Consider the following 144,179-nt stretch of genomic DNA (forward strand, 5'->3'; position numbering starts at 1 on the left):
CCTACATCTGATCAATTTCATGTGAAGTTGGGTCATCCTTGGCTCTCTTCCATGAAAGAGATCACTTCTACTATTCATAAGTGTTTGAAATTTCCTCATAATGGTGAAATCATAGCTGTTAATCATAGCATGTATTAACTTGTAGTGAGGCATGGAGGTGTTTGTCTTGAATAATTTTGGTTTGAGCAATTCCAGCCTCTTCAACCTAGAAGTGATGCTTTCTTTAGATCATATCAAAATTAGATAAATGAGATGATTTTCTCATTAAGTAAATATAGAAATCCAACACTTTTCATTCCTCGTTATGATCGTATATCCCTTCTTGAGGATAAGATTATTCTTCCTCCTAAAAAAAGAAATAATGTTCTTCCCAAAGAGGCACCTATTCCTTCTCCTAAAGAGAAGAGTATCCTTTTTCCTAAGAAAAGAGATATTCTTCTCCCTAAAGAAAATTTATTCGTTCTCCTATGGATGAGTCTACCATTCCTCCCAAAGGTAGATTAACTCTTCCTCCTAAGCATCAATCTATTCCTCCTAAGGGTAGACCTATCCCTCCTCATGATGGACCTAGTCTTCTTCATACACCTCCCATTCCACCTATATATCATAGTTCTGATACTTAATATAAGTACAGATCCAATAGCCAACAAGATGAGAGGGGGGGCTGAATCATACAAACTTAATCATCCATAAAAACATCAAATTCAACCTCAGTAACATATATTTCAATAATAAAACCAAAACTGTCAAACATGCAAAGTCAAAAGCATATAAACATCATAAAGCTCATAACACCAGATTTAACGTGGAAACCCAAATAGGGAAAACCCACTGTGGGATTTTGGACCCACTAAGAAATATACTCTTCTAGAGTATGCTCGGTTAAAAGAAAATCCTGTTAAAGATTACAAACACATTGCTAGATGTGACCCAGTTAAGGGATTTCCCTCAGATCTGTTAGGATCTTCACTTTGTTAGAAGTGACCTTGTTAAAGGATTTCAAACACTCAATCAGAATGTCACCTTGCTAGAGGGTTTTACAAATAAGACTATTAAGTCCACTCGGTTAAGAGATTTTTTGTCACTTTCACAAAATAACAATAATAAAATCTATCTGCAACTTCACATTTAAAATGCTAAAGAAGATTCCTATTTGTTCAATACAATCTAGACATAGAACTAATCTTGTTTATCTGCTGGGCTTCTATACTCTGTTATTCTAACAGGGCTTCAAGCTTTTGTGCTCGGTAATCACTATGCAGCATCCCTGTGCATACACTTGCCCACATTCATTGTTTATCAATAGTTTCCTATTTATAAACAATTAGGTGACCACTTAATCTCCTTGATCACATTTCCCATGATCAATCATAGCCATCAGATCTTCAATCTTGTCCAAGTTCAATGCATCTTTCGATCTGAAAATGTTTTACCCTACCTTGGAACTTGCATATTAGTCTTGGAACTTGTGCCAGGGTATTGCGGTTCAATCTGAGCTGTAGATCTTCATGCCGACTTTTCATTTCCTTAGATTCGTTAACAAACTTCATTCACGGCTCACCAATCATTGATCAGTTCCAACTCATCAGCTTCCTTCATTAAATATTGCATGAAAACATTTAATGCATTCTGTTATAGCTTAGTTAAAACTCGGTAACAACTCGATGAATACTAAACTTCACTCGGTAGACATTCCGCCTTCATTAACCGATAGCAATAACCTTAGGGTTTACCGACTAGGTTCTTTGCTTGATAACATAGTATAGTATTAACCTTTACATTTTACAACATATGTATGATGTTAAAACAATCTAAAACATCATGATCTCATCATTGTCTGACTCAGTACTAGTTGCCCATTGAATACTTTGTTCATCCCCTTATTCATCATATTCTTTCCTATGTCTTTTACCGACATCTTTATAATCTTCATATCATACTTCTCAAGATATGGCAACATCATACTAAATTAGAAAATCAATTTCTTGACATCAATGACAAAATAATAATATCAAGACAATAAACATCTTTAGTCAGTTATATCCATAATCATCAACAACCTTCTCAATATCCTTATTGAAATGCCAACAATCTTTCATTGTTTGTTATAAAGCTATGTTGCCAACAATCTCCCCCTTTGGAATTGATTGCAAAACCAATTGATTTGACCTTAAAAGATTTGGATTGCTGTGATTCTAAAATGCTAAAATGCTCTCCCCCATACATGAAACTTCTCCTGGTTTCAGTCTTCTTTCCAATCTATAGTCTACTCAGTTTTCTTTTAGTCTTCTCCCCTGATAGGTCTTCTTCCTCTATATTAGTCTTCTCCCCCTTTATAGTAGTCTTCTCCCCCTTTGACAACAATGCCAAAAAGTAAAGAACTAAAACATAATTTCTTTCTGTAAGAAGTTATTTCCTGCTGTTGTGTATCAACTGAGTCTCGGTCAGAGCATTTGTCTTCAGTTCCTGTTCCCTATAATATTTCCTGTATTATTTCCTATACACCTTTAGAAAACATCCTAAAGTGTATAAATTAGCATCAACTCCCAAAAGATATTCATTAGAGTCATCGGATTGATGCTTTCACCAAACTTGGTTAGTGAGTAGAAGATAGGGGTAGGACCCCTAACCTACTTCTAAGATATTCAAAAGTGTCCCTTGGTAGTGGTTTGGTGAAGATATCTGCTATTTGTTCCTTTGTGCTAACATACTCCAACAACACTTTCTTCTCTTGAGCTTCTTCTCTAAGATAATGATATTTGATAGATATGTGCTTTGTCTTAGAGTGCATAAAAGGATTCTTTGAAATATTAATGGCACTAGTATTGTCACATAATATAGTTACTGGCTCAGTAACTTTCTCATTTATACCTTCCAATAGTTGTTTGATCCATGCAATGTTGGTACAATTCAATGCTGTAGCAACGTATTTAGCTTCTGCTAGTGACTGTGAAACACATCCTTGTTTCTTGCTAAGCCAACTCACTAGTCTTTCTCCTAAAAAGAAAGCTCCTTCACTTGTGCTTTTTCTGTCATCAATGTTACCTGCCCAATCAGCATCAATATATACTTTTAAATCAAAATCATTTCCTTTCTGATATACTAACCCATAATCCTTTGTGCCTTTCAAGTATCTAAAAATTCTTTTGATTGCTATCATGTGTGTTTCCTTAGGATCTGCATAGAATCTTGCAACAATACCTACTGCATGTGCTATGTCTAGTCTACTATGAACAACATATTGTAGCTTTCCAATCATGGATTGGTAAAGTGTCTCATCAACAGATGCAGATTCATCATTCTTTGATAATTTACAATTGGTAGTCATAGGAGCACTTACTAGTTTTGAATCCTCCATTCCAAATTTCTTCAAGATTTCCTTTATGTACTTGGATTGAGTAATGAAAATCTCATTTTTCAGTTGCAGTATCTATAAACCTATAAAATACTTTATCTCACCAATTAATGACATCTCAAATTCTTTGCTCATTTCATTTCCAAAGTTCTTGCATAAAGAGTCATTTCCACAAAATATAATATCATCAACAAATATGGCTGAGATCAGTATTCCATTTTCATCATTCTTCATGTACATGTTGTTCTCACTTGTCCTTATAAAACCAATCTTAATCAAATAAGAGTGCAATCTTTCATACCATTCTCTTGGTGCTTGTTTCAAACCATATAAAGCTTTGTTCAATTTACATAGCTGATCTATATTATTGTCTTCAACAAATCCTTCAGGTTGTTCAATGAAAACTTCTTCTTCTAATATTCCATTCAGAAATGCAGATTTGACATCCACTTGACATACCTTGAAATTTTTGAAACCAGCATAGGCCAACAATGTTCTTACTCCTTCAAGTCTAGCAACAGGTGCAAAAGTTTCACCATAATCAATTCCTTCTTCTTGAGCATAACCTTTGCAAACTAGTCTTGACTTGTTTCGAATGACCTCTCCTTTTTCATTTAGCTTGTTTCTGAAAATCCACTTTGTACTGATTACTTTTTTGTTCTTCGGTCTTGGGATTAGTGTCCATGTGTCATTCTTCTTGATTTGATCAATCTCTTCTGTTATAGCATTTATCCAATCTTCACAGTTAATTTCCTCTTTCACTATTCTCGGTTCAAATTCAGATATCAAACATGTGTTCTATCTTAGTTTGTTCCTTGTCATCACTGGATCATCCTTATCTCCTATAATATGACTTGGTGCATGATGTCTTCTGACATACTTGGCTAATACAGGCTTGGTAGGCTATGTATGATCTTGTTCATCACTCAGTAACTACATATTCTCTTCATTTTCTTCAACAGTCTTCTCGGTAGGACTTCTCAGTTTAACATAGACAAATTCATCATAGTCTTCTGGTTCCTTGGAATTTCCTTCATCATTTCTTTTTGAAAATTCATCAATTTTCACATTTGTACTTTCTACTATTTTGTTAGATGATTTGATCAGACATTTAAATGCTTTGCTTCTAGAAGAATAACCTAGAAACGTTCCTTCTTCAATTTTCTGATCAAATTTGCCATTTCTATCATCTTAATGAACATAGCATCTACTTCCAAAGATTTTAAAATAACTTACATTAGCTTTCTTATCATAACAGATTTCATATGGTGTCTTCAAAGTACCTTTCTTCAACTGAACTTGGTTCAAGGTGTAAACTGATGTGCTTATTGCTTCTCTCCAAAATTTTTGTGGCACCTTTTCAATCATCAGTTTTCTAGCACAATCCACAATAGTTTTGTTTCTTCTCTCAGCTATTCCATTCTTCTGTGGAGTTCTTGGTGCAGAGACTTGTCTTTTAATACCATGATCATTGCAAAACAAGTTGAACTCATCAGATGTGAACTCTCCTCCTCTATCTAATCTAAGACATTTCAGTTGTCTTCCTATTTCATTTTCAACTCTTGCCTTGTACCATTTAAACATTTGAAAAGCTTCTGATTTTTCTTTTAAAAACATTACTGACATCATCCTTGAATAGTCATCCACAAATAATATGAAATATTTATCCCCATAATAACTTTGAACTTTCATAGGACCACAAAGGTCAGTATGCACCAAATCTAAAATTCCATTAGAAGTGTAAGATTTACTTGTAAAGCTTGATCTTGTCATCTTACCCATCTGGCATCCTCGACACATAGCATTCTTAGGTTTTTCAAGACTCGGTAGACCTCTTACTCAGTGCTTCTTACTTATTTTGATTAGATTATCAAAATTGACATGACAAAACCTTTTATGCCATAACCAGGTATCGTCTAACTTTGCATGCAAACACTTATTCTGTGTTGAGTCAAGGTGAAATGTGTTACCTTTTGTTTGTGTCCCGGTAGCAGCTAACTTTCCATTCTTGTCATGAACTTTGACAATTCCCTTCTGAAATTCTATTTGGTAACCTGTGTTGTTTAGCTGTGCTACACTCAACAAATTGTATTTCAAACCTTCAACCCAATAAACATCATTGCATCTTGCATTATCAAGAAGTGTTATAGATCCTTTACCTCTCACCAGACATGGTGCATCATTACCAAATCTAACATAGCCTCCATCATAATCTTCTAACATAACAAACTTGTGTTTATCTCCTGTCATATGATGTGAGCATCCACTATCTATAATCCAAGAATCATTAGTGTTTATGTGAGACATTAGGGCTTTTTCTTCATACTTTTCTTCATCTAGTCCATCCTTGATAGCCACATAAACTACTTCCTTTGTATCAGTCTCATTTGATTTATCATCATTGGATTCTTCATCAGCTATTAGGCATGTCTTTCTATCTCTTCTTCTGAAGTCTTGGTGTCTTCTGTGATAGTTAGCTTTCTGTCTATCATCTCGGTAATCTCTCTTTTCAGTAGAATCTTTGTTAGGACAGTTAGAAGCCATATGTCCTATTTTATCACAATTGAAACATTTCAAAGGTAGTTTTCCTTTATACTTACCTTTGCCTCTTTGTAACCTTTTGGCTAATAGTGCTTCAAACTCTTCTTGCTTTCTAATTTCCTCATACAGTTTGTGTACTGCCTCCATGTTCTTACGAAATCTTTCACTTGCTCCACTGTGATCTCCTTCAGAGTACTTATACTTTCTTTCATTAAAATCATTAGAATCATCAAGATGAAAAGAACTAAATGCATATTCAACTTTATTTACCGAAGATCCACTATTATCAAAATTACTTAACTCAAATGCATGTAGCTTACCAATAGTAGCATCTAAAGAGACTGGCATATTAGGTACAGAACTCAATTCATTGATTGCAGAGACTCGGATTGCATAAGCTAGTAGAAGGGTTCTTAACAACTTACTTGTTATATCCTTTTCTTCAATAGCTCCACCTGCTCCTTTAATTTGATTAACAATCTCCTTTAGTCTTGTGTTGTATTGAGTTATTTTCTCACCTTCATTCATCCTCATAGATTCAAGTTGTCCTCTTACACTATCTACTTTTTCTCTTTGAACATGTTCATCTCCTCCATATACTAATATGAGCTTATCCTACATTGCCTTTGTATCATTGAAGCCTTCTAGATCATTAAACTCTGAATTAGTCAATGTAGATGTTATTTCAATCATTTTGTTGAATATGTTCTTGCTTTATCTTTATCTCTTCCATAGTCAATGGATAGGTGCTCGGTGTGACAAAATCATTCTCTAGATAGTATATAGCATATTCTCCAACTCCTGATAGATGTAGCTTCATCCTTTCCTACCATGTTGAGAAACTTGACTTGTTTACCTTCAGTGCATCCCTCTTATACATCTTGGATCTTTAACTCAAGTGGCTTTAAACTTTCCTTCCAGAGTCCAAATCTTTAATACCAATTTATAGTTTGGATACTTAATATAAGTATAGATCCAATAGCCAACAAGATGAGAAGGAGGGGTGAATCATACAAACTTAATCATCCATAAAAACATCAAATTCAACCTTGGTAACATATATTTCAGTAATAAAACCAGAACTGTTAAACATGCAAACTTAAAAGCATATAAACATCATAAACCTCATAACACTAGATTTAACATGGAAACCCAAATAGGGAAAAACCACTATGGGATTTCAGACCCACTAAGAAATATACTCTTCTAGAGTATGCTCGGATAAAAGAAAATCTTGTTAAAGATTACAAACACATTGCTAGATGCAACCCGGTTAAGGGATTTCCCTCAGATCTGTTAGGATCTTCACTTTGTTAGAAGTGACCTTGTTAAAGGATTTCAAACACTCAATTAGAATGTCACCTTGCTAGAGGGTTTTACAAATAAGACTGTTAAGTCCACTCGGTTAAGAGATTTTCTGTCACTTTCAGAAAATAATAGTAATAAAATCTATCTGCAACTTCACATCTAAAATGCTAAAGAAGATTCCTATTTGTTCAATACAATCTAGACATAGAACTAATCTTGTCTATCTACTGGGCTTCTATACTTTGTTATTCTAATAGGTCTTCAAGCTTCTGTGCTCAGTAATCACTATGTAGCATCCATGTGCATACACTTGCCTGCATACATTGTTTATCAACAGTTTCCTCTTTATAAAAAATTAGGTAACCGCTTAAATCTCCTTGATCATATTTCCCATGATCAATCATAGCCATCAGATCTTCAATCTTGTCCAGGTTCAATGCATCTTTCAATCTGAAAATGTTTTACCCCACCTTGGAACTTGCATATTAGTCTTGGAACTTGTACCAGGGTATTCCGGTTCAATCTGAGCTGTAGATCTTCATGCCAACTTTTCATTGCCTTAGATTCATTAACAAACTTCATTCATGGCTCACCAATCATTGATCAGTTCTAGGTCATCAGCTTCCTTCATTAAATACCGAATGTAAACATTTAATGCATTCTATTATAGCTCGGTTACAACTTGGTAACAACTCGGTGAATACTAAACTTCACTCAGTAGACATTCCGCCTTCATTAACCGATAGCGATAACCTCAGGGTTTACCGACTAGGTTCCTTAGGGTTTACCGTCTAGGTTCTTTGCTTGATAGCATAGTATAGTATTAACCTTTACATTTTACAACATATGTATGATGTTAAAACAATCTAAAACATCATGATCTCATCATTGTCTGACTCGGTACTAGTTGCCCATTGAATACCTTGCTCATCCCCTTATTCATCATATTCTTTCCTGTGTCTTTTACCGACATCTTTATAATCTTCATATCATACTTCTCAAGATATGGCAACATCATACTGAATTAGAAAATCAATTTCTTGACATCAATGACAAAATAATAATATCAAGATAGTAAACATCTTTAATCAGTTATATCCATAATCATCAACAACCTTCTTAATATCCTTATTGAAATGCCAACAATCTTTCATTGTCTGTTATAAAGCTATGTTGCCAACATTATATGGTGTGGTTTCTCCTCCTTCATCTTATAAAGAGAAGAGATAGGCCTCAACTATTTTCAAACATAAAATAACTCAACTCTTTCATCCTTCCTTAAAAGAAGACATAAAGCTTATACCTGATGAACCTAAACCTCCTCAAACTTCAGCCAAAACTATGAGAAACCATTGTGCAAGAGAACATCGACAAAGACATTGTTGTAGAGCTCATGAAGTTGTTTCCCAAACCATTTCTTCTCCTAAAACACCAACTATTGACATGATTCCATTTTATCCTAAAAATATATTCAACCTAATTCTCCACGATGCAAAATGCTAAAAACAAATGATGGTTCAAGTTCTATTCCTATTGGAGCTCCTATTTTTATTAATCTTGATTAAGAAATAGGTGAAATGTTGTTAATGATAAAAATGTTGATCCTAATATTTCTGATGGTTAATATCAATATGAAAAAAGCATTAATCCTATCTCCTAGTAACGATCAAAGTGACTCATCATTAGAGAATGCTTCTTGTTTAGAACTTGTGATAGCTCCACCTACTCTGCTTGATGTGGCTCCTCGTGTGTGTTTTCCACCTTCCCAAAATAATGATCAGAAAGATCAAGGGAGGATGACATGCATGATTAGCTTCATTAGCACTATATACTCTCTCTCTCTCTCTCTCTCTCTCTCTCTCTCTCTCTCTCTCTCTCTCTCTCTCTCTCTCTCTCATCTCTTTCTTTTTTGTGACATTCTTCTATTTGTTCCCCTATTCTTCTTTTTGTTGTCCCTAGTGTTTTCTACTTGAGGATGATGAAAAGTGTTGAGATCTCTTTTGGTCTCTTCCATGTTAACTCAAAAGACACATGTGTTCCCATCTTAAATGGAGGTTTCCTTTCTTTGGGGGATGATGATAGTTCTATATACATATATATATGATATACATGGGTTGTCATAAAAAGCATACTAACTCCAAAGTTGGGTGAAACCACCTTGTGTTTTGTGCTTTGTGTTTATTATCCTTCAATTTTTCCTCTCTTGGGGGCTAAATTATTGTGATAACATGCTTGTTTTTTTGGGTGTATCCTACCTTAAATTAAATACTCCTGGCAAGGCATGTGCAATTGCTTTAAAGTGGGGCCATACACTTCACTCATGATTCTCTCTCTTGATACTTGAAGTTACTTATCTTATGCTTTGGTTTTTTGGGTATTACCCTTTTCATGACTCATAGTAAGAGAACCTTACTAGTTTTAGTCATGGTTCTCCCTTTCTATCTCATGATCTTCCCTATTACCTTATCATTGAAGTCGTAAGATCCTAAAGTCCACTGGGGCCTTGGTGTATCTTGCCTCTTTGACTTGGTCAAAGTATTTCAATTCCTTATACTTTACCATGAGTATTTTCTTAAGCTCATACTCTTGCTAAAGTGGGGGGTGAATGTAACATCCTAAAATTACAACCCTTGCAATTTTTGACTGTATTTGGGTCTTCGCCTTAGTGTTTGCACCCCTCAGCCTGATCGAAGACCTGATTATGCTCACACATGTCAAAAACATCATTCAACTCAGTGATGCACCCAACTACCACCTTGATTCTGGCCCAAATTAGGGAAGGACCAGGGCATGGCACCCTATTAGTCACTAGGACTAGGGTGTGGTGCCCTAGTCCCACTGAACTATCTCAAATTTGAAGTGGGAAAATCCTCTATCTATGTCAAATCGTGTCCAAAAAATAATCAATTAACCCTATAGACAAGTATATAAGAGGGATTTCCCCTCTGATTTGATAGAAGGACATGAAATTCAATCAAGCATCTAAGCATTCAAGCATTCAAGAGAAATTGAGCATTTTTCAATCTTCCTCAAAGCCTTGGAGCAGCAATAAAGTCAATATTTCAATCATTGAAGAGGAGATCATCATCCCAATCCATGAAATCCTAATTCCATGTGGAGTTAAGAAAAACTTCACAAAGAGGTATAAGCATTTCATTTTCAGTCAATTCAACATCCCCTCAAAGAGGAGGATTTCTACCTTTAGTCATTACAATTATATTATTTCAACCACTTGGTTAATTCATAAACAGGGGTTTGACATAAAAAAAAAACCATATTCCCAACAAATTTCCCTTTCCTTTTATGTGCATAAAGTAGGTGTGTAAGTGTACTTCTAGAATAAATCTTTATTTACAAAGACCAAAAAACCATTTTTGACACATGAAAAGTTCAGAGGACCGACAGGAGGGGGACCTGCTCCGGACACATGGTCCCTAAAAATTTTAGTAAATTTTGCAGACCAGCTCTAAATCATCTCAAACTTCTTAGATTTAGGTGTATGACAAAATCCCGAATTTGTAGCTCATTGTTTTCTCATATTTTTCTTCATTTCCAGCTCTTAGTCTTAATTCAACTACTCAACTTACAAAAGAGGGTCAATCACATTCCAAACACAACACATCTACTTACTATTCATTCCTTGTATCATTTAGGATTGGATCTAGTATATTGATCACCTTTTTTAAATGTAAAGTCCTCCAAGTGAAAATTGGCTTGGTGATTTCTCCCTTCTATGTGGTGAATTTGCTAAGCCCTCAAATTTTTCACTTTACAACTATTATGCTACTGACCAAGTATGATTGCACATGAAATTGTACCACTATAATTGATAATGAGCTGTCAAAAAGTAAGATACTAGTGTCATATGGTGAGGAGAAAGAGAATGGGGCTAAGGAGTGCTAAGGTAAAACATGCCAATTTAGATTTTAAAAATGATCAACATTAAATGATATATGAATAATAATATTACCATATAATTATTGAGAAAATTCTCTAAATTCTCTACAATAATAAATAGAGTGAGTATAAACATGATCAAAGTGAAAAAAGGTGTTAACTAATTCAAAGTTATACCTATATCTCATGAAAGGAAAAGTGACCCTTCTATCATATTTAAGTCCCTGAAATATTGTTTCCACTGGAGGACAAGTTCTTTGTGGGAGGTGAGGGTTAGGCTATGATTATCAATATTTGAAGCATGTCCATCTTGAACCAAACTAACATTATGAGAAGAGGATTCATCATTACTATTCAATACTACATCTCCATTAGAGAGATCATTGATATAAGTATCAACTATTTTCTTTTGAATGAGGGAAACTCTAAGAGAAGCACAAGAATTATTCATCTCAATATCATTTACTATAATATTTTTAAAGGTACCACATGAAACATCCACTATATCTTTGATAAATCCAAACATTCTATAAACATATTTAAAAATAGCATCATATAACAATATGAAATGTGTATGAAAGCCTTTAGAAATCAAGTAAATATTGGAAACAATTCTGAAATTTTCATTATGTAATCTATTAAAATATAATTCAAATCAATGCAAGTAACATTGGGTGAAATAAGGCACCTTCCAAGACATTATTTTGATAAATGTAACTAATAAGAAATGTAATTAAATGTAAAAGTGCAAACCATTGAGATTGTACAAGATCCATAATTAAAATCAAATATGAAAACTCCCAATCATATTTATGCAAAATCCAAGTAGATTTGGATTCACCAAAATGAAAAGGAGTGGATTTGATGGTGTTCACTAGCCTAAACATTAAAAGTAGGAATAGTTTTCAATTCCTTCTTTCATTGGATAAAATACAACTAGGCCCAACTTCAATCCCTTAGGTGTTCTAGGCACTAAAATTAATTTCTCTCTTTTTGAATTTATATGATGAAGACAAGAATTGATGCAAGGTAAAGTGCAAATAAATTGATAAGAATAAACATAAATAAAGATATATAGAAATGCAATTCAAAGCATGAATCTAGATCTATAAATGGGATACAAAATAGAACATGTCACTAAACTATGATCCTAAAATCATTATTCAAGAGATATAGGCTTCCTAAAACTCAAGGTGTCTTGGTCAACTAAAAAACTAAAAAATTGTGGATCTTGATACTCTACAGATTGTTCTAATGAAAGTCTAGCATAAAGGTATCAATTAATAGACAAATGCTATATAGGCCATGATTTTTTGTCTATAGAAAAATCTGAGTATATATGTCTCTATCTACTCTCAAAAATTCTAAAACTTTCAGTTAATTGATTTGGAATATGCGCACAAAAAAGAGGGTAAAAGTGTTATGTTGTATAAGGTCTTTCCTAAAACAAAACCTGCGTAGGAATTAACCTCCACTACAAAAATGATGATTAGGAAAGAGATCTTACCCCTAGTAGTGCCGATGCTAAAAACCTTAACGAAATACCAAATTGAAATGATTTAACCTTAAGCTTGATGATGTTGTAATGCAATTCTCTCTAGATAAGACCCTCACAATTTTATGCAATAACATGACAAAAAATAAAAGGATCAATGATCAAAGCATACTTTCAAATAGGTTGTTGTAGCGTGTTGTTTCATAATGCTCAAATCTAAAGAAATTTTCTCATCAATGCTTTCTCTAGGATAATTCTTAAGGTGGTAGTATGTTAATGAATTATAAAGAATGCCTTTATTTAGGGATCGCAAGTTATTTCCTATTGTAGGTTGACTTCAAATGGTCATTTCAAAATATTGAGATTAGGAAAAAATGGTAGAAATCAACACTTTGACACATTTGAATTTGGGTGTGTTCTAGTACTGTGCACTAAGTTTCTTATTCTACTAGGCTTATGGTGCTAGCACCGTAGTTCCACCCTAAAAGGGGTGAATTATAGGAAGATGTAGAGTGGAAGGTCCTAGGATAAGACTTGGTCACCAAATGAGCATATGACAATAGTTAGATTATGACAAGACCAAAATAGGCTTGAAATGGACTAAGAGGGCACTAAATCAAGCGCCCAAAAAGGAGTGTCAAATTGTAATGGGTTACAATTTAGGGTACTATAATGTAAATGCACACAAAGCTAGGAAATAAATATACTAGAAATGAATATATTTGAATGTAACTATAATACTAATATCAAAATAGTATTTGAATGTGTTAGAATGTTACTCTTCACATGGTACATTTATGGTTTTGTAGGAGACTTTAATGAATTATAGAAGTTTGTGATCTAGTACTTGTAGGTATGAAGCTTTAATTCTAATATTGAAACATTTTATCTAAACAATAGTACATGATAATTAAAATCATTCTTTTAGAGATATTATATTTGATAGTATCTCTCCATGTGTCATTATGACTAGACTACCAGTGGAAAATACATGTATATTTATACATTAGTTAATACAGGTCTAGAAAAATGAATAATTAATCCACTAAACTTTCATACTTGAAATAGGGATAGTTAGCAACAAGGAAACATTATTTCAAATTTTGAAATCCTATATACATTACAAGTTGGAATTCTACAAGTATCCTCTAAATAATTACAAAAATTATAAATTTGGTTTGGCTTATGAATGGGAACAATGAGCTTGGTTTGGTTTAGGCACAAGCACTAGCATTAGGGCTATAATTATGCCATAAATTTGATACAAGGAATGCCAAGATAAAAGGTGGTTGCATGATTATTATAAAATTAATCTAAAAATAGAAAACTAAATGATTAAAAAATTGATATTCTTCTCCAAGCCTAGTCTTATGTTAATAAACTTGATTCCTTCATAATTTAACATGCTTGTAGAGAAGCTAGTGAAGCCATAGATTACTTAGAAAATAATGGCATGTGCATGGACAAGGATTAGATAATTAGCAATAGTGCACTAATTAATGGGAATTATTACATTACCAGTTTAACTAGTACATGGACAACTCCTATTCCACTTCCCACAAGGAGAATATGTAGGAAATATTTGAGTACACAATGATAATTACACATGCTATATTTTGTGTGTTTGTCAAGTTGGGGAGAGAATTTTCAACACATAATGCAATATTAATTTTTGGGAAGTCAAGGACTATATGGAATAATATAGAAACTACATGTAAATATAACATACAATCCTCCATATTGAATCATCATAGCCAAATGGATGCAGTTATTGACTTAACCATAAAGACCCATGCAATGACATCTCTTGGAACAATATCGAAATTTAGTCTTAATTATTATTTTTAAACTTGATCATGCCACTTATTTTTTGCCATTCAATGAATTCCTTATTATAGACCATAGGTATCAAGTGAATATTGGCATTTCCTCCTTTTTAGGTGGGTATTACTAGATTTGTATGAGGATAGGGAGACAAAGCACACCATGAACAATGTGATAATTAATAAGTACTTTCTTGAATAACTCAACAAAACTCTTTTAGTTGTAACTTTTTGCTTAGACAATATTCCTTTAGGGAATGAACCACTGCTATCTAATGGATTTGCAATAGTCTAATGTAAGTTAGTCATCTTTTTTAACAACTTATTGTAACAGTCTAGAAGGAAGCAAAAAGAAAGGAAGGCAATGAATTTATTTAAATAGATCAAAGGTGTCAACAACCAAATGAAAATTGCATGGATAACCTCCTTGCTCACAATGAACATAGAAGTTGATGATACCTGGATTTTTACTCCAAAAAAAAAAAGAAAAAGAAAGAAGAAAGAAGAAATTTATGATCCCTGAATGTTCACAACAAAAAGAATAAAAATAAATAAAATTATGTAACTTCTTAACATTTTATTACAAATCCACGAACAAGTAATTTGTTATTGAAATTCAATTATGTTTTCTATCTTTACTATTTTAAATAAAAAGTGTGAGAAAACTAGGGCTAGCATTTTGTGGAAGAACAAAGGGATTAATAATTTATGGATGAGTATTGAAAGTCAAGGTTAAATCCAAATTGAACTAAAAGAGCCACAGGATTAAGACCTAGTGGAGAGGGGGTTTACCAACATAAGCCACGTTTTTGATACTTCAATGAAAGAGAAAATATAGAGAACAAAAAAATTAGATTAACTTTGTATCAGAAATGGTTTAGCATAGGAAATAAAAATATGTGAAACCTTTTATAGTGGTGTTTGAGCATAACATATGACATGTCTCATGAGAACCTCTACTATTTTATCCTAGAAACTAGGGAGCTCCTCCCAATTAAAATATTTTTGAAGGTAGTTAACCCTCTCACCATCCTATATGAATATTTTCATAGCCTCCCAATAATATCCTTTAGATTTATTCACCATTTGGATACCATCATTTAGAAAACCAATTTCTATGAAAATGATCTGTGTTGAGATCAAGAAAGAAATTTCTCGGGGAGACACAATGCCATTCTTCTAGGAATTGGTGAAATTGATAGTGTGGGTCTAGTCAATGTCCTTCATGGCTTCAATGTAAGGGGATAAATTTTTCTCAACAGAAAAAATCCTAGAGCTCAATGTCAATTTTGAAAAGATCATGTTTCTTTGGCTCTATTTGGATAAGGTCCCCAACCATGGAAACAAGTAAAACCCAAACCTAGAGAAGGTAGGGAATAGGAGAAATTTGGAAATCCAACACAAAAAATGTGTACATGAGTATGAATTGTATTCATTATTAAAATAAATGATAATTAAATCATGTTACTAATAAAATTGGCTTCAAGGTGTAATCTTTGAGTGAATTGGGGTGGAAGAGAAGTACCTCCATCCCATATAGTGATATCACTACTCTTAGTAACAAAATTAGAAAGAATATTTTTCAGATGATTGCCTTATTTTAACATGTCCCTGACAATGTGATTTTGCAAGCAAGTGATGTTGGTATGGGAAGTAAATAACATGTCAGTGATTGGGCTGTTAGGCTTTGCTTCATTGAACAAAAAAAATCATATTAATAGAATCCCCTTCAAATATGAAATTATTTAGACCATTATTTTTAGTAATAAGCATACCATGGTATGCTACTGCAACTTTTGCAAAATTTGAAGATTGCACCCTACACGTTGATGGTGTAGGAAAAGAGAACCATACCTTTATGGTTCCTCATAACACCACCACCTCCTACCTACCTTGACTTACCATGGGAAGAAACATGAAAATTAATTTTGAACCAACCAAGAGTAGGGGGGGACTATAATTGGAGTTTTTTCAAAATGGTGTTGGAGTTTTTTCAAAAGGGTGTTAAGATATTTGTTTACAAAATTAATTAATATTTGGTTTATCATGGTAGTGATGATGTGGTTGTTCATTAGACATGTAATTTTTGGTTGATGTAGATTAGGTAGGTGACTTGGATAGTTGAAAATCCATTAGTGGCTATATTTTCTAGTTGTTTGGAAGTACAATGAGTTGAATAAGTAAAAAATAGCTTATCCACTAGAGAACTAGTATGACTTCTACATAGACCTTTAAGAAGGAAGTATGGTTACCAATACTTGGCATAGGTATTGGTTTTTATTAAAAGATTGTAATGATTTAAATGTGATAGTTAGAGTGCCACAAGTTTGGTAAAAAAATGTATGTACGATTCACATACTAAGCATTTTGATGTTTAGTATTTAACTTCGTGTGAGAAATGGTTGAGAATAGTAAGGTATTTTTTTTAAAATGACACTTTGGATAATATTGTAAACTCTCACAAGGAATATGACCATGGATTATATATCTTGGTGAAGGAAGGCCATATGCCTTGATCAATTTAACTGATTATAATTTTATGATCCTTATATATATAATTATAATTTATAATGCCAAGTGGGAGAATATTAGGATAAGGTGACATTAAACTTACAATTTGTAGTGATTTTGATGTGTCTGCATGATCCTTGAAATGTGTACTTAGATTCCTAGAGCCTTGAGAGAAAAATATTTAATATTTATTTACCTATGACATATTGTAATTGCATTCATAAAAGCATATCTGATCATCAATGATGGTTACAAAGCATATTAGAAAATATTCATTCTAGGCATCCACTTTGGGAGTGGAAACCGCTTGAACTTGCATGTTTATAGATGTTGACATATGTGCTTTACATTTTATTTAGAGTGGGGTTCCAAGGTTTTCATGTTATTTCTTTTAGCTATTGAATCTATCAATAGTAATTCAGTACTTATTATTGACCAAATTTGATTGGTTGTGGGTTGGATACCATGTGAAATTCATGTTCTCATAAATTATTTTTTACCAATTTTATAGGATTCTGAAGAGTTTAGGCATATGGATTTTGCAAGTGTATTTTATCCTTTTTGAGATATAATAGTGGTTTTCTCATCCTATCTCTTCTATAAATTGGGGACTTCTATTAGTAAAAGATAAGTTATTTTTTAGGCTCTTTTGTTTAGATAAAGTGAGAGAGGGCATGAACCCTTACATAATAGTTAAAAGGAAGACAAAAAGGGTCTCATGAGGAGTGAAAACACCCAGCATTACGACACAAAAAATAACCAAAACCAACCAAAGAACAAAAACTAAAATGAAATACAAAATAAAATAACACCAAACATGTAGTCATTATATGGAATATTCTAAGACCTTTGTTTTTCTTAGAAATATAAAATGGACACTTATCTATATACAACTAAAATTTGGAGGTGTGACTCGTCACACAATTCGTCAAAATAGTATATCTAATGCCAAGTATCCTAAAAATGATGTTTGAAAGGTTCAACCAAATAGACCAAATACAATGTTTGTTATGTCTGGCTTTTATATCTAACACAAATGAACTAATAATTGAATACAGAAAACTAGTTTTTATGATAAATTCAACATATTATAATTTAAAATAGAATTTATATCCAACACAAATCAATCAATAATTGAGCACAAATCTTTTGAACATATATTTAAATAAATAACATAAAAAAAAATGCATGTATTTGATACCCTTTAGAAAGTAAGTTAATTCCTTGTGAAACCCATTTTTATTGGTATAAAGAATTTGGTAAAGCTATTTTGTATCAGAAGAATGACCACACGGCTCCCATTGAGGCCTTCAAAATTGACGCAATTTCTCAAAACCCTAAACCATCGTTTATGAAAGATACCCCGCAACAACTTTGTCAACCATAGATGCAGATATGGTAAACAGTGGTGGGAACATATGCCATATTCTGACAGATCTTTATTGCTGTGATTAATGAAAACCTGGAAGGGAGAATTGGGATGAGATAGTGGGGATGAAGAACGGGAACGAATGATATTTTATCATTGCAGAAACTTCTACCCAGACACGCCGAATGCACTTTTTAATCATTATTAATTAGAAGCTGGACATATGCCATATTCTGACAGATCTTTATTACTGTGATTAATGAAAACCTGGTACACAGTAGTGGGAAAGGGAGAATTGGGATGAGATAGTGGGAACGGGAACGAATGATATTTTATATCCAACACAAATCAATCAATAATTGAACACAAATCTTTTCAACAGATATTTAAATAAATAACAATAAAAAAATGCATGTATTTGATACCCTTTCTAATAAAGTAAGTTCATTCCTTGTGAAACCCATTTTTATTGGTATGAAGATGGGCATATGCCATATTCTGACAGATCTTTATTCCGGTGATTAATGAAAACCTGGTACACAGTAGTGGGAACAAGATAATGCGAAGGGAGAACTGGGATGAGATAGTGGGGATGAAGAACGGGAACGAAGGAAATTTTATCATTCCCTTGTCGAACAAAGCTTGACATATGTCATATTCTGACAGATACCCCATAACAACTTCTAGAACTCAACGGAGAGGGACAATAGTCAAAAAAGGGCTGCTGCTTTTTCCTTCTTGTCGACGTAGAAGTGGAACTGTTCAATGCAACATGTCCCAGCATGTAATTTTGTATTCCAAGCTCCAGAATGCTTTAATTAGCTTTTGGTATAATTAATGCTTAATAGTTACGATATTTCTACTGATTGAAAGGATCTTTTAGTCTATCATCTTATGAAATCTTGAGTCAGAAGATTTTGCAGATCATGACAATTTTTTTATTGTTCAACTTTTTATTTTCAATTTTGAATAAGAAAAGGATTGATATTTTCAATTTTGTATTGAGTTTCATGTATTTTCAATTAATTTGATGAACACATCTTTTGCGCGATTTGGAGAGTTGTTCAGCTTCATATCTTTTCTTTTCTTTTTAGTTTTGGCTACTTACCGAAGAAACTTCTAGCCAAACACACCGAATGCACTTTTTAATCATTATAATTAGAATCTAGATACCAAGACATCATCTTAAAGCTATGTTTCTGTTGATATTGACATTGACTTTGACATTCATGAACAAAAACAAATAATTTACTTTACACTGTCGTTAAATATGCTAGTATATCTATGTTATATCTACTTCTAAAGGAATATAGATAAAGTATTCAAAGATATTCATGTTAAAGCAAATTAAGGAAATTTAAATAGAAAAAAATTTGTTCGTAAGATAATCTAAAAATGTGTAGCAAAGCATACACTAAATACAAATATTACAAAATAAAAAACTTTGTTTTTAAGGTAATCTAATAATACAGCTACAAAATGGGTGTTGCATTGTGCACCTCAAAAAATTGATACGAGACTACAAAATGGGTGTTACATTGTGCATCCAAAAAAAATGATACAAGACTACAAAATGGGTGTTGTAGTGACACCAATCACAAAAAAAAAAGGAGGCCTTATATTTTTTCCTTAAGATGTCAACATATTATCATTTTGATATCTTAAGGAAGATAAAGATCTACATCAGGGATGTCTACCTTCAACACCAACAAGATATCCTCAACAAAAATGCATGTGCTCCAAGCTAGGAAGAAAATCCTTATATAGAATAGGCTCTTTAAGGAAGGAAGAGATAGTTATAAAAGAGATATCTTGCAAAAAGTGTAAAGGGTTCCTAATTAAGGATATGTGACTATCAAAGGGGAAAGAAGAGATATGCGCCTAAAGATATCTACCTCCTAAAAGAGAGTAGATGTTTAATAAATATGACATCTTCAATATTAAGAAATAGGAAGGAGTTTGAGAATATGTTTTCCTTGTTACCCAATCACACTCACCACCTATAAATGTTAGTCAAGGGGGCAATTCCTTCATTCCTCCTTTGAGTCTTCCATGTGTTACCCAACCTTCTCCTTTATCTACTTATCATAGTGTCCCACATCCTTATTCTTAATCTCTTCCTTCATTCAACAATGTTACTCCTCCCTCTCAATCCAACATGTCTAATTTCAACCCTTCTAGTAAAGCTACAATCAATAGTATAGCCCAAACAATGTCTTCCTTACAACAATAAATAGCTTCTATGAATCAATCCAAGTATAATGTGCCCACATTTGATGTAGCGAGCCCATTTTCCAATTAAAGGACAAGGAATTAATATCTTTTTCTTAAGATGACAACATATTATCATGTTGATATCTTAAGGAAGATAGAGATCTACATCAAGGATAAACACCTTCAACACCAACGAGATATCGTCAACAAAAGTGCATGTGCTCCAAGCTAGGAATAAGATCCCTATATAGAATAGACTCTTTAAGGAAGAAAAAGATAGTTATAAAAGAGGTATCTTGCAAAAAGTGTAAAGGGTTCCTAATTAAGGATATGTGACATTCAAAGGGGAAAGAAGAGATATGTGCCTAAAGATATCTACATCCTAAAAGAGAGTAGATGTTTAAAAAAATGACATCCTCAATATTAAGAAAGAGGAAGGAGTTTAAGAATATGTACCCTCCCTATTTCTAGAGAGGGATTCTTGATGAAGAATTGCACACTTCCAACACCAAGGACAAATCATTTATAAAAGACATATGCTTTCAACAAAGGAAGAGGTCCTAACCAGGGATACACATCTCCAAGAAAGAAGTCAAATTCTAATAAAGGATAAACAAGTCAATGCATGAATGGATATCCTTATTAAAGATACAGCTCAATAAAGGGGAAGTGGATCCCTAAAAAAGCAAGAAATAACTTGACAATAGTTCTTGCCTCCAATATAGAGACAACAATAAAGAGGCTATTGTAACGTCCTAAAATTACACCCCTTTCAATTTTTGACCACATTTGGGTCTTCGCTTCAGGTTTTTCACCCCTCAGCCTAATCAGAGACCTAATTATGCTCGCACATGTCAAAAACACCATTCAACTCAGTGATGCACCCATCTACCACCTTGATCGTGCCCCAAATTAAGGTAGGACAAGGGCGTGGCACATTGGTCTCCCTTAATTGGGACCTATCTTGGGCCCCTCCCCCTTACCTATCTCAAATTTGAAGCAGTAAAATCCCGTCTATGTCGACTCATGTTGGAAAATTAATACATTAACCCTATAGACAAGTATATAAGAGTGATTTTCCGTCTTATTTAAGGGAAGGACATGAAATTCAATCAAGCATCCGAGCATTCAAGAGATAAAACATTCAAGCATTCAAGAGCAATTGAGCATTTTCGGTCTTCCTTCAAGCCTTGGAGCAACAATAGAGTCAATATTTCAAGCATTGAAGAGGAGATCAACATCCTAATCCATGAAATCATAATTTCATGTGGAGGCAAGAAAAACTACACAACAAGGTATCAGTATTTCATTTTTAGTCAATTCAACATCTCTACAAAGAGGAGGATTTCTACTTTCAGTCTTTTCAATTAAATTATTTCAACCACTTGGTTAATTATATATTTTGGGTTTGACCTAAAGGCAAACCCTTATTCCCAACACATTTCCCTTTCCTTTTGTGTGTAGAAAGCAAGTCTGCAACTATACTTCTGGAATCAAGATTTATTTTCAGAGACGAAAAAACCCTTTATGACGTGCGAAAAGTTCAGAGGACTGATAGGAGGGCGACCTGGTCCGGACACATGATCTCTGCAAATTTTAGCAGATTTTGCAAAGCATCTCTGAATCATCTCAAACCTCTTCGATCCACATGCACGACGAAATCCCGAATCTGTAGCTCGTTGTTTTCTCATATTTATCTTCATTTCCAGCACTTAGTCTTAATTCAATTAGTCAACTTAGTAAAGAGGGTCAATCACATTCCAAACATAATGCATCTACTTAATATTCAGTCCTTTTATCATTTAGTATTGGATTTAGTAGATTCATCCCCACTTTTGAATGTAAAGATCTCCAAGTGAAAACCACCTTGGTAATTTCTCTGTCCCATGTGATGAATTTAATTAGCCCCTAAATTTTCCAATTTACATTTTAGTGAGCCCGACTCTTTACACCCTTAATTCTGATTTTTTGTTTTCCGATTTGAGTGTATACAATTTAAAATTCAAATTTTCAATTTCAAGATTAATTTCCTTCAAATTTTCAAAAGTTTAGACGTTAAATTTATAAAAACCCTATTTTTTAGATTTGAGAACTCTTCAACTTTAGAATTCAAGTTTTCATTTACACTTTGAATTTAAAAAAAAAAATTTAAATTAAGTGGTTAAATAAAAAACCCTAGTTTTTAATTTTAAAATTGAACTTGTGGATTGTGTAGATCTTGAATTAATTTTAAAATTTGATTCCTTGCTTCTATTTCAAAATTCTCTTTCCCTCCTTAGAACATTCAAATTTTCAAATTTAATTTTTTAATATTAAGTGGTTTATGCAACAAAACCTAATTTTTAAAATTAAATTAATCTTGTGCAATTTCAAAATTTTCTTTAAGCATTTAATTGAATTAATTAAATCTAAAGCCTCTTGTTTTACTTCTAAACATCATAAAAGTTGGCCCTTAAATGTGCCCTTTTTTGGTTTTATTCTTTCAATTAATCATCTTCTTGAACATCGTAAGTGTGTCCTATTTGGACCTTCAAGGCTTATTTTCACATATCTAGACATATCCAATTCCCATATCATTCTAGAGTTTGCATTAAAATCACAATATTTTGCTTTCCTAAAAATTTGGAAAAAATTTGGTCAGACCAAGTCGGTACCTACCTTGTTTCGAGTTTCTCTCCTCAAATTTTGGGAGCCTGTTTTGACTATATTTTACTGCTCAATTCCAAAGATTTGTGAAATTTTATTGATTTTAGGTCACCCTAAGGTCTAATAGACATCTGAATTTCAACATTTCAAGTTTCAATTTAAATTTTTAAATTAAGTGGAACTAATTACATATACCCTAATTTTTAAATTAAATTGATTTCTTGAATATTTCAACATTCCAAAATTTTAAAATTAAGAGATTAGATTTGGACAACCATAATTTTAATTTTGATCTTTCCTCCTTTAAAATGTTTAAGGTCATTTTTCAGCCCTAATTTTAAATTTTAAATTCCTAGGAAATTGCATAATTAATCTTTCTTATTTCAATCATTTTCTTAGAATTTTGCATTCTAGATTTTAAAATTCAAAATTACAATTTTTCTTCCTTAGTGCATGAGTTTTACTACTGTTAGTGCTACCTATAGTATCCCTATAAGGAGAAGTTGTAGAATTAAGGCTACCTAAGGTTTCAATGCTGAGGAAATGGAGCCTAATTTGGCTAGCTTTCTCAATAAGGATATTGGTGTTGAAGGTAGACATCCTTGATGTAGATCTTTATCTTCCTTAAGATATCAAAATGATAATATTTTGACATCTTGTTTATTATTTTAATAATTCTCATGATGTGGAGGAATCACTAACTAGGGTATCTATTGACCAATTGGCGAAGATGGACAATCAACTTGACAATCTTCAATAATGGATGAGTCAAGAATATCCAGAAAGAGAGGCTCTCCCAATAATTAAAGGATTAAAAAGAATGATTCATAATGATAAACACAACATTGATATCTTGAGTGGTATTTCTCATAATGTTGATTCTAGTATCATGCCTATGAAGACTTGTGTTGAAAACCTAGGCTATACACAACCTCCTAGTCACGTTAATCAATCCATTCTTTTAACAACTCCTATGACTAGTGTGCCTAACTTCACATCCAACATCATGGCTACCTCTACAAATAATGTCATACCTACAAATATTATTCATAGGGGTAATACCTCTTCCTTCATTTTTCCTACCATAAGTGTTCCCCTTGTTACCCAGTCACACTCACCACCTATAAATGTTAGTCAAGGGGGCAATTCGTTCAATCACAATCCCTTCATTCCTCCTATGAGTCTTCCATGTGTTACCCAATATTCTCCATTACCTACTTATCATAGTGTCCCACATCCTTATTCTTAATCTCTTCCTTCATTCAACAATGTTACTCCTCCCTCTCAATCCAACATGTCTAATTTCAACCCATCTACTGAAGCTACAATCGATAGTCTAGCCCAAATAATTTCTTCCTTATAGGAACAAATACCTTCAATGAATCAATCCAAGTATAATGTGCCCACATTTGATGTAGGAAGCCCATTTTCCAATTGCATTGTTAGAGTCATCCATCCTAAATATGTAGAAGTCCCTCAATTGAAACTTTATAATGGAAAAAGTGATCCCTTAGCTCATGTTAAAAAATTCCAAACTTTATGTAGTGACTTTTCTCATGATCAAACATTGTTAGTGAAATTGGTTAATAGAACATTAAGGGATAGAGATTTGCAATGGTATTGTTCTTTGCCTCCATACTCTATTACTTCTATTCAACAACTGGCTAATGCTTTTATTAAATAATTTCACAACAACATTGGTTCTAAAGTTACTTTGATTGATTTGATGCATTTCAAACAAGGTGTTAAAGAAAAATTGACTGATTTTATTGGTAGATTGATGCAGAGGGATGAGGATAATCAATCACTTTCTTTGGTTTTTGCTCAGTAAGGGTCTCCACTAGGTGTCACCCAATGGACCAATATCCTTAACCTTCCCAATATTATTAGGGTCTTCCCTAGATCCTTCCAAAGGACCTCTCCACTTAGGATAACTCACAATTGACAAGGAATCTCTGTCCCTTTAGATTCCAACCCTTCAACCAAAGTCACCTAACAACCCCACACCCCTAGCAACAGGATCTTTACTCACAAGGTGGAATTAGGCCTATGTGAATGTGCACACATGTTTTATATGGAATTTGAATAGATTTTGACCCCTCAGATAGGTTTTTATTAGCCTCTTGTGTCATTTCCCCTATTTGACCTAGGAAATAGAGCTACAAGAAATTAGCCCTCCAATTGGACTTTCCTGATTCGTCTCACAATATAATTGAAAAAACACTTTGAATAAATTAAATATCTAGTTACCCTTTTGAGCCTTCTTCAATATTCAAAACTTCTACATCTGGCTTTTGAGTATGGGTGGTCAAACCTTACTGACCCTATTTTGCCTCTTCTTGCCGGTATTGGGGTTTAGGCTCTCAAAAGCTTCACCAATCATAAAGAAATGAAATAATGACACTTGTCAAGGGTCTACATGTACCCAAGGGTCCTTCTCATTCCTATTTTGACCATCCACTAGTCTTCTATCCATGGTTTCTATCTCCTTTGGCTATTGCTCTTGCTTGCCACATGACCAATGGCAAGCCTAGGGCCTCATCGTAGGATTGTCAAATGATACATCCTATCTTAGCAACCACCAGGAACATCTAATATACATTCCAAATAAACATACTCCCAGTTTTTAGATCGATCCCAATGAGAGACGTTGATTTATGCCCCTATTAGCATTCAAACCCTTGGTTTAAGGGTTTTACCAGACCAGTGGGATAGAAAATCCTTTTTCGCTCAAACCCAAATGTTTCAAGACCTCATATCAACTTCAGGTGATTGATAAAACTCTTCTACAACTTGTCAAATTCTCAATTCATGCCCACCAATCGTTAGTAATCATGCAAGAACTGGAATTGAAGGAAAATGCAGAAAAAACTCGGTAACCATTTTGTTTGAAGACAAAGATTTCATTCAAAATTACTTCTCCAAATTATCTCCTTGGAAGGCATTGTTCCTCTAGGCTTATATCACTCCAAGGAACTCCTCCAACTACCTCAACACATACAAGCAACCAACCAACCATTAGAGTAACCACATTTTGAAAATGTTGCAAAAAAAAGTTTCTTGACAACAATTGCAACTTTTGTAACTTTTGACAACTTTTCACAAATTGATCTTGCCTTCACACCAAAGGTCAAGAATAAGCATACTACACATTGTAGACCTGTAAACAATAAAAATACCTATAGAATTCCCATACAAGGCCTTTGACCAAGTTGCCACACTTTGGAGACTTAGGGCTTATTACATTGCCTAGGCATAATCAATAGGACTTTAAACACAGTCATTGCACCTTCTATTTCTAAGCATAAACATGAACCAAAATTATGTAGACACATGTCCTAGTTGTCCTGCACCATACTTCCCTGGACAAGAAAACTCAAGTCACTTGAGTTGTCAACCGGTTGGTAGTAGTTCCATGCTTGAGGATATCACTTTCACTCATTCAAGTAGGTTCAGATTCAAGAAGCCCCTTCCATTTGACCAGATAGTATTTGTACACACCTTTCCTTTTTTTCTTGATCACCTTGGAGTCAAGAATTCACTCCAACTCGAATGGCTTGCTAGGCGGTAAATCCTTCATCTATTCTACATCCTCTTCCTCAAGAGATAAATTAGGTGCTGCATCTGTCAAGGTTCCTTTGAAGGTAGTCAAATCACATACATTGAATATGGGAGATATTCCCAAGTTTGCTTGAAGTTCAACCTCATATGCATTTTTTCCAAACTTATGAACCACCTGGAGGGGACCTATCTTCTTCATGAGTAGTTTGGAAGGTTGGCCTTTAGGTAGCCTTTCTTTCCTAAGATAAGCCATCAATAAATCCCCTACTTTGAACTGAACATATCTCCTCTTGTAATCTACTCTGATTTTATATTTATTAACACTTTGTTGAAGTGAAGCTTTAACTTGTTTATGAACCTCCCTCATACTGACAACAAAATTTTCTTCTTGGGCACTCTATTTTTCCATGCCTCCAAGATCTCTGAGTTCAAGTATTCCCCTGGGGTGTAGGCCATACACAACCTCAAATGGACTTCTCCTTTTTCTCCTATTGATTGAATCATTGTATGCATATTTAGCTTGTCCAATTACTAAATCCCAACTTTTTCCATGTTTCTTGGTAAGGCATCTAAGGAGATTGCCAAGGGACCTATTAATCACTTTAGTTTGTCCATCAGTCTAAAAATGGTATGCTAATGACAATGAAAAATTGGTACCTAATTTCTTCTAGAGAGTTCTCCAAAAATGACCAACAAACTTGGAGTCTCTATTAGTGACAATATTGAGAGGTAAGCCATGTATCCTCACAACTTTTTTGAAAAAAAGACCTGCAATATGGGATGCATCATTTATGCATTTACATGGCACAAAATGAGCCACCTTGTTGAACCTATCAAAAATTACAAAGACATTATCAAACCCCTTACCAAGTACAAAATCCATATGAAGTCTTTCCCAAGGCCTAGTAGGAATCGGTAAAGGCTGATACAGACCAACATTGGTTGAAACACCTTTTGCCCTTTGACAAATAGGACAATGCTCCACAAATATTCTTACCTCTGCTTCCATCTTGGGCGAAAAATAAAACCTTCATACCTACTCTAAGGTTTTATCCAAGCCAAAATGACCTCCAAGACTTCTGTTGTGTTTCTCTCTAATGATATTCTCCCTCATAGAACATTGGGGAATGCATAATTGATGCCCCTTGAAGAGAAATCCATCCTACAATATAAAATCAGAAAACTCAACATGAAAAGAGTCAACAAACTTAGTACATACATCATATGCATCTTTGAAATGATGATCCTCCTTATACATGGCCTTGAGAGAATCAGCACCAACACTTTGCAACCGAATTTCTTAAACAGTGAGGGTTCTCCTACTCAAAGCATCTGCAACCTTATTAGTCACACCCTTTTTGTGCTTGATAGTAAAGGTGTAAGGTTGGAGTTGTTCAACCCACTTGATGTGCCTTTGGTTTAACTTCTCTTTCCCATTTAGAAAACTCAGTGCATGGTTATCAGTATAAACAATAAACTCTTTTGGAAGAAGGTAATGGCACCACTTTTTGAGTGCTTAGACCATAGCATAAAGCTCCAAATCATAGGTTGAATAACTCTATTTAGCCTCATTCAACTTCTCTTAAAAGAATGCCACCGGATGTCCTTCTTGACTAAGGATTGCACCGATTGCTTGCTTGCTTGCATCACATTCAACTATAAAAAGTTGATCAAATGAGGGAGTCTCAATGTGGGAAGTTCTTCAACCTTCCTCTTCAAAATCTCAAAGCTTTGGGCTGCTTGCTCTATGCACTCAAACCTACATTTGATTCCTCCTTTTATAGTGTTAAGGATGGGAGCACAAATATGACTAAATCCCTTGATGAACTTCCTATAAAAAGTAGCCAATCCATGAAAACTCCTAACATCACCTAATATCCTAGGTGCAGGCCAATTTACAATAGCATCAACCTTAGAAAGATCCATTTTCAAACATCCATTTGAAACTGTATATGGTGAAAATGGATAACAATAATAACAATATTGAAAGGCTAAATGAATTCAACCACAAAACCCTAGCCTAACAATCAACAAAGATCCACCATAACATATGAAGATTACCTAAGACAATGCAAATCAAATGAAATCACAAAGATTATACCATCACATGTCCAATAGGGTTTTGATCTCCATTCTTCCTATCTCCATTGATCTTGCTTGATATATTTGCTCTCAGATTTTATGTGCACAAGAGCTCAACAAAGAACGGAATGTGGTTGCAAGTAGGATCATAGTATAGTCAAATGATCAAGTTGTTAGGTCATTAGAATGATTGATTATGGTTTGATAATGAAGAAGGCATCTCCTTAAATAGAAGACACTATATGAAATGGAGGGATAAGATTGAGAGGTGTAAAAAGGAGGTCGGCTAGGATTAGAGGGTAGGTAGAAGAAATAATAAAATAATGAAAGGGGTAGGTAGTGTATGAATTAAGAGATGAATGACATGTGTCATAGGTAGAAAAGGCTAATGAATTAATTAAATAAATAAAGATTTATTTAATTAATAGAAGAAGTGGGATCAATTAAATAAATAAGTATTTATTTAATTTAGGAAAAGGATAATTTAAATAAATAAATGTATTTATTTAAATGAGAAATAAGGCTAGAAGAGGATAAATGAATTAATTAAATAAATAAAGATTTATTTAATTAATAGAAGAATGAGGCCTAGATAATTAAATAAATAAAATATTTATTTAATTAGACTGGACAATTTTGGGTGTCTACATTTTGCCCCTCTTTGAGACAATGCGGCTTGTCGCGTTGTTTCAAAGAAGATAAGATGAACTGATACAAAGTTGCCCCAGTATGGGAATGATATGCCCCCTTGAGAGATTGGATGAAAATGTCTGAAAAGATCGCAGACAATCTCTCGATAAGAAAGACGGGATAGAATGGACTGACTGGATAAAGTGACAGAGTCACGGGATAACGAAGACTGACTCAGGAAATGAATGCGAGGGCTAGGGTAGGCTATAAGATAGACCACGGGGAAAAATACATCCTCATTGTCATCTACACATTCACAAGAGCATAGTGCAAAGTGAAAATAAAGTAGCAATAGTCAGCAGCGATGGCTTTTGTTCACAGATTCGACCGTGTTCGCCGATTCCAGAGGCCAACAGAGGCAGGAGAGCTGGTGAGTACCACAAAACCTCCTTGTACTTTGATGCAGTTATTGTTGTCATTAATGCATGGTATGTAATGTAATAAATGTGCATTTATGTCAAGAAAACGTGTTTGTGTCCAAAAAATGCGAATTTTTGTCTTCCAGGTCAAATCGGCAGTTCTGTGATGAACATACGCTGTCGATTGGATAAGCTGCTGAGAGGATACACTCAAGCAGGTCCTCTAGGGAAGAATAGAATAGATCAAGGCACTTTGTGATGAACAGTGAGTACCAAGATAGAGTACTTTGTGATGAATAGGGAGTACTTAAAGTATGAGTAGCACTTTGTGATAAACAAGGAGTGCAAATGTGAGGAGCACTTTGTGATGAACAGGGAGTACAAAACACGTAGTACTTTGTGATGAACAGGGAGTACCACTAGGATAGAAGCAACACTTTGTGATGAACAGTGAGTGTCACTGGGAGAGATAGCAACACTTTGTGATGAACAGTGAGTGTCACTAGGATAGATAGCCATATGCATTTCGATAAAAAAGTATCATTTTGTGATAAACAGTGAATGCAACTATGACTGACATGATTGATTTGCTTGGCTGCAGGAGTATTTGTTGATGCTAGAGTCACGGGAGAGATTTCCGTCAACATAGAGATTGCAACCTGAGTTGACACTTGAGGATCGAGAAGCGATTGAGGCTATGGGATTGAGACATGTTCTGTATGTGCCTGAGTTTTAGGTGAACATGGGACTATTGACTGCATTAGCGGAGAGGTGGCACTTTGAGACATATACTTTTCATTTGCCGATGGGGGAGATGATAGTCACCTTGGAGGATGTATACAGGATTTTGCGGATACTGATTGATGGGGAGCTGATTCCGTACGATCGAAATGGAGACAGGGATGCCCTTAGACGAGTGTTCTAGGATCTGGCATTAGACATGAGGTTGGGACATGTGGCATGGGCTACCATGACATGGACAAGAATAGCACTACCAACAGTGTTGGCAGAAGTTATCAGTGGGTTCCTCTGTCCGGATAGGGCGACATGAGGGGTGGCTACAGAGGACATGGGGGCCAAGAGAGATGATCTTGGGGTGGGTCCTTCTAGGGCTCAGACTCCGTCGAGGCCAGCCGGCTCTGAGGGAGGGAGTTCATCATAGCCGTAGAGGGCTCCCTATGTATCAGTATTGTACCATTTTTGTATGATGATGTAGACACCTGCGGGTGATTGTAGCCATATGATTTTGACATCATTGTATCATGACACTTTTGATTATATATATGAGATTATTCATTTTTGCGGCAGCTATATGCATGTGTACCTATGTGATGAGATGTTCTTATAATGTATGTTTTATGATATGGATGCTTATGATATGGATGCAAATATGTACATGATGCAATGCAATATTTTTGTTCTTTTATGTTGTATATGTGTATGCATGATGCAAATGTGAATGTATGTAATGCAGATGAATATGATAATGCAAATGTAAATTGTGCTAACAGGTGTTGTGTGCAGGATGTGATGCAGTTGTGATATCTATATGTATGTATGAAATGCTTATATGTGGTAATGCAGGTGCAAACTTCATGAAATGCAAATGTTTTTGGTGTGTCATTATACTCAGTCATGTGATAGCAGGCTACGTGGACTCAAGAAGGATGATGGAAGTCAATCAAGAAAGGGGGATGGAAGACAGAAGATATGAAAGTGAAAGAGCTTCTTGTGCGTTATCATCATTGAGCTTTATTATGGCAAGTAGGTTATGACAATCGAGGCATATGTTTGACCCAGAAAGTCATTGTACCTGTTTGCATGGAGATAAGACAGTCACAAACAAGGAATGCCCCAGTTCATACTAGACTCACAGTGTCCTCATATCCTCGGACAAGTCATAGCATTACTAAAAGACAATCCACAAACAGCAAACAAAATAGGTGACGATACCCCATCCTCGCCTTTCTAGTCAAAGACATCCTGGAGATAGAATCTCTAGTCAAAGACATCCCAGAAAAGCTAAAAGACATGTCACCAAAAAAAAGATGAAATCAAAAGAAAACCAAGACTCGACACCAACATCCACTGTAGTCCTCAAGTTTAGTGTCTCTTGTCACTTGTATAAGTCTTATTTGATTGTGGTCACAATGTTTACTTTCACAAAATAGATAGATAGCACTGAACCATAATGTTGTCTGAGTCTCTTGAAAGATTTGATTTTGTTGAAGCCCATTGTTGCTGTTGTGTCTCATCTGAAACTGACTGACTCCATGAAACTGATACTTTATTGCGGAGAAGACGAAACTTTATTGCGGACCTGTGATGCAAATGTTGCTTTATTGCAGATTGTGCGCGAATAGACTGAAGGAAGCTGGAAGAAACTGTACTCCTTGAAACATGTGATGTTCTTAGTTCCACACCCATCACTAGATGTAGGATTTACCTTAGCCACAGATAGGATCTGATTTATTATGGATGGAAAGGGAGGTTTATTATGAATGGCTAACCAATCTTGGGTAGATCAATAACAAGCCATGATGGGAATGGGTAAGTTTATTATGAACGAATAGGTTGTGAGTGTGTGCGAAGTGAAAGGATGAAAGTGAATCCTGAAGGAGAGAGGAGCAATGTCTCTACGCATGGCACTGGTGACCCAGTTTTCACCATGGTACTTGCCTAGGGCGCCACCGAAGTGGTTTTCACCGTTGGACGAAATTATTTCTCTTTACTTTTTTGATTTTTTCAATGTTTTTTGTTGTCACAAGGCGCCTGTTTGCCAGGTTTTCACCAAGTAACGATTTTTTTGTTTTATAATAATTTTTTTTTGTATTTTTGAATTTTTTGATTTTTTTTGTATTTTTGGATTAGGATATTCCGAAGAGCTATGCGTAGAACCTGCGAAGGTGCATGCTGTTGATAGGATCCTCCAAAGGTTCACCTTCTGTAGTTGAAAGCTGATATGCCCCAGATCCATATACTGCTGTAATGATGTAAGGACCAAGCCAGTTTGGTTCAAACTTGCCCTTCTTCTCTCTATCTTGCTGATTCTTGGGGTTTTCTCTGAGAACCAAGTCACCTACCCCAAATGTGCGAGGCTTGACCTTGTGATTGTAGCTACAACTCATTCGTTGTTGGTAAGCCTTGAGATGATTAAAAGCAGTTTGTCTCCGTTCATTCAAAAGTTCTAGTTCTTGTAAGCGAGAGACCCTGTAATCTTCATTAGTGATGATATTTTGCAAAGAGACCCATAAAGAGGGTAACTCGACCTCAATAGGCAAGATGGCTTCAGCGCCATAAACAAGTGAATATGGTGTAGCTCCGGTAGGTGTGCGGACACTTGTGCGATAGGCCCAAAGTGCAGGATTGAGTTGGATATGCCAATTACGGCCAATGTCATCGACTGTCTTCTTGAGGATTTTAAGGATTGTTTTATTAGACGCCTCAGCTTGACCATTACCTTGGGGGTAATATGGTGTGGATAAACGATGGGAAATATGGAAGCGGTCACAGAGTTCATGAACATCCTGATTTTTGAAGGGACGTCAGTTATCAGTAATAATGGAAACAGGAATACCATATCGGCAAATGATATAGTTAAGGATGAATGTAGCAATCTGTTTTCCAGTGACTTGTGTGAGAGGCACAACTTCAATCCATTTTGTGAAATACTCTGTGGCTGTGATAATGAATTTATGACCATTAGAGGAATGAGGGTGAATCTTGCCTATGAGATCAAGTCCCCACTGACAAAAGGGCCAAGGAGACGCAAGTGGTTATAGTTCTTGTGCTAGTGCATGTATGAGGTCTCCATGAATTTGACATTGCTTACATTTCTTGACAAACTGATATGAGTCTTTTTCCATATTGGGCCAGTAATATCCAGTCCTAATGAGTTTCTTGGCCAAGGTAGGACCACTAGCATGCAGACCACATATCCCTTCATGCACTTCACGTAACGCAATTTGAGCTTCGTCGCTTTCTAAACATCTAAGAAGAGTGCCATCTAGACCTCGCCAGTATAGGATATCAGCTAAAATAACATATCAAGAGGATTGGCGAATGAAGGTGCGACGTTGGTTATTTGATAGATCAGGAGGTAGGGTATTGTTGCGCAGGTATGTGAAAATAGAACCATATAACTAGGATTCAGGACCAACAACGCATATCATTTCAATAGGAGTGATCTCATATGAAGGAACCAATAGGTTGTCCACCAAGAACTCATAGCAGGTCTCATTTTGGGGTAGATCAATCAATGAAGCAATTGTAGCCATGGCATCTGCGGCACGATTCTGCTCTCTTGGTATCTGCTCAAAATCTATCTTTGTGAAGTGTTGTTTCAAATCATCCACCATTTGCTTGTAAGGCATTAATTTTTCATCTTTTGTTTGGTAATCATCAGTTTCTTGACGGATGACAAGTTGGGAATCCCCAAAAACACGAAGTTCCTAGATCTTCCACTGAACTGCAATTCATAATCCAGTTGTTAATGCCTCATATTCCGCTATATTGTTAGTGCAAGGAAATGATAAGTAGTATGATTTTTGTATAAAATCGCCTTGAGGAGTTATAAAGAGAATACCAGCTCCTGCCCCATGCTGTGTGTATGAGCCGTCAAAGTATAGTTGCCATGGCTTTGCATGTGATATTGTTAAAATGGATTCATCTGGAAATTCAGAATTTAGAGGAACATCATCAATCATGGGGGCATCTGCTAATTGATCTGTGATGGCTTGTCCTTTTATTGCTTTTCTGTCCACATACTCGATGTCGAATTCACTAAGAATCATTACCCATTTGGCTAGTCGCCCAGTAAGTGTAGCTTTATTGAGAAGGTATTTTAACGGATCGATTCTTGCAATCAACTTAGTCTTATGAGTGAGCATGTAATGTCATAATTTCTATGAAGCAAAGACCATGGCAAGACATGCACGTTCGATTGGTGTGTAGTTTAGCTCATATCCCACCAATGTGCGACTGATATAGTATACGGCCTTTTCCTTGCCCTCAGCAATTTGTTGCGCTAAGAGTGCCCCCAGTGCTGTTGGAGTAGCTGATATGTATAGTAGCAAAGGCTGATCTAGAACTGGTGGCATCAAAACTGGCGGATTCAAAAGATAATCTGTGAGCATCTGAAAAGCTTGTTGACAATTTTCATCCCATTTGAACTTGATATTTTTATGTAGCAGGTGTTGAAAAGGATTACACTTATCTGCAAGTTGTGCTGTGAATCTTCGTATAGACTGGAGTCTCCCTTGTAAGGATCGAAGTTGACTGATATTTCTGGGTGGTGGCATGTCCAAGATAGCCTTGACTTTTGTTGGATTGGCTTCGATTCCTCTTTTGGACACAATGAATCCTAGGAGCTTCCCGGAGGTTACTCCAAAGACACATTTCTTGGGGTTTAATCTTACTTTGTAATTTTCCAACCGATCAAAGATGACTGAAAGTATGTCCAAATGTGTATCTCTATCTACTGATTTGCCCAAGAGATCATCAACATAATCTTCCACGGTTATGTGCATGAGATCATGAAAGATAGTGGTCATTGCTCTTTGATATGTTGCACCTGCATTTTTTAGCCCAAAAGGCATGACATTCCAATAGAAAGTTCCCCAAGGACAAGCAAATGATGTTTTATGTTGATCCTCAGGTGCAATCCTGATTTGATTATAACTAGAAAATACATCCATTAAAGATAACATTTTGTGACCTGTTGTGAGATCAACGATCAAGTCAATATTTGGTAATGGGAAGTCATCTTTTGGACAAGCTTTGTTGATGTCTCTGAAATCTGTACATATTCTGATACTGCAATCTAGTTTACTGACAGGTACTAAATTGGAGATCCATTCAGGATAATCAATTGGGTGTATGAATCTGACATCCAATAACTTCTCTAGTTCTACTTTGACTAGTAATGCCACTTGTGGATGCATTTTTCTTAATTTCTATTTCACTGGCTTTGCCCCCGGTTTGACTGTCAAATGATGCATTACCAAATCTGGATCTAGTCCAAGCATATCAGCGTATGACCATGCGAAATTGATTTGTCTTTCCTTGAAGAAACTTATGAATTTTGACCTCTCGGACTCTATCAATGATTTAGCCAAGAATATGTTGTGTGGAACCTCTTCCGTACCAATGTTTGTTTTGATAGTCTCCTCTACCAACATGGATGACTTTTCCTCATACGAGGCTAGGAGAATGTCGAGCCTTCCATCTTCGGGTGCCTCAAAGAGGTTTTCGCCCTCAGATACGTCCTTTCTTTTTACTTTTTTGGGATCAGATAGCGCCACAGTGTGGTTTTCGCCATAAGACCCTTGATTTGTTCTTATTTTCACATTTTTGCGACTGGAAGGTCCGACACCCTCACCGAAATATGCCATGTTGTTGAGTTCTATAATGTATCCTGCTTTATGGTCCCCAAGGGGAAGATCATCTCGTATGCCAAGATAGTCAATAACAGCTTCATCATTTTGGAATGTGTCGAATTGTGCTGGTCCTTCATAATCCTAGTCAATGAGTTGGCGGTGAACAAGGGGAAGGCCTTTAATGTTTTCAAAGTTTGCGGTGCTAAGAGTGAAGATGTGGTTATATTCGGGTATGTCGAGGTAATTATCGAGGTCATCAATGGCACTCTCCTCATCAGTCTCAATCGCAAACGAATCCAAATTGTCATCACTAGTAGCACCTTCTGGGATAGGTGTCCTCATCCTATGTGATTTCGACCTAGAACCGTGAGACAAAGACTGTGTGCAATCCTCTTGGGTTGTTTCTTGACCAACTCTGAACTTTTTATAAAATTCTTCTTCTTCTATGGGTTCATCTGGCTCTCTGAATGTCTCGGTGAGCTCATAGTCACTGGAGGATTTGTCTGAACCCCATTCCCATTCATTGGAATCTGTGGAATAGCGATCCTCTTGTTGAATTTTGGCAACTCGAATTGGTGATGTCTTTTCTGTCCTTTTAGTAGGGATCTTGGAAGTCAGAAAACCAAGTCCCTTCGAGCGTTCCCTTTTTACAGTCAATTCAGGTTGTAAGGGCTCCATAACGCCTTCTTTTCGTAACCCAAGAGGGCTTTTTCCATCATACCCGAATTTTTGTAGAATCTTGAAGCCTTTGCCATATTTCTCATAGGGTATATTGATTTGATCTTGTGTATCATCTTCAATGTCTTTGTAGAGCATTTTGTATAAACCTTCCTCTTCCAATTCGCCCCATCTTTGAAAGGTAGTAGGATCCCATTTGAATACTATGATGGATATTTGCTTATTAGGATGTGGCCTTCCATATTCTTTTGGAGAGCTCATGACTTGTCATAAATACATGGTCTGATTTAAAGTGTATTCTCCCATGCCTTTGTCCTAAAATTTGCTTTTAAGTTCACCTTGTTTTGATGTCGAAGGTTTCAATGACTCAGGGTCAATGTATGCCGAAGAAGGAACAACTTCACGATTACTGGGAATGATGGTCTCAGTATGTGATCTCAAGTTATTGCAATATATGAACGGATTAGGATCACCGTTAACTATTACCTCAACTCCATTATGAGGAAACTTAATGCATTGGTGATATGTCGATGGGACTGCCCTCATTTCATGAATCCAAGGACGTCCTAGCAATATATTATAAGTGAGATCCAAATCCAGGACTTGACAAACCACATCCTTTGTAACTAGCCCAATTCTTAGAGGTAAGGTGACCGTGCCCTTGGATGAGCGTTCTTCATCATCATATGCCTTGATGGTGATTTGATTTGTTGAATTCACAGCTTTATCAGAATATCCCAATTGTTTAATGGTGCTCAATGTACAAATGTTTAGACCAGCTCCTCCATCTATCAGGACTCGCTTTATTCGATGTTTGTGTATGAAGGCTTCAATATGTAATGGTGCATTATGTGGCTGACTTATGGAGGCGTCATCGGCTTTTGTGAATGTAAGGGAATGTGGAACGGAAAGGTATCCCACCATGGCTTGAAACTAGTCCATGTTCAGATCAGTAGGAACGGTGGTGTCTCTCAAGATTTTGTCAAGAATATCTTTATGAGCGGGGGATATGCGTAAGAGCTCAAGTATGGAGATGAGCGCGGGTGTCTTCCCTAACTATTCTACAAGGTCATACTCAGGTTTGGTTGATGAGGAAGTGGTGTTTTTAGTTGAAGCACCTGGCAAAGTAATTTTACCTCGATGGGTTGTAACATGACATTCAGAAGTAGGTTTGGAAGAAGATCCAACACCTTTTAGGACAATCTTGGGTCTTTAAGTAGGATTCTCAGGGTTTTTGTCCTTGATGATAATAGTAGAGACATAATTGTCCATCGAGATGTGATTGATAGTTGAATCATAGTTATAGGTTGCTCTGGTATAGTTGGTTTGGTCATCTGTGACTTTAGCTTTTCCCTTGTCATTCTTTGGGAATGGTTCCTTAAACATCTCATGTTCTTGATTGGATGAGTGTCCCTCAATGTCAATGTCACCTCTATCAATGAGATCTTGTATGATATTCTTCAGTCGATGACAATTTCCTGTTTTATGACCCTTGCTCTTATGAAACTCACAATACTCATCATCATTCCACCAATTTGGTTTAACCTTTGGTTCATATGGAGGAAAATCTGGAACTGTGATCACCTTGTTTTCCACAAGCTTTTTGAAAACTGACTCAACTGGTTCTCCCAATGGAGTGTACTTCCTTCGTGATCTAGAAGTTGTTTGAGTATTCACTTGATTGTTTGTAGAACTTGATCCTGAAAAGATGAATTTGGGTCGCACTGTATTGGCATCAACAACACCATCATTGACTGTGTTTTTGTTTTTATTCCAAAATCTTGGCTTATCTTTTCCTTTAAAGTCATCTTTGTTCTCCTTGAATATCTTAATGACTCCTTATTCAATTAGGACCTTTTCTGTTGCTAAGCCTTTTTCAATAACATCCTTGAAGGTAGACAAACAAGTTTTCCTTAGATCATAGCCAATGTCCTTGTTAACATTTTGTGTGAACATCTCTAATATTTGTTTCTGTGGAATTTCACAAGAGCATCTGCTAGCTAGATTTCTCCATCTTTGTAAAAATGATGCAAAAGACTCTCCCTCTTTTTGCTTGGTGTTGCACAAAGTAGTGACTGACACGTCTATTTCTATATTGTAGGAGAAATGTTGAATAAATGCCTCTGCTAAGTCACCCCATGACTTAATACCAGGTGGTAGTTGGGAGAACCATTCCATAGCTTGATCACCTAAGCTTTGCGGGAGTAATCTCATCAAATATGTCTCTTCTGCCGCTACCTCAATGCAAGTTGTGAAAAACTGCCTTATGTGTGCCTTAGGATCCCCTTTTCCTCTATACTTATCAAATTTAGGCATCACGAAGTGTGTAGGAAATGGAGGCATTGGAATGCTCTTGTCAAATGGATAAGGACATATGTCTCTCATTGTGTATGTTGGCTTTGGTGTATTTATGTCCTCCATTTTCTTTTGTAAATCCCTGATTTGTTGCTCCAAATTGCTCTTAGGTGGAGATTGACTTCTTGAACCATACCCCATGTTTGAGGCACCAATTGGAGGAGGAGCATATTGCATATATGGATGATATTGATCATACACATGTTCATATGGAGGAGGTCTATATTGATGCGGCATATATGGAGCACTTGGTATAGCTTCATGTTGAGGAACCCCATATCTATTTTGCGCATGTATACCATATTCTACAGGCATGTCATGTTCTAATATGTTGCCCCCAAATTTGACACGGGGTTTCCTTATGTCCAAATTTTGAGCATGCCTTTGAGTATCCACTTGTTTTGGTTGATCCATAGCTTGAGCATATCTATCTGCATAAGACTTCCATAATGGTCTTCAAAGGTAAGTATCATACGTTTGAGCATGTGTATGTGGGACCTCTGGTTTTTGAAGCAAAGCTGATGGTGAGTCAGGTACCATATGTGGTCCTCTATTTCCTCCACTATTAGGTCTCCTTTGATCCATGTTGGAGTGAGTTTGTTGCAAAGGTCAGTTTTCCATAATTTGAGACATGTCAAAATCATGTGGTATCTTGGCTCCACTTTGTGCCATCATGTGTAAGAAGTATTGTCTATCCCTCCTCATTATTTCTTCAACCAATCGATTGAAATGGGGATTCATAATGGATTCTTCTACATCTGCTGAATGTATTGAAAAGTTGTCCACATTGTCATTGTGTGTAGCATTGTTGTTTGTAGTGTCTGCGTTTTCCACATTTGGAATGTTTCTATAAACATCCATGTCTGGCAATGTAGTGTGCTCAGGATTGAAAAATAAATCGTTGTCATACTCATAATAACTCATGTTTGCGGACTCTTGAGCCTCTTTAGTTTCTCTCCTAGATTTTTGAAGACGGGTTTCAACCATGAACTAGGTATTGGCGAAGATGTGAGAGACTAGATGAAAAATGGAAAGAGTATGGAAGACCAAGAGTTGTATGGAGTGTAAATGAATCTGAGGTGTACTTGCAATGTACAAAGTGTAAGACCAAGTATGTATGTAGTAGAGTTGGTGTGACTTCCAAAGAGAGGATAGTTTCTCTTGATGAGGCAAGTTGACCTTGACTCTAAGTAAGACCAAATGAGAACCAAAGGTAAGAAACCTTGATGAGGGACCACTTAGCAAAGTGCTGTTGTATGTAGTGTGTTGACAAAGTATGATGAGGACAAGCAAGTGACCTTTTGACTCAAGTTTAGACAATTGTGAATGTAATGAGAGATGTAAAGCAATGATGGACTATGTGAGACCCAAAGATAGGTTGAATGCTAGATGAAACCTGAAGAAACAACCTAGGAAGCTCAAGTATTCCGAAACTGATTTCTCTTGTTTGCTGGACTGTAAAATTTTTCCAATTTGTGAAGTTGTGACCAAATCTGAATGTTTGACTATTTTTCATGACAAGAGGACACAATGTTGATGAGGACTCAATGTTTGCAAGTGTTTAGACTCAAAATGACACCAAGAAAAGTGTGTTGTTTGATGTAAAAATGTTTTGCATACACTTGAAGACACAAAAGAGACAATGTTTTGTTGTTTGGTCTTGAATGTTTTGAATGTTTAAAATAAGTTAAGCACAATTCTTATGGCTGGCCAAGACAATAGTTGTTGATCCCACATGAGGTTTTACCCCCGAGGCTACGCTATTCAGAGTGGATACTTAGATGCTTGACCTCACTGGCTCCACCCTCGACACTCACTTCTTGGGTCAGCCAAGCATCAGTCTCCATGAAAACTCCCCATGGTGAACTTTGTATCTCTACTAAGAACCGTATGTGTGTGGGCCGCTACCAGAGGTCCGACCTCCTGCCCCAACAACTAGAAGGATTTGGGCTTGTAAAACAAAAAGGTGCTAGTAAGGGCATCCGCTCATGTGGCCATACATGCGGCACTTTCAGCTCTGTAAATATAGAAGTCTCCCAGCCGGTAGGGGTTATGCCCTACAAATGATCAAATAAATTTGATCAAACGGGTTTATGGGGAGACATAGTGTCGGTATGAACTAATCAGCACACGTTATCCATAGTTTTCACCATGAATACATTTGATTATAGTGGTTCGGAAGAGGTGGGTTTTCCTTGCTACCACTTGGGTCGTTCTCTTCTCACTAGTAGTCCTAATGACCACACAGGAAGACAGGCCCTCTAAAGATTAAACAAAAAGAGCCTATTGCTCAAGACACAAAAGACAATGATTCAATTTCAGTGCACCAATTGAAGTGTTTGCTAGTCTATGAAAACAAGGCACACAATAAAAACCCAAAAACCCTTGCTAAGGACCCGCAACAAAGATTTATTAGTAGTTCGGATTGTTTCAAATGATCACCCCTTCCTGCAAGCACACAAGTTAGGTAAATTTTAGATCCAAAAGACTTTGTGAAATAGGGGCCTTCAACAATGCGTTTTGTTGACCAATTCAAAGACTTGATTCATCATTAAAAAAGACCACTTGTAAAATTTTAAGAGATTTCCAGAAATGTAAGAAAATCCAAAAAATTTGCTAATTTGCTCCAAAAATTAAGTTTTTATGAAAAATCATAAACAATTCATATAAAATGCAAAATCGATCCAAAAAATCTGAAATTTTTACTAGAGAGTCTTTACAATCTTCCAAACCTGCACAAAAAAATTTCTGCAACAAATCCCAGCAGTTTGTGATATATGAGTAAAATAATGCAAAACCCTAATTTTCAAAGATCCAATTTTTAATGAATGATTTTGCATCAAATTTAAAATCACAAAGAACAGATCCTGTGTATAATTTTGAGAGATTTTCAAAAATGTAAGAAAATCCAAAAAATTTGCTAATTTTCTCTCAAAATTATTTTTTTATGAAAAATCATAAAAAATTCATATAAAATGCAAAATAGATCCACAAAATCTGAAATTTTCATTGAATCTTTCTGATACTTTTGCTGACCTACAAAAAAATTTTTATGTGAAAATTAGAAGCCGTTTGTGAGATCTGATCAAAATAAAGAAAAAACCTAATTTTTAAAGATCCAATTTTTAGGGAAATATTTTGCATCAAAATTAAATTCACAAAGAACAGATCCTATGTATAATTATGAGAGATTTCCAAAAATGTAAGAAAATCTGAAAAATTCTCTCATTTTCTCTCAAAATTAATTTTTTATGAAAAATAAAAAAAAATTCCTAGAAAACAAAAATGTGCTCCAAAAATTCTGAAATTTGGATTGAGAGCTCCTGACACGTTTTTCAACCTGAAAAAAATATTTGGTGCAAAATTTCCTAGCCGTTTGTGAGATATGATTGAATCTCTCCAAGATCTTGATTTTGTGTCCAAAACCCTAGCTGGACAAGGTTATTCTCCAAATTGTTTTACAAAATAGCAATATAGGGTTAGAAAAATCTGCAAAAAACATAGATCAAAGAAAAATCCATGTCCCACCAGGCGTGCCAAAATGTATATGGTGAAAATGGATAACAATAATAACAATATTGAAAGGCTAAATGAATTCAACCACAAAACCCTAGCCTAACAATCAACAAAGATCCACCATAACATATGAAGATTACCTAAGACAATGCAAATCAAACGAAATCACAAAGATTATACCATCACATGTCCAATAGGGTTTTGATCTCCATTCTTCCTATCTCCGTTGATCTTGCTTGATATATTTGCTCTCAGATTTTATGTGCACAAGAGCTCAACAAAGAACGGAATGTGGTTGCAAGTAGGATCGTAGTATAGTCAAATGATCAAGTTATTAGGTCATTAGAATGATTGATTATGGTTTGATAATGAAGAAGGCATCTCCTTAAATAGAAGACACTATATGAAATGGAGGGATAAGATTGAGAGGTGTAAACAGGAGGTCGGCTAGGATTAGAGGGTAGGTAGAAGAAATAATAAAACAATGAAAGGGGTAGGTAGTGTATGAATTAAGAGATGAATGACATGTGTCATAGGTAGAAAAGGCTAATGAATTAATTAAATAAATAAAGATTTATTTAATTAATAGAAGAAGTGGGATCAATTAAATAAATAAGTATTTATTTAATTTAGGAAAAGGATAATTTAAATAAATAAATGTATTTATTTAAATGAGAAATAAGGCTAGAAGAGGATAAATGAATTAATTAAATAAATAAAGATTTATTTAATTAATAGAAGAATGAGGCCTAGATAATTAAATAAATAAAATATTTGTTTAATTAGACTGGACAATTTTGGGTGTCTACAGAAACTACAAATCCAAGATACACCAACTCAACTTTCATGAATTCACACCTATCTAGATTGATTATCAATTTATCCTCATGAAGATTCCTCAAAACCTGATCCAAATGCTCCTCCTTGGACCTTCTAAACACCAAGATATCATCAAGATAAACAATAACAAACTTTCCAATAAATGCTGCCAATACCTCATTCATGAGGCGCATAAAAGTACTAGGTGCATTTGTGAGGCCAAATGGCATCACCATCCATTCATATAAACCCTCATTGGTTTTAAAGGTTGTCTTCCACTCATTTCTAGGTTTGATTCTGATCTGATGGTAACATGACTTCAAATCAATCTTTGGAAAGTAGCATGGCCTTCCAATATAGTCCATGAGGTCTTCAATCCTAGGCATAAGAAACCAGTACCTAATTGTGATCTTGTTTATGGCTCTAGAATGAGTGTGCATCCTCCATGTTCCATATTTTTTTGGTGCCATTACAATAGGTACAACACATGGGATCAAACCCTTTCTAATGAAACCCTTATCCAAAAGATCTTGCACTTGTCTTGCTATGTCCTCATTCTGACTAGGAGTCATCTTGTACGCAGCTTTATTAGGAAAGCTCACACCGGGAATAAAATCAATTTGATGAATGATTTCTTTGATGGGAGGTAAGTTATTAGGGATGTCTTTGGCCACAACTCCCTTGTATCTATCCAACATGGTTTGCACTTCCCTAGGAATCTCTCCTTTTTCAGCATTTCCCTGCTTGGACTCATCTTTTGGGTGTAAAACTAAAGCATTGCCTTGGGTCTCTTCTTGTTTGAGGACTTCCAAAAAATCTTTTCCACTAAGAAACATTACATGTGGACTAAAAATCTTCTCTTCCTCTTGATCAGGTAAAGGATCCATCCTAGACTGTCTACCATGCTTGGTAATGACATACACATTTTTCTCACCATCATTTCCTGCTTTGACATCATACTACAAAGGATGACCTAACAATAGGTGACAAGCATCCATAGGAAGGATATCACACAAGATCCTATCCTTATAGTCCCCCATTTCAAAATCTACCCAAGTTTTCTCATCTACTACTACATGTTGTCCCTTGTTAAGCCAGGATACCCTATAATGACTCACATGTGGTAACCTTTTTAACTTTAACTTCTCTACCATTTCTAAAGAAAAAATATTCTTTGTGGATCCAAAATCAACAATCACTTTTTAAACTTTACCATGAGACTTACAAGTATTTTTGAAGAGTGAGTTTCTTTGTGGAGGTTCTTTGCATTAGGGTACCTTCAACAATGTTGTCCTTAGCATAAGGCTTTCTCCATCCAAGTTAGGACCTCCACTTCCCATGGGTGAGTTGACACTTTTTCCATCATCTTCTTGCACAAGTTGAGTTATTCTTTCTGGTCCATGTGAGCTAGAAGCTTTTTCTGAGCATCTACTCATAGTATGACCCACTTGGTTACAATTGTAATATTTACCAGTGAAAACACTAGGTCCTTTTCCTTGGTTTCCTTAACTACCCCTACCAAAAGGTCTTCTTCCTCCTCTGAAGCCTCTATTATTATTATTGAACTCTCCATTGGACTCTTTTTTATTAGAGTCACCATTTTTAAAAGGAGTATTCCTTCCTCCAGAGCTACCTCTACCTCTGAAATTTCTACCACCTCTTCCTCTATTGCTTTGTTCTCATCTCCTTCTGATATTATCTTCCACCCTCAATGTGAATTGAAAGCATTTGTGCATAGTGTCCGGAGCCATGATGCTGATCTTATCTTGGATGTTTTGTCTTAACCCATTTAGGTATCTAGCCAGCTTCTCCGCCTCTTCATGCTTCTTGGACCTAAGACTTAGCTTGTGAAATTCCTCGATATATGCATTGACATCCAACTCCCTCTATCTAAGGTTTTGCAACTTCTTATACATCTGAACCTCGTAGTCTATTGGCAGGAATTGGTCTTTGATTTTTTTCTTCATTCTCTCCTAAGAGGATATCTTCTTCTTCCCTAATTTCACTCTTTCTTCCTACAACAATATCCACCACAACAAGATAGACCATTTGAGTCTAGACTTTTCCAAACTCACTCTTTTATCCTCTAGTACCTCTTTGTACTCAAAATGATTATTGAGTGCTTCTATCCATTCAAGAACCTCTTCTCCATTCAGGCTACTGTTGTAGATAGGTAGACTTTCCACATTATCTGAGTTGTTTACTAATTTTAGGGCATCTAGAAACATATTTTGATCAAGTGCCATATTTTGAGGAATGACATCCTTCTCTACACTCTCTTGTTCTAATTCATCATCACACATTTAGTCCTTTCCCTTGGGCTATCCAGTCTCTTTGAGTTTCTCTTCTAGCAACTCCTCTACCATCTTCTTGATAGCCTCTGGGTTCATTGCCTTAGGAGGCATTGCAGTAGCCTTACCTCCCAATTCTGAGTCTGACATACAATATTCCACCCTTGGTATAGCTCTGATAACAATATGATGTAGAGGGATGAGGATGTTCAATCACTTTCTTTGGTTTTCTATCAATAAGGGCCTCCACTAGGTGTCACCCAATGGACCAATGTCCTTAACCTTCCCAAGGTTATTAGATTTTGCAATAGATCCATCCCAATGATCTCTCCACTCATGACAACTCACAATTGACAAGGAGTCTCCTACCCCTTTGGTTCCAACCCTTCAACCAAAATCACCTAACAACCCCACACCCCTACCAACAAGATCTTTAATCACAAGGTATAATTAGGCCTATGTGAATGTTCACACATGTGTTATATGGAATTTTCATAGTGACCCCTCAAATAGGTGTTTATTAGCCTCTTGTGTCATTTCCCTTATTAGACCTAGGAAATAGGGCTACAAGCAATTAGCCCTCCAATCGGACTTTTCCTGATTTGGCTCACAATCTACCTAACAACCCATTGAATAAATTAGATATTTGGGTACCATTTTTGGCCTTCTTCAAAATTCCAAACTTCTATAGTTGGGTTTTGAGCACAGATGGTCAAACCCTACTGACCCTATTTTGCATCTTCTAGCCGGTATTGGGGTTTAGGCTCTCAAAAGCTTCACTAGTCATAAAGGAATGAAAGAATGATACTTGTCAAGGATCTGCACCTACCCAAGGGTCCTTCTCATGCATAGTTTGACCATCAACCAATCTATTGTTTAGGGTTTGTATCTCCTTTTGCTACTGCTTAGGCTTGCCACATGACCGATGTCAAGCCTAGGGTCTCATCTTAGGATTGTCAAATGATACCTCATGTCTTCACAACCACTACAAAAATCTAATATACATACCAAATCAACATACTCCCAGGTTTTAGATCGATCCCTTGAAGAGATGTTGATTTGTGCCCCTATTAGCATTCAAACCCTTGGTTTAAGGGTTTTACCAGACCAATGGGATGGCAAATCCTCTTTCTCTCAAACCTGAATGTTTCAAGACCTCAGATCAACTCCAGGTGATTGATAAACATCTGCTACAAATTTTTAAATGCTCAATTCATGCCCACCAATCATTAGGAATCATGCAAGAAGTGGAATTCAAGGAAAATGCAGAAAAAAAACTCAGTAACCATTTTGTTTGAAGACAAAGATTTCATTCAAAATTACCTCTCCAACTTCTCTCCCTGGAAGGTATCATTTCTCTAGGATTATATCACTCCAAGGAGCTCCTCCAACTTCCTGAAGGTATCCAACTAACCAACCAACCATTGTAGTAACCACATTTTGAAAATGTTGCAAAAAATGTTGCTTGACAACAATAGCAACTTTTGCAACTTTTCACAACTTTTTACAAATTGATCTTGCCTTAACACCAAAGGTCAAGAATTAACATACTACACATTGTAGACCCCTAAAAAACAAAAATACCTATAGAATTCTCATACAAGGCCTTTGACCAAGTTGACACACTTTGGAGCCTTACGACTTATTACATTGCCTAGGCCTAATCAATAGACCTTCAAACACCTTCTATTCCTAAGCATAAACATGAATCAAAATGATGTAGACATATTCCAAAATGAAGTAGACACATGTCCTAGTATTGTTCTTTTCCTCCTTATTCATTTAAGGGATAGAGCTTTGCAATGGTATTGCTCTTTGCCTCCTTATTCTATTACTTCTTCTCAACAACTGGCTAATGCTTTTATTGAACAATTTCACAATAACATTGGTCCTATAGTTACTTTGACTGATTTGATACATTGCAAACAAGGTGTTAAAGAAAAAGTGATTGATTTTATTGGTAGATATAAGCATTTGTATTCTGAGATTTATTTTCGAGTGCTTGATCAAGATATTCAAAATATTTTTATTGCTAATTTACAAAAATATATTGGGGATAAACTTCTCTTAACTGAGTTTACTTACTTTCTATAGCTATGCACAATACTTCACAATTATCAATTGACTATGAGTCAATTGAAATAATCATCTCCTTCCATGGCTTCGAGTGATAAGGGTGATAGTGCTCAACAACCGTTTGCGAACTTCAAACCAAACAAAGGAGTCATCAAATTCAATGACAACAACAACAATCAATCAATTGGTAGCCACTATAGGTGTGCCTTCTTTGTCTAAATACTTTAATAGAGAAAAATAATTTACTCCTTTGAATGAATCTTTGCATAGAATTATGTCTCAATTAATACAAAGGAAAGTGTTAAAACTTCCCCAAATCAAACCAATTGATCCATTTAAGACAACTTCACCTTACTTTGATGCTAAATCCTTTTGTTGATACCATTGTCAGCCTGGTCATGATATTGAAATAAAATTTTCATTGAGAAGTAGGATTCAAGAATTGATTGATAACAATGCCATATATGTGGTGTGTGTGAATAATAAAGGAAACAAATCAGTATCTCCTCCTAATCAAAAGCTTTAGAATTTCACTGATCGTTTACCATACCATTCCACTAATGTGATTGAGACTAATCATCTTGCTTTCTCTCCCAATGAAGCTGGCCTTGAATCTAATAATGTGGTAAACCTTGTAGATCAACAAGAACCTCCTAAGGAGTTTTGCTACACATAGACCATTAAAGCACTCGATGGCCCATTATACATAAGTGCAAAAGTCAAAGGTAAACCTGCTAGAGAAGTGTTTATTGATCCTGCTTGCATGATTAATATGATAACTAAATAATTTCTTTATACTTTGCAATTGCATCAAGTGATATATGATGATACTAATGTGTTAGTTAAATTTTTTGATGGATTTTCTTGTCAGCAAGAGTTAACAGAATGGAAACACACAGATATGATGGAGACAATGCATAAAAGATAGTTTCATTGCATGAAAGTCATTTACATCCAACCGGTACCAACTGGGTTACAACTTACCTACACATAGGCCTGGTAGAATAGGTCACACCAGGGCCTTGAATTAAAAGATCTATCTTCTAGGCACAGTCTATCTATCTAATACTTCTTGATTCTCTGAGTTTATTACATTATAAATCATGATTACAAATATATACCAATCCAAAGGATCTTGTCGGCCCAGAAAGGATCAAAACCTGAAGAAGAATGCCAAATGAACAAGGTCAGCCTCCACCAAGAGATTCCTCCAGAAAATCCAAAGGAAAATCCAAAGGATGAAACACAAAATGTTGGCCACATGCCAAGCAACATCGAGAACAACGTCCAAGGCTCCAAAATCTTCAAAATGAGTTTTGGTAGATCACTAGAATAGGTTTCAGGCAACCGGTAACAAAGAAACAACTAGAAACAAGAAACTGTCAAGGGAAACTGGTAGCGATATCTTGCAGGAAATTGATCCAAATGAGATGTGGTTAGAAAGAAAGCAAGGGGATCAATTATTCAAGTAGAATCCATCTCTACAAGAACTGGTGAGCCAAAACTGGGACACACAGAAAGTAGAAAAGAAAATGTTAATGGTTGATGCAAGATTGCTGTGAACCAGGGATGCTCCTGCATCAAACATCCAGGGTTAATAAAAAAGTGAGCGTCTCACTTTGCTGGGGTCATAGGGTAACCAAGGCAGTCTACCTCTGCTTGAGAAATCCAAGATGAATTTTCCACTGTTTTGTTCTTCCACTCCACAAGATATTCTTTGTATTGACTGCTTCGGGTACTATGCCCAATCCTACTATCCAAAATCTCTTCAATCTAATTTGGTTCCTTCCGGGGCAATTGTTTCGCCATGTCTACAATACTTTCCTCACTAATTTTGAATTCATGGTACTCATGAAGATATGAAATGTTGAATATAGGTGAAATACTTAGATTATCTGGTAGCTCCACCTTATATGCATTTCTAGAACTAAACTTTCTCAAGATCTTACAGGGTCCAAACTTCTTCTTCTACAACTTATTATAAGTTCCAACCGGGAATCTCTCTTTTCTCAAATAGACCATCACTTCATTGCCAACTTCAAATTCTTTATGTCTCCTCTTCTCATCTGCCTTCTCCTTGTATTTTCTATTCATGTCTTCTAACTGTTGTCTAACTTGAATATGCAATGCTGCCATGTGCTCTACAAATTCTTCTACTTTTGAACTCTTCTGGTCTTCACTGCTAATGTCTCTCAATTCTTCTATTCCTTTAAGATGCACTCTGGTAACAATCTCAAAAGGTGTTTTTTGGTACTTCTATTCACTGAATTGTTATAGGCAAACTCTCCTTATACAAGGATCAAATCCCAACTACTGGTTTTATCTCCCACTAAACATCTCAACAAGTTTCCCAAACTCTAGTTAACTACTTCTGTCTGTCCATCAGTCTATCAATGAAAAGTAGAATTGAACTTCAAATCTATCTTCATCTTCTTCCAAAGTGTTCTCCAAAAATAGCCAACAAAGTTAGTGTCTTTGTCTGAAACTATGGTCTTAGGTAATCCATGTAATCTTACCACTTCCTTGAAAAATAGGTCTACTACATGTAATTCATCTAATTTCTTCTTACAAGGTATGAAATGATCTATCTTTGAAAATCTATCCACTACCACAAATATAGAATCATTCCCTCTCGGTGTCTTAGGTAAATCAAGTACAAAATCCAGACTTATATCCTCCCAAGGTCTTACCAGTACTTTCAAAGGTTTATACAATCCCACATTCTGACTACTACCTTTTGCAACTTGACAAACTTTACAACTCTGAACATATCTCTTAACATCCTTATGAATTTGGGGCCAAAAGTACTCCTCACTCACCAGTGCAACTGTTTTATCAATGCCAAAATGTCCAACTAAACCTCCACTATGCTTCTCTTTTATCAGGTTCTCTCTCATGGAACTTTTAGGTATGCACAACTAAACTCCCTTAAATAACATCCCATCCTTAATGAAGTTAACCAACCATTTCCTCCTATCAACCATAACCAGTTCTTTATATGTTTTCCAAGGTTCTGCAAAATCTGAGTCTTCATCATACAAGGTCTTCAAATCTTCAAAACCTAATATTGTCACTCTCATCTCTGTCAGCAAATTCCTTCTCCTACTTAATGCATCAACAACTTTGTTAGATTTCCCACCTCTATGTTTCAACACAAAGGTGTAACTCTAGAGGAACTCTACCCATCACATATGTTTCTAATTCAACTTACTCTGACTGTTCAAATATTGCAAAGCTTGATGATCTGTATACAACACAAACTCCTTAGGCAACAAGTATTGTCTCTATTTCTTCAAGGCTTGAATTATGGCATAAAATTCCTGATCATATACTGAATATCTCTTTCGGGCATCATTCAATTTCTCACTGAAATATGCTAATGCTCTCCCTTCTTGACTCAAAACTGCTCCTTTTGTTGTTCCACTTACATCACAATCCACTTGAAATACCTTATTAAAATCCGGTAAAGCCAACATAGGCTGCTCAGTCACTTTTTGTTTAAACAAGTCAAGAATTTTGTTTTCTTTGGTGATCCACTTAAATTCCTTCCTATCTCCCCTCATGGTCTCAGTCATAGGATTACAAATTGAACTAAAATTTCAAGTAAACTTCTAGTAAAAACTAACCAATCCATGAAATGATCTTACGTCTCCAATGCTTTCTGGAATAGGCCACTCAACAATGGCTATCACTTTCTCAGGATCCATCTTCAAACCATCCTCAAATATCATAAATCCTAAATAGACTAGCTCATCCTTCATGAAAGTGCACTTCTTGATATTGATCAATAACTTTTCTTCTCTCAATCTCACCAAAACTTGTCTTAACTGCAACAAATGCTCCTCTTTTGTCTTACTGAAAATCAAAATATCATCCAAGTACACAATAACAAACTTACCCAATAATTTATTCAAAACCTCATTCATCAGCCTCATGAAAGTACTTGGTGCATTAGTCAGTCCAAAAGGCATCACCAACCACTCATATAATCCTTCATTTGTCTTAAATGTTGTCTTCCATTCATCACCTTCTTTGATCCTGATCTGTTGATATCCACCCTTCAAATCTATCTTTGTAAAGTACTTTGCTCCACTCAAATAGTTGATTATGTCATCCATCCTAGGCAAGCGAAACTAGTATTTCATTATGATCTTGTTTATTTCTCTTGAATCGGTACACATCCTCCATTCTCAATTCTTCTTAGGTGCTAATACTATTGGTACTACACAAGGGCTCATACTTTCCATGATCAAACCTTTCTCCAATAGCCCATGCACTTGTCTATTCAGTTCTTCATTCTCTATTGGTGTTAACCAGTGAGTAGCTTTGTTAGACAAACTGGCTCTTGGAACTAAGTCCATGCAATGACTAATACTTCTAATAGGTGGCAATACATCAGCTACATTATTTGAAATGATGTCCTCATATTCTGTCAGCAAATCTCTTATTTCTTCTGAGTGTTCTCCTTTAGGTTCTGTTTTCTTAGTCTTCTTAGGAATTAAGGAAAAACACACATTCTCATGTCTCAGTCCATCCATAAATTTCCTTCCATCTACTTGATAGATTCTAGTATTTGTACAAACTTCATTCTTCAAAGGTTCCTCCAAAGGCAACAAGGGTCTCTTCATCCCATTGGCCACAATAGTGTATGTATACTTTCTCCCATCATGTATTGCCTGTCTATCACACTACCAAGGTCTTCCCAACAAAAGATGACAAATGTCCATAGGCATAATATCACATAAAAGTTCATCATGATTATTCCCAATTTTTCAATTTTACTAAACATTGTTCACTCACTAATAACTTATCTTCATCCTGAATCCATGCTATCCAGTGAGGCTTAGGGTGTTTCAAGCTCTATAATTTCAACTTATTCACCATCTCTTCTGAAACAACATTATATGAACTACCACTATCAATAACAACTCTACAACACTTATCAGATACCTTACATCTAGTATTGAATAGGTTCTTCCTCTGCAAGGGTTCTTTATCTTCTTAGGTATGACACAAAGTTGTCCTCATCATCAATATTTCTCCATCTTATGATTTATTGTCTAATCCAGTGGGGTTCTATTCCACCACTATCTCTCTTTCGGTAGCCTCTGACTTCTTACATTCAAATGCATGGTGTCCTTGTCTGCCACATTTAAATCAAGTTGCTCTAAATGTCCTTTTGTCTGATCTGTACTAGTTCCTCTTCCTCTGATGTATCCTATTCATCCTTGAAATATTCCTCTGATAAACCTTCCACCTCTACTTCTCTATCTTTTCTCATGCCTCTTATTCAATTTCTCTTCAGCCTTTATTGCATACTGGTAAGCCTCTTCAACACTCTCTAATTTCATCATATCGAGTTCATCTTGTATAGACATCCGCAATCCATTCAAATATCTTACAATTTGTTCAATCTCATCATCAACATGTCCAGATCTAATGTTCAACTTGTAAAATGCTTCGGTGTACTCCTTCACACTAGATTCTTTTTGTCTCAGATTTTACAACTTTCAGAACAAATCTACTTTATAATTTGTCAAGACAAACTTTGATTTAAAATTAGCAATCATCCTATCCCATGTTTTAATATTTTCTTTACCTCTTCTTTACCAATCAACTTGCAAGTGCTCCCACCAAAGAGATGCATGACCCTTCAACTGGGTATAGGCATTCTTCACCTTCCTCTCTTCTATAGTGTTTTCAAAATCAAAATAATTCTCCATCTTTGAGATACAATCCATCAATTCATCTGAATATAACTTCCCATCATATTCTGGTGGGGTAAAATAAGGTTTAGTGTTTTCCCTACTCAAAACCCTTAAAAACCTTTCCTCCTCTAGATCAAATGCCGATAGGTTCACTTGTTCTGTTGAGGCTTCTTCTCTTTCATCTTTGCTCACATCCTCAACATGTCAGCCTCTTCTTTGGGCTGTCTCCACAACTTCTAATTGGCCTGCTATTCCTTGCAACATCTCTATTATGGTAGAGTTTGCAATCCCACATGCTCCACTATTCCTAGTTCCTCTTTGCACCATTGATCCACGCTAGTCCTCTACAATTGCAGGTCAGATCTGCAATCCGCCACCCTACAAAAAGATTCAGGACATGAAACTCTGGAACAAATTTCTCTATGATACCATGTTGGCAAATGCACACTCCAATGAGAAATTGTAGGTGATTGAAGGTATTATTATTGATGGAAACCTTGCAATCATGTGATGCCGACAGGCAGACATAGGAACCTACACTAGCAGACTCTACACCGGTATACAGTTCACCGACACCTAAAGGAAGATTACCGACACCCTGGCTGACATGAATTTTGTGTAAATGTATTTTGTAATTAATTGTAAAATATTTTGTAAGCCGACTTGGTGGATTGTAACATGACTCATATATGTATGAGATCATTGTAGATCATATAAAATGGAATAATGTAGAGGAATATTATAGGAGACAAGTATAAGGAATATAGCAGACCTAATATGCGAATTATTAGGTTAAGGGTTTATGTATATTGCAGAGCTTAAACCAGTACTGAATCTGAGCAGTGAGCTCTAGGCACTTGGCCTTCCTGTATGTGGAGGCCCCTATTGTAAACAATAATATTCTCTTATTGACCAATAAGCGAATATTATGGGTCACAAATCCCACCGAGGTTTTTCCCACACTAGGTTTCCTCGTTAAAATATTGTGTTATGGTGTGCCTTTCATGTTAGGGTTGTTGTTCTTATTTGTTCCATTATTTTTGGTTTACCAGTACATAGTTTTAATATGTTTTTCAAGTTATAAGTTAAGAAAATCTTACTACCGGTTAGATACTGATTCACCCCCCCTCTCAGTATCTTTTGAAATCCTAACAATTGGTATTAGAGCCTGGTCCTCTATTTTCAAAAGCGTAACAGCTTGAGGAAGATCTTGACACCGGTAGAGATGGAAAACTTAAGGAAGCAATTGGAAACAACTCTTTCAGACTATGATGCGGCAAAATTGAAGAATATCAAACTTGAAGATGATATGAAGGCTACACAGGACATTATTTAGAGACTTCAAGAAAATTACACCATAGCAAGGAATAAGAGAAGAGAACTTTGTAAAAAGATGCAAAAAGATGAAGATAATAAAGAAACTCTTAATGATCTGGTGAACAAGATAAGATAAGAAAATAGTACAATGTAGAATGAGATGCAAGATATGACTATGAGATTTTGTAAAGAAACCAAAAAGTTGGAAGAAGAATGAAGAAGACTTGGTTAGAAGATTGAATGATGCTCAAAATGAAAATCTAAGACTAAATCATGAGAATGATATGTTGAAGACAAACTTGATGCATACACAAAATGATACAAATGAACTCATGAGATAGAAAGGAATCTCAGAAAGTGAACTAGCTGTTGCAATTCTACACAAGGAGACACTCAAGAAAAGTACAAAGGAACCTAATGACATGCTGAAGAATTAGAAACCTAATGGAGAAACAAATGGATTTGAAGTTGGTGAAAGCTCTGCTACTGCAAACAAACTTGATCATAGCAAATCAGTAAGACAACCTACTACTTACAAATTTAATGGGAAACGCTTTAATTGTAACAAGTATGGTCATAGAGAAAATCAGTGTAGATCTAGAAATTATCAGAACACTAACATACCCATCGGTCAATATTCTAAATGCAACAAATTTGGTCATAACTCAGAAAATTGCAAAATGAATGTAAGATGTTATGTTTGTGGAAGATTTGGACATCTATCTAATCAATGTAGAACACATACTGGCATAGGATATGTGAAAGCTATTTAGAAAAACAATGTGACTTGTTATGCTTGTAAAAAGATTGGACATATTGCAAAATTCTATAGAAGTAAGACATCACTGGTAAATAACAAAGGTCCTAGCTTGAAAGTTAAAGAAAAGGTTGAAGAGGTAAAGAAAGAATTCTCAAGACAATGGATCAGAAAATTAGATCAAAATGTTGATGGGAATAATCCTCCAGCGGTAGAATAGAGTAACACTCCACCAGCAAGAGACTCTTCATCTAACTGAAGGAAAATTCATTGGGGGTTTAGCAACAAATTGAAAAACATGCTAATATACCCTCGGTTGATGGTGAGAAGTTGAATTACTTCTTTACCGGCAGATGAGTTAAGTTGTGACTTAATCAGCAAGCATTAAATGTGGTAGTTGGAAAAAATAAGCATTATAAAGCAAGTGTTCTGGCTCCTTTTTCATTCACCGAGCATTCAAATCTTCCAGAGCATGAAAAATTCCTAAGCGAAGGCATCCTTAGTGAAAAAGTGAAGCAGTTCATCCAAGCATTCATCCTTAAGGAAGATTGAGGTATTTATAACTATGGCTTCCTCATCCATACTTGAATTTATTGAAAACCCTACTGTGATTGATGTTATTAAGCATTCTAGACCTGTATTCAAACTGGTTCCCGAAATTGCGAAGAAAGATGATAGTATAGGTGCATTTTCTCAAATTCCTAAGGGAGTAGTCTATGCAGAGGATCCTAGGATATACATACATTGTCACATAGAGGAACTAGGAGATGAGGAAATCAAGAACATGTATCGGATTGTGATTTGTGATGAAAATGGCAATATCAAACCAGAACACAAGGTAATAGAAACCCTAGGCTTTGTGGATATTCTTAGCATTCCTAATTTTCCCAAAGATGTGATAAGAATAATATTAAGTAGAGTCCATGGTGAATTCTTTTGGTTGGATTCAATTCATAAGATCACCAAAGAATCTGTTAAGGTAGTAACAGGGTTACCTTCCACCGGTAGCAGACCTAATAGAACTAAAAGAGTCTCAAATGACACAGTGATGGACTTAACCAACACAACATTTGACAAAAGGTCTCTAAGGGTAAATGATGTGAAGGATATCAATGTCAGATTTGTCAGTATGATCTTAGGCTACAAAGCTACACATGCAAATAGGTTAAATTCAGTATCTAGCCTATGTATTAAAAGTGCATATGACATGGTAACTGATAATGCTAGAATTGATGTGTGTGAATGGCTCAAAGATGAATTGATAGACAATCTATAAAAGATTAAAGGAGATAAGAAAGGAACCTTTAGATTTGGAAATTTGCATATATGTTTAATATTGTACATTACTAAGCAAGTACTTGGTATTCGTAGAAAAGATTTTGGCTTTGATATACCAGTAGGAAAGCAACTATTGGATTTATTAAACAACATGGGAGAAGACAGAGAGAAAAACATAAATGAACATTTTCAAGCATTGAAGGCTCGAATGAAAACAAGAATAAGATTGTCACAAGAAAGCGTAGATAAATATAAGAAGGAAATATATTTTGTAATTAAGAAAGATGAAATCTAGATGGAGGCAATTGTCCCTAGAACTATCTGGGTAACTGAAATGGGTCACGAAACAGATGACAACATTATTGAAACTTATGCTAAAGCCCTCCTTGAAGCACTAAAGGAACCCACTGAGAAAGTCTTGGGCAATGCTAAAACAATAGAAAGTGGAATTCAGTCTAGGAAAAGAATCAAGCAAGTTGAACAAACAGTAAGGAAGATGTATTGAAACAAACTAGTATCAAGGAAAGTGAATTGGAAGGACTTCAACCAGAAGTTCATCTTTCACCAGTTGCAACTTCTTCTGAAAGTGATATACTGACAAAGTTCAAAAGGGTAGAAAGGAAAAGAAAACCCTCACCGGTACCCTCACCCACTCCCAGGAAAACAAGGCAAAAGCAATAGGCAATGAGGCCTCCAATTAAGAAGTTAACTCCTAAGAAGAAGAAGGTAAAACAAGATATTTCTCCACTGGATAAACTCCTTAGTGAAATAACAAAGGATGGCAAACTGAAAAACATTAGAAAATTGTATTGCACACTATCTGTTGATGACAAAGAAAGCATAGAAAACAGTGTAATTTTACACTTAGATATTTACAAGAAATTTTTGATGCGAATTGTTTATGAAATACTAGCTGATTTGTATAGAAGACTAGAAGCTAGAAGGTTAGCTATTGTTGAGTTGGACAAGAAAATAAAAATTGAAAGACTACTTGCAGTGCATGCAATAAAATCACCTGATGAGATAGACAACCTGATCAATGAGGGAAACCAGATAGTATTTTCAACTGCTCACTGGCATGTAGCACTGATGGCAGAAAGAGTGAATGAGGTAATAGAAGAAACTGCAGACTAATGGGACATATTCTTTATTGAAAAGGAGAAACAAGAAGAGATACAAAGACCTAAACCCATCAAAGTATACCAAAAAGAAAGAGATAAGGGGAAAGGTAAGGTAGGTGGACCTCCAAGCCTAAAGATAGCTGATAACTTACCCCCACATCTTTTTGATACTCCACCGATAGAAACCACTAAAAATAAACCAGCTACAGAGAGTAAGGAGACTCCTCTTGAGGATACTAATTCTCAATCAAAAAATTTGTACACTATGAATATAGATACACAAGAGGTAAATGTTGTGGTTGATAGAGAAACCACTGAGGATAAGAAGAAAGGTGTGACTACTGAGTCAATGACTGTAGATGTTGAGGTTAATGATACTGTAAATATAAACACAAAAAAACCTACTCAATCAAGAGAACTGACAATGGACAGTGCAAAGGTACAAACAGAGAAACCGACAGTGCATACTAAGACTACATCTGAGAAACCAGTTGTTGAGAGCTCAGAAAGTCCTTCTAAGACACAAGTTGAGAAACAGGAACAGAAATAAGTTGAGACACAAGCTCATGCAGAGACAGTGCCACCGACAAAAAATGAAAAGCCTAAGCCTTTTCTTAGAGAAATGCAAAGACAAACTGATCTACCAGAGGTCGAAACAAGCAACGTGATTACTACAAGTGGCAGCATGGATATCGTGAGAATAGTTGGGCAAACATCTAGTACTACTATAGTAGAATTTCAGCCTACAAATTTAACAAAGGTCTTACTGGACTCCATAAAGAAAATCACAGAGTGTAGTGCACAAGCATATAAGGCTATTGATGATACAATTCCTATTCTGAAACTAATAGCACCTAAGTGTAATGTAGCTAATAAGGATTCTTTAGGTCAACTAAACACATTGTCTAAATTCATCACCAACAACATTTTGACAGTTGATCAAATTAATGAAGACACATTCAAAGAGAAAATGGAGAAAGAAAAATAGAAATTATTTGATGAGGAAATAAAGAAGTGCATGAGATAATTTGACACTCTTTTACTGGCACTATGCAAAATATTAAAGGAATTTACAGAGTTGTATAGAGACACATGTAAAACTAACTTTTTGACAGTAGATATAGACAAGAAGATCAGTATGGTACAGAAAGAAATAAATGATATAGCTGACAATTTCATTAATTCATCTGCACCATTATCAGCTTTTGACTAGAAACTAGTAGGTTTTGAGGAGGAAGTTGAGAAATTTGAAAGAGAGAAGGAAAGAATAAAAGGGAAGGCAAAAGATCTGAAATGGAGACTTAGTCTCAAATTGGACTACCTTGCCTCCTTGAGAAATGAGATCTCTAAGACACTCGTTCAAGGACTGAAGACACCGACACAACAAATGCAACACCTCACTGGTATAATTTAGAGAACAGAAGCCACATTAAAGGACAATGAAAGGTTGATGGAGAGCCTGAATCATGTATTGGCAGACCTTTTCCAGATTGTAACCAACAGGTTAAAAGAATAAAGCTGAAACCACACTCAGTTGACACTTTGACAATCTTTGTCATTGATGCCAAAGGGGGAGTAGTGGAAATGAGAAAAATGATCAACAGAAGACACCATCAGCTCAGGGGGAGCACACTCTTTTGGTAACACAGTTTTGGTAAGATAATTTTGGTAGATTCTTTTTGGATGACACTTTTTGGATTTTTCTCATGAGTGTTGCCATCAATGCCAAAGGGGGAGATTGTTGGGAAATGCACACTCCAATGAGAAATTGTAGGTGATTGAAGGTATTTTCATTGATGGAAACCTTGCAATCATGTGATATTGGCAGGAAAACATAGGCATCAGTATCGACAAACTCTACACTGGCATACAGTTCACCAGTACCTAAAGAAAGATTACTGGCACCCTGGCCGACAGGAATTTTATGTAAATGTATTTTGTAATTAATTGTAAAATCTTTTGTAAGATGACTTGGCGGATTGTAACATGACTCATATATGTATGAGATTATTGTAGATCATTTAAAATGGAATAATGCAGAGGAATATTATAGGAGCAAAGTATAAGGAATATAGAAGACCTAATGTACGAATTATTAGGTTAAGGGGTTATGTATATTGCAGAGCTTAAACCAGTACTAAATCTGGCATAGCAGATGCTAATCTGAAGTAGTACAAGACATTGGATTTGTATAATCCAATTTTGTAATTCAGTGTGACTTCTTTTGTATTTGAGCAATGAGCTCTAGGCACTTGGCCTTCCTACATGTGCAGGCCCCTATTGTAAATAGTAATATTCTCTTATTGGCCAGTAAGCGAATATTCTGCATCACAAATCCCACCGAGGTTTTTCCCACACCGGGTTTCCTCATTAAAATATTGTGTTATGGTGTTCTTTTCATGTTGTGGTTGTTGTTCTTATTCGGTACATTATTTTTGGTTTACAAATACACAATTTTAATATGTTTTTCAAGTTATAAGTTAAGAAAATCTTACTACCTGTCAGATACTGATTCACTCCCCCCCCCTCTTAGTATCTTTGGGAATCCTAACATACCACTTGAAGCAATCATCAATGAGGAGGTACCTCAAGGAGATCAGTCCAAATCGATCAGAAAGAGTTAACACAATGGAAACAAATAGATATGATGCCGGTAATGCATAACATATAGTTTTATTCCATGAAAGTAAATTACATCCAACTGGTAACAACTAGATTACAACTTACCGGCATAGAAGTCTGGTAGAATAGGTCACACCAAGACCTTGAATTGAAAGATCTATCTTCTAAGCATAGTCTATCTATCTAATAATTCTTGATTCTCTAAGTTGATTACATTCTAAAGCATGATTACAAATATATACCAATTCAAAGGATCCTGTCAGCCCAAAAAGGATCAAAACCCGAAGAACAATTCCAAATGAACAAGGTTATCCTCCACCAAGAGATTCCTCTAGAAAATCCAAAGGATGAAATGCATAAGGTCGGCCACACGCCAAGAAACATCGAGAGAAACATCCAAGGCTGCACAAGCTTCGGAATGGGTTCTAGTAGATCACTAGAATAGGTCTCAGGCAACTGGTAACAAAGGAACAACCAGTAACAAGAAAGTGTCAAGGGAAACTAGTAGCGATATCTTCTCAAAAAGTGATCCAAATGAGAGGCAGTTAGAGAGAAATTAGGGGGATCAAGTCTTCAAGTAGAATCCATCTGCATAGGAACCGGTGAGACAAAACCGGGACACACAGAAAATAGAAAATAAAATATTGATGTTGGAACTAAGTTTTTAGATGTTCAATTTTGTGTGAAGTTGGGACATCCTTGGCTCTCTTCCATGAAAGAGATCACTTATACTATTCATATGTTTTTGAAATTTCCTCATAATGGTGAAACCATAATTGTTAATCATAGCATATTTCAACCTACAATGAGGCATGGAGAATCTTGATGAACAAATAGGTGAAGATATTGTTAATGATGAAAATGTCAGTCCTAATATTTCTGATGATGAATATGAATATGACAAAAGCATTAATCCTAGCTCCTAATAAAAAACAAAGTGTCTTATCATTAGAGAATGCTCCTTGTTTGAAACTTTTGATAGCTCCATCTACTATGCTCGATGTGGCTCCTCTTGTGTGTTTTCCACCTTCCCAAAATAATGATCAACAAGATTGGGGGAGGATGACATGCTTTATTAGCTTCATTAGCATTGTAGATTCTCTCTCTCTCCACTTTTTCTTATTTGCGACATTCTTCTATTTTTTCCCCTATTCTTCTATTTTTTGTCCCTAGAATTGTCTACTTGAGGATAATGCAAAGCATTGAGAACTCTTTTCGTCTCTTCCATGTTGACTAAAAAGACACATGTGTTACCATCTTCCATGGTGATTTCTTTTATTTGTGGGATGAGGATGATTCTATGCACATATATGCATGATATACATGGGTTATCATAAAAAGCATACTGAATCCAAAGTTAGGTGAAACCACCTCGTGTTTTGTGCTTTCCATTCATTATCCTTTGATTTCTCCTCTCTTGGGGGATAAATTATTGTGATAACATGCTTGTATTTTTGGTGTACCCTACCTTAAATAAATTGCTCCCAATAAGGCATGTGCAATCGCTTTAACGTGCGGGCATACACTCTGCTCATGATTCTCTCTCTTGATACTAAAAATTACTTAGCTTATGCTTTATAATTTTTGGCATTTCCCTTTTCATGACTCAGAGTAAGAGAACCTTACTAGTTGTAGTCATGGTTCTCTCTTTCTATCTCATGATATTCCTTTTTACCTTATTATTGAAGTTGTAAGATCCTAAAGTCCATTGGGGGCTTGGTGTATCTCGCCTCTTTGACTTCATGAAAGTATTTCAATCCAAATTCCATGTATTTTACCGCAAGTATTTGTGTAGGCTCATACTCCTACTAAAGTGGGGGCTAAATGTAACGTCCTAAAATTGCACACCGTGCAATTTTTTACCATATTTGGGTCTTCGCCTTAGTGTTTTCTCCCCTTGGTCTAATCAGAGACCGATTAGGCTCACATATTTCAAAAATACCATTCAACTTAGTGATGCACCCAACTTCCATCTTGATCCATCCCCAAATTATGACAAGACCAGGGCATGGTACCCTTGTCCCCCTTAATGCGGACCTATCATGGGCCCCTCCCCCCAACATATCTCAAACTTGAAGTGCGAAAATCCTCTCTATGTTGGCTCATGTCAAAAAAAAATTCAGTTAACCCTATGGGCATGTGTATAAGAGGGATTTCCCCCCTCATCTGAGGGAAGGACATGAAATTAAATAAAGTATCTAAGCATTCAAGATTTCAAGAGAAATTGGGCATTTTTAGTCTTCCTTCAAGTCTTGGAGCAACAATAAAGTCAAGATTTGAAGCATTGAAGAGGATATCATCATCCTAATCCATGAAATCGTAATTCCATGTGGAGGCAAGCAAAACTTCACAAGGATGTATAAGCATTTCATTTTAAGTCAATTCAACATCCCCTTAAAGAGAAGGACTTCTAGTCTGAATCATTACAATTACATTATTTCAACCACTTGGTTAATTCCAAAACTATGGTTTGACCTAAATGTAAAGCCCTATTCCCAACACATTTCCCTTTCCTTTTCTATTCAGAAAGAAGGTGCACAATTGTACTTGTGGAATTAAGCTTTATTTGTAGAGACGAAAAATCTTTTTTGACGTGCAAAAAGTTCAAAGGACCAATAGGAGGGTGACCTGGTTGGGACACATGGTCCTTGCAACTTTTAACAGATTTAATAGAGAAGCTCCGCATCATCTCAGACTTCTTAGATCTAGGTGCATGACAAAATCCCGAATATGTAGCTCCCTTTTTTCTCATATTTGTGTTTATTTCTAGCACTTAGTATTAATTCACCTAGTCAACTTACAAAAGAGGGTCAATCACATTCCAAATACAACACATCTACTTAGTATTGAGTTCTTGTATCATTTAGGATTGGATCTAGTAGATTGATCCCCTCTTTTGAGTGTAAATTCCTCCAAGTGAAAATTGGCTTAGTGATTTCTCCCTTCCATGTGGTGAATTTCCTAAGCCCTTGAATTTTCCACTTTACAACTATTATGCTACTAACCAAGTATGATTGCACATGAACTTGTACCACAATAATTGATAATGAGTTATACCAAAATGAAAAGGAGTGGATTTGATGGTGTTCACTAGTCTAAACATTAAAACTAGTTCAATAATTTTCACTTCCTTTTTTCATTGGATAAAAAACAAATAGGACTAACTTAAATCCCTTAGGTGTTCAAGGCACTATAGATTAATTGCCCTTTTTATAAATTTTTATGATGAAGACAAGAATTGATGCAAGGTAAAGTGCTAGTAAATTGACAAGAATAAACATAAATAAAGATATACAGAACTATAATACAAAGCATGAATTGGAATCTATAAATGTGATACAAAATAGAACCTGCCACTAAGCTATGATCCTAAAAGCATTAGTCAAGAGAGATAGGTTCCCTAAAACTCAAGGTGTCTTGGTCAACTAAAAAATTAAAAACTATGGATTGTGATACTCTATAGATTGTTCTAATGAAATTCTAGCATAAAGGTATCAATTGATAAATCAATTCTATTTAGGCTATGATTTTTTGTGTATAGAAAAATTTGAATCTCTATGTCACTATATACTCTCAACAATTCTACAACTTTCAGTTAATGGATCTCGAATATGCACATAAAAAAGAGGGCAAAAGTGTTGTGTTGTATAAGGTCTTTCCTAAAACAACTGGGTAGGATTTAACCTCCATTACAAAAATGATGGTTAGGAAAGAGATCTTATCCCTAGTAGTGTTGATGCTAAAAACCTTAAGGAAATGCAAAATTGAAATGATTTTACCTTAAGCTTGGTAACATGGTAATGAAATTCTCTCTGGATAAGACCCTCAAAATTGATGCAATAAAATGACAAGGCATAAAGGTGCATGACAAAATCCGTCAAAATTATATGCAATAACTTTCATATAGGTGCACGATGAAATCCCGAATATGTAGCTCGCGTTTTTCTCATATTTGTGTTCATTTCTATCACTTAGTATTAATTCAATTAGTCAACTTACAAAAGAGGGTCAATCACATTCCAAATACAAAACATGTACTTAATATTGAGTTCTTGTTTCATTTAGGATTGGATCCAGTAGATTGATCCCCTCTTTTGAGTGTAAAGTCCTCCAAGTGAAAATCGGCTTAGTGATTTCTCCCTTCCATGTGGTGAATTTGCTAAGCCCTTGAATTTCCATTTTACAACTATTATGTTACTAATCAAGTATGATTGCACATGAACTTGTACCACTATAATTAATAATGAGTTTTCAAAAAAGTAAGATACTAGTGTCATATAGTGAGGATAAACACAATAGGGCTAAGGAGTGTTAAGGTAAAACATGCAAATTTAGATTTAAAAAATGATCAACATTAAATGTTATATGAATAATAACCTTACCATATAATTATTAAAAAAATTATCTAAAATCTCTAAAACAATTGTAGCATCCTAAAATTGCGACACTTGCAATTTCGATCGCATTTGGGTCTTCACGATGGCAATGCAACACTGAACCTGAATGGAGACCCCGAAACTTGTTCATGACACCACAAACTACATTTTTCAGCACCCTGGCCTGATCCTCCTTGCACCCTGTTGTCCCTAGAGGTGGGACCATGGTGCCCAGTGCCCTGGTCCTTTAGGACTAGGGTGCCCAGTACCATGGTCCCCCAGGACCATGGCGCCCAGCGCCCTGGTCCCTGGCCCTATTTTTGGGCCCGGACTCTTTTGGGTCTCGGGTCTTTATGTTTGCAAATTGGAAACTAATCTTCCTAGGTCAGCCTAAGGTCGGAAAAATCAGTCTATCAACCCTAATTGACAAGTATATAAACTACATTTCCTCTCCCATTTTGGCAATATGGAAAAAAGGCGGAAGCGATATTCAAACATTCAAGCATTCAAGCATTCAAGCATTCCTTCAAGCAATTGATCATTCTAAGTCTCCATTCAAGGCTAAGTGTTGCATTCAAGACAAGGATTCAACCATTGAAGAGGAGATCACTTACAACATACAACATACAAAAGCATTTACACCTTTGCATGTAGGAATACAAACATTCTTACAACAAGGTTGCAGGTACGCGGCTGTAATTGAAGATCTGGAATCCCTATGCAGAGACGAACAGATCCCCTCTCATTTCGCAGATTTTTTGGAGGACCGTGTGCATGCCGGGCGCCATCGTCCCATCAACTTTCACTCAAATTTGTAGGACAGCATCGTCTCGATATTTTACTGCTAATTCCAGGTCCGCAGCTTCATCCCATATTCCTATCTCTGTTTATAAGTGAATCTTTCTCACTTTTCATGCATTCCTAGCTTAATCCTTCTATCTACATTCTTTACAAAAGAGGGTAGCCTTGCTGTCACAACCCTTGAAACTCATTTAGAATCCAATCTTGCATTGTGTGGGATTGGATCTTGTGGGTTTCAACCCCTCTTTTGAATGTAAAGTCTCCCCTAAGTGAAAACCGTCAACCCTAGTGATCCCCTTTCTCTCTCCTTGGAGTGGTGGGGGGAACACTTAGGGTTCGCTCGCGATTTTCCGCTTTACATTTTGGTGAACCCAACGTGAACATCCTTTCTGATTATTCATGGTTAGATCTGAAAATTGGATGCCTTGATTACATTTCCATGTTTGATCTTTTGCAAATTTTAGAGGTTAATTGCATAAAAAACCTAAATTTTCTTTTTAGTAATTGAGCTTGTGAAATGTCTAAATGTTAATGATTGTTTCAGATCTACCCTTCTATTGCAAATTATCAATTCATATTTGTGGTTTAATTTTAAAAATTAAGTGGTTAAGTGTCAAAACCTTAATTTTTAAAACCCTCTTGATTCAACCTTTGACTGATAATTTCACTGATCAAAACATCTCCAAATCAGTTGTAACTTTGGATTCCGCAATAAAATCATAATATCTTTCATCCCTGAAAATTTGGAAAAAAGTTGCAAGGACCGTGTGCACCCCGAGCGCCATTGTCCCCGACATTTTTTCTGAAATTTCGGGAGTTAGATCTTATTGTATTTTTCTGCTAAAATCCAGAATTTTGGCTGATTTTATCAATTCTAACACTTTCAAAATTAAAGTCAAAGTTGGTCTAGTGATTGCTTGGATTAAGGCTCCTAATCATTCAAAAATTGTTGAAATTGAAATTTTGTGTCAAAATTGTGTTTCTTACTATCCTAAATCTGAAAAGTGTGTCGACATTCATTCAAAATTTCAGTGCTTTATTCAAATTCTTGCAATTTGTGACTTTTGAAATTAAGTGTTTAATTACAACAACTTTGATTTCCACTTTCAAAATTGAATGTTGCGTGAAATTGAGTCAACTTTTAAAATTCAAAACTTGCATTGCTTTTGGTATTCCCTCTAAAATCATAAAATTCAAAATTTCAGTTTCCCTCTCTTTTTCAAAATTCAAATTTTGCATTTTTCGACAATCTTGATAGGGTTCAATTTTGAGATTGCAACTTTAATTTGGCCTATCTACAGATCGTAAAATCACTCAATTTTTTCAGATTAGCTTTAAAATCATCATAACTTTCATCTCTGAAAATTTCAAAAAAAGTTGCGAGGACCGTGTGCACTCTGTTCGCCACGGTCCCTGACATTTTTTCTGAAATTTCGGGAGATGGTCGTGATTGCATTTAACAGCTTAAATCTAGGAGATTGGCTAATTTTATTGAAATTTGCTACCTCTAAATTCAAAATCTTCTCTCTCTCTAGTGCATGAGTTTTACAACAATAAGCCCTACTTACACTATTCCCTTTAGACGAAGCCGTAGAATTAAGTCTTTCCGAGGTTTAATTACCGAGGAGATGGAACCTAATTTGAATAGCCTTTTTAACGAGGACACGGGTAATTCCTCTAATCCTCCTAATGATGAAGAAGCTCTCCATGAGGTTTCTGTAGAACAACTTTTGAAATTGGATAACCAATTTGATGATTTTCAGCAATGGATGTCTCAAGAGTATCTCGATAGTCAAGCTCTTTCATTAATTGAGGGTCTAAAATGTATGGTTCAAAGTGATAAGAATGGAATTGATATTTTGCGTGGTATTGCACACATTGTGGATTCGAATGTGATGCCTACGAAGAGTTGTGCTGAAACTTTAGGTTATACACAACCTCCCACTCAAGTTAATCATTCTATTCCTTTGACAACTTCTATTGCTAGCATACCTACCTTTACATCAAACATAATGACTACTTCTATACAAGACATTCCGCCTATGATCACTAGTCATGGGGGCAATCCTTCTTCTTCAATCAACCCTCTTCCTTCAATCAATCCGACTTCCTCATTCATTCCTTCAATGAGTGTCCCTATTACATCTCCACAAATGAACATGACGCAAGGGGGCAATTCATTTAACCATTCCATTCCTCCTTGTAGTGCTCCTCTTTTCCAATCATCTCCTATGACTAACTATCATAGTGTCCCGCCACCTTACTCTCAGTCAATACCTTCTTATAATAACATCATACCTCCATCACAATCTAACACGTCTAATATGAACTCCTCAACTGAAGCGACCATTAACAATCTTGCACAAACTGTCTCTTCTTTATAGCAACAAATTGCCTCTATGAATCAATCTAAGTTTAGTGTGCCCACATTTGATGTTGCGAGCCCACTTTCTCTTGACATTGTTCGAGCTATCCCTCCTAAACATGTTGAAATCCCACATTTGGAGCTTTATAATGGTAAAGGTGATCCTCTAACACATGTTAAGACTTTTCAAACAATATGTACCGATTTTGCTTATGACCAAAGGTTGCTTGCAAAACTGTTTACTAGGACATTAAGAGATAAAGCCCTACAATGGTATTGCTCGTTGCCTTCTTATTCTATTACTTCTTTCGAACAACTTGCAAATGCTTTTATTCAACAATTTCAAAACAATATAAGTCCTAAGGTTACTTTGATTGATTTAATGCATTGTAAACAAGGTGTTAAAGAAAAAGTGACTGATTTCATTGGTAGATATAAGCATTTGTATGCTCAAATTTCTTTTCCAGTGCCTGACAATGATATTCAAAGAATCTTTATTTCTAATTTACAAAAAGATATTCGAGACAAACTTCTGTTTTCTGAGTTTACTTATTTCCAACAGTTGTGTGCAACTCTTCACAATTATCAACTGACTGTGATTCAAATGGAACAAGCAAATCCTATGGCTCCGAGTGATAAGGGTGATAGTAGTCAACAACCATTTGGAAAGTTTAAACCGAACAGAGAGACCATTAAGTTCAATGAAAACATCATCAACAACAATGTGAATGCAACATCAGGTGTGCCTCCTATTTCTAAGTTTTTCAAGAAAGAAAGAAAGTTTACTCCTTTGAATGAATCATTGCATAGTATTATGAATAAGTTATTGGAACAAAATGTGCTTACTCTTCCTCCTGTAAAGAAAATTGATCCTACAAAGATTAATTCACCCTATTTTGATAACAAATCTTTTTGTCAATTTCATCGTCAACCTAGGCATGATACTGAAAAATGTTTTGCTTTAAAGGGTAAAATTCAAGATTTGATTGATAATAATACTATCTCTATTTCTAGTATGAATGATAAAGGCAACACATCTGTAGCTACTCCTAACCAAAATCTTAAGATTTTTACTGATCCATTACCTTCTCATACCTCTAATGTGATTGAGACTAATGATTCCTCTTTCTCATCTGATGGTCTTGTGTCTATGACTCCGAATGTGATTAACTTTGTAGAGCAGCAAGAAAACCCTAAAGAACCTTCCATCACATTTGATTCTAGTGAAACTATTAGGGCACCTGATGGTCCTTTATACATAGTTGCAAAAGTCAAAGATACACCTTGCCGTGGAGTGCTTATTGATCCTTCGTGCATGGTTAATGTTATTACTGAAGAATTTCTTTTTACTTTGCAATTGAATCAAGTGATTTATGACAAAACAGATGTGGTTGTGAAATTATTTGATGCATTTTCTTCTCCTGCAATTGGTTCTATTACATTACCTATTGAAGTTCATAACAAATCCCTTGATGTGAACTTTGCTATTATTCCATCTTCCGAACAATTTCATGTGAAGCTTGGCTATCCTTGGCTATCTTCCATGAAAGCTATTGCTTCTCCTATTCATAAATGTTTGAAATTTCCCCATAATGGTGAAGTTGTTATTGTCAATCATAGCCTCTTTAAACCAGCTGAAAGAACTTCTAGCGTTCCTATTGATTATTTTTCACCTAAACAATTCCAATCTCTTCCTCCGTGAAGTGATCATCTTTTCAAATCTTATCAAAAATGGAAAACAGATATGATCCTATCTTTAAGTGAACCTAGAACACCCAAACTTGATATTCCTATTGTTCTTGAGAAGGAAGTTCTTCCTTTGAAAGTTAAAACTAATGTCTTTCCTCAAGAAGATTCCCAACCCATTCCTATGGATGTGACTATGTCTATGTCTAATAAACTTTCTAAAAGTAGACCTATACCTCCTCGTCATGATGGACTTGGTCTCCTTCCTAAACCAAATATTCCTCCTTTATATGGAGCAGTTCCTCCTCCTTCCTCTTCTCCTATTATCCAGCCTAAGAGACCACAACCTAAACACCCAAGTGATAAGGATGAGAACATTCCTCCTCCTCAATCTTCTCCACTTCCTACTAAGACTAGACAAAATCGTTCTCCACGTGAACGCCGACGAAAGCATCATCTTAGAGCTCAGGCAGCTGCTTCTCAAACTTTGTAATCCTCAAAAACACCTTCAACAAGCATTATTCCATCTTCTCCAAAATCTCCTAAACATAAGATGAATGATGGTCTTGATCCTGTGCGAGTTAAAGATCCTATTTTTATAAATCTTGATGATGATATAGATGAAAATGTTATTCATGATGAAAATGTTACTTCTCTTGCTTTTGATAGTGAATATGAATATGTTGATGTTGATAACCATTTATCAAACGAATTTTCTAAAGCACTTATCCTAGCTCCTAGACAAGAACAACGTGGCTTGGAACATGAACATAGCCCTTGTTTGGATCTTGTGATAGCTCCATCTATTGTGTTGAATGTTCCTCCTCTAGCATGTGTCCGGCCTTCCCGAAACATTGATCAACAAGATCGGGGGGTAGATGATGTGCTAGACTAGTTTCATTAGCATAGAAGATTCTCTCCTCCTCTCTTTTGTTACTTCTTCTATGTGTTATTCTCATTCTTCTATTTGTTGTCCTTAGTGTTGTCTACTTGAGGATGATGCAAAGCATTGAGATCTCTTTTGGTCTCTCTCATGTTGACTCAAAAGACACATGTGTTCCCTTCTTCTAGGTGACCTTCCTTGATTGGGGAATGAAGAAAAATTATGCATACATACATATGATATAAATGAATTATCATATAGCATACTGACCCCGAGGAAAGCGAAGTCACCTCGTGCTTCGTGTTTTGTGTCTATTATCCTTGGGTTTATCTCACACTTCGGGGCTAAATCCTTGTGATAACGTGCTCCTTTCCCTTCTCATTTCTTATGTGTATCACTACCTTAAAGAAATCACCCCCGTTGAGGCGTGTGCGATCGATTTAATGTAGGGGGGCATACACCCCGTCCATACCTCTTCAAGATACTTAAAAACTTCTTGGCGAACTTAGCTTTGCCTTGAAAATTTTTGGTATTTTTTGCATGACTCATAGTGAGGGAACCTTACTACTGACAGTCATGGTTCTCCCTCGTGATCTTCCCTTTTACTTTGTCAATTGAAGTCATAAGATCCATAGTCCACTGGGGGCTTGGTGTGTCTTGCCTCCTTGATGTGGTGAAAGTCTTTCAATGTCGTTTCCTTATACTTTACTGGAAGTATGAGCGTACGCTTATACTCCCGCTAAATTCGGGGCTAAATGTAGCGTCCTAAAATTGTGACACTTGCAATTTCGACCGCATTTGGGTCTTCACGATGGCGATGCAACACTAAACCTAAATGCAGACCTTGAAACTTGTTCATGACACCACAAACTGCATTTTTTAGCACCTTGGCCTGATCCTCCTTGGACCCTGTTGTCCCTAGAGGTGGGACCATGGCGCCCAGCGCCCTAGTCCTTCAGGACTAGGGCGCCCAGTGCCATGGTCCCCCAGGACCATGGCGCCCAACGCCCTGGTCCCTGGCCCTATTTTTGGGCCAGGTCTCTTTTGGGTCTCGGGTCTTTATGTTTGCAAATTGGAAAATAATCTTCCCAGGTCGGCCTAAGGTCGGAAAAATCAGTCTATCAACCCTAACTGACAAGTATATAAACTACATTTCCTTTCCCATTTTGGCAAGATGGAAAAAAGGTGGAAGCGATATTCAAACATTCATGCATTCAAGCATTCAAGCATTCCTTCAAGCAATTGATCATTCTAAGTCTCCATTCAAGGCTAAGTGTTGCATTCAAGACAAGGATTCAACCATTGAAGAGGAGATCACTTACAACATACAACATACAACAACATTTACACCTTCGCATGTAGGAATACAAACATTCTTACAACAAGGTTGTAGGTACACAGCTGTAATTGAAGATCTGGAATCCCTATGCAAAGACGAACAAATCCCCCTTTGTTTCACAGATTTTTCGGAGGACCGTGTGCACACCGGGCACCATCGTCACATCAACTTTCGCTCAAATTTGCAGGACAGTATCGTCTTGATATTTTACTACTAATTCCAGGTCCGCAGCTTCATCCCATATTCCTATCTCTGTTTATAAGTGAATCTTTCTCACTTTTCATGCATTCCTAGCTTAATCCTTCTATCTACATTCTTTACAAAAGAGGGTAGCCTTGCTATCACAACCCTTGAAACTCATTTAGAATCCAATCTTGCATTGTGTGGGATTGGATCTTGTGGGTTTCAACCCCTCTTTTGAATGTAAAGTCTCCCCTAAGTGAAAACTGTCAACCCTAATGATCCCCTTTCTCTCTCCTTGGAGTGGTGGGGGGAACACTTAGGGTTTGCTCGCGATTTTCCGCTTTACAACAATAAAGAGTGAGTATAAACATGATGAAAGTAAAAGAAAGTGTTAACTAGTTCAAAGGTATACCTATATCTCATGAAAGGAAAAATGGTCCTTCTATCATATTTAAGTCCCTGAAATATTGTTTCCACTAGAGTATAAATTATTTATGGGAAGTGAGAGTTAGGATTTGATAAAGGAAATTTTAAGGAATATAAAACCCTATACCATTTGTAGTGTATTAGGGTTAAGGTCCTATAGGGACCTTTGTTCCTTATTCCATACATCCAAGACCATTTCCTCTATATCTTTTTTTTTTGAAATCATGTCAAAGCCATGTTTGTAATTACCTTTTTTTAAATGTGATGCATAAGGAATTTCATCATGGACCTTATTGAAGTTTTTTATGTAATTAACTCTTGAAGGAAGTGAATAGATGGGCGATGGATCCTTTTAGGAGGATGCAAAATAATTTAATCATCATTTATGTCCACTTGGGAGGTAAGAGAATCCTCTTGCGTTAATTTTTTTATGTTTGGAAAAAGTATTTTCATCATTTAATATTCCATTTCTACTCAATTTAATATATTAGGTGACATATCATTAAGGAAATTCGTAACATAATATTATCCGAAAACATGTTGATGGTTAAGATAAACTCTGGGAGAATGAGGATCTAAGGTGATATATGTGTTGAGAGTTTGGTTATCAATATTTGAAGCATGTCCATCTTGAACCAAAGTAACCTTATGAGAAGAGAATTCATCATTACTATTCAATACTACATTCCCATTGGAGATATTGTTGATACAAGTATCAACTATTTCCTTTTAAATGAGGGAAACTCTAAGAAAAGTACAAAAATTATTCATCTCAATATCATTTACTAGAATATTTTCAAAGGTACCATATGCAACATCCACTATATCTTTGATAAAACCCAAACATTCTATGAACATATTTAAAAATAGCTTCATATAACAACATGAAATGTGTATGAAAGCCTTTAGAAATCATGTAAATGTTGTAATAGTCTCTGAAATTTTCATTATGTAATATATTAAAATACAATTCAAATTAATGCAAGTAACATTGGTTGAAATAAGACACCTTCCAAGACATTATTTTGGTAAATGTAACTAATGAGAAATATAATTAAATGTAAAAGTGAAAAACATTGAGATTGTACAAGATCCATAATTAAAATTAAATCTGAAAACTCCCAGTTAGATTTATGCAAAATGCAAGTAGATTTGGGTTCTCCAAAATGAAAAGGAGTGGATTTGATGGTGTTCACTAGTCTAAACATCAAAACTAGTCGAATAATTTTCACTTCCTTCTTTCATTGGATAAAAAACAAATAGGCCCAACTTCAATCCTTCAGGTGTTCAAGGCACTATAGATTAATTGCCCTCTTTTTTAATTTTTATGATGAAGACAAGAATTGATGCAAGCTAAACTGCTAGTAAATTGACAAGAATAAACATAAATAAAGATATACAGAATTAGAATATAAAGCATGAACTCGGATCTATAATTGGGATACAAAATAGAACCTGCCACTAAACTATGATCTTGAAAGCATTAGTCAAGAGAGATAGGTTCCCTAAAACTCAAGGTGTCTTGGTCGACTAAAAAATTAAAATTTGTGGATTGTGATACTCTATAGATTGTTCTAATGAAAGTCTAGTATAAAGGTATGAATTGATAAAGCAATTCTATTTAGGCCATGATTTTTTATCTATAGAAGAATTTGAATCTATATGTCTCTATCTACTCTCAACAATTATATAACTTTCAGTTAATGGATTTGGAATACGCACATAAAAAAAAGTGTAAAAGTGTTATGTTGTATAAGGTCTTTCCATTACAAAAATGATGATTAGGAAAGAGATCTTACCCCTAGTAGTGTTGATGCTAAAAACCTTAAGGAAATTCCAAATTGAAATGATTTTATCTTAAGCTTGCTAATGTGGTAATGTAATTCTCTTTGAATAAGACCCTCAAAATTTGATGCAATAACATGACAAGACATAAAAGGATCAATCATGAAAGCATACTTGCATATAATTTTGGTGTAGCGTGTTGTTGCATAATGCTCAGTTCTAAAGAAATTTTCTCATTAATGCTTTCCCTAGGATGATGATTAAGGTGGTAGTATGAGAATGAATTATAAAGGATGCCTTTATTTAGGGATCACAAGGTATTTCCTATGTTAGGTTCACTTTCAATGGTCATATGAAAATATTGAGATTAGAAAAAAATGGTAGAAATCAGCACTTTGACTCATTTGAATTTGTGCACGTTTTGGTACTATGCACTAAGTTTCTTATTCTACTAAGCTTATGGTGATAAGCACCATAGTCCACCCTAAAAGGGGTGAATTAAAGGTATGTATAGAGTAGAAGGTCCTCGAATAAGACTTGGTCACCAAATGAGCATATGACAATAGTTTTATTAGGACAAGCCCAAAATAGGCTTGAAATGGACTAAGAGGGCACCAAACCAAGGGCGGCCCAAAAAGGAGTGTAAAATTGTAAAGGGTTACAATTTAGGATACTATAATATAAATGAACGCAAAGCTAGGAAATACATATACTAGAAATGAATCTATTAGAATGTAACTATAATACTAATATCAAAATTGTATTTGAATGCATTAGAACATTACTCTTCATATGGCACATTTATGGTTTTGTAGGAGACTTTAATGAATTATAGAAGTTTGTTTCTAGTACTTGTAGATATGAAACTCTAATTCTACTATTGAAATATTTCATCTAAACAATAGTACATGATAATTAAAATCAGTCTTTTAGTGATTTAATATTTGATAGTATCTCTCCATGTGTCATTATGATTAGAGTACTAGTTGAAAATACATTTACATTAATACATTAGTTAATACAGGTCTAGAAAAATGAATAATTAATCCACTAAACTTTCATACTTTAAATACAGATAATTAGCAACAACGAAACATTATTTCAAATTTTTAAATCCTATATGCATTACAAGTTGGGATTCTACAAGTATCCTCTAAACAATTACAAAAACTATAATTTGGTTTGCCTTATGAATGGGAACAATGAGTTTGGTTTGGTTTAGGCACAAACACTGTCTTTAGGGCTCTAAGCATGCCATAAATTTGAAATAAGGAGTGCCAACGTCAAAGGTGGTTGCCTGATTATTATTAAATTGATCTAAAAATAAAAAACTAAATGATTAAAAAGTTATTAATATTCTTCTCCAAGCCTAGTCTTATGCTAATAAACTCGATTCCGTTATAATCTAACATGCTTATAGAGAAGCTAGTGAAGCCATAGATTACTTAGAAAAGAATGACATGCACATGGACAAGGATTAGATAATTAGCAATAGTGCACTATTAATGGGAATTATTACATTCCCACTTTGACTAGTACATGAACAACTCCTATGCCACTTCCCACAAGGAGAATATGTAGGAAATATTTGACTACACAATGGTGATTACATATGCTATATTTTGTGTGGTTATCAAGTTGGGGAGAGAATTTTCAACACATAATGAAATAGTAATTTTTGGGAAGGTAGGGACTATATGGAATAATATAGAAACTACATGTAAATATAACATACTATCCTCCATATTGAAACATCATAGCCAAATGGATGCAATTATTGACTTAACTAGAAAGACCCATGCAATGACATCTCTTGGGACAATATCAAAATTATTTCGTAATTATTATTTTTATACTTGATCATGCCACTTATTTTTTGCCATTCAATGAATTATCGAGGAATTCCTTATTATAGACCATAGGTATCAAGTGAATATTGGTATTTCCTCCATTTTTGGGGTTATTACTAGATTTGTATGAGGATAGGGATACAATGCATACCACGAACAATGTGATAATTAATAAATACTTGCTTGAAGAACTCAACAAAACTCTTTAGGTTGTAACTTTTTGCTTGGACATTCCTTTAGGGAATGAACCACTACTATCTAATGGATTTGAAATAATCTAATAGAATTTAGTAATCATGTTTAACAACTTATTGTAACAGTTTAGAAGGAAGCAAAAAAAAAGAATTTCTTTAAATAGATCAAAAGTCTCAACAATCAAATGAAAATTGCATGGATAACCTCCTTGCTCACATTGAACATAGAAGTTGATGATGCTTAGATATTCAGAAAAACAAAAAAAAATTATAAAAAAATACATATTATATAAAATAGTTGATAGCTCATAATCCTATGTAACTGCTTAACATTTTACTACAAATCCACGAACAAGTATTTTGTTACTGAAATTCAATTAAACTAGAAAATAACAACATCTTTTACTATTTTAAATAAAAAGGGAGTGATCCCTTAGATAATACTATACTTATGAAAATAAAATATTATAAAATATTCATAGAAGGAACTCCAATTTCCAACATTAACGTCTAATTCATCTGTATCATTCAAATTTTAAGAAAAGTATGAATTTAAAGAGCTTCTTTTACTTAAAATATTATGATCTTCTGCCCAGAAATCCGAATGAGTAATATTTAGTTCTTTCCATAGTGAAGGTCTCAATATTTATGATTTCAGCATTGCTCTCGCTGGTTTTGATTTGATGACATCATAGCATTAGCGTCGTGTAAGATTAATATACACAGTGGGCAGCAATTATTATTCTCCAACAAGTTGGAAATAGAGTGACCATGAAACTTGTGCCCACAAGGCAGCATCATGCCCATTTCTTGGCTTGACTGTAATTCTTCCTTACAAGTTGAGCAATGGTCATGATCCGCTAGGTTACCAGGCCCACCATTAACATTGAGCCCGAGCTCGCTGATCTCAGCTATAGATATTGGTGGTAGTGGTGAGGTGCTCCCCAACAAGTGGAGGAGGAAATGGTAGTAAGAGGTCGATGTGTAGTAGTATATTTGAGCTGACGTTTTTAGACCATTTTTTAACTCTTTGCCCACACATTTCAAGGGCGTGTAAAGAGAGCCAATGAGAGTCTTAATTCTGCTCCTGCTCCAGATCCTGCTTCTGCTTCTACCGAGGCTGGTGTTATCGCCATCAACATGACTAGGTCCTTTTCTTTCTTCGCACTGCTCATCTTTCTTCAGTTTGTTATAACTTTGAGCTAACGTTATTATAAGAGCATTTTTAAGCTCTTTGGTCACACTTTTCAAGGGCGTGTAAAGAGAGGCGATAAGAGTCTTTATTCTGCTCCTGCTCCTACTCCGACTCCTGCTTTTGCTTCTAGGGAGGTTGGAGTTATCCCCATCACCATGACCATGTCCCTTTCTCTCTTCCCGCTTCTCCTCTTCCTTTAGTTCGTTACCACTTTGCATTTTCTCCTCTTCCAGCGTCATAATGGTCTTTCAAGAGAAATTGCTACTGTATGTCTCTACCTTTATAAGTATATATAATGCAATGCAATGTTGGCCAGTGAGGATAACGAAAACAGCTGCATGCAAGAGGCACGTCTCTTTGAGTATGATCCTCTAATTTCAACGAAATATTGTTTGGAAGAGAGATTCAATTGTGCTTTAAAAGCAATGTAACATAAAAAGGATAAATTCAAAAATACAAAGCGTGTTAACTAATTTTTTTTTAATGGAATTTAAGGATGGCGAAAAATATCAAATTGAATATTGATTTGGAGGTACAAGTTAGAACTGTTAAAAATTCTTATTAATTGTAAACGTTAAAGTAGTTTTTATGGTGGATTTATAGCCATGATTGTTTAGGTGGTAGTTGTGGGCCCCATTCCTTTTGTTAACATCAGCTCCCGTTTGTTCCCTTCCCGTTTCCCTTAGCACACAAATTCAACCATTGCTCCATCATGGAAATTCGCTAGATGTGCATTATAGTCAAATATAACAGTCTTAATTAAGATATGCTATAGTTTACAAATTTTGAATATAACAAGACTCAAGACTCTTTATTTTTGGGACATTTGATATAAAGTACTTAGGGGATACTTAATATATTATTTGAATGGAGATTAACAAGTAAACAAAAAGATTTGGTTATTTTAAAGTGTATTGATATTATTTGGCAGAATCTTTAGAGAGATAAATTAACAAGTTAAAGAGGTCTAGAACATGGCATGGGATAATGGTGGCGGTTGGAATGGAATCTATCTCACCAGCAATTTCCAGATGATACAGTGGTATTTGGTGAGTCTAGCAAGGGGGAAGCAAAGAATATTAAAAGCCTCCTTAAAAGATATTACGAAGCTTCAGGCCAACATATTAATTCAAGCAAACCAGAAGTTTTTTTCTTAACACCCAGCCTAGCCTTCAGACACTTATTGCTAAAATTTTAAACTTCAAAGTGGCAAGCTTCCTCAAAATTATTTTGGGAACGCCATTATTTATGTGAATCTAAAAAAAAAATTACTAGGAAAATCTAATTAGCAGATGTTTTGATAGAATCGGACCTTGGAAAGGGAAATTGATATCTTCAGCTAGGAAGTTATTAATGATTAAGGTAGTCTTATCAGTCATACCAGTATATTCGATGTCATGTTTAAAATTTGTGGTGGCAGTAGAAAAGGAATTAAACAAGATCATGAGAAGATTCCTTTGGACTAGATTGATTGGGGAGAATAAGGTTCCCTTAGTAGCATGGGAAAATGTATGCACTCCAAGAGAAGTGGGGGGTGTGGTGTAAGACAACTTGTGATCATGAATCTAACAATGTAGGCTCAATTGGTCTGTTATATGTACACCAAAGGTGATAAAAAATGGGTTAGATATGTTCGAAGAAAGTATTTAGATATTGATGACTCCACGCGGATTTTGACAATTAAGGATCCCCCAAGAGGTTCAGCTATTTGGGACTATATCTTGCAATACAAAGATGTGATAACTAGGCATGCAATGTGCGAAATTGGTAATGGGCAGAAAGTTTCCTTCCAGACTGATTTGTGGAATGGCTATGAAACATTATCTGATGTCCCTAATCTGGAGGAGATTAAAATTGAGACTATTTGAGTCTGGGAAACATAAGTGAATGAGGATGAAATAAGCCAATGGCAGTGGAAAGCATTGGAGCAATTAAAAGTCCCAAGAGAACAAATAGATAATTTAAATAGGTTGCTAAGGTAGAGGATTGTTGTCCCATCCAATAAAATGGATAGAGTAAGGTGGTGTGGATCTAAGACTAGAACTTATAAATTTACTTTAGGTTATAAATCAAAGAAGTTGTTATATCTAGGGAAGGATGGTCATGTAAATTGTTGTGGAAAAAGAATTATTTTCTAAAGGCGGGGTGTTTGCATGGTTGGCAATTCAAGGAAAAATAGTTATAGAAGATAGTATGGAAAAAATGGGTATCCATGGGGTAGGTAGACGTATTCTATGTAAGAAGCAAACTGAAATAGAAGATCATTTGTTGGTTGGTTTCTCTTATGCTATTAAGTGTTGGAGCCACTATTTAGCCAAACGAAATTTTCAATGTCGTCTGCCACAACAATTAATTGACTGGTTTACGATTTGGGAAAACATGAAAAGAAGGGTTTGTTTGATTGTTTGTGGAAAATTATCCCCTCTATAGTAATATGAGAAATATGGAAAGAGTGGAATCATTGAATTTCTTAGGGAAAAGAGATGTGAGAGGAGATTCTACGCTAGAAGATAGAGGAACAAATTGTAGAATTGACAAATATAGTAGCAAGATATCAAATGGCTAATGAAAATTTATTCACCAAATGGGATGAGGCAATGCATCAGAATTATAACGGTCTAATAATTTTTATATATTGACGAGGTGGTAAGATTTGTAAGGCTTCACTTTCAAGGGATGAGTTTAAATGAAGGCCTCCTTAGAAAGGTTGGATTAAAACTAACTTTGATGTAGCCATAAGAGGGAACCCAAGTCAGGGTGGAATGGGATGTGTTGCCCATCATGGAGATGGAAAAATCATTGTGGACGAGTCAATTGCATAATTAGATGAAACTACTAATAACATGGTGGAAATTTGAATTTCTCTACTTGGATTATAGGTTGGAATTAAAATCGAAGCTAGGAAAATTCACCTTGAATGTGAGACTAGAATAAGTCGCCTAACTTGATGATTGCATGCTGGCTTTATCCAATACAGGAATTGATTAATAATTTGGAAGACTTTAGAATTATCTATATTTATAAAGAGGGAAATGACGTAGTAGACAGCTTAGCAAAGAATGTTAATAGATAGAAGATAGCAAAATAGCCTTCAAAGGGGTGACAGTCTTTAGACAACACTAAATAGAGTTATTATTTAGAAGGCTCTGAAGTCAAGTTGGGCGGTCTAGCAAGGAAGTATTTCTCAATAAATGAATCCATTAATTCGTGGTGACAAGAATTCTAGTTTCAAATATGAAAGTAAAATCATGAGTAGCATCAAAAAAGATTTGACAAAAAGGTTTGTTTATGACAGAATCAATTATCAAGAGATAGCTGAGGTGGTCTTAAGATTTCAAAATAGTACTCTGTCAGACTCATTGATGTCATTACAGCATGTCCTAGGAATGTGGTTACATTAAAAGATAATGATTGGTGGAAATTTTGGTAGAGATAATCTGGCCTAACATGCAACAAAGCAAAGCGAGTATAGATGCTAAAGGTGGCCAAAATATATCAAGCAAAAAAGGTGGCCAAGATAACATTTTTTAGATAAGAATCCAAGGGATATGATTCGAGGGATCACTAAACCCGGTATGAATTTAGCATATAGAGATATTTGTTCGACCATTCAGTTATGATGAAAAGTTCATTCATTGAAAGGCGAAGTGAGTTTGAGGTGTCCTTTAAATCCCATTTATGATGCAACATCATTATATCCTAAATGAAGGTAGACACAGAGAACGGATTTGAAGAAACATTTAAAATACCTATTATTTTAGGAAAAATCTATATTTTTTAGATAATAAGACCCAAGGGGACATTTATTTCAATCAATGACAGGTTTTTGGGTGAGTTGAGTGTGAGCATAAAGATGGAGACTTCGATCCACCTAACAGCTTCTAAAAGACAAATGGCTTTCTTAAGAAAAATCGAGGAGAACTGCCTAAGATCCATTATGAGATACAAGCACCTAATTATCCTACATGCAATTATGTCTATATTGGGGTATGAAGTCGTAAATATGGACCATAGATATCAAGTCAATACCGATATCTCCTCTATGTTTTTGGCTATTGTGCTAGATTGTGGGCTGAGAAAGGAAAAAGGAAAGTTGTTATGTGAAAAAGGTATTCAAAAGACGGGTTTTCAGAGGTATGAATGATGTGCTGATGAACTTGGATAAAAATTTAAATTCCCCTTCTCAAGGATTACTATAGTATGGGTGATGAGGTACCAAATCTTCCCATCATTCTGATGGATGATGAGGAGTATCAGGATAATAAGCTGTTAGCATGTAGAGGGCTTGAATTCTTATAGAATTGGACAAAAAATGAGGCAAATGAAGATCTAGAATAGATCAATAGATACATTTGGCTCGAAGGACTTGAAGGGAAAATGCAGGTGGCTTCCCCTGACATGGTGGACTCAAAGAATCAAAACAAACAAGACTCTTCTTGAGGTTTGGATGATTGATGTTTAGACAATATTTTGGTTATTTGAATCTATTTTAAGGCTTTGTAGTAGGAGTAGTGGATCTTTTTGGGATTTTTTTTGTATTCATCCATAAGATAGTAGAAGGATAGATAAGAGAAATATAGAATTATAAGATTTATGGGAGGTATATTTTCTGTAAATTCATCTAGATATTGTGAACACACTTTTATCTATATTTTAATTTACATTTTAATATAAATGGGTATTGGCCCGTCCAACTATTCAATGATAAAAAAAAAGTATATTGATATTATTTTGCAAAAAAGTACTATGAAAGTCTATAAACTAGCAATTATTCCACTTTTGGTTGGTACTAAGCATATTCTAAACATATTTCCTAATTATAGATTATTTTAAAGAGATTTCTACGATTCCTCATTATAGTGTTATTGGTAATTTGATGTATGCAATGGTTTACACTAGAACAAATACTATGAAAGTAGTGGGAATTTTGAGTAGGCTTATGTCTAACCCTAATAGAGAGAACTGAACTTTTATTTTAACAAGATAAGTACAAAATGGCCCTACACCCATTACGAGTTTTACATGAAGAGAAAAAGTTTCAATCTCACAAGAAGTCATATTTATAAAAGAAGTAAAACTAGACAAACAAAAACAACAAAATAGAAAGGACCAACAAGAGACTAGTAGATAGCTAAATGTCATTGAAGGAATTCAAGGCCTTGATGCCTTAACATTATTATTGTAGAAAATTGAGATTATCTTCAAAAGGAACCTCCTTTGGAGAAGCAAAGGACCCAACCCAATTCATGGATGAAAGGGGAAATGATGTATCCACCAATTTTTTTATCTTTTTGTGCACATGTTGAAACATAGGAACCATGTATAGATCAAGGGATGGATCATTGGAATGGGACTAGGGAGGGATATCCAAGTGGTGTTTGGGGCAATGTGAATGGGATTGGGAGGAGGAGGTGGTCTCAAAGTAAGATGACAAGTTAGATGGTCAAAATAATGAACAAAGGAAACCTTAGTTCAATTCAATAACCACACCTTCTTACCCTTGGAAGATGTTAGTGATATGTACACTAAATATTCAAATAATCAAGGGTGGAACTACAAGTCCAAAGGCAATGCAAGCCTAGGTTGGAATTAGGTGACACAAGGGCCAATGAGGAAGAAATATTGGGTGTGAGAAAGTTATCACTAGCATTTTAAGCAAGAACAAAGGGATTAATAATTTATGGATCACTATTGAAATTTAGGGGATAAACTAAATTTAACTACAACAACCATAGGATTAAGTCTTGGTGGAGAGGGGTTTTACCGACAAAAGCCACTTTTTTGATAGACTCTTCTGAGAAAGAAAAATTAAGCTTAACATAAAATGTCAAATGATTTAGCATAGGTAATAAAATCATGTGAAACCTTTCATAGTGGCTTTCAATCATGACATATGATATACCTCATGATAAACTCTACTATTCTAGCCTAGATCAAGTATCTCCTCCCAACTAAAATCTTCTTGAAGGTGGTTAACCCTCTCACCATTCTATAGGAATCTCTTCATAACCTCAGTGTAATATCCATTAGATTTAGTTACCATTTGGATACCTTTATTTAGAAGACCAATTAAAATGAAAGTAGTCTCTGTTGAGACCTAAAAAATAAATACCTCTAGGAGACACAATGCCATTCTTCTAGGAATTGGTCAAAATGATAGAGAGGGTCCAGTCAACGCGCTTCATGGCATTAATATAAGAGGCTAGATTTTCTTCAACAAGAATCTCATAGAGCTCAATCTCACTTTTGAGAAGATCATGTTCCTTTTTCTCTATTTATATAAGGTCCCCACCTATGGCAACAAGTAAAACCCAAACCTGGAGAAGGTAGAGAATAATTAAAAATAAGGGAGAGAGAAGGGTAGAAAGGGCTCTCACACCTCAAGAAATGAAATAGGTGTAATTAGAAGTCCAATGAAAAAATATGTACAAGCATGAATTGGATTAATCATTAAAATAATTGATAGTTAAATCATGTTACCAATTAGATTGTCTTGAAGGTGTAATATTTGAGTGACTTGGGGTGGAAGATAAGTATATTTATCTCAGATAGTGATATCATTACTCCAAGTCGCCTAATTAGCAAGAATATTTAACAGATGGTTGACTTCTTTGAATACATGCTTAAATTTTAATTTTGCAAGGAGGTGATATTGGTATGGGAAGCAAATATTATGTCACAAATTGTCAAGCTAGTCTTAGACTTGTCCAACAACAAATCAACCATTTTAATATAATCCCCTTTAAATGTGAAGTTATTTAAACCTTTATTATTAGTAATAAGGATACCATACTACATGCAGCTACTATTTATGAAATATTTGAAGATTGCACCCCCAAGTTGATGGTGTAGGAAAGGATAATATTCCCTTTATGGTCCCTCATAACACTACCACCATCTTCCTACCTTGGATTACAATGGGAAGAACCATAAAAATTAATTTTAAACCAACCAAGAGTAGGAGGACTAGAATTGGAATTCTTTTAAAAGGGTATTAAGATATTTGTTTAAAAAATTAATTATTATTTTGTTTATCATGGTAGTGATGATGTGGTTATTTCATTAGACATATAATTTTTTTTTATTGTAGATTAGATAGGTGACATGTATAGTTCAAGACCCACTAGTGGCTATATTTTATATTTGTTTAGAGGTGCAATGAGTTGAATGAATAATAGAAAACCTTCACTCGAGAAGTAGTGTGACTTCTACATAAACCTTCATAGAGGAAGCATGCTTAGAAATATTTGGTATATGTATTCGTTCTTATTAAGAGATTTTGAGGATAAGATATGATAGTTAGAATTCCATAGATTTGGTGAAAACTCCTATGTATCATTCTCACACTAAGAATTTAATGTTTAGTACCACTTTGTTTGAGAAATGGTTAAGAATGGTAAGGTAGCTTTTTAAAAATGGGTACTTTGGATAATATTGTAGATCTCATAAAGAGAACAATCATGGATAAGATCTATTGATGTAGGAATACCATGAACTTTCATCGATTTAATTGATTATAATTTTATGTTCCCTATAGATATATTTATCATTTTAAATTCTAGATGGGAGAATGTTAGAATAAGGTTACCTTAACCTTATAATCCAAAAAAAGTGAAAGGCTTCAACCCCTCTTTATTTGAGCAGTTTTCCCAATCCTATAATGAGGGTAATGTCCAAGTGGGTTGGGTAAAATTTAGTGTCTATGGAAACCATTTAGGCTACTAAGTATTTTGTGGTGGAGGGAAAAACCTTCCCAAAGAAACCTAAGGGTAATTACAAGGAAGATTTCAAGAGGTTCCTAAAGTTGGGGAGAAAGTTGCTCACTTCCAAAGTTTCAATAGAGATGACATACTTGGAATTTGGAAAGAGGTCACACTACTCATGAAGTTCATCACTTTAGACAAGAGATTTAAATATTTTCTTTCTAAGATTTTCCTCATGCTATTGACCATTTGAGGTATTATGTGAAGATGAATTTCCCTTATAGGATTTTTTCATTTATATCCTAGTTTGTGGTTGTTGCCAAAACTAAAAATTTCCTTCCCCTACATCAAGGGCTTATTTTCCATCTATATAATTTCCACTTGATTAACCCAAACTTGTGTGATAGTAATAATCCCTCTGGTCTCACTTTGTGTGTTGAGCTGTCAACTAACTCAAATATTAAAGATGTCATCTCCACTCCTAAACCCAAAGGGACCCCTACTTGGGTTAACCATAGAAGGTCAAATAAAACCAAGAACCCTAATGGCCCTCCCATTACTATATGCATGGTCGAAGAGCCAAAGGTAGAAGAGAATTTTTCTAAGGACACTCCTTCGTCACGGTCTACTGGGTCTAAGTAAACCTTGAAGAACCTTATTAGTAATGTTGCCACCCCTTCTACCCTCTCATTTGGCATCCCTTATCCCTTACTTGTGAAGTCACCAAGGAAATGGGACTTCCATACATTTACGAATAAGGTTAATAATTTATGTGATGTCTCCAACAAATAGCAAGCTATAATTTGTTGGATTCTAGATCAACTAAATATAGTAAAAGTGACAACTTAACCTGATTGAGGCCCTTACCAAAGTACATTGTATAGCTTCAAGTTGGGTGAAAAATGATAAGGATAAAAGGGTTTGGGTGGTGACAAACAATTTAGTTAAAAATCTTGAAAGGTGGGAAGGAATGATAGAGGAATCAAAGAGGTTCTATGATAAGATGGACTAGAAGGAGGACAAAAATGAGAGAATGAAGGAAATTAAGGTTTTGTAAGAAAACCAAGTATCCCAAAAAGAAAAATAGAGAAAGTGATAGCTCAAAATAATGAAATTTTAAAGAAGAATTATCCAGCTTTGTGAACCATTCCAAAAGAAATCATTAAGAAGTGGACAAGAAAGAAACATCATTTGGATTTTTCCCTTGCTACTAGTTTGGAGCCATCACTATCTAAGGTGAAAGATACACCAAAACCCAATACTATTTTATCAGTAAGTGTTCGAATAAGATGCTCTGCTTCTTTGACAAAGTCAAAGAAATGAGACAAGATTTGAAATTTGATAAGCCTCCCACCAAGTAGACCATTGGTTGATGCCTTTAGTGGGAATGTGCTAGTTGGTTTTTATTCTATTTTCTTAGTTTAGTCTAGCCTCATCTTTGCGTTTTGTGGTGTTTGGATCCAATTCTATGTTGGGTTTTTACTCTTTTTTGGTAGCTGACAATATGGTTTAGGGATATCACTCCTCATGAAACCCTAGGTTTATTTACTTTAGTATCTATGTAACGATTTAGGCCTCTCCTAGTTTAATCTAATCAAAACCTTACGATATAAATTTATTTTCATGTGTCTCCATGATCCTTGAAATGGTTTCTTGGATTTCTAGAGCCATGAGAGAAAAAATATATAATATTTATTTACCTATGAAAAATTGTAATTGCATTCATAGAGGTGGATCCGATCATCAATTGTGGTTACAAAGCATATTGGAAAAATATTTATTTTAGGCATCCTCTTTGGGAGTAGCCACCACTTGAACTTTCATGTATATGCATGTTCACATATATATTCTTAACATTTTATTTAGAGTGGGGTTCCAAGGTTTGCATGTAATGTAATTTAGGTATTGAAGTTATCGATACTAATTCACATTCGACATTGACCAAATTTGATTGCTTGTGGGTTGGAAAAGCATAATAAAGTCATTTTCTCATTAATTATTTTTTACTAAGTTTATAGGATTCCCAAGAGGTGGGGCATATGGTTTTTACAAGTGTATTTGACCATTTTTAGATATGATAGTGGCATCTCATCTTACTTATTCTATAAACTAGGTCGTGTTAGTAGAAGATAAATTGTTTTGTAGGTTTTTCTAATTAGATAAAGCAAGAGAGGGCTTGAATCCCTACATAAAAGCCAAAAGGTAGATGAAAGTGGCCTCATGAGGAGTGAGAACACACAACATTAAGACCAATAGACACAATATAAAATCAAAACGAGTTAAAGAATATAAACTAAAGTAAAACATAAAACAACACAAGACCAAACACAACCAACACAAAAATACTACCCCTAGAGGACGTGAATAAGGTAAAAGTACAAAGCTATGTCATGCATTTATAAAGGAAATGGCCAATGTTGATTCAATTTTTTAAATTGAATCAATAGAAAGTGAAAAATATGTTTTGGATTTTGAAATTATGTAAACTAATAAAATGTATTTTCTTTTGTGTATTTTGTGTTTGTAATTAAAAAATTAAATTTTTATTTGAACATAGATTTTATAAAGTAAACACTATAATTTAGTTGTTGATTAAATGCTGAAATTAAAGTTACACAAGGTGCCACACATTATTTAGTAAATTTTACCTATTTTTCTTCAATTTTTTTGTGTATATTGATAACTTGAAACTTTCGTGGATGGATATATTTTTTACTATTTTTTATAAATATGTGTGTTTGTATGTGTGTGTGTGTGAATTTACATAAACACTGGCAAATTTAGTTCTCATATACACTAATTTTTAATATTATTTATAAATATATGAATAACTTAAAATATGCCTCCCAAATTCTAGTGGATTTTTCATTAGAAGAACATAGATTATTATCGTGAAAAGGATTAATTATAAATTCCTGATAAATAAATTCATAGCAAATGAAGATGTTGTTGACCGATAGTTATATGTTTACTTAAGTTATAATAATCCTATGGAAGAAATCCAATTGAATTATTTTTTCTTCTTTCTATAGTGAAGGTTTCAATGCTCTTGCCTTCATCATTTCTCTCATTGGTTTTCATTTGCACAATTTGGAAATATAGTGACCATGAAACCTGTGTCCACAATGCACCATCATGCCCATTTCTTGATTTAATTGAGATTCTTCCTTACAAGACAATGGAAACTTAGATCAATTAAACATATTTAATTTTGTCTATTCACTCATTTTCTTATATTTATTGTCTTATTGTATTCTTATGTGGAAATATCTCTATATGTGACCTATGTATAATGTTTATCAACACTCCATTCTTTAGAAAATCATTATCTATCATGATCTAACTATATCTTATCCTTGGGTGAGGTCATCCATGCAAGCATGAATTTGACACCACTTGAAAACGAAATCCAAAAGTTAAAACCTAAATAATTAGGCCCCTATCTTTACCACATAATGATGACTAATCACATATTTACATTGATGTAATTTTCTAGTAGTTAAAGACATTTATTTATCATCATTTTAGTAATCTCTTTTCCCACCATAAAGAATTCATTATTACGAGGATATATTCTAAAAGATCAAATTGATAGAAATATAATTACATCTGGTGTTTACAAGAAGTAAATATCTACATATTAGGGCTTGTATAGAGAACAAAATTTACAAACCTGAGTAGAGCTCAAGTTTGTTGACACCAGTCTATGGATTCAAATTCTAATTTAGTAAAGTCTATGTTTATTCTACTAAATTAGATCAAACTAAACTTAGAAAGCAAATAAATATTTTTATTTAGATCACATATCAATCAAAAACTTATTTGTATCTATATAGTAACAACTATTTAAATTTAAATATTTAATTTTTTATTTACTTTAAAATACATAAGAAAATAAAAAAAATTCATATAAGATTTATTAAAAGATAATTGTACTTTGCACAAATTTTTTACATTTCAAACTCTTAATATTTAATATGGGTTATTTTAATAATGAAGTTTCACCAAGCCAAAAGCCAAAAGAAACTTGGTACTCATTAATTACTTACCTTTTCAATCACTTATCTCTACATGAAAGATAAGAAGAAAAAAAATGCAAATAATATTTTTATATTTAAACAAAATTCAATATTAAATTCAAAATAGAAAATACTTAGAACAAATTTAGAAGTTGCAACACTCATTCAAGGAAATCATATTATTGAAAACTTACTTCAACCACTTGAGTTTGTATTTTCTTTAAGTAATCTTCTAAGAACACCTCCTATAATAGTTTGGTCTCATAAATATCAAGCATACTCATATCTGATTATAGTTTAGCAAAAAATATAAGGAAAAACCCTAATAAATAAATGTGTTATAAATCTATAATATCACATGAGTTCCCTACATTTTAAAGGGGACATCTTTCTAACACTTTTATGAAGCATAAGAAAACCCAATACACACAAAAATATTAAAACTAAAATTTTACTTTTATTCATCCAAACAAACTTCAATATTATATTTGAGTTTTCTACATTTGAAAATGGACATTTTCCTAACACTCTTATGTAACATAGGAAAATCCAATACAAAAATAAATATCAAAACTAAAATTACTTTTTATACATCCAAACAAACTTCAATATTATATTTATAATAAAAAAGCATTCAAAATAAAATGTCAATATTGATGACCAAATTTGCAACAAACACTTGAAAGATCCAAGGATCATTTTTTCAAGATTCAAAGAAAAATGAAAGCTAAATAAATGTATAAAATGTAAAGCTAAATATTTGTAAAAATATACGATAAATTTGACATAAAAGACACCAAAGTCCAAAATGCCATTATCTTTTTTCTCATAAACATTAGGTTCCATATTAATAAAGGAAAACAATTGAAACTTATTATAACTTGAACCTATAACATGAAATAATTATGAATGGAACTAGTTCTATTCAATCAAGTGGTTGTAGGTTACCTCGTTTGGCTAAGGCTACCTCTCAAGGTAAAGGTAATCAATAGAAAGGAAAACAAGTGATTCAAGAAGATGATAAGGATTAACTAAGGATGAGTTTTATCTTCATAATGTTGAAGAAAGTACGAAAAACAGTGCTCAAGAAGATGAGGAGATGGAGAATGCTATGTAGGAAGATGAGGAGGGGGCTAAAAATAACTATGTTGAAGATTGTAACATTAGCAAAAATAATAAAAAGGATTTTCACATTGAAGAGAAAAATGTTAATGAAGAGTATGAGATAGAGATTGATCATAAAGAAGAAGAATTAAACAAAGTAGAAGAAATTTTGGGAATAGGGATTGAGATTCAAAATAATAAGGTCACTAATAAGGAGATCAAAGTGAAAATTATAGTCCTTCATGTTTGTATTGATGATCTGGAATCTAGGGGTGACTGGGGAAAATTGATAGAGAATTGCCTTGGAAGCATAATATCAGTTACAAATGGTGTAATACAAAAAGGAAGACATGGGAACTCTTTTTACATAGTCCAAGATGAAAAGAAGAGAAAGAAACAAAGTAAGACTCTAGATGTGAAAGAATTTTCTAAAGGTAGAAATAAGAAGCACAAAGTTGGATAGATTGAATCACTCGATTCTCGAATAGAGAATTGGAACTTTACCAATGGTTATAAGGAGTGAAGTTTTTAATATGTCTTTTATTTTCTTTCATGATTTTTTGTTTTAATATTCTTAGGCCTACATGTCTTCCTTTAGTTTTAGTTTGCATTTGTTGTCTAAGTGCTAGTTTTTGAGTTTGGTATAGGCTATTCAAACCTTCTGTTTTCTAGTTATTGACTTTTGGGATCAAGACTATTTCCTTGCTTATATAATAAAAAATATTAATGATCCAAAAATAAATAAGTTCTAGATTGTAAATGTCAAAATATAAAATAAATTATCCAGATAAATGAGATGTGCAACAACAAATAAAAATATAATTTCAAAACAATAATAAATACCATTATAAAAATTGCCTAATAATAAAAGGTTTACTAGTAATTATAAACACTGATTCAAGTTAGGACTGAAAACTGGCGAACATTAAATAAATTAATTAAATGACCAATCCTTATTGATTTCAACTAATATACACCCAAAACTATGCATCACATTATCCCCTCTCTATGCACTTTTAAGAATGATTTTAAGACAAGGAACTCCTAAAAGTAGAACTAAAAAATACATGTATTAAATATCAAGCTTCACAATAATTATTGATTACCAATTAAAATGACACCAAATACCATTTACAAAAAAATCCTAATTTTTAAGCTATATTTTGAGAGAAAAAGATCCAAAAATAAAATCTTATCAAAGATTAAAGAATAGACCACATCCAACTTGAAATTGTGAGTACCAATTTTTTAAATGTTTAACTAGCCAAAACATACAAATAACTTTGATCTTATTATATAGATCCAATCAAAATATAAATGTAATGGGTAGAATCCATGTAGACCTTATATAGGCCAAAAAAAAAAAGGAAATAGGAAATTTTCATTTTACAAATAAAATTAGTTGAAAAAATTGAAATGCAAGTGAAATAGAAAGTTCATCCACAATTTTTAGTTTTTACTAATAAAGTATAAAAAATATATTAATATAAAATATAGAAAATATCAAATAATCATTTCCAAACAGAGATAGTTATCACAAAAAATAAAGAGTAAAATTTAAAGAAAATTCTCGCAATGAGAGTAAGGGCAAAATTTATTAATTTATTGATGAATGGTACAAAAATATATGATATGAATAATGCATGACACAATTGCTTAGTCGTCTGAACATAACCACAAAGATAACAATATAATAGCTAACATTTCATTAACATTCTCCCACTTATTACATTGAACTTACAAATCTACATCCAAACCTCATGTTTTGCTTAGCCAAGGGACCCCCCTTAAGACTAACACAAAAAAGCTTGCTGATTACATAAGATGAATACATGTTTTTTAGAAGATCTTTCTTTGTAGAACCAAATCTTGAATCAAGTGAAAATATGATGAATACTAAGAGGGGGGAGGAATTAGTATACCAAAAATTACTGTACTCAAACACTTTATTAGTCTAGCGGTGAATCAGTATAACAGTTTAACTAACAAATCGATTAACACAAATGCAAACCAAATAGCAAGTAAGGCATTCACCCATAGAAGCACAATCACCATAACACAAGAGATTTTGACGTGGAAACCCAAATGGGAAAAACCATGGTGAGATGAAACTCACAAATAACTATTTGTGGAATAGCAACCAGACCAGTTAAGGTCATACAATGTTCTTTACCAGAACAAATCCTGTAAGGAATATCAATCTTTGTTAGGAGATAAGTCTGATTAAAGAATACCTTGTGAGAGGATTTTAGATCCACATATGTGAATCACCTTGTTAGAGGATTTACAAAGGCTTTTCTGGGCCTACCCGGTTAAGGGTTTCTAACTTGTCAAAGATGTGAGTAATCAACAAGTGAATGATCTAGCAAATAGCACATTTTGCTTGGTTAGATCCATGATAGCTTATTGCTAATGCATTTTAGCATTACTTCAGTCTTCAGTAAATCCACACTCTATTACAGTACACAGACTTGATCTTTTTGTTAAGATCGCACATACAAGAACTCATCAACCACTTCAAACCCTAATAGCTACACACACATTAAAACCCTAGACATGATGTCCTTAAAAGGAATCCAGATTGAGATAGCACTTCTGAAGTATTTGCAGTCTTGGTAGTAGAACAAGTTGTAGTTCCTGCAAATCCTTGGTCTGGTTGCTAATCTCCAAATCAATTCTTTCAGCCTGAAGTTGAAACCGGTGAACGGTTTGCCCATAAGCAGTAAAGGAGTCATATGGGGTCTTGAAGGTGCTTATGAAAGTCTACAATTTAGTTTGCAGTTTGTCTTTCTCGGTAAGCACATCATCACATAATAGATGGGGTAGACATATCTTACTGAGTGACAATTTCCCCTCATCCATTACATCTCTGATGTCCTTCTGTGCCTTTTGCAGATCGGACTGGAGCTCATGTAATTTTTTCACCAAGGCAGTGTTTAAAGCCTTTTGATGGTCCTTCTTGGCATGTACTTCAGCAACCTCTTCCAAGCTTTGTACTTGGTCCTCCACAATTGTGCATAAGAGTTTCAGTTGGGCCAGAGAGGAATCGGTACTGGGGAGGTTGGTACCAAGTATCAAACCAGTAAGAGTGTCCACTACAGCTTGGATCATGTCTTGCTCCTTCTTCCTCCTTATCACCTCTAGGCATTCTTGAGCAAGCTTAATGCTTTGTAGCAGCTCTGATTCATTAGCATATTGGAGGTCAAAAGGACTGGTAATGTCATCCGATTTGGCTTGACTACCGGTTGCCTTTGGGGTCTCCACCTGTGTGCTGTGTGTCGCTTCCTCCTTCTCTTTGGCTCTTAACTTATCTTCTTCTTCCTTCTTTTGCTCCTCTACTTCTTGCTTTCTTTTCTCTTCTTCCTTCTTCTTCTCTTCTTCTTTCCGCTCCTTTTCTTCTTCTCCTCTTCCTGCTTCTTCTTCTCCTCTTCTTGTTTCCTCTTCTCTTCTGCCTTTCTCTTCTCCTCTTCCCACTTCCTCTTCTCCTCTTCCTTTCTCTTTTCTTCTTCCCGTCATTTCTCTTCTTCTTTCTTTTGTTCTTCCTTCTTCTTCTTCTCCTCCTCTTGTTTCTTCTTCTCTTCTTCTAGTTTCCTCTTCTCCTCCTCTTTTTTTTTCTTCCTCTTTTCTCTTTTTCTCTTCTTCTGCCTATTTCTTCTTTTCAACTTTTTGTTGCTTCTTCTCTTTTTCCGCTTGCTCCTTGGTAGCCTTTTCTTTGTCCTATTTTTCCTATCCTACCGCTTCTGATGGTGTACTCGGAGTGACATTTTCACCATTCAAGGCATCAACATCAATAGGATCCATTTGATCAGTGACTTGTTCTCCTTCACTATCATATACCTCATCTAGTTTATTGGTTACCAATTCTTGCTCATCTTTCCTATTACCTTAAAGTGGCTTGGGCATGAGAGTGGGTATCTTTTACCACTTCAGGAACTTTTCCTTCTAGAAACAAGAGTCTCCTTCTTCTCATGAAGAAGAGGCCCTTATATCTTTCCACTACTTCATAAAGTTCAGTTTTAGGCACATTAGGAAAGTATTGTGCAAATACTTCCTCTCTTATTTCTTGTTCCTTCTCTATGGCAATGTGCCACTTGTTATCTAAAGAATTATACAAAGAATCAGGTGTCTCAGATTTAATTTATGATGGCCACCGGTCATTAATACATAAATAATTGATAACTTCCTATTCAACTTCCTTCTTTTCATCATCATTAAAATCATCAAAGCACTCCTTCAAATCACCAAGTACATTTTTTCTAATATTTTTAATAGTTCTTTGACAATGTGTCAAAGGTTTGTAGGAAGAAATATCAATATTTACCGGTGCAGATGATGTCAATTCATTCTTTGTCTTTTTCCTGATTTGCCTAGTCTTCTTAGGTTGTTCTTCAGACACAGTGTCCTCTGAGTCTAGTGTGGTGTCTTTTATCTTCTGCTTTCTCTTTTCCAAACTGTTGAATTTCAGTTTAATCTTCTTATCCTTTCCGCAGAACAGGTTCAGCTAGGAATGGATCACAACAGACCCTAGGTCTTCGATTTTGCAGTCTATGTAATCAGAAATGCCTTCTTCTACTATGACACTAGTAGGTACTTGAGACAGGGCACTGTATTTCGACTTTCGTTGAATGAAGTCCATAGAATCAACAATTGCACTAGAGCTATCAGGAGATGCAGAAGCCATGATAAATGAAGAATTATAAAAAATACCTTCACAGATTGAAATTTAGGGCTTCGCAATTTGAACATCGCTTCACACCCCTTTGGTTTCAGAGATATCGCTTTGCATTCTACACTCCTCTAGCAGGTGTTTGCTTCAGATTCTTCTTCGAGAATTTGATACCAATTGATGAATTCTTTGATTTGCAGTGTAAATCTCTTTCCTTCGCTTTCCACTTGAAAAAATTCTTCACTCGAAAAATGATAAGTGACAAATGATTTGAAAATTCCTTTTAAATAGGTTCTCCACCTACCATAATAAATGCTCCAATATTAGGGCGTAAACCCTAATTTGCCTTTTACCATTTCTAGTCTTCTGTGAACTGACAGGTATCACATACCAGTTAAGGTCTTTTACCGGTTCTAACCGGTGGTTCGAAGTATTTTTCCATTTTCTCCCCCTAAGCTTTTCTGATGCTTAGTTTGCTGGTTCCGTGATTTCCACACTGGGTGCAGAAACTGGTTCTTCTTGCAACACTCCTGGTTTCTTTTTCCAAGTTTTTTTCATATCCGCTTGAATAATTTCAATATCAATCTTTTCTTCCAGAGTGACCAGTATGTCATCTGATATGTTCTTTCTTGTTCTACAGAATCTATTAATGTGACCCAGTTTGTTGCAATGATAATAGACCATTCCAGGTGCTCTCGAAGGTCCACTATTCATGTTGCTATTCTTCCTCCTACATGTTGCAGCAATGTGACCATGACCTTGACAAATCAAACAGTTTTCTCTCCATCTAGTTGCCGCTTGATAGCCACCACTTCCTAACTGATGATTAAAGGTATTAAACCAGTTGTGATTCCGGTTCACAAAAGGTTCTGAACCAACTCCTTCAGTCCTCTGAGGATATCTTCTAGTATTGTTCATAATAGACCTGCATTCAAATGCTCCATGCCCAAACTTGTTGCATGCATAACAATTACCATTGAACTTATTGGATCTAGGTACATTGTTTATAAAGTAAGGAAAATTATTGTAGGCTTTGCTCCTACACACATTAGCAATATGTCCTTCTTTAAGACAGTTAAAGAAAACAGGTTTGAACTTTTTCTTACCTTTACGTTTGAATGTCAGTTGCTTCTTTGATGCTTCAGAATTTCAACTAGAGGTCTCACCTTGCTCATGACCAGAGTAACCAAGTCCATCAGTATTCTTGACAGGTTTCGTTGATTCAAGCTTTTTCTCTAGCTTAACAGTACTCTTGTTGAACTTAGCAAGTATTTCCTTTGACTCAGAGAGTTCTATGGAAATAGCAGCATTTGTTTCCATCAAGTTTGCATTCTCAGAGATGGCTATGTTCAGTTCTCCTTGCATGTCTTCCTTTTCCACATTGCTTTCATGGAGTTCAGCGGTTAGAGCACCAATTTCTTGCTTCATCTTGGAGATTTTATGATCTTTGTCTTTTACCAAATCTTCAACTTTCCTCTGGTTCTCAAGCTCTTGGCACATTCAAATAGTCAGTCCTTCCAACTCCTTCCACAGGTTGGAATTGGATTCATTCAGCTTTTCTACTTCTTGAATTAGGGCTTCCATTTCCACTTCATCAGAAGAACTATTTTTAGATAGCTCCATCAGTTTTTCAGCGTGTTCTCTCCTTTTTGCCTGAGACTCCTTATATTTGACCATAAGATCATCGTAGGCTTGCTTAGACTGAGTGAGCAGATGAGTAAGTTCCCTCATAGTGTATTCCCCCATATATCTTTCCAAGTGGTTAGACTTATAGAAACATTGGCTCTGATACCAATTGATGAATACTAAGAGGGTGGGGGTGAATTAGTATGCCAAAAATCACTATACTTAAACACTTTACTAGTCTAGTAGTAAACCAGTAAAATAGTTTAGCAGACAAACCAATTAGCACACATGTAAACCAAATAGAAAATAATGCATTCACTCATAGAAGCACAAACACCATAACACAAGAGATTTTGACGTGGAAACCCAAATGGGAAAAACCACGGTGAGATGAAACTCACAAGTAACTATCTGCAGAATAGGAAACAGACTGGTTAAAGTCAGACCGATTAAGGTCATACAATGTTCTATACCAGAATAGATCCTATTAGGAATCTCAATCTTTGTTAGGAGATAAGTCCGATTAAAGACTACCTTGCTAGAGGATTTTAGATCCACAGATATGAACCACCTTGTTAGAGGATTTACAGAAGGCTTTTTGGGCCTACCCGGTTAAGGGCTTCAGACTTGTCGAAGATGTGAGTAATCAACAAGTGAGAGATCTGGCAAATAGCATAGATTGCTTGGTTAGATCCTTGATAGCTCGTCCCTAATGCATTCCAGAATTACTTCAATCTTCAACACATTCACACTCTATCTTCTCTCACAGACCTGGACTTCTCTTATATGATCACACTTACAAAAACTCATCAACCATCTTAAACCCTAGCAACAACCTAAAACCCTAGACATGATGTCCTTATAAAGGAATCTGATTTCATGTCAGTCCAATAGGATTACAATACAATTTCCTAGGTTCAATGCATCTAGACATATTCTGTAACACAACATAAAAAGCACCGTTAAAGTGTCAGTACCACCAAATAATCGGTGGATGGTAACTCAACACAAAATGTCGGTTGGTAACTCATCACAAAGTATTACCGGTTCATACGGAATACCGGTTTAAGCAAAATATCAGTTGTCGGTTTGTCAAAATGAAGTCTTGGAAATATGAGTTGTGTCGCTTCATTCCTTCATACCGCTTGAGATCCTCAAGCCGCTTTGGGTCTTCATGCCACTTCAGATCGGTAAACACTTTCTGCAAAACACCGATAGTCTAAAGACTTTAATACATCATATTGGTTGGAACAAATATCGGTTGAGCTTTAACTCATACATACAAAAAGTGATCTCATAGCAAGTGTGTGTCCATCGATGACAATCACAACATAATCATCAAAAATGCCAATAATCTTCCCCTTTGGCATTGATGGCAACACTTAGGAAAATTTTGACACCTAAGTTTTTTACAACAAAAATATGCCATAATCAAAATTACTCCCCCTAAGCATATACACTATCCCTTTGGCATAAAATACAATGTATACTATTCCTTAACAGAAATAACATGAAAGTATACATCAAAACATCAAAATTTATATACTTCTCCCCCTTTCCCAACAATGACAAAAAAAATATTGCAGACTAACCCCTGTTTTATTAGTATAAAATAATAAGTGTTTATGACAGTAATGAGTAAAACTTATCAAAAACTGATTTAAAGTCCTGCAAAAATTGCTTCATGGATAAGGACCATGAGTCAAGTAGGGAGGTAGCCACCTCTTTCTCTATCTGCATCTGGGAGACCTATTCTTCCATGGCATCTATCATGCTCATCTCTTGAGTGACTATTAGGGCATCAAGATTTAGATAGCACTTTTGGAGAATTTGCAGTCTTGGCAGTACGAGCAATTGAAGTTCCTACAAATTTCATGTCTGGTTGCTTATCTCTACCTCTATTCTTGCAGACTGCAGTTGAAGCTAGTGAATAGTTTGTCCATAGGTGGAGAAGGAGTCATAGGGCATCTTGAAGGTGCTAATAAATGACTGCATATTAGATTGCAGTTTGTCCTTCTGAGTGAACACATCATCACATAATAAATGAGGTTGGAAAATATTGTTGAGTAGTAGATTTCCCTCATTCATTACATCTCTAATATCCTTTTGTGCCTTCTGGAGATCAGATCGGAGCTCCGTTAGTTTTCTCACCAAGGCAGTGTCCAGAGCCTTTTGATGTTTCTTCTTGGCATTTGCTTCTGCGACCTGTTCTAGGCTTTGCACCTGGTCTTCTACAACTATACATAGAAGCTTCAATTGTGTAAGTGAGGAATTGGTAGTAGGAAGGTTCATACCGAGTATCAAATTGGTAAGTGTTTCCACTGTAGTTTGGATAACATCTTCCTCCTATTTCCTCCGTACAGCATCCAACCACTCTTGAGCAAGCTTGATGCTCTGCAGCAGCTCCGATTCATTTGCAGACTGGAGGTCAATAGGACTGGTAATGTCAGCTGGTTTAGCCTGACTACCGGTTGCCATTAGAGTCTCCACCTGTGTGCTCTTTTCCGTTGCTTCCTTGTCCTTGGCTTTTTGCTTATCTTCTTTAGCCTTCCTTTGTTCCTCTTCTTCTTTCTTTCTTTTCTCTTCTTCTTATCTCTTCTCTTTATCTTTTTGCTTCTTCTCTTCTTCATCCTTCTTCTTCTCCTCTTCCTTCTTCCTCTTCTCCTCTTCCTTTTTCTTCTCTTCCTCTTTCCACTTCTCCTCTTCTTTCTTTTTCTCTTCATTTTTCTTCTCTTCCTCTTTCCAGTTCTCCTCTTCTTTCTTTTCCTCTTCCTTCTTTGTCTTCTTTGCTTCCTGTTTCTTCTTTTCTTCTTCATTTCTCTTCTTCTCCTCTTCTCCTCTTCTTTCTTTTCCTCTTCCCTTTTCTTCTCTTCCTCTTCTTTTCTCTTATCCTCTTAATCTGCCTATTTCTTCTTTTCTACTTCTTGTTGCTTGTTTTCTTCTTTAGCCTTTTTTTCCTATCTTGTTCCTTCTAAAGGTGTTCTTTGAGTAACATTTTCACCATCTAAGGCATCAACATCAATGGGGTCCATTTGTTCTGTGACAAGTTCTTCTTCACTGTTATACACCTCATCCAGTTTGCCAGTTTCTGGTTCTTTCTCAGCTTCTCTGTTGCATTCAGCCACTTGATGCATCTTAAGAGCTTCTTGAGCATGAGTATGTGTATCCTTTATCACTTCATGACCCTTTCCTTCCAGTAATACGAGTCTTCTTCTTCTCATGAAGAAGAGGCCTTTGTATTTATTCATAACTTTGAAAAGTTTTGAATTTGATACATCAGGAAAATGTTGAGCAAATATTTCCTCCCTCATTTCCTGTTCCTTTTCTATGGCAATGCGTCATTTATTGTCTAGAGAATTATACAAAGAATCCAGTGTCTTAGATCTAATTTTTGAAGGCGACTAGTCATTAACACACAAATACTTAATGATTTCCTGTTCAACTTCTTCCTTTTCATCATAATTGAAGTCATCAAATCAATCAATTAAATCATTCAACACTTTTCACCTAATATTATTTATAGTTCTTTGACAATGTGTCAAAGGTTTGTAAGAAGAAATATCAATATTTACCGGTGCAGATGATGCCAGTTCATTCTTTGTTTTTTTCTTTGCTTGCCTAGTCTTCTTAGGTGGTTCTTCTGACAAAGTTTCTTCTGAGTTAGGTGTATTTCTTTTTGTATTCCACTTCCTCTCAAAGACTTTTGCAAGTGCCGCTTTCGATTTCTTCTTAGCTAGTGACCACTTGGTCACTTTGGGACTGGCTGTAGTAACCGGTGCCGATGCTGAAGGCACTGCCTTTCCTTTCTTTTCTGAGGGTTCTACAATCGGTGTAACCCTTTCCAAATAGGTGCCGATTCTCTTTGCATTGGGATCAAGGGTTGAGGTGATTAGGGTAGAAGCATACCCGTCCAGCATATCATTCATTACCTCATAGCCCATAGGCTCTACTTCTTCCTGCCTAGGCTCAACGACCTCCATTATGCATTTATCCACTTTGATGGTGAAGCAGATGTCTTCCTCATACTTTTTGACTAAATCACTGGATATTCTTATCCTTTGGCTCATCTTGCATCTAAACTCATCAAAGTATTTGTTCAGTGCATCCGGATAGCTAGTTCCAACTGCTTGTAGGCTCTCCTTGATTTGTTTTGTCACTAGTTGGTTTGCAGACCACTGAATGTCACCTACTCCTAGAATGTAGCCTTGTAAGTAAAAGAACAACCCAAGCAGTAGTTGTCCGAACTTGAATCTCAATGCATAGTCCTATTTGATCAACTTAAGATTCAATGTAAGTTGTCTTTGCATACAAGGGCACAGATTAAATGATGCATCTTCCTTGATCATCATGTAAGCGGCATTTACTGTTGCAGTAGAGAGAATTAATTCTGCTAGTAGAGAATGTCTCGTAACATATCAATATACAGGCATACTTGACTAGATCATCCTTGATTGAGTTGATGGTCATACCACGTGAGTCGCTCACTGAACCAGTGAGCTTGGACATTATAGTCTTGCTGACCTTCCTTAGGGCTGGCACTTTCCCTGTGTTACAGAAACCAGTGATGGCATGAATCGCTTTTGGTGTGATATCATACATCCACTCTAGGTACATCTTATCACCATGTACCTTTCTTAGAATAATGCGAATGTGATCATCCAAAAATTGTTCAAGAAAGTAAACTGCATTGTGGAGTTTCTTCTTTTCTAGAATGCTGAATTCTGGTTTAATCTTCTTATCCTTTTTGCAGAATAGGCTCAATTGGGAATGGATCACAAGAGACCCTACATCTTCGATTTTGAAGTCTATGTAATCGGAAATGCCTTCTTCTACTATGACACCAATAGGTACTTGAGTCAGGGCATTATATTTCGACTTTCATTGAATGAAGTCCATAGAATTAACAGTCGCCCTAGAGCTATCAAGAGATGCAGAAGCCATGATAAATGAGGAATTATGAAAAATACATTCGCAGATTGAAATTTAGGGCTTCGCAATTTTAACTTCGCTTCACACTCCTTCGGTTGCAGAGATACCGCTTTGCACTCTACACTCCTCCAGTAGATGTTCACTTCAGATTCTTCTTCAGGAATTTAATACCAATTGATGAATTTTTTGATTCGCAGTGTAAATCGTTTTCCTTTGCTCTGCACTTGAAAAAATTCTTCGCTCGAAAAATGATAAGTGAGAAATGATTTGAAAATTCCTTTTAAATAGGTTCTTCACCTACCATAATAAATGCTCCAATATTAGGGCGTAAACCCTAATTTGCCTTTTACCGTTTCCAATCTTCTGTCAACTGACAGGTATCACATACCGGTTAAGGTCTTTTTTACCGGTTCTAACTGGGGGTTCGAAGTATTTTGCTGTTTGCTCCCCCTAAGCTTTTCTGATGCTTAGTTTGCCGGTTCCATGATTTCCACACAGGGTGCAGAAACTGGTTCTTCTTGCAACACTCTTGGTTTCTTTTTCCAAGTTTTTTTCATATCTGCTTGAATAGTTTCAATAGCAATCTTTCCTTCTGGAGTGACCGGTATGTCATCCCATCTGTTCTTTCTTGCTCTACAGAATTTGTCAATGTGACCTGGTTTGTTGCAATGATAGCAGACCATTCCAGGTGCTCTCCAAGGTCCATTATTCATGTTACTATTCTTCCTCCTGCATGTTGCAGCACTATGACCATGACCATGACAAATCAAACAGTTTTCTCTCCATCTGGTTGCCGCTTGATAGCCACCGCTTCCTGACTGATGATTAAAGGTACTAAACCGATTGTGATTCTGGTTCATAAAAGGTTCCAGACCATCTCCTTGAGTCCTCTAAGGATATCTTCCAGTGTTGTTCATAATAGACCTGCATTCAGATGCTCTATGCCCAAAATTGTTGCATGCATAACAATTACCATTGAACTTATTAGATCTAGGTACATTGTTTATAAAGTAAGGAAAATTATTGTAGGCTTTGCTCCTACACACATTAGCAATATGTCCTTCTTTAAGATAGGTAAAGAAAATAAGTTTTGACTTTTTCTTACCTTTACCTTTGAATGTTAGTTTCTTCTTCGATGCTTCAGCATTTGCACCAAAGGTCTCACCTTGCTCATGACCGGAGTAACCAATTCCATCAGTATTCTTGACAGGTTTGGCCGATTCAATCTTTTTCTCTAGCTTAATAGTACTCTTGTTGAACTTAGCAAGTATTTCCTTTGACTCAAAGAGTTCTATGGAAATAGTAGTATTTGTTTCCATTAAGTTTGCATTCTTTGAGATGACTATGTCTAGTTTTCCTTGCATGGAATTGCGCAGTTAGAGCACTAATTTCTTGCTTCATCTTGGAGATTTCATGATCTTTGTCTTTTATTGGATCTTCAACTTTCCTCTAGTTCTCAACCTCTTGACACATTCGAATAGTCAGTCCTTCCAACTCCTTTCTTAGGTTGGAATTGAATTCATTTATCTTTTCTACTTCTTGAATTAGGGCTTCCATGTCCGCTTCATCAGAAGAACTATTTTTAGATAACTCCATCAATTTTTTAGCATTTTCTCTCCTTTTTGCCTGAGAGGCCTTATATTTGACCATAAGATCATCATAGGCTTGCTCAGACTGAGTGAGCAGATGAGTAAGTTCCCTCATAGTGTATTCCCCCATATCTCTTTCCAAGTGGTTAGACTTATAGAAACATTGGCTCTGATACCAATTGATGAATACTAAGGGGGGGGGGGTGAATTAATATGCCAAAAATCATTGTACTTAAACACTTTACTAGTCTAGTAGTAAACCGGTAAAATAGTTTAGAAGACAAACCAGTTAGCACACATGTAAACCAAATAGAAAATAATGCATTCACCCACAGAAGCACAAACACCATAACATGATATTTTCATGTGGAAACCCAAATGGGAAAAACCACGGTGAGATGAAACTCACAAGTAACTATCTGCAGAATAGGAACCAGATCGGTTAAAGTCAGACCGATTAAGGTCATACAATGTTCTTTACTAGAATAGATCCTGTTAGGAATCTGAATCTCTGTTAGGAGATAAGTCTAATTAAAGACTACCTTGCTAGAGGATTTTAGATCCACAGATATGAACCACCTTGTTAGAGGATTTACAAAAGGCTTTTTGGGCCTACCCAGTTAAGGGATTCAAACTTGTCGAAGATGTGAGTAATCAACAAGTGAGAGATCTAACAAATAGCACATATTGCTTGGTTAGATCCTTGATAGCTCGTTCCTAATGCATTCCAGAATTACTTTAGTCTTCAACACATTCACACTTTGTCTTCTCTCATAGACTTGAACTTCTCTTCTATGATCACACTTACAAAAACTCATCAACCATCTTAAACCCTAGAAACAACCTAAAACCCTAGACATGATGTCCTTATAAATGAATCTGATTTCATGTCAGTCCAATAGGATTACAATACAATTTCCTAGGTTCAATGCATCTAGACATATTCTATAACATGACACAAAAAGCATTGTTAAAGTGTCAGTACCGCTAAACAATCGATGGATGGTAACTCAACACAAAATGTCAGTTGGTAACTCATCACAGAGTATTACCGGTTCATATGGAATACTAGTTTAAGCAAAATACCAGTTGTCGATTTGTCAAAATGAAGATTTGGAAATATGAGTTATTCCACTTCGTTCCTTCATACCACTTGAGATCCTTGAGCCACTTGGGATCTTCATATTGCTTCAAATCGGTAAACACTTTCTGCAAAACACTGAGAGTCTAAAGATTATAATACATCATACCAGTTGGAACAAATACTGATTGAGATTTAACTCATACATACAAAAAGTGATCTCATAGAAAGTGTGTGTCCATCAATTACAATCACAACATAATCATAAAAAATGCCAACAATATCCCATCGGTTGTACTTCTTCCTGTCTAGCCTCAACCACCTCCATTATGCACTCATCAACTCCGATGGTGATGCAGATGTCATCTTCATATTTCTTGACAATATCACCTGATATTCTCACTCTTTGGCTCATTTTGCATCTAAACTCATCAAAGTATTTGTTTAGAACGTCTGGATAACCGGTTCCAACTGCTTGAAGGCTTTCCTTGATTTTCTTTGTAACCGGTTGGTTGGCAAACCACTGAATATCTCCAACTCCTAGGAAGTAACCTTGGAAGTAGAAGAACAACCCAACCAATAGTTGTCCAAACTTAAATCTCAAGGCATTATCCTATTTAATCGACTTTAGGTTCAACAAAAGTTGCCTTTGCATATAGGTGCATAAGTCAAATTATGCATCTTCCATGATCATTCGGTAGCCAACATTTACCATTGCAGCAGAGACAAAGTTAATTCTGTTGGCATGGAACATTTGGTATCCTATCACCATACACGCATATTTGACTAGATCATCCTTGATAGAATTGACAGTCATTCCCCGTGAGTCACTCAAGAACCGGTGAGCTTGGTCATTTCCATCTTGCTGATCTTCCTTAGGCCTGGCACTTCACCGACATTATAAAAACCGGCGACGACATGAATTGCTTCTAGTGTGATTTCATGCATCCGCTCTAAGTACATTTTATCACTGTGCACTCTACTCAGAATGATGTGGATGTGATCATCTGAAAACTCTTCAAGGAAATAGACTGCATTGTGAAGCTTCTTCTTTTCTAGGATGCAAAATTTTGGTTTAATCTTCTTGTCCTTCCCACAGAACAAACTCAACTAGGAATGGATTACAAGAGATCCTAAGTCTTCAATCTTGTAGTCAATGTAATTGGAAATGCCTTCCTCCACTATAACACCAGTGGGTATTTGAGATAGGGCATTGTATATTGCCTTCCATTGAATGAAGTCTACTAGATCAACGGGTGCACTAGGGCTAGAGTATGATACGAAAGCCATGATAAATACAGAGATTTTGAGAAATACCTTCGTAAGTCAAAATTTAGGGCTTGCAAATTACACTTCATCACTCTTACCATTTATGATCTTCTACTAGTTGACAGGTATCAATTATCGGTTAAGGTCTTTTACTGGTTTAAACTGGGGGTTTGAGATATTTCATTGTTTTCTCCCCCTAAGCTTTTTTGATGCTTAGTTTGTTGGTTTAGTGAATCACTTCTTCTGGCTTCTTCTTCCAAGTTTTCTTCATATCCATTTGAATGGTTTCAACATCTATCTTTCCTTCCGAAGTTACCAGTATACCATCTGATATATTCTTTCTCATTCTGCAAAATCTTGTTCTATGACCCGGTTTGTTGCAATGATAGCAAATCATTCCAGGTGCTCTCCAACATCCATTATTCGTGTTTCCATTCTTCCTTCTGCATGTTGCAATAGTGTGACCATTACCATGACAGATCAAATAGGTTGCTCTCCATCCAGTTGTCACTTGATAGCCAGTGCTTCCAGACTGATAATTATAGGTATTAAACAGGTTTGGGTTCCAGTTCCCAGAGTGTTCAGAAAAAGCTCCTTTACTCCTTTGAAGATACCTTCCAGTGTTGTGCATGATAGACCTGCATTCAAATGCTCTATGCCCAAACTTTTTGCATGCATAATTACCACTGAATCTATTGGGTCTAGGCTTATCATTTAGAAAATAAGGAAAGTTATTGTAAGCCTTACTTCTACATACATTAGCAGTGTGTCCTTCCTTGAGACAATTAAAGCAAATAGGTTTGAACTTTTTCTTACCTTTATCCTTTGGTGCTGATTGTTTCTTTGATGCTCCATCTTTTGTTCCAGAGGTCTCACATTCCTCATATTCAGAGAAGCCAAGTCCATTGGTATTCTTTACCGGTTTAGCTGACTCAAGCTTTTTCTCTAGCTTGACAGTGCTCTTATTGAATTTGGCAAGTATTTCCTTTGACTTAGTTAGTTCTTTGGTGATAGCAGCATTGGATTCCTTCAAGGTTGCATTCTTAGAAATAACCATGTGTAGTTCATCTTGCATCTCTTCCTTTTCCATTTTATTTTCATGAAGATGAGCGGTAAGTGCAATGATCTCTTGCTTCAGCTTGGAGATCTCATGATCTTTGTCTTTTACCAGATCTTTAGCTTTCCTCCGGTTCTCAAGTTCTTGACACATTCTATCCTTCAAGTTTCCTTCTTAGGTTGGCATTGGACTCATTCAGTTTTACAACTTCTTGAACTAGGGCTTCCATGTCTGCTTCATCAGAAGAACTATTTTCAATTAGCTCCATCAGTTTTTTAGCATACTCTCTTTTTTTTGCTTGAGAGGCCTTATACTTGACTTTAAGTTCATGACAAGCTTGCTCAGTCTTAGTGAGCCGATGAGTAAGTTCCCTCATAGTGTATTCCCCCATATCTCTTTCCAAGTGGTTAGACTTATAGAAAGGTTGGCTTTCATACCAATTTATAAATACTAAGAGGGGGGTGAATTAGTATACCAAAAATTACTATACTCAAACACTTTATCAGTCTAGCGGTAAATCGGTATAACAGTTTAACTAACAAACCCAATCACCATAACACCATAACATAAGCGATTTTGATGTGGAAACCCAAATGGGAAAAACCACAGTGAGATGAAACTCACAAGTAACTATCTACAAAATAGTAACCAGACAGTTAAGGTCATACAATGTTCTTTACCAGAACAAATCCTGTAAGGAATATCAATCTTTGGTAGGAGATAAGTCTGATTAAAGACTACCTTGTGAGACGATTTTAGATCCATAGATGTGAATCACCTTGTTAGAGGATTTACAAAGGCTTTTCTGGGCCTACCCGGTTAAGGGTTTCTAACTTGTCAAAGATGTGAGTAATCAACAAGTGAATGATCTAGCAAATAGCACAGTCTGCTTGGTTAGATCCATGATAGCTTATTGCTAATGCATTTCAGCACTACTTTAGTCTTCAGTAAATCCACACTCTATTACAGTACACAAACTTGATCTTTTTGTTAAGATCGCACATACAAGAACTCATCAACCACTTCAAACCCTAACAGCTACATACACATTAAAACCCTAGAAATGATGTCCTTCAAAAGAATCTGATTTCATATCGCTCCAATAGGATTACATTGCAAGTTCCTAGGTGCATTGTATCTAGACACATTTGCTAACACGTCACAAAATCACTGTCAAAGTGTCGGTGGATGGTAACTCATCACAAAGATATACTAGTTGGTAACTCATCATAGAGTATTACCAGTTTATACAACATTACCGATTGCTGGTTGGTAACTCAGAGTAATACCAATTTAACAGATTACTAGTTGAGAGAAATGAAGACTGGGAAAATGATAACTGCTACTTCTAGTTCCTTTGCTCTGTTTCGCTTGAGATCCTCGAACCGCTTGAGGTCCTCATGCCGCTTGAGATCGGTAAACACTTTCAGCAAGACACCGATAGTCTAAAGACTATAACATAATGCTAGTTTGAAACAAATACCGATTGAGCAGAACTTATACATACAAACAGTGATCTTATAGCAAGTGTGTGTCCATCAATGACAATCACAACATAATCATCAAAAATACCAACAAAATCCACCAAGCTACCTCGTGACCCTTGACTAGTCACTACTATGTTAAACTAGTTGGTGTAATTTATCATGCACATAATCCAATTGAGGTGTTCAATAGTGTAACCATATGACCTCATTAGAGGCTCATTTAGTTATCGATTAGGGACATATCTTCAAAGATGGTTCTAGAATCGTATGTGCAACAAGGATTCTCAAGTTTCTATCATTGCATAAAAAGAACTCGCTAATCTATGAGGCATAAACAAAGTAAAGTGGAAACCATTTATCATAATAGTGGTTGTGTGAGTGACTTTGTGAATGACATGGAAGTAGACATGGTAGTGGTTGTAGGCATAGATATTATTCTAACTAACAACTAAAAGTGGTTACAACCGAATAATCACTACGAAAATATTACTTAATATTGTTAAGAACTAGAAATTAATAACAATTATGAATTAAATTCTATGTTCGGTGTCAAACCGAGTGGAAAGTCTTCCCTCCCTGTAGTGCATAATATCTCATAACCAGAAAAGGGTATATTTGCTATTGAAGTTCCAGATCTAGTGATTGAGCACAACATCAACCTTATGGCTTTGACTCTCATTGGAAACTTTTTGGGCTCTAGACTAAATAATGATGTTGTCAAGACATTTGCTAAATGTAAATGGGCACTCAAAGGTCAAGTGGAGATCACAGGCATGTCCAAAGGTGCTTTGTGAGGGTCCTTGGTTGATTGGAAAATCTGCATTGGCTCTGCAAAATTGGTCACCTAAGATAGACCTAAATGAATCTATTTTTGTTCAAACTCCAATTTAGATTAGACTCCCAGGTCTCCCACTGGAGTTCTGGGTTGAAGATGTTTTCAAAAGAATCACTAGTTCCTTTGGGGTGCTCTTATCTATGGAACCTATCATAGTGGCTAGAAGAAGACTCACCTTTACAAGGATTTGTGTGGGAGTCATGCAAGGAATGAATATGCCTTTATCTATTGAGATTAACTCTAGACTGGGGAAGTGGGTGCAACCCTTGGAATATGAAACTATCCCTTTTGCATGTTTTTATTGCAAAAATTTGAGGCATGCTACTAAAAAATGGCCCCTACGGGATGTCAAAGAGAAAGAGAAGAAAACAAGACAACACAATAGATAGCCAAAAATCCTATTAAGCAACTGGTGGTTGCTAAAGAAAAGAAAACAATAGAAGAAGCCCAGAGTGTTATCATCCCCAACACTTGTAAGCAATAGGGGAACATCAATATGGAAAACCCAGAAAACCATGTGTCTGAAGACGGAAAAGAGGACCAAATAGGCAAAGATGAGAGAGAATGGAAAACCTCAATCAAGATGAACAACAAAGTGATAACCTGAAAGATGGAGAAATACAAGTGGTTTTGCAGACAAAGGAGGAGGTGACTTTGAACTGCACTATGGAAAACACTAATAGGGATTGCCCTAGATCTAACTAGGAGGATTCCTAGAGGTGTTTGATTATTGGAGGGATCTCATCATCAAAATCACAATAATCAGTTGATATGGTGAAATATACCTTCTAGCTATCTGCCATGACTTAGTTGCTTAACATAAGTGCTAAGTGGCTGAGGGTGATGTTTTGAAGAAGAAGGCACCCACCCAGAACAACCAAGAGGATGATGAAGTAGCAGAAGAAAAGAAATTTTGACAAAAGGGGCTGAAGTCAACCCCCAGGCTACCCCTGTCAAGACAAGAAATATGACTAAGGCTGATACATGATTTATTCCCTCTCCCTCTAGAAGAAGATCAGCAAGACAACTTAGAAATCAAGAGGCAAGAAAGAATATAGTGGATGGAACTCAGATGACCATCCTTGAGGTATGTTCCCAAAAAAGAAAATGAAAATCCTTTCATGGATTGAATAGTTGGTGTAGGAGCACCTAGGACTTAGGTTCATAGTCCTTTCACAATTTTGGCTTGTACTGACCTTAGCCAAGTTAGGTTTCTAATAAGGCCTCCAGGAGGGTCCAAGGAGTGTGTGTGATGTTTGTTTTGAGTCAAGTGTAGGCCTAGTTGACTTGGTTTTCTTCCTAGGTTTGCACTTTGTGAGAAGGTGATAGTTTGAGTAGTTGAAATGACCTTCTTGATGGTCAAAAGTGGCATAACTTGCTGTAAGAATTAGAGAGAATTAGAACGGTCTTAGGAATTATTAAAAAGTCTTGTGTAATGACTTGTACTAGGTTGGCAAAGAAAAAAGTGCAAAGTTGTAAAATTTGTCATGACAACTTTCGAAAGTTGTCATGACAACTTCTGTCCTAAAGGAGCTTAGTGGTGGAGTTAGGGATAGGAAAATGCCCTAGAATGCCTCTACACATGGGGAAGAATATTTAAACCTTCTCTTGCATGGTTACCATGGTTGGAATTTTTTTTTTGTAAGATTAACAATCTGAAACTACTCATTTTTGGACTGTTATCACTATTTTGGTCTTGTTTTGCATAAAATGTGAATGATAATGGATTGAAACCATTGATCTAGTTATGGATTGAAGTTATTTTTTGTTTTCTAGTGTCATTTTTTTCATTTCATTCTTTGCAGATAAGGTGTGTTAGTGTTTTCATTGTTTTATTTCCAATTAGCCAGTTTTGGCTTGTAAATAGCAATTTCATGTAAAATGATTGCCCCATAAAATTCCGACGTGCTACCATCATGAACTATTCGGAAATGGAAGGAAAAAATTTGTACAGTGTATATATGTAGGGAAGAGTTCTAGAAGTGAATATTGACATGGTTACCACCTTGTTCTAGGTGAGTCCGGGAGCAACCCGGTTAGAGAAGACAAGGTGAAATTTGAGCATAGTGCAAAGGTGGACACAAAAATTTAGCCTAATCATTTGGAGAGTTTCAATAAGTCCATACAGAGTTTCCACTATGAAGAGAAGCCTTAACAAGACCTTTAGATACCCATTCCTCAAATTTGAACAGTCATTGCCAGTTAAGAGGCCTAGAAACCCTAGCGAATCATCATTTTTGGGTTAGCGCATTGTATGACAAGTTGGGAAACCAAAAACACCAAAATATCATGTAGATAGGTGAATGCTTGAAGAAAAATAAAATTCTTTTCAAGGTCTTTTGGACCATTTTCCTCAAAACCCTTGAAAGCCGGATTTTGGAGGCGTAATAGGGGCTCATTCCTTGTAACCCTATTTCTAGGCAAAATGGTGAAATTGGTAGGAAAGATAATGAATGAAAACCACAAGTGGACCCAAATGGAATTAATTCCATTTTAAATGATACCTCCACACCTCTGCAATGACTCACAACAGTATGGGGGTGAATTTGACAAGTTGTTGTCAAGATAGCATAATTTAGCATATAGAAGTCACTTGGTAATGGTTGGGTTCCTAGTTAAACACTTGTTCAAACACCTTGAGATTGGAAAGGAGAAATCCCTAGAAGAGATTGAGAAGGACTTGGAGGTCTTGGAGAATAGCTATACCTGGAGAGGTTGGTGGAATTGAGCAGCACCAACTAGGTGAAGTGTGAGCAAGCTAGGTAGACCCTATCAAATTGATATCAGATCCTATAAGATTTGGGCTAGGTGAGTAGATATCCTTGGTGGAATCTATAGGAGACAACACAATCATGACCAATGTAGAGTTGGCAAAAAATATGGATGATAAGGAGGAAGAGAATAGACTCCTGAAAGAAAAGTTTTTTGAATTAGAAAGTAAGCTTGGTGAGATTGAAACCAAGGTAGATGAAGTGTTGGTAAAGGTTGAACGAGCAGAAGGGAAGGGTAAAGAGGTGTTAGAGATAGAAAAAGTACCTGAATTTGATCTTGTCTTAGAACAAGAACCTTTCTGGAAGGCATTGAAAGCCTTAAGTGGTAAATCACTAGAAGGATTGCCATTGTTTACTGGTAAGATGGAGGCAAAAGTAGTTCTAGAATGGATAGAGGGCATGGAGAACCATTTTGAGTGAATAAAGCCCAAAGAGTTAAAGTGGCCAAGTCTAGGATGAGAGGAGCTTCTCTCACATGGTGGAAATTTGTGCAAGATGAGAGGAAGAAAATGGGCAAAACACCCATCTCTTCTTGAAAAGGGATGTTAGTCAAAATCAAAGAAGTCTATCTCCCTGATGACTAAGAAGTGTAGATTCATAGGAAAAGACAAAAATTAAGACAAAAAGACCTTGATGTAAGTGGTTCTATGGAGGAGTTTCACAAGCTTAGCCTTAGATCCCATGCGGTGGAAGAAGAAAGTCTCAAAGTTTCTAGATACATAAATGGACTACAATGGAACATCCAAGAGGAAATTAGTCTAATGAGCCCAAAGACAATTAATCAAAGCTATCAACTTGCCCTTAAAGTGCAAGAAAAAATGAAAAGAAAACATGATTCAAGTAGTAATAGGGGCAGAGGTAGAGGAAAAGAAAACAAAGGCCATAGGGGAGGCTTTGGAGGAAGAAGTTCAGAACAAAGAACTCAAGGTGAGTCTAAACTTATTGAGCAACAAGAAAGTGACACTGGTAGAGGAGGATTCAATAGAGGAAGGGGGTCAAATAGTGGTTTTAGAGGAAGGTCTAGTGCACAAGGTAGAGGTTCCTCATATTTGCATCAATGAAGTGTTACCATTGCAACCCACTTGGTCATCTAGCATATAGGTGTCCATAGAAGGGATCATCATCACAGAGTAGTGAAAGGAGACTGAACTATCTTCAAGAAGAAACATCAAGCAGCAAGACTTCAGAGGTTGCTTTAGAATCAGAGGTAGGTGACAACTTGATGATAAGAAGAACTTTGATAAAAGAACTTGTCAGAGAAGAGCCTAGCCAAAGGAGGTCATTATTTAGGATCAAGTGGAAGATTATGGACAATGTTTGTAAAGTGATAATTGATTTAGGGTCAATAGACAACATTGTGTCAGAAGAGGCAGTGAGTAAGCTTAAATTACAAAGGATACCTCACAAAAACCCATATAGAGTCACTTGGTTGAACAAAGGCCAACATGTCCTAGTCAATGAGAAAGCATGGGTGGATTTAACCATTGGGAGGTATAAGGACAAAGAGTTATGTGATGTCCTATCCATGGATGCATGCCATATTCTCCTAGGAAGACCATGGAAATTTGATAGACAAGCTATTCATGATGGAGCCAAGAATGCATACTCATTCAAGAAAGATGGAGTCACATTCAAGATCCAATCTATCCTTGAGGAAGGTGAAAAGAGGGAACCATGTCCTAATGTCCTTTTGGTGAGTGAAAAATAGTTCTTGAAGACACTTGAGGAAGGTGAAGCTATAGGGTTTGCATTAGTAATGAATCCTAAAGAGGAAGACAATAAAGAGCAGCCAAATTTTCTAATAGAGGTTCAAGACCTATTGAAGAAGTTCAAAGGAATAGTGAGTGATGGACAACTAGCCACCTTACCTCCTAAAAGAGCCATAAGCCATCAAATAGACTTTATTCCTGGAGCATCCTTACCTAACAAGGCAACTTACAAAATGACTCCCCAACAAAATGTTGAGATTACCAAACAAATCCAAGAGCTTTTAGACCAAGGCCTAATTAGGAAAAGCATTAGCCCTTGTGTTGTACCTACCATTTTATCCCCAAAGAAAGGTGCTACTTGGAGATTGTGCATTGACTCTAGGGCTATAAATAGGATCACTATTAGATATATGTTTCCAATTCCTAGAATATAAGACCTAATGGATTGTTTAGGGGAAGCCAAATACTTTACCAAGATTGACCTTAAAAGTGGATACCACCAAATAAGGATTAAGGAGGGTGATGAATGGATAACAACATTCAAGACAACAAAAGGTCTTTATGAATGGCTTGTAATGTCATTTGGCTTATCCATTGCTCCAAGAACCTTCATGAGACTCATGAATGAGGTCATGAAAGACTTCATAGGTAAATTTGTGGTGGTATATTTAGATGATATTCTTATTTTCAGTAAGGATAGGGTAGATCATATTAATCATTTGCAAAATGTACTACAAAGATTGTATGAAGAGAAGCTAACCATGAACTTGGACAAGTGTGAATTTGTTAAGTAGGAGTTGGTTTACCTTGGGTTTGTGTTGTCTCAAGGAAACCTCAAGATGGATCCCAGCAAGGTTAAAGCCATAGTAAATTGGCCTACTCCTAAGTCAGCAAGAGAGGTGAGAAGATTCCATGGACTAGCTCAGTATTATAGGAAGTTCATTAGGCAATTTAGTGTTATATGTGCACCACTGTTGGACACCATTAGAGGTGGAATGAAGGAAAATTTTTAGTGGAATGAACAAGCAAATAGAGGATTTGAAACCTTGAAAGAGAAGATAGCTACTCAACTGGTGTTAGTGTTGCCTAGTTTTGAGAAGCTCTTCACAATGGAATGTGATGCAAGAAATGTTGTAGTAGGTTATTTCTTAAGCCAAGAAGAATGACCAGTAGCTTTCCATATTGAGAAGCTAAGTGATGCAAATATGAAATATTCCTCATATGACTTGGAATTATATGCTTTAGTGTAGGCTTTGAGGAAGTGGAGACACTATCTCCTTCCTAATGAATTTGTGGTCTATATGGACAACCAAGCTTTGAGCTTTCTAAACTCACAAGACAAGATCAGTCACAAATAGATGAAGTGGGTGGAGTATATGCAATCCTACACATTCACAATCAAGCACAAAAAAGTTCAATTAAACTAGGTTGTTGATGCATTGAGCAGAAGACTTTTGACAGTCCAAGAAATTTGGTTAAGAAGCATAGGTGTTGACAGTTTTAGAGACCTATACCCAGATGTTGTAGACTTCTCAAAAGACTACAAGGTGTTCAAAGAGTATCAAAATCATTTTCATAGTGAGCATTCAAATTTTACCTTGCAAGATGGGTTATTGTTTAGAGGAGGACAACTTTGTGTGCCTTAGTGGTCATTTTGGAGTCAACAATACTCAAGAGTTGGTTCAGAGGTATTACTATTGGCCTAGGATGAATCAAGATGTGAAAAAGTATGTGGAGACTTGTATTGTTTGTCAAAAGGCCAAGGGCACTTCTTCAAATGCCGGTTTATACCAACCTCTTCCCATACCAAATAGACCTTGGGTGTGCATTAGTATGGACTTTGTAGTAGGTTTACCAAGGACAAAGAAGGGATTTGATAGCATTTATGTCATTATGGATAGATTTAGTAAGATGGCCTACTTTGTACCTTCTAAGACTACTCATGATGCATGTCATATAGCTCATTTGTTCTTCAAGGAAGTGGTAAGGATACATGGTTTACCCATGCGCATTATTTCAGCTAGGGCCTCAAAGTTCATGAGTCAATTTTGGAAGACAGTTTGGCAAAATCTTGGCACCAACCTCTCTTTTGGATCAACCTACCATCCATAGATAGATGGGAAGACCAAAGTGGTAAATAGGAGCTTGGGAAACTTATTGAGGTGCCTTACCAAAGAGTATGGTTAGACATGGGATCAAGTGATATCACAAGCTGGATATGCTTACAATGACACAATAAATAGAACCACAGGCAAGAGTCCTTTTGAAGTGGTCTATGGTCTTCACCCAAGGGGTATTTTGGAGTTGAGGGATTTATAAAATGCAACTACAAGGAGTGGATATGTAGAAGACTTTTCCCAGTCAATGAAGGAGGTACATGAATCAGTCAATCAAGCATTGATGGAGAACACAAGTAAGATCAAGCAAAAAGTTGATGAGAGAAGGAAGAACCTACAATTCCAAGTAGGAGATCTTTTCATGGTTCATCTAAACAAAGCAAGGCTACAAAAAGTAGTACCTAATAAGTTGCAGATGAGAAGGTTAGGTCCATGTGCCAATCTAGCCAAGTATGGAGAAAATGTATACAAGGTGGACCTACCTAGTGACATAGGATTGTCACTGGTTTTCAACATAGCAGACTTAGTTTCTTACAAAGGGCTGATTCAAGGTTCATATTGCAGTCACTTAGAGGTATTAGGTTATGTAAATAACCTTCAAATACCAGCAAGACCAAATCCAAAGGCTGAAAATATATTGAGTTCAAGGATCCCTAAGAAGACAAGACACCAAATCTATTGGCAGCATCTAATCAAGTGGCAGGGTATGGATGATACCAAAGCTACATGGGTGCTTGAGATAGATTTTAAGAAGCTAGGCATTGATCAAAATTTGATCCCCAAGGAGGTGGCTTAGTTTTCTTTTGTTTGGGAGAATGGTGTAGGAGCACCTAGGACTTAGGCTCATAGTCCTTTCACAATTTTGGCTTGTACTGACCTTAGCCAAGTTAGGTTCCTAATAAGGACTCCAGGAGGGTCCAAGGAGTGTGTGTGATGTTTGTTTTTATTCAAGTGTATGCTTAGTTGAGTTAGTTTTCTTCCTAGGTTTGCACTTTGTGAGTAGGTGATAGTTTGAGTAGTTGAAATGACCTTCTTGATGGTCAAAAGTGGCATAACTTAGTGTGAGAATTAGAGAGGTTTATAATGATCTTAGGAATTATTAAAAATTCTTGTATAAAGACTTTTAATAGGTTGTTTAGGTCGACAAAGCAAAAAGTGGAAAGTTGTAAAAGTTGTCATGACAACTTTTGTCCTAAAGGAGTTTAGCGGTGGAGTTAGGGATAGAAAAATGCCCTAAAATGCCTCCACACATGGGAAAAACTATTTAAACCTCCTCTTGCATTTTTAACAAGGTTGGAAGTATTTTTTTTGTAAGATTAACAATTTGAAACTACTCATTTTTGGACTGTTATCACTGTTTTAGTCTTATTTTGCATAAAATGTGAATAATAATGGATTGAAACTATTGATCCAGTTATGGATTTAAGTTCTTTGTTGTGTTCTAGTGTCATTTGTTTCATTTCATTCTTTGTAGATAGGGTGTGTTAGTGTTTTCATTATTTTGTTTCCAATCAGCCAGTTTTGGCTTGTAAATAGCAATTTCATTTAAAATGGTTGCCCCATAAAATCCCTATGTTCTACCATCACCACTTGTTGGGAAATGAAAGGAAACCCCTTGTATAGTGTACATATGTAGGGAGGAGTTCTAGAAGTGAAGATTTACATGGTTACCACCTTGTTCTAGGTGAGTCTTGGAGCAACCCGGCTAGAGAAGACAAGGTGAAACTTGAGAGCATAGTGCAGAGGTGGACACAAAAACTTAGCCTAATCATTTGGAGAGTTTCAAAAGGTCCATAAAGAGTTTCCACTATTTAGAGAAGTGTTCAAAAAACCATTAGATATCCATTCGTCAAAATTGAACAGTCATTGTTGATTAAGGTGCCTAGAAACCCTAGCAAACCCTCATTTTTGGGTTAGGGCATTGTATGGAAAGTTGGGAAACCAAAAAAATAAAACTATCTTTGGGATAGGTGAATTATTGAAGAAAAATAAAACTCTTTGCAAGGTCTTTTGGACCATCTTCCTCAAAACCCTTGAAAACCAGATTTTGGAGGCGTAATAGGGGCTCATTCCTTGTAGCCCTATTTCTAGGCAAAATGGTGAAATCGGTAGGAAAGATAATGAATACAAACCACAAATGGAACCAAATGGAATTCATTCCATGTTAAATTCTACCTCCACACCTCTACAATGATTCACAATAGTATGCAGATTAATTTGACAAGTTGTTGTCAATATAGCACAATTGAGCATATGGAAGTCACTTGGTAATGGTTGGGTTCCTAGTTAAACACTTATTGCAAACACCCTGAGGTTGGTAAAGAGAAAGACCTATAAGAGATTGAGAAGGACTTGGAGGTTGGAGCTTAGCTATACCTGGAGAGGTTGGTGGAATTGAGCAACACCAACTAGGTGAAGTGTGAGCAAGTTAGGTAGACCCTATCAATAGTTCACATAAACAGGAAATTCTAAGAAATTTTGTTAGAGAGCATAAACTGAATATTTTTCTTATCCAAGAAACCAAAATGAGTAAAGATAAAGTTGAGAAGATTAAGATTTTTAATGATGGTGGGGTTTAAGGAGGTAGCTCTGATGGTGCTTATGGGGCCATTGTCATTTTCTAAAATCTTAAGCAAGTCACTGGGGTGCCTATTAAGAAAGATAGTAATTTGGCTTTTGTTAGGTTTCATATTTTAGGGGTTGGTACCTCATGGATCCTGACTAACATTTATGCTCCTAATAATAGACTAGGTAGATGGAAATTTTGGAAGAATTTGGAGGCTATTAGGTCTTTTCTTAAGGATGAATGGTGGTTGGTGATGGGGGACTTCAATACCCCTCTCCGTGATAATGAGAAGTTTTAGGCATATTGTCTCAATTAGATAGTAGAATGGACCTACTGAACTTTATTAATAACTAGGGTCTACATGATATCAATCTTCAAGGAGCCAATTGTACCTGGAATAACCAAAGGGTAGAGGGGATCTTATTCAAGTCAGATTAGACAGGGTTCTAATCTCGAATGACTGGTTTAGCCAATATTAGAGCTCCTTGTCAGCTATCTCATGGATTTATTCAAACCACTTCCATGTGGTTTTTGTGGCAGAGAATATAAGTAGAAATTTTTTTTCCCATTTAGATTTGAAAGGATGTGGCTATCTCATCCTAACGTTGAGATGATCATTGAGGAGTGATAGTCGATTGATGTTAAAGGTACTGCAATGTATAGAATGGCGAGAAAACTAAGGCATGTGAAAGATAATATTAAGAAATGGAACAAGTATTTGGGGATCTTTTTGTTGCTTAGTCCAAAACCCAGCTTGAGATAAAGGAAATCCAAGAAAAAATCCAAGCTAGCAGATATGCTGAGGTTTCTATTACAGAGGAAAATGAAGTGCTTATAAAGTATCATGAGATCATCAGAAGGGAAAGAAGAATTTTGGAAACAACAGTTCCAATCTCTTTGGCTTAAAGTTGGGAATGGAAATACCAGGTTCTTCCATAAGACTTCTATGAAACATAAGGCTGCTAACAGGATCTCTAAATTGAAAATTGGTGGACTTGAAACTAGGAAGGATGATGAGATTAGGAATCAAGCCAGAAAATTTTTCAACTCTCTCCTCTTTGTGGATAGTAGGTTGGATGCTCATTCTTAGAGGGCCCACTTGGAGAACATTCCATCGATCATTAATAATGATCGAAACAATGTCCTCATTGCCATTCCTTCTAAAGAAGAAGTTAAGAAAGTGGTGTTCTCCTTTGATGGAAATACAACCCCATGACCTAATAGGTTCCCATTGTTCTTCTTTCAAACCTTTTGGAATATCCTCAAAAAGGATTTAGTTAAGGGAGTGCAAGAATTGTTTTGGGCTAGGTTTATCTTAAAGGAACTCAATGCCACTTTTTTGGTTTTGATTGTCAAATGTCCAAGGGTCGACTTGATGGATCAATTCCGACTGATTAGTTTGTGCAATTCCTTCTATAAGATTATCTTGAAGGTGGTTACTGGCAGATTTCTCATGGTTCTCCCTTCCATTATCTCACCCCAACATAGTGTCTTCATTCCTAACAGACAAATCCTAGACTGTATCATTACTATCCATGAAAATATTCACTCACTGGTGGAATTTAAGAAACAAGGTTTCTTAATAAAATTGGATTTGTCTAAAGCCTAAGATCGGGTGGACTCGAGGTTTTTGGTCAAGGTGCTTAAAGGTTTTGGTTTTTGTGAAAAGTTTATTCAGTTGGCTGCTCAACTCATTTTGACCCCTTCATTCTTTGTCATTGTGAATGGTGTGCACTCCCCTTTCTTTAAAAATTTGAGGGGCATCAGGAAGGGGATCCCATCTCTCCTATTCTCTTCATTATCTTGGTTGAATGTCTAGATAGATATACAAGCAAGTTTTTTTCTCAAGGTCTTTTGTTGGGAGTTTATCCCTCTTCTTGATTTAAAGCCTGTTCCCAACAATAATTTGTTGATGATACCATTTTAATGGGTACTTCATCGATCAGAGAAGTATTTATCATGAAGAACCTCCTCAATACTTATAGTTGTGCTTTGGGTGAATCAATTAACTAGGAGAAAAGCTCCTTATTCTTCATCAACACCCCATACGACAGATAGGCTAGGATGGCCCTGATCCTGGGATGCTGAATTGGCCAGCCTCCTTCTATTTACTTGGGTCTTCCTATAGGTATGAAAACTACAGATATTTTCTAGAATAGTCTTGTTGATAGATTCAACATGAAGCTGGCTGGGTGTAAAGGGACCCTTCTTAGGCAAGCAAGTAAAATCTAGCTTTTAAAATCTTCTCTCTAGAGTTTTTTGGTTTATGCCTTAAGTCTCTTCAAAATATCTAGTAAATATACAGATGCAATTGAGAAAATTTAGAAAGAATTTCTTTGGTCCGGGGTTGAGGAGAAGAAGAGAGTTGCCCTCATTTCTTGAGATAAAGTTTACAAAACAAATAAGGTGGGGGGGATTGGCTTGATAAATATCAAAACCTTGAATAAAACCCTCCCGACCAAACAAATTTGGGTAATTTATCAGGGAATACGTGTATGGAATGAAATTTGGAAGGCTAAATACTTACGTGTGAATCCTACCATGGAATATTTTCTTACCTCAGATCAGATCTTGATTGGCTCTACCATATGGAATAGTGTTACTCATGCTAAAGGTATTACGAGTCTGGTAAAAGTATGGGCCATTGGTAATGGTAGAAATATGGATTTCTAGGATGATGCCTAGATTGAAGGGGCTCCTTTCAATAATCATTGTGTTTCACAGTTGATCATCTGAGCTTGCAAGAACAAGTTTGGTGTCAAAGTTACTATCTACTAGAGAGACCAAAAGTGGGTGGGCCTGAGCTCTATTGATCCTAACTGAAAGCATGTTAATATAAAACTCAACCAGGCTGTCATTAATCGAAGAAGGGAAGACCACTTGGTGTGGTGAGGTACCCCTTGAGGGATTTATTTGGTGGCGTCTATTGTCCTTATGCTGGCTCAGTCTCAAGACTTTATCCCATGCTAGGCCAAAGCATGGTGTTTAGGTTCGACTCATAAAATTAATATTTTTTATGGATTTTTTTGCAAAATAAAATTCTAAGCACAAATAACCTGAGAAAGAGGGGATTCTGCATCCCCAATAGATGCTACTTATGCCTCAATGATGAAGAATTTGTGAACCATATTTTTATTCATTTTCCTTTTTTCCAACCTATCTGGTCAATGATTTTACATCTTAGGGGTTTAAATTGAGTGTTTCATGAGGAGATTCAATATTGTTTCAGGAGCTGGTCTTCCAGAATAAAAAAATCCAACTATAAGGAATTTGTAGAAGTTTTCCTTTCCATATATCCTATGGGGTACCTGGAAAGAAAGTAATAACAAAAATTTTCAGGAATACCATTAACTCCCCCGAAGTGGTGTGGGCTAGGATAAAACACAATCTTGTCAAGAATGTGATGGCTATTGGATCTCATTAATGTAATAGTAAGGAGAGTATGATTTTTTAGGAGCTGGAATATCCAAGCCTACATGGATAGTAATACCAATCTACTCAATAGAAGGATGTGTTGTTGGTCTTCTCCTCCCGATGATTGGATTAAGGCTAGCTTTGATGGGGTTGCTAAAGGGAACCTAGGGCCAACTGGTTGTGGTGGAGTTATCTAGAATTGTGAAGGATTTTGCATATGTTGGCATATGCACACTCCAATGAGACATTGTAGGTGATTGAAGGTTTTATCATTGATGGCAACCTTACAATCCTATGGCATCATCAAGGCATTACACTGGCACTAGCAAGATCAGACTCTACACCGACACTCAGACCACCGACACCGATAGAGAAAGGAAGCATACTAACATAGAGGCCAACAAGATTTTTGTTATATTATATTTTGTTTATTATTGTAAAATCTTTGTAAGCTGACTTGGCATCATTGTAAAATGATTCTTATATAAGAGAAATCATTATAGAACATTTGTAAGTAAGTGAGAAGATTATATTTAGGCGAAATAAGGGAGACCTATTATGCGAATTATAGGTTAAGGGTTTATGAAAGAAGCAAAACAGAAATCGGTACTAGATCTGGCATTATAGATGCTATTTTGAAGCAGTACAAGATACTGGATTTATATAATCCATCATTGTAAGTCAGTGAGACTTCCCATTGAGCAGTGAGCTCTAGGCAGTTGGCCTTCCTACATGTGCATGCCCCTCTTGTAGCAGTAATAATCTCTTATTGGCCAGTAAGTGAATATTGTGGGTCACAAATCCCACATCGGGTTTCCTCATTAAATCATTGTGTTATGGTGTGTTTTTCATGTGGTTGCTTTTAATTATATTTATTGCATTATTTCTTGCATAGCAGTACACTGTTATAATATGTTCTACATGTTTTAAGTTAAGAAATTCAATTCATCAGTTAGATACTGATTCATCCCCCCCTCTCAGTATATGTGGGAATCCTAACAATTGGTATCAGAGCTTGGTCCTCTATTTTCAGAAGCCTAATAGCTTGAGGAAGATCTTGACACCGGCAAATATGGAAAATCTGATGAAGCAACTAGAAGCAGCTCTTTTAGACTATGATGTAGAGAAACTGAAAAATATCAAACTTGAAGATGATCTAAAGGCAACCCAAGATATCATTTAGGCACTTCAAGAAAATCTTACAATTTCAAGAAACAAGAGAAGAGAACTTTGTGAAAAGATGCAAAATGAGAATGATGAAAAAGACACTCCTAATGATATGATAAACAAGCTAAAACAAGAGAACATGACAACAAAGAATGAGATGTAGGATTGTTAGTGAACAGATTTGCCCTTTTTACAAATGATTAATCTTGAACTCTATTACCTTATTTTAAGAACAGGTGTTTCACTAAACAGTTGGTTAAGTATTGTTCAAATCACTTCCCTCTGAATTTTGCATAGGTATAGCTCCCTATTTCAGTTTTTCAAGGAATGTTCTAAACTATTTATTTTTGAATAGTAGCTTTTAACCCAAAAGAGTGTAAGGCTACCTGTTTCATTCTTGGATGAAAGGCCAAAATTTTCCCACATGTTTCAAAAAAAGAAGAGAAGCAATTTTCCTAACTTTTCAATATATGAAACGATAGTAACTGAAACAAAGTTCAATATACTATTTCCACGGGTTTAATAAAGAATGAACAGACTTAAGAAAACTAAATCTATCCTTGAATATGAATCTTCTCTAAAAGTAAACAAACATTCAAAGGAAAGAACATAAGAAGAATAATAAGTTTTTGTAATGGAAATGATCATTACTGTTATTTGATCAGATAAACATATGGAAAGACATGCATCTACTTAGATTCAAAACACACAGATTTTCCTTCTCCCAAGAACAATATGATCAGACTTTATATATATATTCTTATGAAACAAAGGCACAAAAATACATCTACAAATCTTCTTCCATTGCAGGTTTAAGAGTTTCATTCTTCCTTTGATAAAACAGAAAATACATGAAAACGGAGCGAAAAACTCTAAAATTGGTCACCAAATCTAACCCCTATATTATCTACTTTCCTTTAATTTATAGTTTAGAACAGGGGAGGTCTCCCTGAAAACTTGACCACACCCCGTAAACAGTTATGAAACCAACAAGAAGTATTTTGGGATAGATGTCCCGAAGTTTTTGCATAACCATGAGAAATTACAAAAATAAACGAAACTGGCCCTAAATTAATGCATTATGCCATATTTCCATCATCATCATCCTCTTCGCTTTCATGGGCATCATGAGCGGTTGTAAGTTCTTGAACGATGGATTGGCTCAGAACTTTCATCGCGTTGAGCTTTGCCTTCACCACCTCTTTATTCCACCTGTGTTGCACCATCTTCTCGGAATGTTTCGACAACTGATCATTTCCAATGAAAGTCATAGAATCAATCCTAGCCATCGTGGTTATATCTTCCAGCGTGAAATTTCCCTTGGCCCTAATCTTCTCCATGTTCATCCAGAAAGATCTAATTGCATGTTGTGTGCTCAACCCACAAATTCCCAACTGCCAATCATGACCAGGATTAACCACCTTACTATCATTGACTATGCTGCATTGGAGTTCCTGGAGTTCATAAATAGAGGTCTTTGCATTGGTAATCACAGATTTGAAGGTAAGCACTCGTCACATTATGGTTTTCTTCAGTACAAAAAGCTGACATTCATCTACCACCAGCTTGATTGACTGTTCTGTCAAAAACCTAGTAACTCCATATTCTTCTATTTTGGCAAATAGAGGCAAGAAATTCTATCATTTGTGTTCCTCCTCCCACGACACAAGCTGATTTTGAACCTTGAAAATAAGACCCTATATTTCATCGCATAGTCTCTAGGAGTCAGTAATGTACTTCTTTCCATCCTTGATTATCCCCTCAATCCATTTCTCCACAGCTTCAACAATACTCTTGGCCCGTTGAACTTGGTTCATTAGCTTTTTATTTTCCAAAGAAGTTGGGTCGAAGTTCTTTGTAGCATGAGATATTGGAAGTGCCCCAAGGCAATCAATACTATCGATGAACTGAGCCAGAACGTTTATGTGTCACTCTAGTTCTCTCTTTTCTCGCCCATCCTTTTTTGACCTAGTGAGCATTTTCTTTGCCAACACTTGGAAGAAGTGGTTGTCTATGTCTCTACTCATGTTTCCCAATTCCACCTTTGTGATCTCAAAATCATTAGGGCTAGCCTCCTTGTTTTCATCCTTGGGTTTATACGAGGCAATTTCAGCAACCCATTTTCCAGTTTCCTCATCATTGTTCAAGCGAGCGGTAGTCTTGAACCTCTTCGGCTTTGGATTCTTCTCTGTATATTTAACAACCATTTCCTGAATCAGAATAGTCACAAGAAGAAAACTCCTTTTCTTGTTCACTAAGGTGGTCAACCACTTAGGAGTTGCATTGGAATGAGTAGTTCCTTCGATCATCTTTGAAGGTGGGGTCATAGCTATAGTCATCATTTGAGAATCTAGGGCACTATCAACTTCACCGTCCAAGTCTTCAATTTCAAAAATCGGGGCATCGAGCATGCCATCTTTTACCCCTGTTTCCTTTGCATGATCCATCTTTCTTTGGGTAGCACTTCGTGACTGATTATGCCGAGGAAAACAAAAATCCAAAGTTGAATTAGACCTGTGCCTAAGCTAGGGTGACTTGTTATCCTTACCTGCATGAACAGGAGCATTGTTAGAAATACGCTTTGGTGAAGATAGAGGATCCTTATTACTTCTTGTAGAATGAGACTTAACGCCTGACTTCATTGCTTTCTTATTGGCCACCCATGCTCCTTTCTAGAACTCCTTTGGTCCTTAATTGTATATCATCATTCTCCTCCTCATCCCAGTTAATTGGAGGCATTTTAGTTTTTGCATGGGCTAAGTACCCTAGCTCGAATAATTCTAGATAATCCTCTTCGAGCCCTTTCGTATCCAACTTTATCTACAAAGAGACAGCTTGTTCTAACACTAATCTCATGTTTTCCCTTTCAAATATTTCAAGTTCATCTGTACAATTCCCAGAAATCTTCTAACTGTGGCATGGGAAGATATGGCATTAGACCAAGGCTTCGAGAAAATCCTTTGTTATCAAAACCTTTCCTTTCAGAATACAAAGAAAAATTGAAATTCCTGAGGTCTGCTCCTATACTTAGAGTGACAAACATTGAACTACAGGACAACATGCCCAATTGTATGGGAAAATGACCTTCCCATTTGTCCCTAGGATATGCTTTTTTTATTACAAAGGTTAGTTGCCTGCATACTTCCGCTAGAACAAAGCAATCTGAATAGAAGTGAGGAAGCTTGAAGGGTTCCTCTTCAAAACCACCTACTCGTATGTAAGAAAAGCATGGAAACTAGATATAAAAACTACCAAACCTCTTTATCAAAGTCTGTGCATCATCAGAAATCCATTTAACTTTCACATTCTTCAATTCATGACACAAATCACCCAGGAAAATGTTGTGCACCCTTTTGAAATCTTGTAAAGCTTTATCCTTTTGCAGCATAGGATAGAACTCATATACGGGAACATCTTCCTCAGTGAGTTGTTTCGGTATACCAGCCAACTCTTTAACACAAGCCAAACAATACAAGAGATATGAGGACATAAAGAAGTTTTGTTTGAACTATTTAGCCAAACTCAGTTGTTCTCTCATTGAATCGACGATCAATTCAGCCCAATCCAAATACTGCTTTCCTTCTAAAACTAGCTACACATAACAATAAATCTATTTGTCTAAGCTATAAGCCTCAGTAGATCCTCTAGCTTGGTGAAACAAAAGCATTACGTCATGAATATGTGGCAACATGTGGTTCTTATTAGGATTCTTGGGTAACCTTGAACCACCTCTTTGAGGAACCTTCAACCAGAATTTCGCTACATTGTTTCGGTGCCCAACTCTGTCTACATTGAACTTGGTGATTGACTGAGCAGGAGAAAAGTTGGAGAACTAGTAATCAGGTATCTTGAAGATTGAGGAAATTACTTCACGATTTATGGCAAGAAGGGCTTCACCATTGTCTCTCCTAATGGTTTCAGACACTGGGTCATATCTAGCAATACATTCTTGAATCAACTCTAGACAAGGAATGGCTAGGGGAAAAGTTGCGGCTTCTATGAGACCACTATTCAGAATCTCCACACCAAAAGACTTGTCAATTCCCTTGAAGACCCTTTCTTTCAACACCTCAAGGTTTTCCCCTTTTAGATCAGTATCACTAACTTTGGGTTCTATGGATGCTAGGCTAAATACATTCCCAAACAAATGCAGCGTGGACTTCATAATTTTAAACAGTAAACCTAAATTGATTACAGAGAAACCTTCTGTACAAGAGAAAATGCAAGCAAAAACCACTGGAGAGAACAAGGAAAGACTCACCTTCACAGCTGAACAACTGGATGATGGCTAGCAGCAAGAAAGACTCCTATCCAGGAAAAACAAACAAAGACACAGCAACAATGAACAAATACGGAGTACTAACAATCCTTCATACCTTATTAGTGAAGACAATGATATGAATACATTGAATGCAATAATTTCAAATTTCAGTCTGAGTGTGTCAAGTTTGTGGATTGGACCTCACACACATGCATTGAATGCATGGTGGCATTTTTGAAGTAACCGCCAGTTCCCGAAATGATTACTTACTTTGAAAAACCAAGGAGTGACGTCACTTAAGATATGGTTCTACCTCTTCACATTTGGCAATGAATGCACTATCAAATCATTAAAACCCGTGGGCCCCACCAACATCAAACACATATGAACATCCTAAACAGACTTCATGGGTGTTCAAGTGGTTCAAGATGTACACCGCGCTCAAGGAGAATTTCGCCGAAATGAATAGTACCAAGCTGCTGACCACTTGTGCTATATTGAACATGTTGAACATATTTGAACCTCTTGAACTTAGTTCAATAAGTTCAACACCCAACGAATAATAAAGTGATATATCACCGAACAAGGAACTTTTTAAGAGAGCCACTGCAAGACACTTAGAGAAAACATTAGTATGAAAAACCTTCTTGAACACCTTGGAACATATGGAACCTAAATGAACCTATTGAACCCGGTTCAAAATGGTTCAATGTGTTCACAGAGTTCAACCAATTATCTAAACTTGACTTTTATGACTAGAAAAAGGATTTACAGACGTACTAAGGAATTGAACCAAGGTATCACTAGAAGAATTAGGACTCCAACTAAAAAACTTAAAGGATGACTCACTCTTATCATGAGGAATAAATGACACAGTAACAAGGATATGACTATGAGATTTTGTAAAGAAATTGAATATAGAAAGAAGAATGAAGAAGATTTGACTAGAAGACTAAGTGATGCTGCAAAGGAAAACACAAGACTCAGATATGAAAATGATTTATTGAAGACAGATTTGATGCACACTCAGAATGACTCCAATGAACTGATGAGGTAGAAAGAAGTCTTAGAAAGAGAACTAGATACTACAAATCAACATAAAGATAAATTCAAGAAAAGCTCAGAGGAACTTGGTAACTTGCTGAAGAATCAAAAACCTAAAGGTGACACTTCTGGAATTGGTTTTGAAGTTGGTGAAAGCTCTAGTACTGCAAATACATAGGATCATAGCAAACCAATAAGGCAACCTAATGCTTATAAATTCAATGGAAAATACTTAAATAATTGTAATAAGTATGGTCATAGAGAAAATGAATGTAAATCTAGAAATTATCATAATATCAACACACCCACCGATCAATGTTCAAAATGCAACAAAGTTGGTCACAACTCTGAAAATTGCAGAATGAATGTGAGATGTTATGTTTGTGGAAGATTTGGACACCTATCTAATCAATGCAGAACATAAACTAGCATAGGTTATTGGAAAGCTATTCAGAAGAATAATGTGACTTGTTATGCATGTAACAAGATTGGGTATATTGCAAAATTCTGTAGAAGTAAAGGATCACTGACAGACAACAAAAGTTCTAGCTTGAAAGGTAAAGAAAAAGTTGAAGAGGTTAAGCAAGAATTCTCAAAACAATGGATTAGAAAGTCTGACCTAAATATTGTAGGGAATACTCCTCCACCAGTAGAACCAATCAACACTTCACCCGTACGACAGAGTGATGCTTCACTGGCAGGACAGAGTAATACTCCACCGACAGGAAGCTCTTCGTCAAATTGAAGAAAACCTTCTTGAGGGTTTGGAAATCAATGAGACATATGCTATAACTCCCTCGGTTAATGGTGAGAAGTTGGAAATTACTTCTATACCGGAAGACAATGGTAAGTGACTACTTAACTGGCATACATTAAATATGGTAGATGGCAAAATAAACATTATAAATTTGTGGTTTTGGCTCCATTTCACTTCACCGAGATTTCAAACATTCGAAGAGCATGAAATTTGCAAAGCACTTCGGCAATCAATTCATCCAAAGGCAAAAAAAGGTATTTATAATGGCATCCTCCTCTACACCTGAATTCATAGCAAACCCTATAGTAGTCGAGGTTATAAAATGCCCTAGGCCCATATTTCAGCTAGTTCCCGAGGTAGCTAAGAAAGATGACAATGTAGGTGCTTTTTCCCAAATTCCAAAGGGAGTTGTTTTTGCAGAAGATCCCCGAATATACATTCATTGCAGCATAGAGGAATTAGGAGATGAAGAAATTAAAAGCATGTATAAGACTATTATATGTGACAATTCTGGTAATGTAAAACCTGAACATAAAATTGTTGAAACCCTAGGATTCACTGAAATCCTCTGCATTCCTGAATTTCCCAAGGAGGTGATTAGGATAGTTTTAAGCTGGGTACATGGCTCATTCTTTTGGCTTGATTCAGTACACAAAATTACAAAGGAAGTTGTGAAAATAGTAACAGGGTTACCTTCCCCCGGTAATAGACCAGACAAAACTAAGAAGGTCTCCAATGACCTAGTAGTGAACTTAACTGGTGCAACATTAGATAGAAGGTCTCTGAGAGTTAATGATGTGACTGATATAAATGTGAGATTTGTTAGCATGATTTTAGGGTACAAAGCAACTCATGCAAATAGATTTAACTTAGTTTCCAGTTTATACATTAAAAGTGCTTATGACATGGTTAAAGACAATGTAAAAATTGATGTATGTGAATGGTTAAAAGATGAGTTGATTGATAACTTAGGTAAAATCAAGAAGGATAAGAAAGGAACTTTTAGATTTGGAAATCTACTTGTATGCTTGATGCTACACATAACCAAACAGGTTCTCGATATAGGCAGTAAGAATCTTGGATTTGATATATCGGTAGGAAAATAGTTAACAGACCTATTCAACAACATGGGTGAAAACAAAGAAAAGAACATTCATGACTATTTTCAAGCACTAAAGGTTAGGATGAACAAAAGAATTAGACTATCACAGAAAATTGTCAACAAATACAAGGACGATATATGTTTTGTAATAAAAAAGGATGAGATCTGGATGGAAGCAGTCATCCGAAGAACAATTTTGGTAACAAAGATGGGTTATGAGACTGATGATCATATAAATGAGACTTATGCTAAAGCACTTCTAGAAGCACCAAATGAACCAAATGAAGAAGTATTTGGTAGTGCTGAGACCATAGAAAAACAAATTCAATCTAAGAAGAGAGTGAAAAAGGTTGAAGCAGTTGTGAGAAGAGGTTCTAGACAGGCTAAGGCTATTAAAGAAGATGTATTGAAATAAACCGGTATCACTGAGGATGAGACTCACATATCACTGGTAGCTACTTCTTCGAAGAGTGACATGCCTACAACTTTCAAAAGAGTTGTAAGGAAAAGGGATCCTTCACCGACATCCACACCTTCTCCTAGAAGGACTAGACAAAAACAACAGGAAGTGAGGTCTCTGGTTAGAAAAACAACACCAAAGAAAAAGTTGACACCAAAGAAGAAGAAAACTAAACAAAACATGGCCCCTCTTGAAAAATTGCTATATGAAATCATAGAGGAAGGGAAACTTGAGAACATAGGAAAGGTCTATGATACACTATTAGCAGATGACAAAGAACAAGTTGAAAACAATGTTATTTTACACATGGACATCTATAAGAAGTCTTAATGGAAGTTATAGATGATCTACTAGATGAATTGTTAAAAAGACTAGAAGCAAGAAGACAAGCTGTTGTAGAGCTCGAGAAGAAAATCAAAATTGAAAAGTTACTTGTTGTTTACCTAGTAAACTCACCTAAGGAGATAGATGACTTAATTGCAGAAGCCAACCGGTCAGTATTCTCTACTGCACATCAGCATATTGCATTAATGGTTGGAAGAGTGAATGAAGTAATAGAGGAAACAGAAAATGCATGGGACATATTTCTTGTTGAAAAAGAAAAACAAGAAGAGTACAGGAACCCCAAACCAATAAAGGTATACCAGAAGGAGAGAGACAAAGGAAAAGGAAAGGTTGGTGGACCTCCAAGCATCAAAGTAAAAGATAACTTATCCCCACTGCCTCAAATTACATCACCGATAATAACTACTGAAGATCAACTGACAAATGAGAGTATGGACATAGAGGATACAAATCCTAATCCTGAAGTACTATACATAGTTGATGTTGATACACAAAAGGTCAACATTGTGATAGACAAAGAAACAACCGGCAAGACAGATATGGCTAGTGAGCCACCGAAAACTGATAGCATTGACAATATTGAAAGGAAAGTTAAAGTTGATAACACAAAGCAACAGGTAGAGGCTCAGACTGAGACTAAAATAGAGCAACAAGCTCTAGAAATAGGAACAGGTTCACATGTTAACAGTGCCACTGGCAATAGGAGAAGATCAAAAACCATTGCTTAAAGAAATGGAAACACAGATTGACCTACCAGAGGTCACTACAAGCTTGGTTACTTCCTCGACTGATGGAATTTAGAATGTTGGTTCCTCCTCAATAGGTTCCAAACCAACAAATGTAACTGAAGTACTTTTGGACTCCATAAAAAAGATAACAGATTGTAGCTCACAGGCTTATAAAGCTATAGATGACACAATCCCAATTTTGAAGATGATAGCTCCTAACTATAACATAGACAATAAGGATTCTTTAAGACAACTTGACACTTTGTGTAAATACATCACTAAGAACATAGTGACTATTGAGCAAATAAAGGAAGAAGCATTGAAGGATAAGTTAGAAATTGAAAAGAAAAAATTCTTTGAAGATCAGATAGAGAAGTGTACTAGGGAATTTCACACACTTCTACTAGAACTATGTAACTTATTGAAGGAATTTAAAACTCTATATTAAGATACTTGCAAGACAAACTTTTTTATAGTAGAAATAGATAAGAAAATGAGCAAGGTATAGGATGAAATCAATAAACTTGTAGACAATTTTGTTAACTCACCTGATACATTATAAGTTTTTGAGCAAAGAATAACAAGTTTTGAGGAAGAATTACTTAAGTTAGAAAGAGAAAAGGAGAGAATAGTAAATAAGGCAAAACATTTGAGACTAAGACCAAGTCCAAGATTGGAATATCTAGCATCATTATGGATGGAAATATCTGAGGCACTAGTATAGGGATGGAGAACACCGATAGAGCATATGCAACACCTCACCGATATAGTTCAAAGAATAGAGACAATAATAAAGGACAGCAAGAAGTTTATGGAAAGTATAACTTGATTTTGGCAGATCTTTTTCAAATTGTAACCACCCAGTTACAAGGTTGAGTGAGACTACAACTCCACTGACATCTTGACAACCTTTGTCATTGATGCAAAAGGGGGAGTAGTAGTATGAGAAAATAACCGGCAGAAGACTTATCTACTCAGGGGGAGCTCTTATATTTTTGGTAACATATTTTTGGAAACATTTTTGGATTACAAGTTTTGGATACACTTTTGAATTTTCTCATGAGTGTTGCCATCAATGCCAAAGGGGGAGATTGTTGGCATATGCACACTCCAATGAGACATTGTAGGTGATTGAAGGTTTTGTCATTGATGGCAACCTTACAATCCTATGGCACCGGCAAGGCATTACACTGGCACTAGCAAGATCAGACTCGACATCGGCACTCAGACCATCGGCACCAGCAGAGAAAGGAAGCATACCGGCCGATAGGATTTTTGTTATATTATATTTTGTTTATTATTGTAAAATCTTTGTAAGCTGACTTGGCATCATTGTAAAATGACTCTTATATAAGAGAGATCATTATAGAACATTTGTAAGTAAGTGAGAAGATTATATTTAGGCGAAATAAGGGAGACCTATTATGCGAATTATAGCTTAAGGGTTTATGTAAGAAGCAGAGCAGAAACCGGTACTAGATCTAGCATTATAGATGCTATTTTGAAGTAGTACAAGATACTGGATTTATATAATCCATCATTGTAAGTCAGTGAGACTTCCCATTGAGCAGTAAGCTCTAGGCAGTTGGCCTTCCTGCATGTGCAGGCCCCTCTTGTAGCAGTAATATTCTCTTATTGGCCAGTAAGTGAATATTTTGGGTCACAAATCCCACTGAGATTTTTCCCACCTCGGGTTTCCTCGTTAAATCATTGTGTTATGGTGTGTTTTTCATGTGGTTGCTTTTAATTCTATTTATTGCATTATTTCTTGCATACCGGTACACTATTATAATATGTTCTACATGTTTTAAGTTAAGAAATTCAATTCACCGGTTAGATAATAATTCACCCCCCCCCCCCCCCCCTCTCAGTATCTGTGGGAATCCTAATCCTAACAGCATAAGGGCGGTGGCCTTCCCCTTGGGGAACCAAACTAATCACTTGGTTGAAGCCATAGGTGCTCTCTAGGCTATAAAATTGTCATATCAACTTGGAGTCAGATATTTATGGCTATAGGGGATTCTAAAAACATAATCAATTACCTCCTTGGTAAGAAACAACTGTCATGGATGATTAAAAATATTATTGACATGGCCAGGGACTTGCTTGAGGGATTTGACCATTATAACATTTTTTACAATTATAGAGAGTCCAACAAGAGTGCTGATTGGGTTGCTAATGAGGCAGTACAAAGTGGGCAGATAAATATTTGGTATGGAGAGGGGGAGCTCCCTCAAGTGGCACATGACATTTTAAATTATGAAAGATATGATTGAAAACAAGGTAGGATTTGATATCATTTATTGAAATGGCAGGGGTGGGTGTGGCATCATGAAACAGTCTCGTAATCAACTGAGAGGGAGGTATACTATTAATTTTTAAAATATCTTGCACTCTTCCTGGGTGCTTCTTTCCATTTGGAGCAAAAGATTGAGAAATATCTATTTTCTCCTAAAGATTTCTTCTTTGCTTTTTAAAAAAAAGAAAGTTTGCAGAGAAGAGTAGTATTTGCTAGAATTTACATTTTGCTAATATTGATAAGAAGATGGGGGGAAATCGTAAGTGAATGGAGGCTACAAAAATTGATAAATGGCCAGACCATCACTAGGTTTGGGTTGTGCTGCAAGAAGCAAAATTGTCGGATTGCATGGAAAGATTGCAAGAAAGAAGACCTAAAATCACTAGGATTTTCAAAAAGGGGTGGAATAAGGGCACCTTGATCATTGGCAGCAGGAAGGTTAAGCTTAATGAAACCATGATCATTGAGGCTACTAATCGATCAATGGATGGAATCAAATTATATAGGGACCAGAAGCTATCAGATGCAGTTGTGAAGAAATTCTCGAAGGACGAGGTGTAGAAAGAAAAACTGGTGAAGGGAAGCCACACCTACTACTCCCTTAAGGTAATCAAGTTTCTCTAGCGATGGATTTTGTTTGCTATCATGGAATTCATAGCTTTGTATGGTAGATATACCAAAATTTTATAGCTACCACTTTGTTATTCTTACTCATTTCTGGCACAAGGAGAAAATTTCCCTCCCCTACTACCTATTATGTGCACTAGATGTTGGGATTATGGATGCTATCTCTAATCCCAAGACCAACCCATCTTTACATGAGGGTCTTATGGTGGTTCTTTACAACCATATCAAGAATACCACTATTCAATAGGCTATATCTAAGGTTTATGAGTTAGAAGAGGATTTGGGTGATTCAGATGATGAAGATTATGATGGATACAACACAAAGGTGCATGTTGAAGTGGACCCCCATACCACTAGGTCAAGAAAGTGTAAGAGGAAAACAAGGAAAGAGGAACATAGTAAAGGATTGATAAGTCAGAAACAAAAGGGGGGGGATGATGACAATTTGTATGAGGAAGAAGAGGAGAGTGAAGATGGTATGGAGACAGATAGTGAGGAGGTTCAAATTATCTCTAGCCAGAAGAACAAGGGGAAGATGCTAAGAGGTGAAGAACTAGGAGCTAAGAACCATTAGCCCCTGCCTACGGGCTCCAAGGATCAGAGTAAAGGATTGGCTGGGGAGAACACCACCAATAAGAAAATTAAGACAACAGAGTGGAAGAAGGTGGGTCTAGAGGTGAACTTGGACCCAATGGGAGACGTGGCTCAAGATGGTTCCCCTCTAGACTTTGACCTCTATATCAAAACTGGTATGGAATGATTCAATAAGGTTTCTTTTGGGTTTAGAAGGAAATAATAAGAATAAAAGCCAAACAAGTCCAAGAAGCTAGTAAACGTGAAGCTCTGAAAGCTATTGGCATCAGTAAATTCATCTCTCTACCTGACTGCTTAAGTGAGCTAACTAAAGCAATTAGGAATATAGAGGAAATTATAAATGCCCAATGCAACAACTTTCAAACTTTGGAAGATAGAGCTGGGGCTACTGAAAATAAGATGGAAGGGATTGAGAAGACTCAAAAAGATTGGGGAGCAGAGTTACAAGATTTTAAAGGCAACCTCTGATAGTATCAAGGTCCTTATTAGCAAACTTGAACATGTCTAGAGGTAAAAGGCCCTTGGGGATACTACTGAGGAGAAGGATGGACCCCCTAAAGATAAGGAGGCGGGTCCTAGCAAAAGAACATGCACAAGTACCAGAAAGAAGAAAAACCAAAGCAGGGACATTGAAGATATCAAGTGGACTGCTGAGTCAATGGAGCAATTGGAGTTGGAAGCTGCCAAGTTCCTAAAGAATTATACCTAGGCTTGGCTTTTCTTCTCTTCTTTTTGTTGTTGTCTGGTATTTAGTTTCTTTGTGTTGTGTCTTTCTGATGTTAGCTTTTTATTTTTGGCTAGCTGTCTTTTCTATGGCTGTTGTCTTTTACTTTTCTGGTGTTCTCTAATGACTATTTTTGAATATTTGATGTAAAGGGTTTCAAGGGCCCTTCAAAACCTATTTTCCCCTAATAAAAAAGAATTATGAATTGACAAAGATTATCTAATTAATTGACAAAGATTATATATCACATGCATGCATCTAATAACAAAAAATAAAGGCTTGTCTCACATTACCTCAAGTGGCCCTTGCTTGAGGAATGTGGTCTCCATGAAAGAGAGTAGTAATTAATAGAATAACCATCATTCCAACAAGATAAACTTATATTCAGAATAATAGAAAATAAATTCACAACAAATTTAGTGCGAGCACAATCTAGTTGATTTTCATTGAATAAAAGCAGCTAATAGATACAAAATAAAATTGATTTCTAGAAGTAATCTTTCTAACGGACTGATTCAAATAATGCATCCCTATTTAAATTACTGAGAGGAATCAGAATATTAACTCTCTTCAACCAACTCTTAACCACTTGTCACATTTCTCTGAAACTGAGGTGACTTATTATAAGAAGAAACCATAAATAACAAATCCACACTGCAAGAGGCCATCCCAAAATAAGCTCCTTTATTAATTAGTAACACAAAAATAGAGACGTGCCCCTTTAATTAACCGAGGTGTAATGAAGCATAACACCCATAGTTTTAATGATTCAGTAACTTCAAATATCTTAAGAAGAAATATTGGACCTATGAGGACTCTTCCCTGATCATTACTTTTCCTCCCATATTATTTCGCCATGTGTGTTGTCATTACTCCATCTCCCTTGACTACAAATGAAATAGGGAATACTAACAACATACTGATTACAACCAAGTTCATATTTCCTGCACCATGTTAGTGAAACAACAAAAGTAATTCAAATGAACCATCGTTCATGATATTGAGAAATAAAACATCCTTCAAAATGCATTAAATATTCATATAAATATTCCATGTGTGTGTGTGTGTGTACTATAGTTAGTAATAATATGCTCTTTAAAGGTAATTAAGCATATAAAAAGTTTGTTGAGTAGTAGAAACAAGTGAACTTAAGAAGAAATAACCAAGAAACACAGGAAATTAATAGACCTCATCACACAACCCAACTTTACCCTTTTCATGTCCTCAAGAAAACTATTCCCTAAGATTAAGACCCAAACATCTAGTCTATAATCTATATTTTGGGTTACCTTGAAGGTCTAGTTTGAGTAGAAGCCTCTACCATCAGCAATCTTGTTCCAATGCTCTTGTTCTATTTTTGAATTGATAGTCTGAGTTCCTATCTAGTGTGGTACTAGGTATATAAGTAGTGGAGGATGAAACTTTAATGGTAACTAGGGAATTCCCCAATCTTATATAGCTCTCATGTACCTCTTAGCTCTAATTTTTATGGCAATATATTTATAGAAAGAGTGGGGTTCTCTCCTTTAAATTCTTAAAGTAACTCCATCCATTTATGAATAATATATCCCAATATATTTTCCTTTGTTACCCCACACATACTGATTTGAACTTCTGATATTCCTATCCTCTGAGATCATAAATTTTTGCTACCACCTCTAGTTGTTAGTCATTCTAAACCATTCCCATTAGGCTCTTAACACTTAGCTGTTATCTTCAATGGATGTGTCTTCTCTCTTTTCTGATATTGATGATATATTTTCCCTCTCATGCTCATTTGTAAGACATCACATGAGTGTCGTAAGCTGAAAGTCCCCTACACAATATAAAGGATTCCATATGGCATCATAGGGAATAACCAAACTATGTAGATATAATTCATACATCCAGTCATGTGTCTGAGTCAACTTTAGTTCATATACAACTAAAAATGATTATGGTATCATGAGAGAGATTGGCAAATTTCTTAACAACTGACTAATTTGAAAACAACAAAAAAACTTATTGCAGATAAAGAGCATTTACTTAGGTGGGATAGTGGCAACTTCTCAACTAATTATCTAAATCGACTATTTGTGTTGCCAAATTCTTGACATCTGTGGCTTTCTCTTCTAAATCTACTTCATACCTTTATTTGAGCAACAATTTTTTCATTTTCCCATTGTGATTTATGACATTATAATTCTAATTGTTGCTAGGAATGGTGTACTTATGATCTTACTAGGAATAGGAGGTTATTGTTTCCTTTGTATCTCTATGATATTCAAGTTGGATAAAATTTACAAAGAAACTCCTTCCTATTACTGCTACATAGCTAATTGTGTCTCTAGTTCCTGGACTTTTCCCTCTAGTCTAGTTTTCGTTTCTTTATATTCTTCCAATTATTGTTCTAAAATTTTAATTTTTTGTACATCTTCTGGCACCTCTACTTTCTATTTTCCTTCAACAAAATACTCATGACCAATAGAGATGTTGGTTCTTTCCTCATTCTCATCATTATTATTGTATTCCTTTGTAGGGGGTATAATCATCTGCTCCTCAGGGGTGATTATCCTTGGAGGTATTTTTCTTTGATCAAAAGGATCCTCATCTTCCCTCTCCTGGTCAAAATTATCTAGACTAGGTTTTTGGTATTCTTCCTCCCTTTTATTCTCTTTTTTAAAGTTTTGTGCTTCCTTGTTGTTTGTCTCTCTCAAAATCAATGTCTACTACATTGATAGTTGCTATTGGGGATTTTTTCTACATTGAAAGCTTCTTTTTATCAAGGTGGGAAAAGTGCATCCTTAAATCCTTGTTCTCCTCAACCTCTTTATCCTTCTTTCTCTGTTGTTCAAATTGTCTCTTTAGCTTAGAAGTCTCATATTACTCCTTTGTTTCTTTCTTTACCACCCTTGTTTGGAATGAACATTGAGATTATTCCATAGCTTTATGTCTTGCATGGCCATACACTCCTCCCTTGACAAGTCAACCTTTGGCTTTTTCAGTTTTGAAGCTAAGAAAGAAATGTATTTCTTCATTTTTTTTCAGAAAAGATTTTTGTTTTGAGGATGGGGGTTTATTCTTTTTAGAAGCTGCAAGTGCAACCTATGATGCTATGGGTGAGCTTACTGGCTCATCACCACTATTATTTATTATCTCCACATTCTCCTCTTCATGTATGCTAGGGTTTTGAAGAGGTGAGGAAGAATCATTCAAATTTTCCTTGTTAACCCTTGAGGACTCACCCACCAGGTTTCAATTTCTTCATCCTTAGGTGTTTTTTCTTCCTTGTTCTTTGTAGGTTCTACAACATTCCTTAATAAGCTATGGTGAATATTATCCCATTCTTTTAACTCATCCCAAGTTACATTTAGAAATAGCATATATAAGCTTCTTTTAATTAATAAAACAACAAGATAGTGGTGTGACAAAGAGGTAAATTTCCTCTTCTCTTTGTACTTTGCAGCCATGATTGTGAGCATATGATATAGATAATTAGGTACATGACTTGCTAATTACATTTTTTCTCCTATCTATAAATTTGAACATCCTCGACATTAGCACACTCTCTAACTATTTCTAGGACTTTCAACTCTAGATTGCAACTATAGGCTCCTTTATGTCTCCTCTTTCCAAATCTAAGCTACTGTGTTAATTTATTATTTTGTATTTCATTGTTATTATTGAAAATCAATATTTTATTGTCATTTAACCTAGTTCATTTATACACACATCACAATATCAATTTCATTGCAACAAAGCATAATGAATCATAAGTGTTTAACTCTCCTATTAGGACTATAGCTTAACCTATTTATGATTCAAATCACATTCCATGGATATTTGGGATCTTAGTTTTTATCCATAGGATAGGATCTCATTTCCCACATATCAGTAAATATTTCACTTTTTCTATTTTTTTATAATCCACATTCGAAAGAGTAATTTATCTTTTCCTTGGAGCTAACAACTAGTTGAGTAGATTGAAACCCAAGACCTCCTATGTAGGAGGATCATAGCTAATCACTATGTTCTGGGGTCATCCAATATATTTTACTTTTTGTTAGTACTAAGGATTTTTTTTTAAATTCTAATTCTAGTTGTGATTTCAGAGAGATTTTTATGATTTCTTATTCTAGTGTTATTGGCAGTTTGATTAATCAAATTTTTGTACTATAGTAAATATTGTCCAAGTAGTGGGAGTTTTGAGTAGATATTTATGTCTAACCAAGTGGTATATATATATATATATATATATAAAAGGTTTTGTTGATGTAGATTTGGTTGGTGACTTGGATAGTTCAAGATCGACTAGTGGCTATGTTTTTTATTTATTTAGACATGTGATGAGTTGGATGACTAAAAGACAACCTATGATTTCTTTATACACTAGGAAAGTAGAGTATCGAATTGTTGCATTTAACTTTAAGAAGGAATTATGGTTACAAATACTTAGTATAGGTATTTGTTTTTTATTGTGATATCACGAGGATCAAGTGTAATAGTTAGAGTGCCCTAGGTTTGGTTAAAAATCCCATTTATCATTCTCACACTAAGGATTTAAATGTTCGATATCACTTTGTGCAAGAAATGGTTGATAATGATAAGATATTTTTTTTAAAGTTTGCACTTTGGATAATATTGTAGATTCACTCACAAACCAAATGACCATGGATAAGATCTCTTGGTGTACGAAGGCCATGATTTTTTATGAATGTACTTGATTATAATTTTATGTTCTTTATAGATATAATTATAATCTATAATGGTAAGTTGGAGAATGTTAGGATAAGGTGACATTAACCATGCAATCTAAAGTCATTTTCGTTTGTCTTCATGATCCTTGGAATGTGTACATGGATGCATAGAGTCACAAGAGATAAAATTATTAATATTTATTTACCTATGCTAAATTTTATTACTCATGGAGGTAGAATTGATCATTGAGGGAGTTTACAAGCATATATTGGAGATATATTCCTTCTAAGAATCGAATTTGGGAGTGGGGACCATGTGAACTTGCATGTCTATGAATGTTGACATAGGTGATTTGCATTTGTTCTCTAGAGTAGGTTGAAAAGGTTTGCATGTTATGTATTTTATCCATTACAGATGTCAATAGTAATTGACCACTTAATATTGACAAAATTTTATTGGTTGTGGGTTGGAAACTAATGTGAAATTCATGTGATTCTTAATTATGTTTTACTAAATTTGAGATAAATTTTATATTGTTGTGAGCTCTTTAAAATTTTAATATAAGATTTGGATTTCTTTTAGTGTAGAGGTTTTCTAAATGATTTCTCCATGCAAATTTTATAACTTATAGTATTTTTTATTTTCTTTGTTTTATTGTTGAATGTATCACCACATAACCTTTGTGGATAATCTTGGATAAGAAATCTATTTTCAAATTTGTGTACACTTTGTTGAAATTAATAGTTTGGATTTGTTACCCCGACTTCTAACAATAAGGAGAGGTTAATAATAATTGATCATTGATGGAGTTTAAAAGCGTAAATTGGAGATATATTCCTTCTAAGTATAAAATTTGGGAGTGGGGACCACGTAAACTTGCATGTCTATGAATGTTGACATATGTGCTTTGCATTTCTTCTCTAGAGTATGGTGTGAAGGTTTGCATGTTATGTATTTTATCCATTACAAATGTGAATAGTAATTGACCACTTAGTATTGACCAAAATTTATTGGTTACAGTGGGTTACAAACCCATATGAAAGTTATTTGATCAATTATTATGTTTTACTTAACTTGAAACAAATTTAATGTTGTTGTAAGCTCTTTAAAATTTTAATATAAGATTTAGATTTCTTTTAGTGTGGAGTTTTTCGAAATGATTTCTCCACATAAATTTTATCACTTATGTTATTTTTTATTTTTGAATATATTATCACATAATCTTTGTGGGTAATCTTGGATAATAAATCTATTGTTAAATTTATTTACACTTTGTTGAAATTAATAGTTCAAAAGAGCTACCTTCACTTCTAACAATAAGGTGAGGTTAATAATAATTAATATTTCAATGGTTATAACATTAAAATGCCATCAAAGTGGCTTTACTCCTTTACAAAAATATATAAGTAATAGTTATATATTAAAAATTTTGTAAGGTAGAGATTTGGCGATTGGGTGTGTGAAGGTTCGTTTGTGTGATCATATCTCCTAAATGATAAGTAGCACTAGTTTATTTTGAAAGAATCATAGAATAATTATATCTTGATATAAGTGAAGAGGCACTAAACATGAAAAAAAAAATCCCTTTCATGAAAAATATACATTTTTATTATCTCTTGTTGAGGTTGATTTATCCTAATATTTCTGTTTATATTGGCAAGACTCTTGAGATCATCATATATGGAATTTTCATATAACTTATTCCAAATTGCCTCTCAAGTATTATCTTTTTTATTTTGATTAATAAAAGTGGGATAGGTCTATACCATTAGATATCTATAAAGAGAGACACCTAGGACACATGAGGAATGTGTAGCCAACCAAAAATCCCCCAACTAACATAAATAGAAAATCCACCAAGGAAATCTAAGAACTATCAAAGAAACTAAAAAATGAGCAAGAATAAAAACCCCAAAAAATATAACACCCATAACACAAATCCAGCATTTAAAACCACCCAATAAAAGAACAAAGTGATGGTCAACTACATGGGAGAATGTTTATCCTTGAAATTCTATTATAAACTTATGAATTTGGCAGAAAATGACATGTTTTTTGAGGACCCAAACCCAAAATTGAAAGATAAGAGAAAAATCTGAGGTAGCTTTCACTAGGGACTCTATGTTTCCAACACCCACAATCATTGCCTCAGTTTGCTTATGTTTCTTGTCCCTTTTCCTATTAAGCCCAATCTATATGGTTGGATAGCCTAGAGAGAAGAGTTATGCATGTGGGTAGCCTTCTTATAGGCCGAGATGGCCTCTTGAGATTGCCTAATATATTCAATTTTTTATTTGGTCCCATTCATATTAAGCTTATCATCCAGTTCATTGATTCTCACATTCACCTTATCCTATCTCTTCATTAAACCAATAAATTCATTAGCCACCTTCCAGACTCTGTTCTCATCTAGTCTGTCAAGCTAGGTATTATCCCTAGCTTCGGCTTCAACAACTTCCTCCAACCTATTTATCTTCTCAATAACCATGCTCATCTGCCCAAAAATCCATTTGAGCAAATCATCCTACCTTTTCATATCATCGTGAATGTCCTTTACAAACTTGGTGAGGACAACAATCAAGGTCCGGGGCTTAGTATTTGTAGGAGTGGAAGGGTTTGTGGGAGGATAGGGAGGGTTAGCATCGATATTTAAATTCTTGGTCGCAAACAAATTTGAGCCTGTCATTTCAAAGGAGTTCAATTAATCAAAGAATGATTTAGACTCTAAATCCTCAACAATTTCCACCTCCTTTTGCTCATCGACCTGGAGTTCCTTAACAAGGTCCTTTTTAGAGGTATAAATATCTTTTAAATTAACTATGTGTGTGGATTTTTTTCTAGTAGGCAATTTAGGGCCTGAATGGGACACTTCAACAAAGTTGGACGAGGTGAAAATGAGGTCAACAAACAAATTGGGTTCATGGGTGGACCCAAAATCAATAGTGGGGATCTCACCCAAAGGCATTTGGTCCAAATAAAAATAATACAACCTATAAATAAGACCCTAGTGTAGGGGAGTTTTCCTTTATCAACAACCCTAGAGATAGATTGAGACAAGGAACATAAAATCTAGTAAGGACAGTTCATTATTACCCCATAGCACATATGGTTCAACACATGGAAGATCTAAAGGTGAAATCTCCTCTTCCTGCAATCAAGCATGAATTACTTCATGAAGAGTAGGGAAACCTCCTTCCAAATACCTAAGATCTCCTCATTATTATATCCACTTTGCAATTTAGAAACCCCTTCACCAAGTTGGAAGAACTAGTCAAATTTTTTCTTATAATTCCCATTAGGTTTTTTTGGGAAGGTAATGTTGTTCGTAGCGAACCCAGTAACTGTCACTCCCAACATTCACAGTACCATTGATCTAGGCTTGAACAAAGTTCATAGATAATTTGGGGTCATGACCTATCATGCCCTCGACATAGAGGTCCGAATTTCCTTGAATAACCTTGCTCTAGTATTATCTTTTTTGTTAATAGATAGTAAAAATATTAATATTGAGGCTTGATCTTCATTTAATGGATGAAAACCATTAATAAAGTCTAATATTATATTTCTTTGTTTCGATGATATCCTTTTATCACATTCAATAAA

The sequence above is a fragment of the Cryptomeria japonica genome, chromosome 1, assembly GCF_030272615.1.
Source record: "Cryptomeria japonica chromosome 1, Sugi_1.0, whole genome shotgun sequence".
NCBI classification, from domain to species: Eukaryota; Viridiplantae; Streptophyta; class Pinopsida; order Cupressales; family Cupressaceae; genus Cryptomeria; species Cryptomeria japonica.